Source organism: Canis lupus, chromosome 1, assembly GCF_003254725.2.
Source record: "Canis lupus dingo isolate Sandy chromosome 1, ASM325472v2, whole genome shotgun sequence".
NCBI lineage: Eukaryota > Metazoa > Chordata > Mammalia > Carnivora > Canidae > Canis > Canis lupus.
The window spans coordinates 18290202-18434380 of NC_064243.1; the positions used below are offsets into that span (position 1 = coordinate 18290202).

The 144179-nt window shown below is 43.7% G+C and overlaps 2 protein-coding genes across 2 annotated transcripts; both read right to left on the reverse strand.

Annotated features, from left to right (window-relative positions):
- Positions 1-4746: 4746 nt before the first annotated feature.
- On the reverse strand, positions 4747-67162 carry ONECUT2 (one cut homeobox 2). Its single transcript, XM_025422168.3, has 2 exons — positions 65904-67162; positions 4747-19742 (listed from the first exon to the last, which is right to left on the reverse strand). The coding sequence occupies exons 1-2, from the start codon at positions 67153-67155 to the stop codon at positions 19456-19458; spliced, it is 1539 nt and encodes a 512-aa protein (XP_025277953.1). The 5' UTR covers positions 67156-67162; the 3' UTR covers positions 4747-19455.
- Positions 67163-121588: 54426 nt separating this feature from the next.
- Positions 121589-138369, reverse strand: ST8SIA3 (ST8 alpha-N-acetyl-neuraminide alpha-2,8-sialyltransferase 3). The gene is made up of 4 exons (XM_025422169.3): positions 138056-138369; positions 136506-136628; positions 133476-134033; positions 121589-130940 (listed from the first exon to the last, which is right to left on the reverse strand). Exons 1-4 carry the CDS (start codon positions 138232-138234, stop codon positions 130658-130660), a joined length of 1143 nt encoding a protein of 380 aa, XP_025277954.1. The 5' UTR covers positions 138235-138369; the 3' UTR covers positions 121589-130657.
- Between the last annotated feature and the right edge of the window lie 5810 nt (positions 138370-144179).

The following is a 144179-nucleotide window of genomic DNA, read 5'->3' on the forward strand; positions in this document are numbered from 1 at the left end:
CAGGAATAGGAGAGGCCCCTAATGCAGTATGATTGGTGTCCTGATAAAAAGGGGAATTTTGTACCCATATACACTGAGAGAACATCCTGTGAAGGTAGAGGCTGGAGCCTTGTGTGTCTACAAACCAAGGAATGCAAAAGATTGCCAGTAAACACCTGGAAGCTATGAGAGGGGCCTGGGACAGGTCTTTTCCTAGCACCTTCCACAGGAGCATGGCCCTGCCAATACCTCTGGACTGTTGGCCTCTGTAACAGAGAGATTAAGAAATGATTGCTATTTTAAGCGAAGTTTGCCCTAATTCGTTATGCAGTAGTAGAATACTAACTCACATCTGAAATCTCCACTCCCAGATGACTGGCTGCATTCCAGCAGCAGGATGGGGAGGGAGCCAGGCTAAGCAGGATGGGGTGGCCTGAGCCCTTATAATTGGGGGTGCAAGCATGTAAAACAAGAGGCCACCTCCTTTGATGGTGTTGTCTCTTGTACCACAACTTGCTTTCACACTGCTTTTAACAACTGTTCATTGTTGTCATGACCATCATGTTAATGAAAAGATTGTTGGAAAGATACTAATTTTATGAGATATGCTCAAGAGTAGCAATGATTTCCCAACTTTCTCTCTACCTTTGGCCAGTTCATACTCTGTTTCCTTCCCCAGCACCTGCAACAGGCTGAGGATGCTATGTTCTTCTCTTGGGGGATGGAGGTCCTGGCCTAGAGTACTGCCTCCCACACACCCAGGGCCTTCAGCCTTTGTCCAATTTGGATCCCTCTTCTTGTGTAGCTGGGTCACAGTTTTAGTTCAGCTTGTATCTTAGATATTTAAAGAGGATAGAGCCTCTTAATTTTCTATTTCTGATACTCAAGAGCCCTATCCAGTGTTTAGGGGAACAGGTTAGGAACGTGGTTTTATCATTTCATAGTATCTCTGTCTCTTACTGTTCAAACAATCTGCTTTAGGAAATAGTTGAGTCTTTTAGATTTCCTCCCCTTTCCTTGCTCCTCCTCAAGCTAGTGTCTGTTTTTTTGTTTGTTTGTTTTGTTTTTTGTTTTTTGTTTTTTTGTTTTTTTAGAGGAGGGGAGAGTGGAGTGCGGGAATGCATATAAGTAGGTGTGTTAGGTTAGGTTCTCTGGGAGGCAGACCCTGAGACCACAATGTCTACCTCTAGGAGGTTTACTGGGAAGTGCTTTTGGGAGCAGTCCCTGGGAGGGGGAAGGAAGGCAGGACAGAAAAGAGGGAAGTTACCTGGCAGTTTAGGGGGAAAGTTCAATTCAGGAGGATTCTATTAGGAAACCCCTTTCATCATAAATCCAATGCATGTTCTCCAATTCAGCTCTACCAATAAAACACATTTTTAAAAAGACTTTCTTTTATGTGTCTCTTTTCTCAATTAGTTCTGAATTCGGGAGAAGACAGGAAGATTTTTTTATTGGTCTGAAAATCCAGCCAGAGTGGTGAAGGTGAGATGGGGATGGTGAGGACCATTCAGAGCTCAGATGAAGTTGCTCAAAGATAGTTCTGTCAGGAGATGTATTTGTAGCCACTACTTCATACGAATACCAGCTGCTCTCTTTGTGGTTTCAATTTTGCAGCTCTATTAGTATCTTGGGACTCCTGGGTGGCTCCGTTGGTTGAACGTCCAACTCTTGGTTTCGACTCAGGTCATGATCTCAGGGTCATGAGATTGAGGCTCACTTTGGGCTCCACACTCAGCAGGGAGTCTGCTTGCAATTCCCCCTCTCCCGCTCCTCTGCCCCTCTCCCAGCTCACACATGCTTGTGCACTCTCTCCCTCTCTCTCAAATAAACAAATCCCTAAAAAAAAATAAAAATTAAATTAAAATTCACTCTTGCGAGCACTTTGAGTACACAGAGCCAACAGTGAACGCTTACTCACTCTGTATGCTCCCCAAGGTTGGGAAGTCCCAAATCATTAGTGTCAGCTCCCTGGAGTTCTAAGCATGTGTCCTGAATGGAGTTCCCCAAGGGGGAAATGAAGACTTGAAAATGGGAACAAGTTCTGAGCGGCCATACACTATGGCATCAAGCTATGAACACACTGTGGAGATGTTGAAAGGGCACTTGAACTGTTTACCTTCACTTCTCCCGGTGTTGGGTCCTTAGGAATCAGGATTTCCTACTGAAAGGACACAAGGGGGCGCCTGGGTGGCTCAGTTGGTTAAGTGTCTGCCTTAGGCTCAGGTCACGATCTCAGGGTCCTGGAATCAAGCCCTGCATCTGGCTCCCTGCTCAATGGGAAAGTCTGCTTCTCTCTTTCCACCATGTGTGCTCTCTCGAGCACTCTCTCTCTAATAAATAAATAAAATCTTAAAAAAAAATAAAGAAATGAAAACGCAGGAGTGGGAGTCACCAGCTGTGTGTACTAATCCAAGCTCCACTAGTAACTGAAGGAAACTACAGAAATGAGAGCTTAGCCCTGGAGTCAGGCTGCCCGGTGGTGCCCTGCACGCAGCAAGTTACTTCATCTCTTAGCCTTGAAATCTTCCAACTTTAGCTATTGTTTAACTTTATGAGCAACAGTGATGGATTATTTAAGAGGCAGCAGATATCAGAGGTGGAAGAGGTTTTGGTGTCATCTACTTTAGACTTGGCCTAGCACTTTCATTCTCTAAGATGATCTCTGTCCAGAAGCCTAAATAAATAAGGGTGTGCCATTTGGGAAAGAAAGATGCCAATAGCAGGTAAGAGGGATTCCATTTTAGAATGAAAGACCATGCTATTTCAAGATCTCCATGATTGGCTCCAGGGTCACACGAGGACCAGTCCTGCATATGGCTGGGGTAGCCCAGAATTCCTCCAGGGTATTAGCAGGAAGAACTCATGCCTTCCCAGTGCTTCCCACCAGCTCTGCACATGGAATGGCTTGGTTATCAGGTGCCAGTGGCTGGGAGTTCATCTGCCAATAAAACAAGTGTCTGAATCATTCTGGTTCTATGGCAGAGTTTTTCAATTATATAAAGTCAGCCTATCAGTGATGATACCTACACCGCAAGTTTGGAAGTTGTAGTTTTTTCATAAAATGAGCCCAAACTATACAATGAAAGAGTATTTGAAAGAGTTGGCACTGATTAGGGTGGGAGTTGTGGGGAAAAAATGGAGAAATAGGAGGCTTTATAGTAGTGTTTTACAGATTTGGCCAGACATTGGAATCTCTAGGGGAAATTTAAAACATAAAGATGATAGTAGATTGCCAAAAGAAGAAGAAGAAGAAGAAGAAGAAGAAGAAGAAGAAGGAGGAGGAGGAGGAGGAGGAGGAGGAGGAGGAGGAGGAGGAGGAGGTCTGCATTCTTTCTCCTCCCTTGGCAATGTGATTGTGCACCTCCTCCTATCAAGAGCTGGAGTCTCTTGGGACGCCTGGGTGGCTCAGTGGTTGAGCATCTGCCTTCAGCCCAGGGTGTGATCCTGGAGTCCCAGGATCGAGTCCCACATTGGGCTCCCTGCGTGGAGTGCTTCTCCTTTGGCCTGTGTCTCTGCCTCTCTCTCTCTGTTTCTCATGAATAAATAAATAAAATCTTAAAAAAAAAAAAAAAGAGCTGGAGTCTCTTTTCATTTTTCTTCCTGTGAATCTGGGCTGGACCTATTATGGTTTTCTTTGGTCAGTAGGATACAGCAGAGGCAATTATACTAACTCCATTCCCAGGCCACAGGGGGTCCAAACAAAAGCCATCCTAGACTAGTCAGTCCCCTTGGGGAGCCGACATGCAGATGCATGAGCTAGCCAACACCAGAAGAACCACCTGATTGAGACCAGTCGAAATTGACAACCAACAAAATTGTGAGCTATAACATGGTTGTTTCTTTTGAGTGTGTGTGTGCATGTGTTTAAAGATGGCTGTTTCTTTTAAGTCACGATGTTTTAAAGTGGTTTGTTATATAACAAAAGCTACCCTCCCCCCCATACATAAATGTTTGGGGTCCACCCCTTGTCAAATCTGATTGGTCTGGGATGAACCTAAGTATCAGTATATTTTAAAAGCTCTCTAGGTGATTCTAATGTATATCCAGAATTGAAAACCACTAGCCTAGATAAAGGCACTTAGTGCTTCATGGGCTGGGTTTTAGGTGGGTCTTTTCACTTAGACCAAAGGTTTACCTAATGGAACTCCTTTGCAGCTAGGGGATTTTAAATTTAAAATGAATAAAAGAACTCCTTTAACTCATTAACTTTAAAAAAATAATAAGACATGACCTATAGCAAATATAAATATCTTTAAAAAATTTAGCAAGAGATTTAAAGGACTTCAGATATAACCTATCCTAACCTTAACTTTGTTGGAGGAATTGAAGCCCAGAGATTTTAAATGACTTGCCAAAAGCCATATAATTTATGGCAGAGCCTAAATTCCAAATGATGTTTCTGGCTCCAAATTTATTTGTTTTCATTCTTTCATATGGTGACAATACAGTGATCCCCTTTTTAAATCACCATATGACTTCATATGGTATCTGTACAAGGACAGGGTTAGGATAGGTCATCTTTAATGTTTTAGTGGGTTAAGAATAAGGCAGTAGTTATAGGGTATTCCTAACCTTTTGTGGCTGATAACATGGTTGATAGATTTGTTGATTATAAAATGTGCCTCACTTCCTGTGAGAGGTCATGAAGTTGCAATCTTACTAAGCTAAGTAATTTTATTGTTCTTTATAAAACTGCAATGGGATGCAATAGGAGAAGGATGCTTAATACATCCCATGAAAACAGAAAAGAAGCCAAGTGAGCCATGGTCAATGAATGAAAGCAGTTTATTTGACATTAATTGCAGAATTTACAGCACTACCATTTAATGATAGGAATAAAAATAGAAAGAATCCAGTGTAAGTAATGTTGTGGACAAAACATCAGGGTGGGAAATGAGCAAAATTGAAAAATGCAATTAACATTCAAAGAAATCTTCCAAAGGACTGGGAGCTTATCAAGGGGTGAGCAGCCCCTTGATAATGGTGTGTGATCCTCATCCCCACCAGGATTTCAGGGCAGCCACTGAACATATACCCTGTTGACCATCCCTGGAAAATCTTTCAGCACAGTCTGACTTAACATGTCTGAGATGGGGTGAAATCTGTGTTATAATATGCTTTGGAAATATAGCTCAGAGTGTAAAGAAAAATAAGAATGTAGATTAACTAGCATGTGAGTTTACTTTTTCAAAACAGAAGGGAGCACAAATTTTATGGGTGTGTTTTCCTGATTTTAAATATAAGAGGTGATATCAAAGGGATTGACTAAAAATAAAGTTTAAAGTTTTCCTCTATGATTTTCTTGGAGATAATATTTGAAAAATCAAGGAAATAGAACAAGAGGTGTGCATGTGACTCTTTGATCTCTTGTCATCTTAGAATCTGGATAAGGACCTATGAAAGGTAGGGTTTCTACTACAAGGCTGAGTTTCTGGAAGAGCTGACCTAGAAGCCATGTGGCAGAGTAGGGGCTCTGAATGGGTACAGTGGGGGTTAACCGCTCTATAGCCATTTCCCAATGGGTTAGTAAGTCTCTTCTTTACATTTTAAAACTTTAAATAGAGCTGGGGCAAATTATTCTCTCTTTTCCTCTTCCTCCTTTCCCTCGTCCTAGTCACCCTTGAAACTATAAGGCAACCAATAGATTGCAAGAAAGGATTCAAGCCCTACAGGCCAAGATGTGAAATTAAAAGGTGTTTTTAATACCCCAAAGCAACACCTTTGAGGTCAGGGCCTAAAGTAAGCGAAAAGCCAGGATTCACTCAATAATGAGAACAAAAACCCATGAAAAAAATTTTAGAATTTGTTCTCACTCACTTTGGTGGAAGGAATAGGTTCTCTATTAAGAATTCATTGGCCAAGAAAGAACCTACTTTACTTGTACTAATAAAACGTTAATTTGTATAGAAATATTAGAATAGGAAAGATGAAAAAAAATGGCTAGGCTCTTTTCTCTGCAGTACAGGAAAACACCTTCTTGGAGAAAAGCAAAGGATGGAGAAGAGAACTAAGTGAAACGTTGGTCAATCCTAATCATTTTTGTCCATAAAACTGTTTGGCATCCTGGACTGAGGGAGAAAGGCCTGAACTGCTTGCTCTAGGATTGAGGGGAGGAAACAAGATCTGGTGGTTGGAGATATGGATTGAAAGAATAACCAGCACCAAGGTGTTGCCCACGTCATCTCAGTCCCTGCCTGCCTAAATTAGATGTTCTTTATAATTTTTTTTAGTGTGAAGAACCTGTTCTTCTAAAAAAGTCTTCCTGTTTCAGGAATTCCAATTGGCAGATGTCTTACAATCTTGCATGGTTAAAAGCTTGCTGGCACCATTTAGATACAAAATGACACGGTAAGAAAGGAAATAAATTCTGCCTTCAAGGAAGTATCTGTTAATGGTATGACAACCGACTCAATAGCTAGTCTTCAAATACTTCATCTTTCTTCCTAGGTAGCAGGTTCCCTGTCATAATCTGAAAAAAAAAAAATTTCCTAGAGAGCAAATTGACTCTTACACTAAAATGCCAAATTGAATCAAAGCAAGGAAAATGGGGTGTGTGTGGGAAATCCCAAGTTCTTCTTTTTAGTAGGACTTTCAAGAAGAGATAAAATAGGCATTACTATGCCCTGTTCTTGGTTGACTCAACAGCTGTGGTTCAGCCTGTCTCCTATGAAAGATCAACAGCATGGGCAATGCACGGTCCCCTCAGAGATGAGCAAGGCACAGAGAGGCAGTGGGGTCTCCTTTTCCCTCTAGTATCTTTCCAGATCCAAGAACTGGGAATAGCTAAAATACAAATTAGAAACAAGACGACAAGAAGAACCTACTCATACTTCTCTTTGTTTGCCAAGTAACTGTCTACAAAGTTATAGATAAAACAGCTAAACCAGGATGCAGAGGAAGGATGGTAAGGGGGATTCTGGTTTGAAAGAGCCCCACTGGATTGTGGGGACCTGGATGCTTTGCAGTAGACAAGACGGTAAAGCAAACCAGATGGTTCACCCATAGCCTTGGCTGGTAAAGCCCAGCTTGGGGAGAGATGAGTGCCTGGTGGGCCACTGAAGATTTGGGGTTGCTGTGATTTCTTCCTTGCCTTTTCTGTAAGAATTGGGGTCTGCTTTCATGCTGGCATGTGCTCAAGGCCAAGGGATCTCAGAGAAGTGCTGGGGTTGAGAGACAGAGAGAGAGAGAGAGAGAGAGATTGAGAGAAAGGTTAGCAAGCTTGGTCCCAGCTCTCTTTAAAGTGACACTCATGGAGATCTCTTCCTAATGCCCAAATCTACCTTCTAGCCCATGACTTTAATTTCCCAGGCTAGGCCCACGTTCCCCCATGAGAGAAGTGAAATCCAGGCCAAGCTGAGGGAATTCCATAGTTCTGTGTCTCCAAGGAAAGGACATCCACTGGCACAAAGCATTGAGTAAAAACCCTTTAATAACAAAATAACATTCACGATGTAGCTACTTCAGTTGTCTGGAAAACTCAGCTTACACTTGATTCAACATATCACTTTCCACAAAGTTTAAAAAAAAAAAGGACATAAAATGGCATAACGAAATATTCCTTGCGTTTCATAAGACAAGTCTTCTTGGCAAATCTTAGTGAGCCAGACCCATGCATTGCTTGTCATAAAAAGGGCTGGGCACGCTCATGTCTCAGACACTCCTCTGTTTACTTTGGATGAAAATGCATTTGAACTTTGTAGATATTTCAGTATCTCCATCAAGAGGAATAGTTTGTGGGTTTGTGAGTGTGAGGAGAACTTCACTGAAACAAATGATCTATTTTGTTTATTGCGGAAGAACATACAAAGCTTTCTGGAAGATTGAACACTATTACAATCATTAACTGTCTTAACAGAAGCCAACTTAAAATTCTGGTATCCAATCCCATCTTTGGCAAATTAACCAGGGGAAAAAATTAAAAAGACTGTATATTACAAAGCTCTCATTATCACAATCTACTTTATAAGGCCAAATTAAAAAAAAATTTCCATTAATGAAAGCGCATTCCCCAAAATTCTCATTGACTGGCAATAGGAACGTTCTACTGGTCGGCAGTTTCTAATAATTTGCATAGCAGATTGCTGTTTTCCCACCACTGTTTCCCAAACTGCACTCTCCTATGCAGAATAAAGTGTGCTTGGCAGTTGGTTTGGCTTTACGTCAAGCATATTGGTTTGGGAAATCGGTATGAAACTTGAGAATGAGTTTCAGACCCCAAATGTAAGAAAGAGCAAGTTTGCCCAATCCACTGCAACTGTAAAATGCCTTTTGAGATATAGAGGCCTCAGGTAACTGGGGAGTTTAAACAAAGATGGTTTTCCAAAACTGGGTTTCTCCCCTCTAGGACAGGAGAAACATTGTCGGGCGGGAAACAGGGTCACGTCTGTCCCTTGAGAGGAAGAACCACGATATGACTGCACAGGTGATGTTTTGGGGAATGGCCATCTATTTTTGCCCAAATCACTGGAACACTTGGTGGGGTTGTCCAGGAAAATGGACAAAAAAAAAAAAAAGCCCAGAATAATTACCGTTATTAACACCATTTGAGTTTCTATTGAGAATCGACCTGACCACAAAATATCAGAAAAAAAACAAGCACAAAGTGGGCATTCCCAAGCAGAGATCTTGGAGAAGTTAGGGCTGGATGGTTTCATATCTCCATTTAACACGGCCAGTTAGGTCTGAGGTCATGAACATAAAGCCAAAGTGACTCCTTTTCGAGGAAATTAAAAATGCAGAGTTGAGTTGTTTTTTTCAATGTTTGTTTCCAAACCCCTCTCAAATACAGTGGTACTGCTGGTCAGTTATGAGGATCCCGATTTGTGGAATGCACGTTGGTAACTCAAACTTGGAATGACTTTTCTCCTAAAATTTGAATTCGATTCAATTGGACTCATTTTGAAATCTCAATAGATGTAAAGGTTTTTTTGAGGTGAGATATCTCCCAATAAAACCAATATTACCAATGTCTGAGGCTGAACTGTGTACATTTTCACAGTTTAATGTATACACAACTGTTCAACAACTGCTAACAAACGATCGGCACCCATGCATAAATAAAGTCCATTGAACCAAAGGGGAAGATCTAGTTCAAAATGAAAAATGTTGCTATTAAGACCACAATGCATCACACTGCTAAATTTTTAGCCTCATGCATAAAATTATAGCACTGATTGGCAGTTGCTAATTATAATACTACACTGTTAACACAGAACAATTAATTGTTCAGACCAAGTAGCACAAATGTAGAAAATAATTTTTTTTTCAACAGAGCAAATGAACACAGATTGTTTCTTCAGCAAAATATGAAACTGTAAACTTTGGGCTCATTCTGCAACTTTCCCCAATCCAGAATAAATAAAATCCAAAGGGGAAAAAAAAAAAAGAACATACATTTTTTTTAAGCGCACCTTTTTGTCTATTACAAAAGCACAACCTAAAACGTATAAAGCTTTTTTTTCTTTTTTCTTTTTTTAAATCACAGTTACCAAAAGAAACAGTGAATAATTTATTACATACGCTATAATAACATTACTCTAAACACTATTATCTATGAGGTATATCTGAGAAAATTCGGTAAGGATTTGCGCGGTCTGCATTGCCAACATGCCCAGGTTCATATTAAAGCTTTGGAACCGTGAAAAACTAGAAAAGGGACAAGAATGGGGGAGGCAGAAGGAGGAGACAGAGAGAAAGAACCTTTGGTATTAGTACAAATCTTGTTCTTTGCAGGGTTGCATTGCAAAGCACCACAGTACAATAAGCCCACCAATTTACTGTATGGAGGCCCAGTTGAAGCTGAGGTATTCACAGGAAGGATTAAAAAAAGCACAGAGAGGTCCAGACTGGCTAAATCGTTGCTTTGGTTCAAGCAAGGCACTCGTCCCGTGGTTATGTCACACTTTGCAAGTGAAGCATGAGGCTGGGAGGGGGCGGGGGGGGGGGGTTGCTGAGGAGGAGACTGCCAATTGGGATGTTTTCTGTGTTCAGGCTGCAATCACTCTCTCTGGGTTCCCTCTTGTGGGGGCTTGGTAGTGGGGAGGGTGGAGTTTGTTTTGCTTCTAGGGGAGCACTCTGTTGCCCAAACAGCAGATCTTCTTTCTTATGTCTCCCAGGTATTCTGAAAATTCTGTTTTTAATAGGAATTTGGGAAGAAAACCAAAGTCATTTGCTGTTTGGAAGGAAGGCCTTGCAAGTTTGCCTCATATGGGGGGGGGGGCGGGGGGAGATGGAGCTTGGAGCTTGTCTGAACAAGAGAGAACTTTCACAGGTGTCTGTATGGGAAACTGCAAAGGGGTATGTGTCTCCTAGTCTTGTCAATCTGTCTTCTAAATTCCTCTACCAGCTAATCTTTTGATGCATGAGGTGGATGAGTTGACTGGTCTTTTCCCTTCTTAGTTTCTTTGTCTAATAGTCTCTTAAAAAGCTCAAAGACAAGTACAGTATGTGAAGCAAAAAACATGAGTACTCAATAAAGAGCCATACAGACTAGAGGTGGATCTTTGCATATGTCTAAAACCCATCTGGTCAAAAGCTGAGAATGATTCATTGGCTAACATACAAATCACTCTGAGGAATGGATCTTAATAGTGATTTAATCATTTAATGGAATCAAAAGAAACTTACAGAGGACCAATTAATTTTATGAGTAAGAAGGGAAGAGAGAAGCAACTTTAACTAATCACTTCTGAAAGTGGTCTATCTATCTATTCCTCTGAAATTCTAGGGTTATCTTTCATTTACAATGAATAATCCCTAAGGATCCAAGGATGTAAGGCTTAAACTTCTCATATATACAGAGCTGGCCTAGAAACAAAGTATAAACACCCACACGTCAAGAGGAAAAAGACAAAAGCTGAACAGCTTCACTCTCACCTGTGCAGTGATCAAAGTCCCTTTCTCTGATAAATATGACCTAAAAATATCCATAATAATGAAACTCCACAGACCAAGAATGGACTTTATCTTCTCACTGAATTAAACGTTTCTATATACAACACTTTGCAATGCAGAGGCTCAAAAGTGGTCACACGGATCAATGCCTACTTCCAGGGCAAAAACCCCTCTATGAGCTTTAATAGTTTACGACTGGCCACCTTTGCAAGCAACTCATCTTATGTGACTTTATGTTGAGATGCTAACCAGATGGCATTGAAATGCCTGTGGCTGCTTCTACAGAGTGAAAATGTTAAGTGACAAGCCCCAGACCCCACTCATTGCTAAAGGATTGCCCCCTTCCTCTCTGCCAACATATGGCCCATCTCATGCACAGGTAGCTCTGAGCAATGGGTACAGCGCTGGAGCAGAAGGCAGGAGGAGGCTTGTCTGGGCTTTGCCCCTAGACGGTTGGGTAACTATTTCACTCCTCTGAGCCTCTGGGGGTTGGACTAAATTTCTAAGGTCCCTTCCAGCTCTTTCGCTCAATGATTAGAATTTCTATGGTTCAGTTAATTAGAAATCTTTACTGTGATAGCTCCAAAGCGGGGACAGAGGTCACAGCTAAGACTGAAGGCCACTTCCAACCAGTCTTCTTCACCAATTTGGAATTGGAATTTAAGGAGTCCAATTACAGCAGCATCTGAACTTGCATCCTGAACATGTGCAGGGGACAGTGAACAAATGAGAGAAACACAGAAAATATCCCTTTCCAAATTAGCAGCCACCGTCACATAGATAATTATTTCTTTGGGGTATCTGAGCTGTGGCTGTACATACCATATGTCAGAGAGAATAGTTAAAATTATAAAAGAGCACAAGCAAAATGCAGACCGCACAGAGAAAGAAATCTTTGGTATCTTTGGTGTCATCAACACGATTAAAATTACAAATGGAAAAAGTCAGTGAGGTAGCCTTCTTTGGTTCTCACTAGAAATAGAAAGTTTTTCCTTTTTTTTTTCTTTTTTCTGCTTTTTTTTTTCCCTTTTTGTTTTGTTGTTTTACACACATACAGAGTTCATTCTTGGAAGCAGCTAGTGTAAGGGTTTCTCTCTTTTTGCTGTTATGATCTTTGAAAATTTATTTATTTTTTTCCAGTTTCTGTAAAGAAGCCCCGAAATCCAGGCTGGTGAAGCAGGGTCTCGACATGTGTTTTCTGAACGCACAGGTTCGGGTTGAATAGTCATTGCTCGTCCACAAACTTTGCTCTGTTGTTCTGACAGCAAACAAACTGCAGTGCTCTCTATTGTTTTAAATAAAAAATATAAACTATACAGTGCACCTTTTGTAGATGCTGAATAAGTTAAATAAATAAGTTACGATAGGAAGGCTCTGAGGGCCCCAATAATTAAAAGGTGACATTTGCCTGGTACCAGGTGGGGCTGCAAACTTAAATTAAATAATTTAATAATCATTAAACTATTTTCAAAGTTAATTCGAGAAGGAAAAATACCTTGATTTTTTTTTTTTGGTAACCTGTACTTTTTCCCTGTCTGTAACAGATTTTCACTGCTTTATAAAGCAAACCATCTTTCAAGAGAATCCTAAAAGAAATCTTGCATCTCTGATGCACCATTGGTCTATATTTCGATAAATAAGCACGAGGAGTAAAATTAACCTAAGATGATGAACTAATTACCAAAATCCTATACATTTGTGTGCTAGAAACTAATTTAAATAAATTAATTACATTAATGGTACATAGCCTGTTGGGTCATAACCCAAAGAGACAAAGGGGGGAAAAATGTTTCTTTTTGACGGTCTTCATTTTTTTTTTTTTTTTGATGGACAAAATGTATAGCCTCTTTCGATAGCTAAGTGAAAATAAAGCAGGAAATCATAACCTCTAAAACTTCCTCATGTTCATAAAGACCATTTCGATGTGACAAGCACAAAGAAAAAAATCCCCACCTCCCCCTCTAGCTGGTGCAGCCCCCACGACACCACATCCCATTGTCTCAACCCTGGAAACCAGAGCCCACTTTTCTCCTATGACTTTGCACTTTGCTATTTTTTTTTTGTTTTTGTTTTTTTCCTTTTTTTTTCTTTTTTCTTTCTTGTCCTTTTCCAGGTCTTTGGATTTAGCTGTAGTTATGAGAGATCCAGAATAAAGCTATTCAACCGAAGTCATCAAGCATATGTGTCATTCTTACACAGATGATTAAACAATATCCAAGGTTTCTTGAAAGTTGAGTTTATCTTGGATGTGCCCAAATGAAAGTAATTCCAAGTGTACACCATGAAGATGCTGGGATACTTTTCTTTCCTGCACTTTAGTTTTTGATGTTATAATAAATAAAGCAATGCACATTGTAGAAGTCTCACATAGATGTTAAGTGATCATTTGAACTCATTTGTTGTAACAGATGACAGCATACATGTATGGAGATGTCTGTGCACAGTCTGGACACCCATAGGTAATGTGTGTTGCTATAAGGACAGCTATGAGAATACATGTCGAGAGATGTCTCTAAATCCATATACATCCACGCTGACAGACTGTATAAGCTTTAGGCAAACTTATCTACCAAGGTTTATGCTCTGTGAAATGTCTGCTGCTGAAGATGGAGCAATGTGGAAGGCTTCCATGGAATGAACAGACCTGTAGCAATGTGGTTTTTTTTTTTTCCCTTATACACATTTTCTCCACTAAAAAGGTCTCAGCAAGTTGATTCCAGTCAACCAAACTCAAAAACCTATAAGGACAGCTTGGGCTCTCACTTTAACCTGTCTCAGACTGTCAGAGTCCTTTTGGTATCTGAGAACAATGAGCATTTCAAGTCCCTATGGGATTCATCTAATAGCCCAATCGGCCTCAATTATAGGCTTTGTGTCTACCTATACATAAGGCCTTACATTAATCATTATTTTGGTATTTTATAACACATTCTGAGACTTTCTAAAACAAACCCCCACCCCTCTCCCTCAGAAAGAAATAAATCATGGGCAGAAAATGGGCATCGGGACAGCCATATTTAAAGCCAATATCATTAATTTATGAGACTTATACAACAAACAGCCCCCTCTTCCTTTAGTAAGGATTTGGGGGCCTTATTTGAAAACTATAATCTCCTGTTGTTTTAGAGGTGACTTGGTCTTAGCTAAATGTACAAAATTATTTAGCTATCCAGTCTTGCATGTGAATATTTGAAAGTTACAGGCACACCAGCTCTATCCCTTCTCTATCTACCATTTCTTACCCACTCTTCCTGGTTAGGCTAACAAGTCCAACTACACAGTGTCAGCAGCAACAACAACAACAAAAATCATCTCTGATCTGTTAAGAATCATGGCAGTTACTTTCATAGGACTTGTGTTTGGGCTTTAGGGTCAACCTTCAACACATGTATCATCCCTTTTCCTCTGCTTTTTAATAGAGTCCATTATTCTTCAACAACATTGGGACTCAGGCTGTTCTTTTTATATTTTTAAAAATTCCTACTATACTACCTGCTGAAAATCAGAGTTCACTGCAGAGGTATATTGTCATGACACTTGGGTAATGGTAGTCAGACACTTCAATAATTCTACCAGCATTGTTTCAAAAGTGGGAAAGTTTCCCAGCCTATACCAGGTAGTAGTGATTTAAAAAAAAAAAAAAAAAAGTTCAACTTTAATTTATTGGCATTAAAAGGTGGGTGACCAGCACAGGTCAGATGAAATGACAGATCATCTAAAAGGTATTTATATTTGGCTTTCAAATATACCGTTTGAATTACAAAAATGCATGTGTGTGTGTGTGTGTGTGTGTGTGTGTCGGATCTACCTTCCGAATTCTGGGTTCATTTTAGGCTGAAATGAAAATTAGCTTACATTTTCTAAGCCCACAGTAGCCAAGAGCCCATGGCAAAAGATGCAAAGCTGATGCTCTGACCTCTCCAGAGGAAGTGGCCTCCTGAGCACCTCATTCCTTTTCCTCCCCTTTAAGTGGTACAACCTACCATTTTACATTTTGGAAAAGCCTTTATGTATCAGGGTTGAGTTTTTATTGTTGTTGTTTTCCTTTAAAAAAGAACTAGACTGGCTCTTTAAAAAATTTTCCCAGGATGAAAGAATTATATCCCCAGTACCAAAATCACATTGCAAACAAAAGTGAAGCAAGCTTATTTCTCTACAGGAATAAAGAAAAGTTATTTTTTCCACTCAATAGCCTCTAGATTTCTGTTGCCTCAAGAATGTGAATTTTGGCTTAGACTGTCCCTTTACACTGTCCACTTTGTTGCTGATGGCTGAGGCATGCCTGGAATTGTTTTGGATTGAAGAAACAGATCCTCAAGTCTAACCAAGTCCAAATGGTTATTTTCTCTGAAATGATTAACTTAAGTTTTAAAAATGCTTGAGGAAACCCACTGGGTCAAATTTCATTACCTTTCAATTGGCAGGATCTTTTTTTTGCTTTCAGATTTTTCACAAATTGAAATTCTGTAGGGCTTATAATTCTGATCCATAAATATATGAATACACATGTGTACTCATAGATGTATGTAAATAATTTTCCAGAAGCAAGCACCTCTCTCTGGGATGACATTATCCAGTAAGAAACATTTGACAAATGTCCTTGGAGGGAAGTTCTTGCCCCTTTTGCATCATCACGTCCTCCTCGGGTCACCAGCAACACGGAGGGCGTGTACGTGGCTACAACAGGTTTTAGCACTATGGAAATCTCAGGCCACAAAGGCAGCCTCTTTGGGTTTTGACATCTTCAGAGGGTGCCGGAACCCAAATGGTGAGATTAGCGTGCCAAAGGATCGCTAACCAAACCAAGCAGGCTTGTTCCCTCAATCCAATCTCCAAAACACTGGCCCCAAGTCACAAGGATTTCATTTAGAAAGGGCTGAGCTGAAACTCCTTTTTTATCAACCCATATGGAGCATTCCCCGGCTGAAACATGCTCTTTTTCTCAGTCGTCTGACAAAGAAGACATGGGGTATGAGCAAGAGACAAAAGGATACCAGGAAAAGTCCTGGAAAATGTTGCGATCGGATGGAGTACAAAAGCCATGGAGAGTCATATTCCTTCAAAGCTCTGTGACTGCTGCCCCTGCCAAGGGAGAGCCCCGTGGTGGGCGCAAGGAGGTGGCACTTCGGACAATGGGGCACTCGGGGGCAGGATGCTGGGATTCGCCCCAAACCCTGCTTTGTGTTTTCCCTCCAGGCTTGAGACAAGCCCCCGAGGATTAAGTATCACTGCCTTACTCCAGTGCCTGCTGTGGTTGCACACAGGCCTGTCAATACAGGTTGGTAACTGCCACCCTGGGGAAACCTGGTCAGCCCATCGCAACACAAGTTGGGCTTCCCCTGTGAGAAGTCCCTTCGGTGGATCTGCTCACCGAGGGGATCTGGACACCCTGATAGGACGGGGTAGCTCCTGGAGAACACCTTCTGGACTGGCCTCATCTTCACAGTTAGTGGGAATGGACCACCGAGCCTCCCCAGCAGTTACAGAAGACAAGCACCCCACTGGCCCCAGCCCAGCTGTGGGCCCGGCCTCATGGACAGACCCCACTCGCTACCTTGACGGTGGCTGAGGCGTAGACTAGAGATGACTCCAGATACAAATAAAAACTCCTTTGCACCATGGATCCATTTATCAACAGGCTAAATGTTGAAATGCTGGAGTTGGACTTTCAACCTTTTCAGGAACTTTCACAGAAATCTGAGTACTCCAAATCATCCACAGTGGAGAACGGACTCTGGGCTCTGGGATGGCATGAGAAATGAGCAGAATTCGGAACTGAATGCTTAATAAATGAAGCACTTGACCAAAACAAGACATGGATTCGGACAGCAAGAATTTGGGGTTATCACCAATGTCAAGTTGAATCTATATATGTATTCATATATTATATATATATCTCTTTCTTTAGAAATGCAACTTTACAGCCGATTTTTAAAAAGCTAATAGAAAAGTAGAAACTGGCAATTATTTTTACATGTTTCCCCCCTCCCCCAAATGAAGCCGTTAGGATGTAGCAATCACATGAAAATGAGGCTGTTGATTCCTCTATAAACTCTTTGGTTCTGTGGTTCAGGAGAGGATGTGTCACCAAGACCTCTGACCCTGACCCTCACTCCCCTTCCCTCCCCTGATGCTGAGACTCTGAACATAGAAGGAACCAAGTCTAAGGGGTTAGCAAAGAACATTCAAGTGACATTATTCCCCAAACTCCGAGGAGTAGAGAGAACAGTTCAGTATCCCAACATCTTAAACTTGGAGTCCATGGAACCTTTTGAGAGATTCCATGTTGGGGTAGAAAGCCATAAAACAAAATTAAAGGGAAACAATAAAATCAAATCAATGACCCTTTCCTTTTGTTGCTCAGAAACAAAATTGATTACCTTCCCACAGATCAATGACGCTATTAGTATTTTAGCCAGACAAGAGGAGATAACGAATTGAAACAAAAGATGTGAGAAATCCTCATCTTTGGTATTGTAGCTGTTGAGGTTTCTGTTGCTCTGTTCCGTGTTCTTTTGAAAAACTGCATAGGCACAAATTAAAGACAATCTTCAACTTTAAGATTACCGCGTGAGTTGTCAAATGAAGCAGTAGCCGCCGAGGCTTTTCCTCATATCTATTCCTGTCTCAACCCTTTCTTTAAAATCTGCTTCCAAAAAATGTCCCAAGAGGTCTGTTTAAACACAGTGTGTCTCGCTGTTTTTTGTGTTTTTTGTTGTTGTTGTTTTGTTTTGTTTTTGGTTTTGATTTTGTGGGGTTTTTTTGTTTTTGTTTTCTGGCGTGCTTCCTTCTTGGTGGTGGTGATTTTCACGGATTTACGTATTTATTTATTCATTTTAATGGAACAGTTTTGTTTGTTGCAGAATTAGGTGCAGAAAAAGTTTCTTTGGTTTCGATTAAGTAATTCATAAAAAAGTCAGTCTCAAGTGTCTGTAAAGAATCATTGCAGCGTTTGGCTTGCTTCGAACCCCTCCCCCGTGGTGCCCACCTGGGGCCATTCACTGGTAAATATGCACATCGTGACCTTCGCAACCTCCCAGAGTCGTGTGGGCGCTCTTCCGCGTGCTGTGGGAAGGTGACAGCCAGGAGCCAGGGCTGGCGTGGCAAAGCCACTCCCCGGGGTGGCTTCGCTAGCCCGTCTGCTCAGCCTGATGGTGAGCCAAATGCAAGAGCTGAATGCCATTCGGAGTTGCAGAGGTTTTCTGATTTCTAAAAGTAATCACAGTATTTTTAGGCTAGAAAATGGCAAGTAATAAATGTCTTTGGTTTGCAGTATTCTGCTTCTTTGGTGTGCTGTGTTTTCTCCAGATTTACTCAGCTGTTTTGCAAGGATGAATCGACAATGGAAGAGATTTGGGACCAGATGACCCTCATGAGTTACACGTATGGTGGTTTGAATTACTTCCTTTTTTTTTTCTTGCTAGAAAACACTGAAAAACGTCCCTACCGATGGGATGGATGAGGAAACAACAGAAATCTGAAATAGTGAGAATGGATCATGTGGTAGTTACAATGCACAATAGGAGGAACCAGGTGACTAATAACCGAGGAGGATACATCAATGATCTAAAAAAATCTAGATCTTTTAAAATGCTGCATTTTCTCCATGTACCGTAACAGTTAAATTGGCCTCCTGAGTGTGCGTCTGCATTATGTACAAACAGAATTTGTAGCAAACTGCAAAATGTGCTTGAAGCCATATTCCCAACGATTCCCTAATGACTTCACAATCAGCGTCTTGAAAATCCAGATGTGGTGAATCCAGAACCTTCCTTACTTCTCTGTTTATCTACGTTGTGCTTGATACGTTGAGCTCAAGAGAACTGATTTTTTTTTTTTTTGATGGATCCAAGACCACGTGAGATTTCCAGGAGGTAAGGAAAAGAAAATTGTAAACTGGATCAACTTAAAGCTTTCCAAACCATTCAATGGAATGATGCCTGAGTTGGAAAAACAGGTCCTTGGATTTTTTTTTTTTAAATTTCCGTATTTAAAAGTTGTGCTCAGTAATTATTCTGATTTTTTTTTTTTAAATGTTATGGCTGTGAACTTTGGTGTACTGTGGTATGATGAGGCTAAGCACTTGGAAAGCAAATGAGGTCATTCTTGTTGCTAGAAGAATCTCTTATGGTAGCATCTTAGGAGCCCAAACTCAGAATCTTTACACAGGCCAAATTCCCACTGTGACAGGTGGGAACTCTGACTGCAACAGGGCCCAGAGTGGGACTGTTGACATCTGGCGAGATCCCGAGCTTGGCTGACACCACACTGGAATCACTTCGCTCCAGGAAGGCCTCATTTGGGTTTCTGGGATGCTCAGCATGCTGAGAGGACAATGTCCGGTTAAAAAGATTAATTTTCAGCTTGCACTTGGACTCCATAGCCATTAAAAACAAAACAAAACAGAACACCTGGCCTATGATTACAGCTAGAATAGAAGTTTCTTTTTAAGAGAATTGTGCTTTCAAATCACCAGTGAAGGGCCCCAGCTAAGAATCCGGTGTCTTTTTTCCTTTGTGTTTTCTTTTGTGTCGGTTGTCCCCATCTGGAGGTGACCTGTGCCCAACCGCGAGAGTCCTCCCATCACGCTTTGGTACAAGTGCTGGAGGTGGATGAGGAGCCTCCTGTGCCCAGATCGTCCTGCCACTTCTCCAGGCTGCGGCGCCGGGCATTCATGAAGAAGTTGCTGACGGTCGTAAGCTCCAGGCCCAGCTGCTGGGAAATGGTGATCTGCATCTCTTTGGACGGGCGCTTGTTCTCCTTGAAGATGGCAAAGAGTGTTCGGCGTTGGAGGTCGGTGAACACCAGGCGGGATTTCTTCTGGGAATTGTTCCTGTCTTTGTTTGGTTCTTGCTCTTTGCGTTTGCACGCTTGAAGGGAAAGAGAAGAAGGAGCGAGTCAGTACAAGTGTGAGAACCAGCACCCGAGAAGGTGAGCCATTGAAAACATCGACAAAATCGTACAAGAGGATGTAAACCGTTAAACTTTATTGTGCCAATTGCCCAGCTGTCAATAACCAGCCTTCCCAGTTCATCTCCGGGTGATGGAAGGGACCGGTTAGTGGAGAAGAGAGGACGGTGAGAACAGCAAGGCTGCTCTGCGCAGTCTGGTCTTGGCCAGCCGCAGCCCCCTGCCTCCAGCACACCCTGAAAATTCTTCATCTCTGAAATCAGGCACCGTGAAGGGAGTGATGGCTCCAGGTCCCCCGGGGGAGCCTGGGCGGGCAGCTCCTCTTTCATTTTCAGCTTTCTAGAAGTGTTTACAGCTTAGCTGAAATGACTTTCTGGAGCCCCCCAAATTTTTAAGGTGCATGATCTTTTTCAAAATCAAAGCTTCTTTCAAAAAAAATTGTTAACAGAATGAAAGGAGAAGTGAGAGAATGATGGTATCATCCCAAATCCCCTTCTTCCAGACTTCTGAAAAATTAAGGAAAAACAAAACAAGGAGGGAAAGACTGGAAAAAAAAAAAGTTGGTTTAGCCGATTCCAATTTGGATAGTTTGAAGCGAAGCCGGTACAAGAGGGCAGGGGCTGAGGGTGGGGGAAGCAGCCCAAACCACGGAGGACACTAGTTTGGTGTCACTCTCTCTGCCTCACCCTCAAGTCCCCGGAAGGCAGGGTAGGTCTGTGTAACCCAATGGAATACTTGGGATGCCGACTGGTTCTTGTCTCAGAAGAGCCTCGTAAGGGTTAAGTAACAGGGTGCATACAAATCAGGAACTTAATCATGAGAACACATGTTGGAGTCACTGGAAAGCAAGCCCAGCTCACCCAGGGGTGTCGTGAGGCACCAGCAGAGCTAATCCGGGAAAGGCAAGGAGGGAGCAGAGATGCTCTTGCCCGAGTCAAATCCTACTGGATGTCCCGGGCACAGGCTGGGAATCCCTTTGAACTGGACCAACACCCCCCAAATCGAGCAGTCTGGGTGCTGCCCGGATGTGTGCCCGCACTTCTCAAAGCCCTGGTTTGCCAGTTTTGCTTTGGCCCCGGGGCCGGGCATGACCTTCTGCAGAGAGCATCTCGGGCAGGGGAGCTGCTACAGCTGGAGTATCGGGGATGCTCTTCAAACTCATGGGCCTCACAAGTTAACCTGAGGACCAGCATGCAGAGAGAGGATCTTGTGGACGCTGGCCGTCCCCTCACCTAACCGGCTGTCCTCCCCGGTGGGAGCTTTCTGCCATAAAGGGATCACTCCTGAAATACATGGGAAGGGATGACACGTCGCTTTGGCAAACACTTTCTTCCTGATTTTTCCTTCTCTCTTTTTAAACATAAAAGTAATCATATTATCTTTGAAAATTAAATATACACTCACACCCACACACACACTGATGAAAGCAATTTGTTTCCACCTTAAAACCATAAAACCCATTCACTTGGATGGTGGGACTTTCTCAGGGGAGGCGAGCTTCCCTGGCAACGGAAGCTCAGACGGGAAGGCTGAGATACTCCACGCCTTTCACTCCTCATGGGCTCGGCCTAATAAAGGCCGCGTACTTGCTCATCCCTGCGAGGATCTTCCATTTGTGTTGGATTCTGTATATTTACTATATGCCCTTATCTTCAGATTTACTCTCTTGTGCAATCTCCATTCTTCCTTGACAGTGCTTCTCACCCTAGAGAAGGCAAAAGGGGGACCCCTGAGTGGCTCAGGGCATAATCCCGGGGTCCCGGGATCGAGTCCTGCACTGGGCTCCCTGGGGAGCCTGCTTCTCCCTCTGCCTGTGTCTCTGCCTCTCTATCTCTCTGTAACTCTCATGAATAAATAAAATATTAGAGAGAGAGAGAGAGATAAGGCAAAAGGATCCCTGGAGAACTCGTTCAAATGCATACTCAGGGGCGGGGAGCCTGGGAGGGGCCTAAGAACCTACATCTCTAATGAGCTTCCAGGCCATGCCAATGCTGTTGGTCCACATGCCTCAGCTGACTCCCAAGCATATACCTGATAGCTAAAATATCAGAGAAGCACCTTGATGGAAAGGAGAGCTCTGGAACCAGGCATGCCTGGATTCGCAACAGGGCTCCTTCATCTTCAGGTCTTGGGACCTTGGCAAATTGCTTCACCTCTCAGAGCCTGTGTTCCTCATCTAATGGAAGTAACGATGCTGCTGCCCTCAGCAGAGCTCGAAGAGGGCATGGACAAGTGCTTCCTCCCCACCTTCCCTCTAATTGCATTTCCCCAAGAATCCTGAGGTGGGTAAGTCAGCAGAATTATTTTCATTTTAAAATGAAATAAATTGAGACCTAGACTGGGTAAGGCATTGACCTGAGGTCCCATTCCAAGTATGCTGCAGACCCAGGGTAAGAATCCGCCCTTCCAACCCTCCCTCTTTCTCCTCTACAGAAAGGGCACCCATGCCATTGGTACATCAGAGGGGATCTATCTGCAGGGCAGCCCTGGGGCTCTATTCCCAGGGATTCTGATTTTCATTGTGCAGGGCAGGGCTCAGGAACCTGTGCTTTTACAAACCTCCTTGGACCCTTCTGAGACATGGGAACCAGCCACTTCTGGTTCCAGAGTACTGTCCCCACCCCAGCCTCCTGGGACACCAGATACCAAGTCTTCACTGGAAGGATTCTGCGTAAACAGTGGTGCATGGTAATCTCTTGATAACAAAATCTGGGCAAATATCCTCTACAAACATCGGCGGAGGTCCTCTGTCAATTCATGCGCCTTTGGATTAACCATACATCCCTCAAATTTCCTATCAATATTGATTATTCTTCAGAGAATGCTTTATTTGTACTTTTAATTGGGTATTTAGGCAATAGTGCTGGTTCATGTTGGCGGGTCAGATTATATTTGCTCACACACACACACACACACACACACACTTTAAGAGAAAAACGTTAGAGTCTCAATGTTCAGCAAACTGTAGAGAAAGAACAAATCAAGAGATCTGTGCTCGCTTTTCCAGCAGCTTTCCAATCCACCAGATTCCACACCAACCAATGCGAAGATGTAGCCTGTGGTCTACAAACTTACAGCAAGTCCAAGAGCCCAAAATAATGAGACAGTAGGTACATACCCTGTCCAGAGTCCTTATACCAGCCAGTTGGCAGGCACCCCACACTTGTCTTTGGTGCTATAAGGCATTTATTTCTTCACATGTTTCAAAGAGACAGGTTTGCTCTCCACCTCTGACAGTTACAGAAATCACAAACACACCACTAACAGCATTCACCCCATGACTCTTACACGAGCAGTTGATCTGGAGCTGAAGGAAAATAAGAGCAAGAGGTTGGACACCTGCTTTGAAAGCCTATGCCCGAATGATGTCTGGAAGCTGGTATGAGGCGTGAAGTGAGCCATCCCCACAGGCACAGCGAGAGTGTAAATGGTTTTGGTGTGAACATATTACACTACAGTCAAATAGCCATTTCTAAACAGCTAGGAAGAAGTCAGATAGCTCCCTCTGACCCAGGAACGTGTCAGAAACCCAACAGACAGCAGGTGTTCATCAGCGGTGAGGGTGGATCCAGTCTCTCCAGGGTTCCAGCCACACAAGGTACATCCTGCCTCTGGAAGGTAGGTTAGTCCAGGCTCCTGCAGACCACTTGGATCTGCTGCTTCTCCCTCTCTAGGAGAAAAGCGGGGGGGGGGGGGGGGGCACACCAGAGGTTAATGTGTGCATTCTGTGGTGGTGAGGTGGGGATGTGGGCACAGAAAGCCCTCCTCCATCCTTGACTTCTCCTCTCACGGAGTACGTGGTCCTTGTGTTGGCCATGGGGTTTGAGCATTTATTTCTATTTTAGAGACTAAGAGGCATCATTTGTTTATCTACAGTGAGGCTACCTACCCAGATTATGGGGGCCTTTCCCCATCTCGTTTTTTTTTTGGGGGCAGGAATAGTATCAGCTTACACTGGTAATGCTGGCTGCCTCCTGCTGGTCCGGGGCCTGTGACTGGCAGGTATACACAAAGAGAGGCATCTGGGATTAGTCACAAAGGGACTGTTCCTGCCTAAGAAATGCAGGGTCCTGGCTGGACAAATTTTTTCAAATCACCGGTTTCCCAGGGTGAAATAGTAAGAGGGAAGCTCTGGTCCAAGGCACAGGCCCTCCCTGAGATCTTAAGATGCCAACTCACTTTTCCCCCAGAGGCCACCGTGCGTTTTTTTTTGTTTTTTTGTTTTTTCCCCTCAGAGGATTGGAAACAGGACAAAGCAAGCATCTGTCCAGGGATGTGCTGCTCCCTGTGGCTCATCTTTCTGAACCAGAAAAGCGAACTCTCCACAAGGGACCATTCCCTCTGCCTCCAACTGCAGCTCCCTGTGTGGTCAGGCTGCTCCTGGGGATCCTCAGGAACCCAGCTGCCCTCAGCTGCCCAGAGGGACTGGCCACGGCTCTGTCTGGCACCCACATATGGGCACCGCGACAGTATGTGGTCAGGGCAGGCGGCAGGTGCCTCACATCAGGAGGGGATTCAGAGGGAGGTGAGACAGGCGGAGGGCTGATACCAGGGACCAGAGAAAAACATTAAGGAGGCCAAGGAGAAGCCCTGCACTGACTATCCTGTGCCTTCCCTTTCCACTCCTGGTGGGGGAGGAGCCCTGGTGCCACAAAGGTAGGTGACCACGCAGTTTCTCCAACAAAAAAAGATTCATTTTCACCCACCACTAACTTTCCGTACTGTGACAAAGGTCTTTTGGTACTCACACGCTAAGGGATAAAGGGTCTTTGGAAGCCAGGGCCGCTGTGGAGAGGGGAAGACCGGACGCCAGGGAGAAGCAAAGTAGGGGCAGAGACAGGGCCACCATCTGCCTTATCTTCTCTTTTGGTCTTTCCTGAGAGGACCCGGTGCCCCAGGTGAGTGACCTCAGCTGTGAGTGTGTGTGTGTGTATGTGTGTGTGTATTGGGGGGTGGGTGATGGGCATAGAGCGTTAAGGGGGACAGGAGCTAGTTGGTTCTGTGAGGCAGATACAGGCAGCAGTCATCCTGGACCCACACTTAACCTTGATGCCTGGTGCCACAGGTGCAGTGGCTTCAGCCCTTCAAGGCACCTGCACATCTCGTACCACAACTGGATCCTCCTCACTGGGTCCTGGAGCGTGAGGGCGCTTGTCTGGCCCAGGGCTGTCAGTGTTCACATGGGGAGCTGGAGGCCCAGTGAGGGGAGTGAGAGCCAAAGCTGGAGGCTGAAGCCCATCAGAACTTTCTTCCTACCACACCTTTGGGAGGAAGGTGGGGTGGAGATGTAGATTCTCATTTTACAGGTGGTGAAGGTTCAGGGACCTGCTCAGGGTGACACAACTGGCACTGGAGCTAGGACATAGGCCCAGAGGCCCCTTCCCAGCCTCCCTAGGCCGGGGGGAAACCATGAAGCAAGAGGAGCCCAACACCAGGTCAGATTCCTCAGCACTTGCTGCTCTGGAGCGGGAGCTTCTCATACTGGGGGTTTTGTCCCGTGAATTCAGCCAAACTGCACAGAATTCAGCCTCGCAGTTTGCTAGAATCAGTGCGGGAAGGTCCTCTGCGCTCCCGCACACGGGCCTTAACTATTAGGAAAGGAAAAGATCTCATGGAAATGAGTTGTATTCCTAAGATTTGAAAGGAAAGACTTCGTGTCTTATTTTTTCTTGAGCAACTGACAAAGGGAGAAGGTGGAAATGGATGAGGGCCTGGCAGTTCCCGCTGACCTAAGTGCGAAGCCGGGCCTGCTTTCCCTAGCTGTGGGGTCACCGGGCTGCCCGGGCCTTCCTTCACCGGGGCTCACTGGGCCCGACACGGGTGCCCCGGGCCTTCCCCCGTGGCGGCGACTCGCCTGCGTGGGCCTCTCCCTCTGTATTCTACCACTTTACGTGCTGTCCCAAACCAAAGGCAAGATGCTGTCTTAGTGACACCTGTTCATCCCTTCTCTGGCAGATAGAATTAGGGACATCTTGGCTGTTCCTCGCAAGCTTAATATACACAATTGTGTTAATATGCACACCCCGCAATGCCTGGAAAGCCCCATGTTGGGCAAGTGCCTCTTTTGGGGAGACTCATCCCACCTCCCTAGGTGGAGAGTGGACCCCAAGAGCTTCTCTTCCCTCCCAGGCAAGACCCTCCAGGGTTTGACCTCTGAGACCGCCTCGCAGACCCTAGGAGGCGCTCAGGAGCTACTCGCTGGCGGAAGGCAGCAAGGGCAGGCCCTGAGTGAGGTAGCAGGGCAAGCGGGGCCTGCTGGGGGGGGGGGCTCCGGGGTGTGCGAACATCGGCCTCCCCTCGCTAGTCCTCTTATCTCTGATATTTCGGGCTGGATTTGTAAACCCTTGTCTCTTCTCAGCACAGTTTCTTTTTCATCAGCTTTCCGGCCTGTCGCTGTCCTCCAGAAATGCAGCAGCTCTTCCTACCTCCGCCCCAGCACCCACTTTCCCTCCACCCCCACCCCCAGCACATCCCCACCCTGCTCAGCGGGTTCCACCTCTGCTCAGAGGGCTCCGCCCCGCCCACATGGCCACGCCCCACTCAGCTGGTCCCACCCCCTCACCTGGCCCCGCCCCTGCTCAGCTGGCCACGCCCCACTCTGCTGACCCCACCCCCGCTCAGCACAGCCCTGTCCCGCTCAGCTGGTTCCACCCCTGCTCAGATGGCTCCGCCCCCGCCCAGCTGGCCCCGCCCCCACTCAGCAAGTCCCCGCCCCCACGCTGCGTATCCCTGCCCTGCTCACCTCATCCCCACCCCCACTCTGTACATCCCCTCCTCGTTTAGCAGTCCCCGCCCCCACTCTGCACGTCCCCGCCCCGCTCAGCTGTCCCCGCCCCGACTCTGCACGTCCCCGCCCCGACTCTGCACATCCCCACCCCCACTCTGCACATCCCCGCCCTCACTCAGCAGGTCCCCGCCCCCACTCTGCATATCCCCCTCCCCCCTGCACGTCCCCGCCCCGCTCAGCTGTCCCCGCCCCCACCCTGCACGTCCCCGCCCCGACTCTGCACGTCCCCACCCCCACTCTGCACATCCCCGCCCTCACTCAGCTGTCCCCGCCCCCACTCTGCATATCCCCCTCCCCCCCTGCACGTCCCGGCCCCGCTCAGCTGTCCCCGCCCCGCTCAGCTGTCCCCGCCCCGACTCTGCACGTCCCCACCCCCACTCTGCACATCCCCGCCCTCACTCAGCTGTCCCCGCCCCCACTCTGCATATCCCCCTCCCCCCTGCACGTCCCGGCCCCGCTCAGCTGTCCCCGCCCCGACTCTGCACGTCCCCACCCCCACTCTGCACATCCCCGCCCTCACTCAGCTGTCCCCGCCCCCACTCTGCATATCCCCCTCCCCCCTGCACGTCCCGGCCCCGCTCAGCTGTCCCCGCCCCGCTCAGCTGTCCCCGCCCCGACTCTGCACGTCCCCACCCCCACTCTGCACATCCCCGCCCTCACTCAGCAGGTCCCCGCCCCCACTCTGCATATCCCCCTCCCCCCTGCACGTCCCCGCCCCGCTCAGCTGTCCCCGCCCCCACCCTGCACGTCCCCGCCCCGACTCTGCACGTCCCCACCCCCACTCTGCACATCCCCGCCCTCACTCAGCTGTCCCCGCCCCCACTCTGCATATCCCCCTCCCCCCTGCACGTCCCGGCCCCGCTCAGCTGTCCCCGCCCCGCTCAGCTGTCCCCGCCCCGACTCTGCACGTCCCCACCCCCACTCTGCACATCCCCGCCCTCACTCAGCTGTCCCCGCCCCCACTCTGCATATCCCCCTCCCCCCCTGCACGTCCCGGCCCCGCTCAGCTGTCCCCGCCCCGACTCTGCACGTCCCCACCCCCACTCTGCACATCCCCGCCCTCACTCAGCTGTCCCCGCCCCCACTCTGCATATCCCCCTCCCCCCTGCACGTCCCGGCCCCGCTCAGCTGTCCCCGCCCCGCTCAGCTGTCCCCGCCCCGACTCTGCACGTCCCCACCCCCACTCTGCACATCCCCGCCCTCACTCAGCAGGTCCCCGCCCCCACTCTGCATATCCCCCTCCCCCCTGCACGTCCCCGCCCCGCTCAGCTGTCCCCGCCCCCACCCTGCACGTCCCCGCCCCGACTCTGCACGTCCCCACCCCCACTCTGCACATCCCCGCCCTCACTCAGCTGTCCCCGCCCCCACTCTGCGCATCCCCGCCCCGCTCAAGCGCGCCCCGCCCCTCTGACTTCCCGAGTGGGCCGCGGTGGCCCTGGAGTCCCGCGGGAATGGACTTGTCCTTCACCCCTCCTCCCTGGAAACCGCAGGTCCTGCACCCGGGAGGTCCCTGCAGAGGCCGGCGAGAACGTGGGCTGCGGGGCTCCTGGAGAGGAGGGGAATCCTGGTTCCACCAGCAAAACGCGACGCCGGGGGAGCCAGTTCCGAAGCGGGATCTGCGGGAAGCGCCAGCCTCAGGTGTCGCGGAGGAGGAGCGGTCCGCGGGCTGCGGCCCCCCCCCCCCCCCCCGGGCTCCCGCCCCCGGGCTCCCCTCCGCACCGGCTCCTGCTCGGGCGCCTGCTCTGCTTAATCAGATCCGTGGAAGACTTAACCCCTGCCAGACTGGCCGCCCTCTTTCCGCTTGGGAGGAGAATCATTTTAAATGGAAAGAGTTTAAGTTCTCCGCAGCAGCCATCCTGCCCCTTATTATGGAGGAGGAGAGGCTCCCAGCGCAGGCTTGGGGGGGGGGGAGCAGAGGCTTGCAGGCAGCAGGTGCCCCCAAGGGGACAGCGCAGCCCCACCGCGGGAACCGAGGCAGCCTGGTTGCAAAGTTGGCCCCAACTCTTCCCTTCCCAACACCTGTACCCCCTGCAACGCGACTCCATAGCTGCTCCCAGCGCGACGAGGTGGAGGTGGAGTCCGCTCGCCCTTGCTGGCGACCTGGGCTGCTCGGATGACTTGCTTGAGCCAAATGAATGAGGGAGAAGTCACTGTGGCAGTTCTGAGCCCAGGCCTCGCGAAGCCATGTGCTTGTTCACGCTCTTGGACCGCTGCCTGGCGGCCACGGGACAAACCCCAGCCAGCCTGGGTCAGCGGCCCTGGTGGCCCCGGCAGCTGACTGCAGGTGCCTGAGTGAGTCCAGCTGAGACCACCCAAGCGTGGCCCCGGAGCAGCAGAACCGCCCAGCTGACCCACAGGTTCTGGAGCAAAGAGAAATGTGTATGGCTTTACGCTGTTGGTTTTGTGGTTCTGTGTTACGTACGTTGCATTACTGTGGTGATAGATATAGCAGCCAAGGAAAACCTGTGCCTTCCTGCCCAGGGAAAGTCAGATGCAGGATAAAAGGCCTCCGCTTGACAACTGAGCCCTGGTTATCAGCTGGGTGACCTTGGGTCTCCTTTCCCTCATCTATAAAATGGGGATACTATGCTCCCCACTCCAGACATCAAGGCCAGCTGTAGCCCTTGGCACACAGGAGGTGCTTAGTACATGTAAGTATTCTTTCTCCCTTCAAAGAGAAAGAAGGAAAAAGGTGTATAAGAAGGTAAGGTTAGGGGCACCTGGGTGGCTCAGTCAGTTAAGTGTCCAACTTTTTTTTTTTTAAAGACTCCATTTATCTATTCATTCATGAACAACACAGAAAAAGAGGCAGAGACACAGGCAGAGGGAGAAGTAAGCTCCCCGCAGGGAGCCCGACCTGGGACTCGATCCCGGGACCCTGGGACCACAACCCGAGCCAAAGGCAGACGCCCAACCACTGAGCCACCCAGGCGCCCAAGCGTCCTACTCTTGATTTCTGCTCAGGTCATGATCTAAGGGTCATGAGATCGAGCCCAGGGTCAGGCTCTGCACTCAGCTTGAAGTCTGCTTAAGACTCTCTCTCCCACTGCCCCTCTCCACCCCACATGCTCTCTCTCTCTCCTTTTCTCTCAAAAATGAATAAGTAAGTCTTTTAAAAATAAGGTCAGATTAGGAATTCATAATCTGAAATGGTTTTCCAAGATTTACTCAGTGGTAGATGAACTGCCTAGAGGGATAATGGCAAATAAAAGGTTAAGGAGATTTGTTTTCAGTGTGAAGTTGTCTCATAGCCAATTCCCAGCCTTGTAGAAAAGGTAAGACCATGATGTGTTTTCATATATGTGTCAGAGATCCTAATAGGCTTGGGACCCCTGGTGTTTCCTAACATCACTAATTTATGTCCAAATACATTCTACATGTGATGGGTATTGTAGCCCCTCATAAATAATGCAGAAGGACCATATTCTCCTTGCATCCAGTAAATACTTCCCCTGAATAGTTCAATGGGATATTGCCAGGGCATAGGGTGGAGATGGGGGGGAGGCATGGGGGTGTGCACTCGTCAGCAGTCACTTGACCTCCAAGTATACGGGTTTGGAAAATATGCTAAGGAGAATCACTGCCATCTTGCAGTTGGAGAGCTTGAAGCTGTCCTCTTACAAGGGCTTGTTCCTGGGATGCCTGGATGGCTCAGTGGTTGAGCTCTGCTTTCATCTCAGGGCGTGATCCTGGAGTTCAGGGATCGAGTCCCACATCAGGCTTCCTGAGGGGAGACTGCTTCTCTCTCTGCCTCTGCCTCTCTCTCTATCTCTGTCTCTAATGTATTAATAAATAAAATCTTAAAACAACAACAACAACAACAACAACAAGGGCTTCTGCAAAGTGGGAGACTCTCCAGCAAAGAGGGCACACGTACCAGGGCTGGAGCTGTGCTGGAAAGACAAGCTGAGTTGTACTGGAAAAACTAATTACAAGTAAGTTCATATTTGTAGCTCCAACCTTGTTCCAAGAAACCTATGGGGTTTTTGTTTTGTTTTGTTTTTTTGTTTTTTATGTTTTTATTTGAATTCCTAGAGTTAGTTAACATACAGTGTACTATTAATTTCAGGTATACAGTATAATGAGTGATTCAACACTTCCATACATTACTCGGTGCTCCTCACAACTAGTGCCCTCCTTCATCCCCATCACCTGTTCCTTCCATCCACTGCTCCTCCGGTGACCATCAGTTTATTCCCCAGTGTTAAGAGCCTGTTTCTTGGTTTTCCTCTTTCTCTTTTTTTGTCCCCTTGCTCCTTTGTTTTGTTTCTTAAATTCCACATATGAGTGAAATCAGACACATGAAAAAGACACTCAACATCACTGACCATCAGGGAAATGCAAATCAAAACTACAATGAGATATCACCTCACAAGGGTCAGAATGGCTAAAATCAACAACACAGGAAACAACAGGTGCTGGCGAGGATGTGGAGAAAGGGGAATCCTCGTGTACCGTTGGTGGGAATGCAAGCTGGTACAGCCACTTTGGAAAACAGTATGGAGGCTCCTCCAAAATAAAACTACCCTAAAGCTACCAGTTGCACTACTAGGTATTTACCTAAAGGACACAAAAACACTCAATTCCAAAGGTACATGTGTCTCTGTGTTTATACCAGCATTATCTACCATAGCCAAATTATAAAAACAGCCCAAGTGTCCACTGACTGGTGAATGGATAAAGATGATGTGTGAGGTGTGTGTGTGTATGTATACGTATATATATATTCCATTATATATATAAAATGGAATATTACTCAGCCATAAAAATAATGAAATCTTGCATTTGCAATGACATGGATGGTGCTAGAGAGTACATGCTAAGTGAAATAAATCCATCACAGAAACCTATGGGGTGCAGGTAAGAAGGGAAATAAACTCCCTTTCCTTCCCTGCTCCAAAGAAGTGGTCCTTTGGTACTGACAAAAGAACAATGCCCAGGAGGGCACCCTGTCTCTGGAACTAATCTGCATATCCAAGAGCCTTTAAAACAGCAACAGGATCCCCTGCATTCAAATAGGGAAGCAAGACTAGAAGAGTTACATACTCTGACAGTACACAATGTCCCGAAAGCCATCAATGCTGGTAAGTCTTAGCAATGCAGGCTTCTCAGGCAGCAAAAGAGTATGTGCTGGCGTATTGCTATGGGGACAGGGAGAGGAGGGGTCTGACACACAGACTTAGGGCTCCTGCTCTAAGCATTGGCCCCTGAGGGTCAGGGGTGGCTGGGCACTGATCATCCACCTGGAAGGTGGTAGGGCTTGATGAAGGGGGAGTGGCTGCAAGGGCCAGGATCTTATCAAATCCTTTCATTATCTTGTGCTAGAATTTGGAAACTATAAATAGTTTGCAGTTAAATGCTTGCAGTTTTCCCTGACCTTGGTCCAGATTACTGTGGAGCCACTATGGTGAACTTGGCCCCCGAGAGCTAAACTCTAACTTCACTCTGGTTTCTGCAAATGTCCCTGGCCTGAATCAGATGGGAAACTTAATGGCTTTGTCTCCAGGTTGGGAGCTGGCTTTCCTCACGGATCAGATGCCAATCCACTTAGGCAGTGGAGCCAGTGACATCCAGACCCACATCCATTTGAGAGGCCAAGAGCAGAGACAGGGAGGATGCACCACGCAAATGGACTTGGAGTCATTCTGGGTTGTTGGGTTTTATCTTTCCACCATTCCCTTCGAACTGCGAGTGCAGACAAAACTCTGGCGTGAAAATCCTCTAAACCATTTGGCAAATTATCCTGAAGAGCCAAGGCACTCCGGGTTGAATGGCTTCGTGGAAGCAAGAGAACCACTGCCTGGCTTCTTAGATCAAAGATGAGCTGGGGGTGGGGAAGTAGGTGGGAAAGGGAGAGAGAGAGAGAAAGGAGAGAGGAGGGAGAAGAATCGAGAGAGCATGGGGGCCAGGCACACATGAGCACACGCACACGCCCCTCATTCTGGAGACTCTGGAAGAGGTCATGTCTAAAGTGCAGAGATGTCAGCAGCCCCAGGAGGCTGGTGGTCGCCCCTGAGTGCTCTAGCCACACCTCGGGCTTCGCTCCTGATGTGGGGCAATTCCTGCCCATCTGGGTATCCCTGCAGTCCCCTCTTCTCATCTGGAAATGTGGATAATAAATGATAAACTCTGCTCCTCCTCTATATCCTGCCCCTGCCTTTGCTCGGGCGTTGGGAGGATTGTGAGCAGGTTGGTCAGGACAAATGTTAGAGCTACTCCCCGATGTCCATTTATTGTTAAATGAAAGGCAGCCAGCAAGCCACCATTCTCAGTTCCCTGCACCTCAAAGACATTCTCTGAAGAAAACAAGTTTTATTTCCTGTCTTTATTTTTACCTTTAATACAAAGGCACTGGAGGGAACTCAGGAAATAGGGAGCCCTTGGATGTCTGACAACTTTTATAGGCAGAGGTAGAGCCAGAAAAAGGCCCAGGTGGCCATAGAAGGTGAATCTTCCAAAGGAGGGCACTGGCCCTCGGCACCTTATGCCGCCCCACACCCCCTCAGCAGGCTCTGCCCCTGGCCGGAGCTTGCACACCCAGTGTGGATGTGCTTCCACCCTTTACTTTACTTTCAGCAAAAACTCTGAGTGCAAAAGGGACAAGTTTCTAATAGCAGGTGTTCAGGACAGCTGGTAAAGCCACTGAGTCCCAGAATGGGTGGACTTGAGAGACCATTTGGTCCAATCCTTTATTCTGGATACAGTACTCTGAGGCTCTTAGGGGTGCCATGAGTAACCCCAGGCTGACCACAGCTAGTCCATGACCGAGCTCTGAGAACCCAGATACTCTTACTTCTACTCCAGTAGGGCTTTTATTTCCTATCTGGTGATTAGAATAAGTCTTTTGGGGTATTCAGCCTCTGAAATGGCAATTTCTTGTTATTAATTCTGCCTATGATGAAGTCTGGCAAAGAAAGATCTTTAATTCTGTGGCATAGCTGCATTCCTTGCAAGCTATCCAGGAAGTTGTGAGTTGCTAAAACAAATACTTAATTCTGGATAGAAACGTCTGCCTTAAAATGGTGAAGGGAGCCAATGTAGCCTCTCCTAACATCCCACTAAAATCATCTCAAAAACCTAGAATAGGAGATAAAACTCACTATACTGAAAGCCAGGACTGCGGTCAACATGTATAGAGGGAACTCCTGGGGAATTTTCACCTAAACACAAGGCCAATGGAACTAGGTTGAAAAGTAAGATCTGAATTGAAAAAAATAAATAATACTTGACTCCTCCAAATTCAAATTAAGGGGCCAGCACTTGTCTTGGCAGATATCTTCTGAAACAGCCAGAGTGCCTTCCACTCCCTTCAACCTACTAATTGAGAACTGCAACTCTCAGAAAACAATTAGGAAACAGAAATTGGGGATGGGAAGTGGAAGAGAGACACCAGCACGGGTAGATCACAGCGTGGAAGACTGCATTACTGAAGAGTGCTCTCTGCGGACACAGGACAAGAGGAGGCTGTGGTGTGCAGGATATGGGGACGGATGCACATACCCCACTTGACTGGCTTGTCAGCAACCTGGGAGCAGATGCAGGAGCTGACTCCCTGTCAGTCCAGCAGGGCCAAATTAAAAGAAAGCTCGTTAGAGGTTAGGAGCTGGGTTAGGTGTATCGGCTGGCAATTTAGTGCAGGTCTCAGAAGGTGAGTGCATAGACATCCAGAAAGGAAGTTGTAAGGAAAACACACACTGTTTCTGTTGACCACATCAGGCCTCATTGGGTTTCTCTCATTTGAGAATCAATCATAGGAAATTCTTCTGAAAATATGTTATAGAAACTTGAAGAATATTTTAGAGAATCATGTGGTATCTCAATACGATGCCAAAGGAGATGGTTTCTATGAAACAGGAACAGAAAATGATTAAGAAAACAGAACTTTAGGGTCGCCTGGGTGGCTCATCATTGAGCATCTGCCTTCAGCTCAGGTCATGATCCTGGGGTCCTGGGATAGAATCTCACATCAGGCTCCCCACAGTGAGCCTGCTTCTCCCTCTGCCTATGTCTCTGCCTCTCTCTCCCTGCTGCTCATGAATGAATAAGTAAAATCTTAAAAAAAAAAAAAAAAAAAGAAAAGAGAACTCTGTAAGTAACAGTAGGTACGAAAAAACAGTAAGGCAAGATGAGAAAGATAAAAACTTGAAGGAGAATGACAAATACACAGCATTGGAGGAAACCTAGAGCAACACTGACGGTGCAAGTTGTTAGAATTTCTGTCATTCAAGTGGGTCTTTCCTATAGGGAATTATTCTCAGTTACACAATGACTTAGAAAAGTATGGGTATAGACTCTTGATGAAGAGAAAAATAACTGAAGACATACTCTCACTTGGGATATAATGAGAATTAAAAGCTCAAGAAGGTTATATTGTTCTACAAAAAGAACCAGCCAAAAAAAAAAAAAAAAAAAAAAAAAAAAAAGAACCAGCCAGCAGCCCCATGTGGCTATGAATCCCCCTAAACTCATCCCAAACATCCAAAGGAGTATCACTACATTACAAACATTAACAAACATAGCCTCCTTGGAAAGGCTACTGCAACAAATCTATGTAGAATGGTAAGTAGGTGGGTATATAAATGGTTGATGCCTCCTTTTGCAACAGGATCTCAGTAATGTTTACAAACAAATAATTTCATTATTCATGTTTTTCACCATTATGTGAAGTACATAGTTTGATAAAAAAAAAATCCCTCTGGAGAAGCATCTCCCTCTCTCAGAGTGAAACACCAGATTCATAAGTCTAGCTAGAGATGATTTTGTATATGTGAAACAGATGAAAAAGAAAACAACTAGCCCTACAAGAACAAGAAAAAAACGAGGAGTGTTCAGCGAGGCCTGAAAGCACCACTACTGTTCAATATTATGCTGAGAAAGTGGTCAATGCAATAAAAATAAGAAAAAAAATAAGTGAAAATTTAGAAAGGAATGAAACTAATTGGTAAGATGACAAAAGTCCACATAACTTGAGCGCTCATTATTTGATAGGCATTATCTGATAGGTATAACTCATTTAATTTTTACAATCAACCTCTGAGGTAGTTTGCAATTAATGATACTGAGTCATAGAAAATTAAGCAAATTACTTAAGGTTACAGAGTGAGTAATGGAGCTGGGATGCAAAGTCAGGTGGTCTGATTCCAGACTCCTTGTACCTAACAGCTACCCTATACTGCTTTTCCAGGCAGAAATAGAACTCTCCTAATTTTAAGTTAATATGAATTTTTTAACCTAGAAAACCCAGGAGCCTTATTACTCAAATTACTAGAACCAATAAGATAATTCAGGAAGGTGGTCAGTTACAAAATGAACATACAAAAACCAATGTTGATTGTGTATGCATAAAAAATCCAAATTAACAAACAGATAAACTATTGGAATTAATATGAGAACTTAGCAAGGTTCCTGGACTCAGTATCAGTAGACAAAAATCCTCTATAACACAACAAACAGAAAATGAAAAAGACAGGATCAAAACATCAGGTATATAGAAATAAATCTAACAATAGGTATGTACTATTTTGACAGAGAAAACTAAACTTTCTTGGAGAAATTAAAGAATATCTAAATAAAGGGTTTGGAAGACTCAATATTATAAAGAGTTTAATTCTCTCCATGTTGATCTATAGATCTGATCAAATCTTTAATGAAAGTCTCAGCAGATTTCTCTTCATTGCTCTTTTTCTTCTTTCTTGCTGTTCAGATTTTGGGATTTGACAAGCTGATTCTAAAATCTTTATGAGAATGCAAAAAATCAAAGAATAGTCTAACTATTCTTGATAAAAAAAAAAGGAAGACTTGCTATAGCAACCATCAAGACCTTTAATAATATTGTCATGGTGTAGTACTGGGATAAGGACAAATAACTAGACCAGTGGAACAGAAGACAAAGTCCACACACAGATCCACACACATATGGATACCGGATCTAACAATAAGATTTAATGACACTTGATTTAATGACAAGTGCCGTTTAATGACAACGGCCCCATAGAACATGAAGAAAGTGTGTTCTTTCCAATAATACAGTTGGGGTAACTAGATAGGTATTGGGGCAGGGCTTAATTCTTAACCCTTACCTTCATGTTGTACACAAAAAATAAGTTCTGGTGGGTCACAGACCTTCATGTTAATGGCTAAGCAACAAAGCTTACAGAAGATAATATAGGGTTCTATCCTTATAATCATGGGGAAGATTTCTCAAGACTCAAAATGTACTAATCCATAGGAAATTCACAGATTAGTGCATATTAAAATGAAGAATTCTGCATATCAATAGACACGAATAAAGGAGTAAAAAGAAAAAGAGAGAGGGAGAATAAAAGGAGAGCCATGGGTATTTTTGCAACACATAAGATAGACATGGGCCTGAATCCATAAAATCTCTTGGAAAACAATAAGAAAAAGTCAGGCATCTCAATATAAAAGTAGGCAAAGACCTGAACAGGCACTCACAGAAGAAGAAATCCACATTTCCAGTAACTATACGAAAAGACACAATTATTAGTAATCCAGAAATTACAAATTAAAAACATTACACATCCACCAAAGTGGCTTAAATGGAAAAGTCTCAATACTAAGTGCTTGCAAGGATATAGGAACTCTCCTATGCTGCTGGTGGGAGTGTAAGTTGGTACAATGGTTTAGGAAACTATTGCGCAGTATCTGATAAAGTTGAATATATGCACGCCCTCTGACCCAGAAATTCTGCTCCTACGTAGACTGTCTTATTGTAGATGCTATCATTACCGGCACACCCCCTTGGCTGTCACCATTGTAGTGCATGCCAACCCAACTCCCAATTGCCAGCACCTTTATCTCTTTGCCTAGTGGCTTTCTCTAGTTACTAAACCCCCTCTGTCCACATGCAGGTCATGTCAGAAGGGTTGAGGAATCAATGCCCCCCTCCCAGGAGCTTCTCCCAATCAGTGAATGATGAGTGCTGCCAGATAAATATCCTAACATAACCAAGGTGCAAGAACTCTGAGGTATGTTTTCTATGAACAGAGAGAGTTATTCAGTAGGATTAAGCTCCAGTTGCCCACTCTGGGAATGTACTTGATAAAACAATGCTTACTATGTTTCTGTCTGTCTTGGTCTTACTTCTCTTATCCTCTACCAGTGCTTTTGGGATCAACTTTCAAATAAATGAACTGTACTAGAATCCTTGTCTCAGAGTCTGCTTCCAGGGAAACCCAAATGAAGGAAACCCTACAGAAATATATGCCATGTACATTAGGATACATGTCCGTGAACGTTCAGAGCAGCTATCTGTAATAAAACTAGAAACAATCCAAGTGCCCATCAACAGAAGAATGGACAAATTATGGCATGCTAATTTAACAGAATACTATACTGCTATGAAAAAGAAAGAACTACTACCATATGCAACAACATGTAACAACATAAAAAGAGTGTTGAAAAAAGAAGCCAGGCACAAAAAAAAGAAAAAAAAAGAAATGCACTCCAAGTGAATTTATTTCTATCAAGTTTAAAAACCTGGCAAAACTAATAGTTAGGGATACATACTTGAGTGCTAAGAACTATAAAACAAAGCCAAGAGACGATTATCATAAAAGTCAGGTTACTACTTAAATTTTAGACTGAGGGATGGGTTTTTGATAAGGAAAGGGAATATGGAAGACTTCTGGAGATCTGGCAATATTCTATTTGCTTTACAATAATTCACTAAGTAATTCATTTATGTTTCATGCACTCCCTGAATACAAGTTTTGTTTCATAATAATACATTCTTTTCCATACAGCGGAAATAACCTATTAGAAAATGCAACAGAAAAAAATATTCATAATAACACAAGCACCTAGGAATAACTATTAGCAAAAAAAAAAAAAAAAAAAAAAAAAAGGAAAGACCAAAGCTAAAACTTTTTTTTTTCTCAATGAAAATATAAACAAAAATTTTGGATAAGTGAACTCCATGCCCTATATATAATTGAAAAGGTCAAAATAATATATAAATTGATGCTGATTCTATAATTCCCATGGAAGAATGGAAGTGCAAGAAAGGCTAAGAAAATGCAGAAACAAAAGATGAAGAGGTAAAACATGCTTTACGAGACCTCAGGACATTATAAAGCAAAAATAATTTAAACAGTGTGATGTTGACATGGGAATTAATAGATCAATAGAACAGAATGGAGTTCAGAAACAGACCCAAGTATAAAAGTGAACTTAATACACAGTAAAGAGAATACTGTATTTCAAATGCTAAGAACAGGATGAATTGTTCAGAAGCTAGTGATGGATTAACTGGTTATCCATGTGAGGAAAAAATAGATTCCAACCTCACATCATTTACAAAAAGAAACTCCTGACAAATGAAAGGGTAGACTAAAGTGAACAGCATACTTAGTGTAAGGAATTCGAAGCTTTCACACTAAGATCAGATATGAAGGAGGAGACAAGGCAAGTGGGCCCCTCCCACCACTCCTTTTCAACTCTGTACCGGAAGTCCTCGCTAACTAATGTAATAAGGCAAGAAAGGAAGTAAAAAGTATACAGATTGAGAAGGAAGACATAAAACTTTGTTTACAGATAACATGTTCATCTACATAGAAAATCCATAAGAATTAAAACAAAAATCCAAAACAAACAAAAAAACCCAAAAAGCAAAAGCTCCTGGAGCTAATAGCAATTAGAACAAGGTTGCAGGATACATATTAACATACAAAAATCAATTGCTTTCCCATATACCAATAATGAGTAAGTGAAATTTGTTTTTTTTTTTTAAGATTTTATTTATTTATTCATGAGAGACACACACACACACAGAGAGGCAGAGACACAGGCAGAGGGAGAAGCAGGCTCCATGCAGGGAGCCCGATGTGGGACTTGAGCCCAGGACTCCAGGGTCACGCCCTGGGCCAATGGCAGGCGCTAAACTGCTGAGCCACCCAGGGATCTCTGAGTAAGTGAAATTTGAAATTAAGAATACCATTTATATTAGCATCCAAAAAAGTTGAAACACTTAGGTATCTATCTATCTAATCTATGAGAAAAAGCACAAACTCTGATGAATAAAATCAAAGAACTAAATAAATGGATAGGTATTTCATGCTCATGAATAGGAGGACTCAATATTGAAAAGAGGTCAGTTCTTAACAACTTGATTTATAGATTCAGTGCAATCCCGATCAATCGAAGCAACTTATTTTGTGGATATTGTCAAACTTTTTCTAAAGTTTATACAGAGAGGTAAAAGACCCAGAATAGTCAACAGCATTTTGAAGAAGAACAAAGTTGGAGGGCTGACACTATAAGACCAAGACTTACTATAAAGCTACAGTAGTCCAGGCAGTGTGGTGTTGGTGAAAGAATGACAAATAGATCAGCAGAACAGAATACGGAGCCCAGAAATAGACCCCTATAATTATAGTCAACTGATAAAATGGAGCAAAGATAGTCTGTTCAACAAATAGGCTGGAACATCTGGACATCCATATGCAAAAAAAAAAAAAGAATCCAGACATAGACCTAACACACTCCACAAAGACAGACTCAAAACAGATCAGAGACCTATATGTAGACCACAAAGCTATAAAACTAGAAGATAACAAAGGAGAAAACCTAGATGACTTTGGATGTGTGATGCCTTTTTAGAGATGACAGCAAAGATATGATCCATGAAAGAAATTTTGCTAGCTGGACTTCATAAAAATTAAAAATTTCTGCTCTGCAAAAGAGAATAATCAAGAGAATTAGAAGACAAGACACAAATTTGGAGAAAATATTTGCAAAAGACACATCTCATAAAGAACTGTTATCCAAACTATACAAAGAACTCTTAAAACTCCACAAAAAGACAAAAAAATAAAACCCTTCAACAATAAGAAAACAAACATCCCAATTAAAAAATGGGCCAATGACCTTAGCAGATACCTCACCAAAGAAGATATACAGATGGCAAGTAGCAAATATGCATATAAATAGATGCCCCATATGTCATCAGGGAAATATGCAAAATAAAACAATAATCTGATACCACTACACACCCATTAGAATAAGCAAAATTTTATTTTATTTTAATTTTTTAAAGATGTATTTATTTATCCATGAGAGACACAGACAGAGAGGCAGAGACACAGGCAGAGGGAGAAGCAGGCTCCATGCAGGGAGCCCGATGTGGGACTTGATCCCGGGACTCCAGGATCACACCCTGTGCCGAGGGCAGGTACCAAACTGCTGAGCCACCCAGGGATCCCCAATAACCAAAATTTTAATGTCAGTCCAGAATACTGACATCAAATGCTGGCAAGGTTGTGGAGTAACAGCAACTCTCATACATTACTGGTAGGAATGCAAAATAGTAATTACTTTGGAAGACACTTTGGCAGTTTCTCACAAAACTAAACATACTCTTACCATATGATCCAGAAATTGTGCTCCTTGGTATTTACCCAAAAGAGCTGACAATGACATCCACACAAACACTTGCACACAGATGTTTAGGGTGGTTTTATTCATAACTGCCAAAACTGGGAAGCAACCAAGATGTCCTTCAGCAGGTGAATGGATAAATAAATCGTGGTCCATCCAGACAACTGCATAGTTATTAGTCAGCACTAAAAAGAAATAAACTATCAATCCATGAAAAGACATGGAAAAATCTTAAATGCTTATGACTAAGTGAAAAAAGCCAATCTGAAAGGGCTACATACTGTATGATTCCAACTATATGACATTCTAGAAAAGGCAAAACTATGGAGACAACACAAAAATCAGCGATTGCCTGGTAGGGGAGAAAGGGGGAAAGACACATAGACATTGCACAGATTTTTAGGGCAGTGAAACTACTCTGTATGATAATGGATACGTGTCATTATACATTTGTCCAAACCTATAGAATGTACAACACCAAGAGTGAACACTAAAATTATGAACTTGGGTGACTGATATGTCAGTATATATTCTTTCTTAGTAAAAAAAAAAAAGTACCATTCTGGTGGGGGTATGTTAATAGTGGGGGAGGCTGTGCATGTGTGGGGCAGGAGGTATCTGGGACATCCCTCTAGCTTCCTTTTCATTATGTTGTAAACTTAAACTATTGTAGAAAAAAATAAAGTCTTAAAAAAATAAAGAGGCAAGTGTTTAAAAATTACCCAGGAAGCGAAACACATAAAGTAAAACAACACTAAAAGATTAATTTGATTGCTGAAAGTTAAAAGAAACCCTTTTAAACTTCAAAACAAAAAAAGCATGGGAGAAAATGTTTGCAGCGTATAAAACAAAGGATTATTAGCATCCAGGATCAAAGAAGTGCAAAAAAAAAAAAAGAAAGAAAGAAAGAAAGAAAGAAAGAAAGAAAGAAAGAAAGAAAGAAAGAAAGAAAGAAATCAGAAAAAAAAAGGGCCAAGGATATGAACAGAATATTTTCAGAAAAAGAAATACATATAACCAGCAGGTCTGTGAATATATTCAGGCTCACTAGGAATCATGAAAATGTAAGTTAAAACAACACAAAATGCCATTTTTTTATCCATTAACTATGCAAAAAAAAAAAAAAAGATGGACAATACATTAACTGTTGGCTAGTGTTGGGGAAATAGGTGCTTTCCCCACATTGCTCAGTTTGTTAATATCTATCAAAATTCAAATGTGTGCTTCTCCACAACCCAGCAGTCCACTTCTCAGTATCTTCTCCAGGGAGTACTCACTCCGTGTGTACAAGGCTGTTCATTCCACATTGCCCAGCAAATACAGCAAATAGCAAAATGCAACGAGTAGTCCAACTGCCCATCTGCACAGGAATGGCCAAGGAAATGAAAACAGTCATGCCACGGGATACAATGCAGCAGATCTGGGTTGGGTGAATCTCAGCTATATATAGAAACTAGGTAGACTGACCACTGAAAGCACCAAGCTGCAGAATGATGTGTTTAATGCAATGGGACTTGTGTTAAAGCAGGATGGGCAAGCCTCTGAGATAAACACTTCTGTGAGTACACACGCTGATAAATAAATGCATTGCAAGCACTTGGGTTGGCAGACAGCACTGCAGCTGTAAGAGTGTCACTACTGGGAAGTGAGAAAGAGACAGGGAAGGGCCCCTGGGTGGATCAGTCCTTGAGGTCTGACTCTTGGTTTCAATCTCAGTGTTATGAGCTCTGAGTCGGGCTCCACGTTGGGCACGGAGTCTGCTTGAGGTTCTCTCTCTCCTTCTCCCTCTGCCACTCCCCTACTTGTGCTCTCTCTCACTCTCTCAAATAAATTAATTAATTTAGGGGTGCCTGGATGTCTCAGATGGTTAAGCATCTGCCTTTGGCTCAGGTCATGATCCCAGGGTCCTGGGATCGAGCCCCATGTTGCCTCCCAGCTCACTGGGGAGTCTGCTTCTCTCTCCCCCTTCCTGTGCTCTGTCTCTCTCTCAAATGAATAGATAAAATTTAAAAAATTAATTTAAAAAAGGCATGGAGTCTGCTTGAGGTTCTCTCTCTCCCTTTGACCCTCCCCCTGCACAAGGGTGCACACATTCTCTCTAAAATAAATAAATAAATTTAAAAAAAAAGAGACTTGGATTACAGGAGGTGGGCAAAGGAGACTTCATTCTGATCATTAAGGTTTTGAGTTTCTACATGGAAAATGTTTTAATGCATTATCTAAGTAATTAAAAAATAAATTCAACTAAAACAAAATATTAAGATGGCTACCTTTGAGCGGTGGAACATTTTTGTTTTTCTATTTTTTCTATTTTCTAATTTTTAAGATTAAGCAAGTATTACAATATAAATGACCTTCTATTTTTAAAAATTGGGCTAGAATACACATAACAATATTTACCACCCAACCACTGTTAAGTATACCATTTGTTAGTGTCCAATATATTCACACTATTGTGCAAGCAATTGCCAGAACTTTTTCAGATGGGAAACTCTGTATCTATTAAAAAACAAACTCCCATCCTTCTTTTCCCCAGCTGGTGGCAACTGCCATTTCTCTTACTGTTTTCATGAATTGGAGGACTCTGGATACTTCATATAAATGAAATCACACCATCTCCGTCTTTTCGTGACTGGCTTATTTCAGTTACCATAATGTCCTAAGGTTCATCCATGTTGTAGCATGTGTCAGAATTTCCCTCCTTTTTAAGGCTGAATAACATCCCATTTTATGCATATACCATGTCTCGTTTATCTATTCATCCGTTGATGGACCTTGGGTTGTATCCACTTTTGGCTATTGTGAATAATGCCGTTATGAATATGGGTGTGCAAATATCTTTTAGAGACCCTGCTTTCAACTCTTTCAGGTATGTAGCAAGAAGTGGTATTGCTGGATCGTATGGTGATTTTATTTTTAATTTTTAAAGGAACTGCCATATTGTTTTCATAGAGGCCACATCATTTTACATTCCCACCAACAGTGTACAAGGTTTCCAATTTCTCCACATCTAATGCTTGCTATTTTCTGGGTTTTTGATAGCTGCCATCCTAATGGGTATGTGGTCAAATAAACTTTTAATGAAAAGAACTTGCATCAGAACTCTGAGTGGGAAGCAGGCTTCCAGAGTGTAGTCAGTGATGGCCACACATTTGCAAGAACCAAAGAGAATTTGCTTGCCTTATTCTCTTCCAAGTACAGCTTCTCAAGGCAGATTTCTCTGGGCACTATCCTGTCCTTACTCAGGTTCCAGAAGAGGTTCAAGTGATGGCTCACCTCCCACCCAGAAGCTCTGCCCCCACTTCATCCTCCTTAAACCCGTCCCTCCCCTCTAGAAGAGCAGTCCTCACTGCAGGCTACCCTCCCTCCCTGTATCCAAGGGCAGGTACAGGGTGCATCTGTAACTAGACCCCATCAGAGCCATGCAAGATGTGCCTGTGGATCAGAACTAATGGCATTAGGCAATCACTCAGGGAATAGAGCTGCAATTACCCCTTGGATGCGTTCTCCAAGATGACCACATGCAGAACACCAAGAGGGAGAGAAAATGAATCACCAAGTGAATTAACTGGAAGCTGCTCTAATTAGTGTTATAATTTTTCATGAAAACACTAATGAATATGAAATAATGTGGCCATGAAACCACTAGGACAATTAATGCTTGGGAGTAATCTGGGGTCAGGAAAGGATTCTAGAGACTGTTTAAATAGACTTGCGTGTTGAGAATTCAGAGGCCCATGGCTTCAAAGTCCTATTAGCAAAAAAGTTGCTACTTCAGAAAAAGCAGCAGCGGGGTGTCTGTGAGGTTTCTTTCTTTTCTTTAAGGCTCCTGGCTTTGGGAATAAAGATGATGATGGTGTGAACCGAAACAGGAGCTCTTCAGGGAGTTAGATGAGAACTCAAGTGAATGCACAAAGAATGATTTGGGAAACTTGATAAAGAGGCAGGATCCGGACGTACTGAAAGCAGAAAAGATGTTAAGGAGAAACCCTTCTCAGCACTCTTACCCTCATAACCACGTGGTGTCTGAGAAAATGTGATATGACCCCCAACCTGTGATCATGATGAGGATATAAGACAGCTGAGCCTCGTTGGCTGGGCTGCAATTTTCACATGTAAGACTGTAAAATTCTATTGAATGTAGAGCTTGTACCCAACACATATCATGCCAAAATGGATTTTATCCCAACCTAAGTTAGTAAGGATTCAGTGAGGACCTACTACATGCATAGTAGACTTCTGTGTTCTAAGCACGAGCTCAGCAAAAATGTCCATAATTGTTGAGTCTTACAAGGACACAGGGGTGAGGGGGTGGGGTGGGGGAGGGAGTAAATAGTACTGCTATATGTCTGATCAGTTTGAAAGGATTGTATCCTGAGACCAATGTGCTGTCTGGCAATCCCTCTCATCACAGATGCCACCAGTGAAAATGATGTGTATGTTATGCTGAAGGATAGATGTGTCTGTGTGAAATAAAGTGTCATCTGTGGTATGGAGCACATAAGAATTAAGTGTGTGAAGTGCATCACTAAGCATTTGTGGTATCTCATTTAGCCTACACACCAACTAGGTGATGTCTGACAGCAATCTTACCCCCATGATGCAGAGAAAGTAACTGAATCTCCCTAAAGTTAATTACTTACCTGAGGTCACATAGCTAACTAGTAAGTGGTATAGCTGGGACACAAATTAGACCTGTCTAGCCCCAAAGTTCATGCTCTTGATGACAAAACCAAGCAACAATTATGGGAGAGTACAAAAATTATGGAAGGATTTTTGACTCAAGCCAAGCCTCCTACTGATACACAGAGAATTCACAGAAGGTAATAGTAACCAACAGTCATACTAATAGCTATATTAGCAAGCATTCATGATGTACCAGTTGTTCTAAGCATCTATATGCATTAACTCATTGAAGGCTCACAGTACCTTGATGATGTACTTATAATCTGAGGCACAGAGATTGCTGCAGACTGAATATTTGGCCCCCAAATTCATATGTTGAAATCCTAATCCCCCACAGGTGATGGTATGAGTAACTAGGGTCTTTGGGAGGTGCTTAAATCATGAAGATGGAGCCTTCCATCTAATCCCCAAGGGGGTTAGTGCCTTTATGAAAGAGGCTCCAGAGAGATCCCCAGTCCCTTCCCTCACGTGAGGACACATGAGATGTCTGTGACCTAGGAAAGGGTCCTCACCCAACCAGGCTGGCATTCTGATCTCAGATTTCCAGTCTCTGGACCTGTGAGCAGTACATTTCTGTTGTTTGTCAACTACCCAGTTGGTGGTATTTTGTTATAGCAGGCTGAATGGACTAAGATGAGATAAGGATAAACCTGAAGACCTTGAAAGATTCTAATGAATTCTGAAATGTTTAAAGGCTAATTAACAGTGCAATGAAAAGTAGTTCTTTGGGACTATTTTTAAAAATATTAAAGCAGTGCCTATGGAGTGCCAGCTCTCCAATTACAGCTTTATCTCCACAGGTTCCCTTGCCATAGAATTGAATGGAAGGGCTGTCTCAAGGAGAGCTAGGATAAAAGATGAGGAGGGGCAGTTTTTCTGTCTTCAACAGCAGAGTGGGTGGAGCTGCGAGATAAGGCCTTTCTCCTGTTTCTTGCTTCCAAAGATACAAAACATTGAGAATCACACCTCTTCCACTGGGGATGAACCCTCAGACAACTCACCCTATTTGCTTTCAAACCCACTCTGGAATTCTCCACTTTCAGCTATGCAAATAAGACCGCATGCCCCCAAGGAAGCCAGCTGCCTTGAGCCTGGACTGTGAGTTTATACATGGGAATCCCTGGACTCCAGCTAATCTATGAAAGAAGCTATGAATTTTGTTCACAACACTCAGGATCTGAATAAATCAGCCTGCCAAACTGCAGGCACAAAAATGTGAGGGCTTTTTGGAATTCTAAGGTAAACGAGTTCAGTAGCCAGGGACAGCTTGTTATAATAACAGGAGAGACTACATCTGCTTAATAAGGGTGGCATTTTTTCACATCTATGGGAAGTCTACATACTGGGTATTGATTCATAGGATGCCATTTCATATGTACGCAGAACAAATCTAGCCAAACAAAGTTATCTGCCCAATGGAACTCAAAAATATTTCTCAATTTAATTTTAAACAGACCTTGATGTGAAGGAAATTTAATTAGGTAAGTAATATAGAACACAATGAAATGTCCGTCAAAATTGCTTCCAAAGGTTTAAAATGTTTTCCTTTTCAGACAATGTAGTTAGAGCAGCTGAGATATCTCTGTAAGTACAATGTCTTGAAAGTGGGGCTCAGAAATCAATGGGATCACCTCTCTGAATTAAGTATGCACAAATGAGAGCAACTGAGATCCATATAAATCAGCTCAAGTAGCCCTCTGTGTACCAGACCATTAGGGGACAAGCAGAGAAGAGGGAAGATGCAAAGAAACACATTATCTGGGGCATACTCACTAATGGAAGGCATCTCTTAACACCCGCATTAAGAATCAAGACAAAACTGTCCAGTATTTTTAACATTACTTAGGTCTTAATAATAGCCCAGATTAGAACCTAAGCTTAAGAAAAAACAAATAAACAAAAACAAACCTTAGACATTGTCAGAGTCACAAATGAGTAAATCTTTTGATCTTTGGGATATCATCTCTAAATTGGTTCTGTATTCATTGGCAAACCCTAAGCAAACTGTAGTGTTTGGATTTTGTTGGCACAGAATAACAGAAATCTGAATGGAATGGCTTAACTCCTGTAGGCATCAGATATTCAGTGATTATTTCAGTGGAAAACAAAAAGAAAAGTGAAAATTGAAGCTTTATTTAAAAAAAAATACACACAGAGGGGCACCTGGGTGGCTCAGTGGTTGAGCATCTGCCTTCATTAAGGGCGTGATCCTGGAGTCCTGGGATCGAATCCTACATCAAGCTCCCCACAGGGAGCCTGCTTCTCCCTCTGCCTATGTTTCTGCCTCTCTCTCTGTGTCTCTCATGAATGAATGAATGAATGAATGAATGAATAAAATCTTTAAAAAAATACATGGAAAAAAAAATACATGGAGAGCCACATGAGGTCAGCTGGAGGGGACCTCACACTAGAGCTGTGTGACCCTGGGGATCACGTAGCATTCTCTATTTACTGAGTGCCAACTATACAGTTAGGCCCCACACTAGTGCTAAAGGGAAGATGAAGGAAAGCAAAGTTTAGGAGGCCTGCCTGCTATGATCTAGAAGAGCAGATCACGCATGTCCACAAATAGACATAGTACAAAGAAATGTGGCTCCCATCAAGTTAGCCATAGGTTTATTACTTCTTTCTTTATTTTTTAAAAAATATTTTATTTATTCATGAGAGACGCACACACACAGAGAGAGAGTGAGAGAGGCAGAGACACAGGCAGAGGGAGAAGCAGGCTCCATGCAGGGAGCCTGACGTGGGACTCGATCCCGGAACTCCAGGATCAGGCCCTGGGCTGAAGGCAGGCACTAAACCACTAAGGCACCCGGGCTACACTTATTACTTCTTTAAAATACAAAATAAAGTATATTGAAATATTTCCACATGTATTTTCTATTTATTGCCAAATTTCTTATCCTATCCTATTCCTACAATAGGAATGGCTTCCTGCAAAATTAAATGTGAGCTAAACTATATGGTGTTAAGTACAGAATAAAAACTTCCAATTCACCCTTCCCTGTACCCATGCTCCTTGCCTTGTAACCCTCCCACTCTGTCTCTGTGCTCAACCATGTGACTTGCTTTCACCAACGCTATGTTGCAGAGTATCTCACTGCTTGCACTTTCCCCTTTGCCATTGCACGCAAGAGACATGCTGAGGCCACTAGAGTGGGCCCAGAAGAGGACAGGAAACATGTGGCGCAGGATGACCCACGGACACAAGATCAAGCCAGTTGAACCAAAGATGCATGAGCAAGTCTAGCAAGGACCAGTCTAGATCAACAGAATCCTGCAAATTTGTGAGGGAAAAAAAAAGTTTACTGTTGAATGCTGAGTTTGGGGAATGGCTTGTTACTTGGCATTGTTATGGAAATAGATAACTGATACATAGTATATAATAGATTCAGTAAAATCTGTACTTTATTTCCTTTCTCTCCCCCTCTCAACATCCAAAGTCATCTCTCCCTCGGATCACCACTCAAAGTAAGTGATTCTGTGGGGAAGTTCTGAAGACAGCCCATCAGGCTGTTACCTGACAACTACTTTATAAGGATCATCTCTAATACTTACATCTATTCTTCAATGTGGACATATTATTCCCATTTTATAAAGGAGGAAACAGACTCAGAGCAGTTAGGTTAGAGATAGTAAATGTCAGAGTTAGAATTAATACTCAAGGCTGTCTGGCTCCAAAGCAAAGATCACTCATTCTACTGTACTAACCTGTTGCTACCCCTATAAGATCAGCTGGGTGAAGGGGTGATGAGAAAGGAATTTTTAGTGCCTCCAACCCCTTCCCAACAGCCCAGGAGGGAAGGATCTTGGTCTGTGTAGATACTGTTCCCAGGACCTGCCACAGACTTCCACTCTTCTTTGCTTGGGGCTCCTCCACAACCTCAGAGTTAGGTCTATTCCATGGAATTTCAGAGGTCTAAGGAGGCAGGACAGTTGGCTCCTGAGTTGGTCTCGCTTATAGCAGAAAAGCCCACCTTTTTCTCTTGTTGATTTTCCTCCCTTTCCCCCCTAATTCAATCACCTACCTACTCTACTCCCCACTCTGCCATTATTAACTGAATTTCCAGAATCTGCCTATGGAAGCCTGAGTCCAAAGCTCTAAGGTGGGGAAAACTGGTCGGGGAGGGGTAAACCCAGCAGTTCTGATTCTGCTGGGTCCAGCTTGATTGATTCCTTTAGGCGGATGGCAGAAAAGGAGGTAGAGGTTCCAGGCATAAGAGAAAAAAAGAGAATGTGTGGTTTTTGGTGCCAGCCGATGGTGTTCCAGCCAGAGAAGAGAGTGGCCCCAACTGGGGGGTCTGAGGCTCTTCAGACAGGCCCTGGAGCTGCCTCCTACTCTGCTCATCAATCTGCCTATCTCTGCCTCCATGTCAATAGAAACTTGGTTGGGCACTGAGGAGAGCACTTGATGGGATGAGCCCTGGGTGCTATACTATATGTTGGCAAATAGAACTTCAATAAAAACAAATGAAAAAAATCACAAAATACAAAAAAAAAAAAAAAAAAAAAAAAGGAAAAGAAACTTGGTTGGGTTATGCAAGGTACACAAATGGCAGTCACTTAAGTCAATTAATTGCTTACTGAGAATATCTGATTATCATGCAGCACAAAAACACATGCAATTAAAGGCATGGGGAAAGAAAAAGTCTGGAATGTTTTAATTTAACCCTAAATTCTGTTTATATATGCTTGGTCTTCTTAGTTCATTACTTATGTAATATGAACACCAAAACATAACTATAAAAAAGATAAAACATCTCAGGGAAATAAATAAATTCCACCTAAAATATATAGCAAATTCTCTTAGTTTTAGTCTCTCACTAAGGTTGAAATAATAGTAAAATATCTTTTCATTCAATTCTATATGAATATTGTGAAGGTAAGTGAGGATTTATCCACTTAAATCTTAAAAATCCAGTAAAATGAGAGATAAAAAACTAGTTTATTTTTTTCATTCTTAACTACTTAGTTCAGTACTGTGTAGGCAAAGCTGGTATATCTGAAAATTTTTGAACTACTGGATTGCAAAGATCTCAGGTAATTTTGTTTATGTACACATTTGCCAGAGGATAAGGAAATGAGAATGGAAAAGAATAAACTTATGAATATAAAAATGTTGACCTCTGGCTTTTTTCTTTATAGGTAAATTTAAGTCAATAACCTAAGTATTTGCAGAATATGGAGTAATGGCTATTTAAATGCAAATTTAATTTACTGGTAGCTAGAATGACTTAAAAGAGGACACGAGTCCCTCTCATTTGCTGATGTGTTTACAGGCATCAATGTTCTAAAATGTTCAGCTTTGTGTGGAAGTAGAACGATCTTTGAGCACTGTTTTCTCCATATTAAACTATCATCTCAGGGTGACATAGGAATCTATTTTTGGTTATGTAAACAAGAATTTCTGTCAACGATCGAAACATTTATAGAAAAGAATATTTATTCCTTTTTGAAGAGCAGAGGCTAGCAAAGAATGCCAGATATAAGTCAATATATGCAACCTATTCCCTGGAAGAGTGATGGAAATTAGGGGAATCCATAAAGACAAGCAGGAGTCTATCAAATGTCTCACTTGAAAAAAAAATCCTACTATGGGGTCAGCTGCGGACCAGTAGCTGTGGGATATAATACATAATATTATAATATCTCCTCTTGAGAATCATAGGGGAGACATAGGAGAGAGGTCTAGAGAGTGGCATAAGACCATTGCTAAGAATCTGTTATGTAGTTTGGAAAGGATGATGACAGCCAGAGCTCAGGAAAGAAAGAGAAAAGAATGGGCTAGAGTAGAATGGGAACACCCAAATAAGGAATAACTGAGGTGGCCAGCAAGGGACCTGAAGAGAGACAGGAAATAAGACATTTCAGGTAGGGGAAAGGACTGTACAAAAAGACATGGTCATGGCAAAGAAGACAATGTATGAGCAGAATAGCAAGAAAAACTACCTGATTAGAGCAGGTTGCCTTGGGGACTAGTGTTAACTGGTAAAATGGGTCCCTATTCTGATTGTCATTTTACATCCCTCACCTCAATGATGATAATCTGAAACTTGGATAAGATTTAACCCCACCTTAAGATTCTCTTTAAAACTAATACCCATAGTATCCTCACTTAGGGGGGAAATGACATTGATGAGAAATTGATATTGTGAAATATGAAATACTGTTCCAAAATGATGGATCAGTAGTGTTCAACACTGGTGACTCTTTTTTCAAATGCCATCTACTAACTTGGGGGGTATAAGGGAGGGAAGAAGCAGTGTCATACAAAAGAAAAATATTTTATTAATTTATTCACAGATACTTATTGGCTGCCTATTGTAGGATATCTCCAAACTTTGCTCTAGTGGAACTTAGAATCTTTGGCAGGAAGACAATGACAAATCAGTAGGTGATACTTGTTTGTGTTCTATGTGCAATGGAAGGGATTGTCCAAGGGCATCCCAATTTAGGAGACTAGAGAAGACTTTGTAGAGGCCGGGACATCGAAGCCAAGATTTGAAATTGAGTTCAAGTTATTTGAGTGTGTGAAAAAGTGTTTTAGGCCAAGAATGGCCTGATGTGTTTGAGGAGCTGGCAATAGTACAGCACGGGAAGCGATGTGAGATGAGGTTGGACACGAGCAGGGGTCAACCTATCTACGGACTGGTACACACTGCTTAGGGTTCTGGACCTTCATCCAATGGTCACAGGGAGCTAACAATGAGTTTTAAATAACGGTGTAATGTGATCATATTTGGGTTCCAGAAAAGTCACTCTGGCTTAAGCTTGGGAAATGGATGGGAGAAGTCAAGACTGGAGATAGGGAGACCAGTCAGGAGGCTATTGAAGTTGGGATGGCTCCAACAGGGCAGTAGCACAAGGAAGGGAGAGATACAGACAGATATTTAGGAGATAAAAATCCATATGGCTATTCTGGTTGACTCAAGGGGAAAGAGGAAAAGGAGAGAGTCCAAATTGATTTCCTAGCTTATGGTGTGTACAAGGTGATATGACTGAAAGAGAGAGAGAGAATAAATGAAGAGTCTCATTTATAGTGGTAGTGGTAAAGGGGTCAGAGTGAGGCAAGAACATGAGTTCACTTTGAGGTAAACCGAATTTGAGGGCATTCAGGCAAAGATGTTCAGATGCAGAAGGAAATAAGGACCTGGAGCTAGGAGAGACATCAGGGCTGGAGAGACTGAGAAGTCCTCAGCACAGACAGATGGTAACTAAATGGATGAGATCTTCCAGGGTGGGGATGTTGAGCGTAAAAATTAAATAGCCTAGGCCAGAATGCTGAGCTAGGTGGACAGAGCAAGAGGAGCCCAGGCAGGAGACTGACAAGGAGTGGCCAGATCTTAACAAGTTGAGAGTATATTTTTATGTCAGAAGTCAAGAGAAAGGCACAGGTGGTCAGCAGTGTGTCAAATGCTGAGGACAGGCCACATTAAAGTAAGAACTGAGAAGCATCCATTGGGTTTGGCTTCAAAAACCTCAACAGTGACACCCGTAGGAGCTGGTGTAGTAAACAAGAGTGGCTAGAACCAGCCTGCAGAAGGCTGGGCCTGAAGGGGGATGTAGGAAATAGACACAGAGTTAAAGCAACTCCAGAAGTGAAGAGAGGGAAGAGATGAAGCTAGAACTGGTGTTGGGGGTAGGCGGGGGGAAGGGCGGTACTCTTTTTTTTTTAAAAAGAGAAACTTGAGAACAAAAATGCAGACAGGAAAAAGGTAATGGAGAGGAAGGGGTTGAAAGCACAGGGAGGGCTGGGGTGCTGAGAAGGCAAGTAAAGGCAAGAGCCCAGAACCAGGTTGAGGAACTGGCCTTCATCAGAAAAGTGGTCTCTTCCTTTTCAGAAGAATGAAAGAGAAAGAAAGAGAGACTGCACGTTGAGATGAATAAAGAATCCACCCTTGTGCCTTGAACATGAACTGAACTCTGGTATACATTAGGAGACACATGAACCCAAGATTTGAAAAAATACCTTTTAGATTTGGGAGTCTGTCATATTGTTTCAGAAAAGCAGAAAGTTCCTTACTCCACCCAATTTCTTTTTAGTATTTGGAATCAAAGAAGTCTAGGAAAGGTCCTGTTCATATTGCAGTCTTGTTGAAATATCTTTTGAAAAGCACACTGAGTTTACCAGAAAGGAAATGCATTTGGTACAAGTCCTTGCAGAGTGCACTGTTTTATTTTAATAAGATGCAGTGATACATATAAAATAGACTTAAAAAAAAAAAAGGCTTTGCTTACTGTCAAATCCATGTTTTACCGGAAAAGGTTTTGACGGTGTAACCCAACTACTAAGAAATGCATGCCTGCAAATTCAAAGATTATACAGCTTGAAGAAACTGCTTTAATCAGTGTTTATCAAATAGATTTAAAACCAGTTCTTAGTTCTAATTAAAATATGTTCCTGCTCCTTTTTAGGGCAAAATTTTAGTTATTTAGACAAAGAAAAGTATTTTCTTTTTAATATTGGGAGTGAATGCTCTCTCACATTTGTTTTATTTTGGGCTGTATTTTCCTTCTTTTTATCTAAGAGCCACTTGGAATTTAAAGATGAATTGTCACAGGGAAGACAATCCATCTATCATATTCTTGACTTTCTTTTAAAGTGGACACACTTGTCTGTTCCTGTGCCCTACCTCCCTGAGAACCACTTCAGCAATAAATCAGGCTTGAACTAAAATTCCTTCAAATAAAGCAGAAGTTTTACATTCTAATTAGCTTTGGGAGTGGTTCTTGGGTGGCTCAGATGACTGACTGTCTGGCTCTTGATTTTGGCTCAAATCATGATCTCAGGATTGTGGGATTGAGCCCTGCATCAGGCTCCAAGCTCAGCCTGGAGTCTACTTGAGATTCTCTGTCTCTCTCCTCCCCTGCCCCCTTCCCCCTTTCCAAAACAAACAAACAAACAAACAAATAAACAAACAAACAACAAATAAAATCTCTAATCAGCTTTGGGAAGTCAAGGGCCATTTTACTAGAAACCCAGAGAGATGTGAGTTGTGTCTTACTGAAGACCAAAAGGACCCATCTGTCTCTTTTCTCCGGAATAAAAACACAAATAAAGCAGACCAACTGACCAAATATGGCCAGAGTCAGGGGTCTGTGCCTAATGTTAGCTCTTACCCTATCTAGGCCCACCTGACTCCATTGTGTGGCCTGGAGGAAGTGACTCAACCCTTAGCCCACAGAAGTGGTGCAGAGGTTCTTAAAGAGAGCCCATCAAAGACGACTCAAGATATTAAACCCAGCTTCAAGATTTAGTGGAGGTAATGTCTCTTAGTTGGCTCTCCCTGCAATATCACTGCTGAAACAATGTAAGGATATTGTTTAATTTAATGAAAACCATGTTTTCAAAAATCAGCATGGAGATGGGGAGAAGAAAGCATCCATTTGTATACACCTGTGTGCAGGGGCAACCACACTGTAAACCTTGAAAGGCAATCCGAATCTAACATACTGTGTTGAGAGTGGCAATCAGCGTCTGCAAGAGGCAGTAACATGGAGTAAAACAGTTCAATCCCTCAGCCCCCCAACAGAGGTAATGCTCTTCCTTTTCCGAAGGAAAAGGGTCGTTTAGCATCTTTTGTCCTCTCACTGGGCATCCCCTCCTCTCCCTCTATTACTGGTGACCTCACACAGAGAACTGAAGCCATGGGGCGCCGGAGGAAAATCCGAGGCCCTGTTATGTCTGGGGCGCTGAGATCTAGAGAGCTGGAGCTACTGATCAGGGTCCTGCCCAGACTTAACCCGAGTAGTAGAGGGTCCATCTTCCTTTTTCTGGGTTGAGATGGAAACTGGCTCCGCGCCCTGCAAGCGCGCAGGCTCTGGGGCGCCCCGTGGCGCTGTTCGTGGTGCTGAAGCCCGTGCGGGGCGCGGAGGCCGCCACCCCCACCCACAGGCGCTAAGCAGCCAGGGGCTCTGGGCCGAGATCGATGGGAGGCCAGCCTGGAAACAGCTGCCGCCCACAGAGCTACAGCCAGCTCCACAGTTTGGCTCCAAATCTAGCTCATTGGCTCACTTCTTTGCAATTGCAAAATGGCTGGTCGGTTCACTTTCCCTCATCCCAGGGGATTTCACAGGGCCCACCTCTGGCTGGCTGACTTGGCGTATCTCTTTCCTGACGTCCTCCCTGCCAATACTAATTCTCTCCTACCCCCTCTTCTCGTACAATATATTACCTTTGTAGAGCACCTTACAGCTGGCACAGCTCTCACTGGCACCATCAACTGAACCGTTTCACCTACACACACCACCATTCCTCTTCTCCCCCATAGATACTTTTTTGCTTTCTCCACCCCTCCTCTCTCAAGCAGGAGGAGACTATTACTTCAGTGTGCATGCAGGATGGGCAAAATCACCTCACCCATCACAGCAGAGCCACTGATTTCTCTTTGACAATGAATTAGGAGAAGCAGGGGCTAGAGTCCCAATGGACAAGGAAAAAGTCCCTCTAGAATATATGAGTGGGGGATGGGGACGCATACTAGGAGCAAAGTAAGGGAAGGGGCTTGGGCCTCCTGGGAGGTGCAGGGCTTATTGCAGTTAGAAGACTCCCGGCAGATGGCACTCTAGCTCAAGGTGCTCTCGACAGAAGCCCTGACTAGGTTGGGGCTCCACCTCAAACCTTCTTTCTGCCAAATTAACTCCCCAGCCGTGCCCCAGCCATGTTTGCAGGTCTGTCTTCCTCTGGATCCAAGCACTTATCCAGACTACACTCCTGCTAATAAATTAGCACCGTTTGCACAATTCTACTTACTGTAATGCACAATGAACAAAACATAAATAGAAAAGAGAGGGTTAGTAGGAGGATTTTTTTTTTTTCTGGTGTGATTGATGGCGCTCAGATCAGAACTGTTTAATTATCAATAACATGATTCAGCAATTGGGAAATGTAAACAAATTGTGCAACTGCTTGCTGCGGTCAAAGCCCTGAAGGGGCCTACAGGACTGGCCCAGCTTAGGGAGGGCAATGCCAGCAGAATGTCCCCTCCCTCCCACCAGGGTAGAGCTGGCTATGCCTACAGCCTGACTGGTGTGACCTTTGGCTTTTGCAGCACACACACGATTGGACTGGGGTTAATGGCACTTTGCAGGGAGCTCCAATTGAGTAAACAAAAAATGCCTTGCCCTGTTCTAATGGAGCACATTATTATGAGGCCTAAGCCTTCATGCAGGCCCCTGCAGCTGCTCTGCAGGTCAGTGCTACCAATAAAGCAATTAGCCAATGAGAAAACTCTTCTTCCCCGAGGGGGACTGTGAGGGTTTTGTTGCAGTTGCTGTGCTTTGCTTTGGGTTTTTAAACAGGCAATCCAAGTTGATCTGAGCCTCTTACATCAGACTCCAGGATGAGGACAGTGAAATTGTGTGTTTGCTGAGTGTGATATTTTAAGGGACTGGTCCCTTGCTCAACATAGCCTGGAGAGCTCACTGCTTCCTGTTCAATTAACCTGAACCATAGCTGAACTCTGGCCTTTGAACTCACTCAGCAGATAAATACATTAGCTCACCTAAGGAATCATTAATATTTTTCAATCACAGAAAACAAACATGAATGTCTGAACACAACCCAAGAGATAGCCAATTAGGAATAATGCATGTACTATGTTGAAAAAAAAATCACAAATGGATGTTATTTACAGAACAAAAAAGGGTCAAGGAAGAAATGAAATGGATCATGCCAACAGTTCTGGAAACAAAGGGGACTTTCATTTTCATATTTGCAAACATGAGGGATACTGAGGAACATTTAGCAATTCCTATTCTATCTCTACTGCTCTAAAAAAAAAAAAAAAAAAAAAAAAAAAAGGTTGCCCCTTCTGTTGGCCTGGTTTCTACCTACTTTCATCAGAACACAAAACTCCAAGCCCTCTGTCTTTTGAAGTGACTTTGGTGTCCATGCTCAAATACGTGGTCCAAAATATGGCATTTCTGGGACAGTTCTATTCTACTCCTGATTTGCTACAAATGAACCAAAATAATTTTTATGGAAGTATTAACTGCTTTGAAGTACCAGCTTGAATCAACCAAGCTAGTGGCTGGATTGAAATACATTTATAGTAGAAAATGATGCTCCTGAGACATTGCTACTCTAGCATATAAACAGATTTTCTTTTGTGGAAAAAAGGAGAGAGAGAGAGAGAGAGAGAGAGAGAGAGAGAGACGCTAAATGCATCTATTTTGTTCTTAACCCTGCATGTCATCTCAGAAGAACAAGAAAAACATCTCCAACAGAGTCATTACACATTTCAGTTTGATTCAATTTCACTTCCCACAACTCTGCCTCCTGACCCCTCCCCTCCTACCCCCCTCCTTTTCATTTTTGTTTGGTTTGGAGTGTGGGCTTAATGCCCAGCTATCCTAGATGAGAACACTTAAAGGAATATCACAAGCACGAAGGGTAAATCTATTGAACGAGGGTCTTTAACTATGTGGTTTCCTTAAAGGGAAAGGTTGGATCAATAGGATCAATATGAAAGGTTTCCCTGGCCCTGCATAAAAGGGTAAGGGCTTCTCTTTTCACTGGTTTAACTTTACTCTCTGACAAATGCAAATCAATGGATCTGTGTTTACAACAGATTCCCTAACAGACTCAACTTGGGTAAAGCCCAAAGCCTCGCCCTGGGGGTGGGGAGTCCGGGCTTGCTCGGGGAGGATGCTCTAGGGCAGAGCTTCACGCTTAAGGCCCCGAGGGTAGAGTAGGGAGTGAGCTGCCAATAGCTACCAATCACCATTAAAGAAGGGCTCATGGCCCACTGAGATTTTGCTGCTGCTGCCTGTGGAACACCAAAAGGTTCCTCCAAGGATGTCTCAACCCAAATATAAAGCCCAAATTCCTAGGATCTGGTGGGCCAGTCAACGTCGTTTCCTACCTGTATAGATTTGTGGGGTTAACTGTACAAAAGCAGCTGGAATGAAATATCTAAAATTGAAGAAGCCCTTTCTTAGGTGGTAACTGGCTCTCTTAGCGATGGTAAGGCACACCACCAAACCTGTGGGTTCTTTCCCCCTTAATTTTGCCTTTCCCTTTAAAAATGTGATGCTTTCCAGAGATTACATGATTTCAAGTCAATACCAGTTACAGAGAAATTATTTTTCTTCCTGCAGGAGAAAGTATATGTATATTTGATTACACGAGCCAAAGTCCGATGCTGATTAAATTACGTTGGAGGTGTGCTTCCAACCCAAACAAAGTCTGCTTTCTACAGGAGAGTAATGGATCTTCGAATGGCGACAGAGGCACCAAAGTGGAATGCAGAGCCTCCCTTCCCTCTGGGGCAATTTGCGTGGGGATGGTTTTTCATAAAAAAATGTCCACAACTTCTAGGAATCCTGCTCCCTAAATAAGACTAACTCCATATGCATGTCCACAGCCTGCCCTTGTGCTTTGCCCATCCCACACCTTGTCAGGTATCAGATGGGCTGATTATCCAGTTTCCCATCCTTCCCTCTCCCTGTGCTTACAAGAACCTATGCACATTTTCCAGAGTTGTTGCCTTGAGTGAGACTTTGATAACAAAAAGCCTTTCCCAAAGGCAATGAAGTGGGGTGGAGGGACAGAGTGGGTGAAGAGGGGTGCTGGTGGGCCTCCAGCCCGTCTTGAGCAGGCTCTGTACAGGATACCATAAATGATCCCATTAGGCTTCTTCATAATGTTCTCTCTCCACCAAGAAAAGTATCACCTGGAGAAAGTGACTTTCCCCAGATCAAGAGAAAAAAAAAAAAGTGTCTCTAAGATGGTCAGGGGTGAGGATAATCCAGAGAGTCTGTAGATAAAGTTTAAGGCCCAGGGCCTTACTCCATACACACCCTTCTCCCCAGGGCCCTTTATCCAGGGAATTATTTCTATTTATTCCCCTTTCATTTCCCTTCCTTTGGCAAGAACCCAGAAATTAAATCTCTCTCCTTCTCCTTTGAGGTTTTCATTCCTCCAGGGATCCCCCTACATGATACCACTCTTCCCGAAGACAGTTTCTGCCAACATCAGCCACCAGCTGTGGTGTGGTGAGGCTCAGTATTGTCTTCCCTCAACCTCTTTCCTCTGATATTCCTTTAGAAACAGATACTAATGGACAGAAAACCAAGAGTGACCTGACAATAAAGTCTTGTGTCAAAGACAGAAGGAGAGGCAAGCACTCCTTCCCTAAGGTTCAGGTTTGGAGCTTGAGAAGGTAAACCTGCCCAGAGCCCCGTTACCTCCAGACAGACCTGACTCTGGAGGGAAGTAAAGCATTTCTCCTCTTGGAGACAAAATCCGGGGAATCAGTTTCCCCTCTGCCCTCCCCTCACCATTCACCAGAACCCCTGCTCTATTTTGGGGTTCTAAGATGTATATGAAGGACAGTCTAAATGCACTCATCCCTCCTAGAACCTAGGAGCTTTTCAAGTGGGGTCAATGGGGAGGGGGACAGTTGTCTTCCAGTTCTGAAGGACACCACCCATCCTCTGTATCTGATCACCTGATCCAGGTAACTGTAGTTTTCAGGAAGGGGGTAGGGCAAAGAAATCAAGATGTCTCAAAGCTCCCGTCATTAAGAAGTCCACTGGTGGGGAAGCTGAGCCCCGTCTCTGGGAATGACAGAAAGAAATACCAGTTCACCCTTTGGCACATCTCAAGGCAGAACCATGAAAGATTTTTCTCCTTCTCTCCTCTCTCTTCCTCCTTTTTCTCATTTTATTCTAGAAGAAGGAAGGAAAACACTCCTTTCCTTCCAGATTGAGACCACCTCTTGAAGGAAAAGCTTAGTTCTCACCAACTGGAGGATTTAGGATTTTGAAAAGCCAGAACAATTTAATTCCCATCCCATCCCCACGACCACCCCAGTTCTTTCATTCTTTTCAGTAAAATTCACCTTAGTGTTCCTGTCTGGAAGAATAAGCCACCATTTGGCAAGGGGAGCCACTGGGGCACGGGGTGCCCATCTCCCTCAGGGGAAGGAAGGAAGAGCTCAAAAGTCAGTCAATGCAGGTGCCTCAGGGGGGAAAAAAAACACACCTCCCACTCGGGTCTCAGAGCCTAAGTTCTCTCCAGCTAGCGGGAAGGGGTGGGGTGGCGTTCCCCAGTCTGATTTTCTTAACTTCCTGCCGCAGCCGGTACAGGAAACAAGATTCTTCCCGGGTTGACCCAATTAACCTAGAGCAGACCCTTCTGAGGGATGAAGCCCAAGCCTTTGTCACTGGGGCGGCATTTAATTTCCCACCTAATGCGAACACTTTAGGGTGAATGATTCCTTTTAATGAAGACACAGGAAAGCCGCGAGGGGATCTGAGGATCCAGAAGCTGCGCGGCTACTGGGCAGCATGAGAGACATTTCCAAGTTGGGTTTGGTCGTTCCCGCAAGTCGAGAGGTAGGTCAAACGTCCTGGGTGGCTTAGGAGGAGGGAAGAAGTTGCCCCGGGCCCAGTTTGACGGGAGTCATGCGGACCCGGGAGTGACGGGTACCCCAGGACAGAGAGAGAGAGAGAGAGACGCGAGCCGGGAGGACTCCGGCACCGTCCCCTGCAGCCTCTTCGTGGACTCCACCAGCCGCAGAGCCCTAGGCCGGGAGCGCAGGCCGCGGGGCGCGCTCGGGCTACAGAGATGGCTAGCAGCTCTGCGACCCAGAAAGCCTCGGGAAGGGGCCGCGCCGGGGAGAAGCCGTGGCCGACACCGGGGCCCAACGGGAGCAGGGGCGCTGGGGAGCGGGGGCGCTGGCGAGCACTCTGCTGGGAAGAGCCCGCCGTCGGGCTTACTGGAAACGCGCCGGATCAGGTTCCAGATCAATGAGATCTGGGTCCACACGTTTACGTTATTGTTGCCAGCATTAATGCTCTTTTAATCTTCTAAACATTATCAGCATCGATCTCCCTCCATATACACATTTGTTTGAGAAAGTGACATAACCACACGGTGGAAAGCCTGGAATAAAAATAAATGCACAGCCACCCGCGTCCGGGGCGCCTGGCGGCCTAGGCTGCTTCTCGCGCTCGCGCTCGGCTTCACCACCCTCTCCAGCGCCCTGCCCTCTCCGCCCGCGCCGCTCACTCTAATGTGTGTTAGGAAGGTGTTCTCCAGGCACCCGGGGCTTGACCAAGCAAGGACAGTAACGAGCTTTCCCATCATTAATCCGACCGGCCAGCTGGCAAAAGTATTTTGTGTTGGACACGGACATGGATGCGTTGGGTCTCTCACTGCCGGGAGACTTGGGCCGAGCTGGGCCGGAGGCGGACCAGCGGAAGGGGTGCGGTGGGGTGTGAGGTTCCGACAATAAGGTCCCTGCCTCTCCGCTTAGAAGGTGCCTTTTCCTTGGCACCGAAGGGGACACGCAGGCCTGTGGCGCCTCTGGCCGGAGCCGCTGCGCCCTGGGCCGGCCAAGCTCCGCCGCTGCGGGCGTCCTGTGACCCAGGCCACACCTTGGTAGGTGGGTGAAAGCCCCTCGGGTGCCTCCAGCCTGGCCGCCCGGAGTTGCTGTCTGAACTGGGCCGTGTGTCTATCTACCGCCGGATGTGTGGCAAGTTCCAAGCAGGCCGCCCCGGAGCCTGGGTCTCGGGAGGCGCAAACCTTGGCAGGTTATTGTCAGAGGCTTTGCTCTGTCTTCTGTGCGTTGGAGGAAACCACTCCTGCCACGGAAGCCTTGATTTTCCTCCGTGACGCTCCTGTCCAGGGTTTACCCGCTTTTTTTTTTTTTTCCAGTCCCTCCTTTTTTCGTGTTTGTGCTTGGTTCAGAGACGGGCTCAATGTCTGGGAGTGTTTGTGTTCAGACCTGCGGGAGTTTGTCCTTGCTGTCTCTCACCGGGGTATACAAACTGCCCTGCAGGAGCATGCCTCCAGAACCAGTACTGGGCCCAACTGGGTACACCTACAACCACCTGCTGCCCTGGCCACCTTTTCCTAACGAAATAGTGCTCTTGGAGTCCACCTCTCTGAAAACTAGTGCTGGGGCGATTTGAGCTTACTGTGTCTTGTCCCTTGCCCTTAGAAATGCCACCCTGAGCTGTGGATACACCAAGCAGTTGGCGCGGGGGAGAGAGACCTGCGGGAGGCAGGTGGGAGCGCAGAGGAAAAACCTGCTCCTGTAGTGCTGGGGTCTGCTTCACCTGAGGGTGAGGTCTATAGGAAGTGATCCAAATCAGACCTGGATTCTGAGGTCCCTCAACCCCTGTCTGGTTGGGCCTCTGGCAAGACCCAGAGAGATCCAAAATGAGAAAGGGAAAGTAAAAGGAGACTAGGGGAGAAAAAAGAGGCCTGATAGGGGTAAGCTAGAGGTGCCCAGAGGGCTCTCCGAGGCTTGGGACTGGCAGTCAGGTCCAGCGACCCCGTGGAGCCAACAGGGCTGGCTTCTCCCCAGGAGCCCTACCGTGTGGGCGGTCAGCAGCGTCCCCGTGGGGATTCCGATCGATACTCCTGGCGGGGAAGGCCTCTGCTTTTCTTCTCCATTTGCTCCTGTCCCCTAGCGCTCCTGAGCACATAATACCTACTTACCAGTTCTGGCTTCTGCGTCAGTGTCTGAAGAGACTGATCTACTGACCCCAAACTGAAAAGCCTCCTATGTAATAATAACCACTCAGCACACTTGTAGTTGCAGATAAAATGGCCAGATAAAAAGGCTAAAGCTCTTGTCCCCTTTCATCGAGGGGTAATAAAACAGACACACATTTGAATGCTTGAGCAAAGCGGGGTCCTCAGCAGGAATTTCCCACTCGCTGAAGGAGGCTTCCAGTCTCCTGTGGAGGTGGCTTCAGCAAACTCCTCCCTGGAAAAGCCTGCATGCTTCCCCAAGCCAGCCCCTAAAGAGTGCCCCCCTACCCCGACTTTCCTGGGGTGCGTGGTGGGACTGGGGACCCCCATGTATGCCACATGTGCCCTTGTCCCAGCAATGCTTGGGGCTGAGGTCGGCTAACTGATAAAGCATACTTGGCATATCACTTTCAGACACATATAGGCACAAGGCCTTTCTTTCTTTCTTTTCTTCTTTCTTCTTTCTTTCTTTCTTTCTTTCTTTCTTTCTTTCTTTCTTTCCTTCCTTCCTTCCTTCCTTCTCCTTCCTTCTCTCTCTCTTTCTTTCTTTCTCTTTTCTTTCTTTCTTTCCTTCTTTCTCTTTCTTTCTTTGCTTTGTCCTTTGCAGGACAGGCGTGAGGGGGCGGCAGCGCTCTGACATGCTCTGGAATAGAATAGCTGTCATCCTGCCTTTACTGTACCCTCCACTGCAGCTGCCAAGTTCTTTCTGGTCCCTAGTGCCCAGAAAGCCAGCGGGTGTGCAAGCTCACCTGAGAGGGACTCGAGGTGTTCCCCCCCGCCCCCCCGCCTAATACAAAGGGGGTACGCCACTGTTCAGAAGTGTCAGTAGCCTCCAGTTTATTTCTCACCACTGCCCTCTATTCACTGCTTAATATTTCCTAGGAGCAAATCAGAGGAAATTGTAGGAGACAATTAAACTAGAGCTAAAGGAGAAAGATAGATGACTACACCTACGCAAAAGTATTAAGAGTCCACAGATTTGGGGAAGCTTTTTTTGGGGGGGGGGCAGTTTTCTGTATCTTTTCAGATCAACACTGAGGGATGATTACTGCCTGGAGACCGGAATCCTCCCAACAGCCGGTATAGGCAGAGGCGGGCAGAGTGGAAACGCCCCCTCCCCAAGGCCGGGCGAACACGCCCCCAGCCCTGCCGGGCGTCGGGAGAGCGCACCCCACCAGCCAGGCTCAGCGGTGCGAGGAAAGCCCCAGGGAGCCGGGGAGGAAGCCCGAGCTCGCCGCTCCGGAAGCGCGTTGTGCACAGCGGGCTCCCAACCGTGCCGGCCGCACACAAGGCGCATCCCACTTTCCGCACCAACGTCGATCCCTGCCACCACGAACGGTGCCCTCGGTGGCCCCGCGTCTCCGGACAGACGGCCCCGGTCCGAGGGCAACTGCCCACCCGGACTTGCAGCAGGGTGCTGTGTGGGGCGCCCGGCCACCCTGCCCCTCGGGGCCGGCGGCTAGGGCCCGGGGGCAGCTCGGCCGCCCCGCGCACCAAGCCGGGGCTGCGCGCACAAAAGCGCACGACTGTGTGCCGGTCGCAGCCACCGCTGCGTCTTTCTCTCCGGCTCCCGCCGCCCACACAGGAGGTATCTGTGCTCCTAGAACAATAGAGGGCTGTACCTCGCGGCTCGGCCGCTAGAGGAGGCACAAAGAGCCAAGCCCGCTCCAGAACAATGTAACCAGCGCGTCGACCCGTCCCCTCCCGCCGGCCGCCGGCCCTCCCCGCCGCCGCGCTGCGCGCACAATCGGCGTCCGCTTCATGCAAAGGCGGAGCCTGCAGCCCGCGGCCAAGATGCATTAACTAACCTGCATCTTAATTCTTTCAGCACCTCTCCTAAAGAGCGCCTAGCCTGCCTCCGAGCTCAGCCAAGCCTCGGCAAATGCCAGCAAGAGCTGGGAGCCGGGCCAGGGTGGCCGGCGAGTGTTGGGGAGCTCTCCCGTTCTTAGTTTTTCCTCCTCCATTCTCCTGGAGGCGAATGTGAGAGTCCCAGCCTCCGTCCTTGCACGCTCCCCTCTGCGGGCAGTGACGCGGGGGCTGGCCCGAGCCCGGCTCTCTCCGTGCCACACTCCCCCACGCCAACGCCGAGGCCGGAGGTGAGCCCGGGAAGCGCTGCTGTGTCCTGGCCACCCGCTCCCCGCGCGGTCGAGATTGTGACTCCTGCTAATAACTAAAGAAGTTTGCCTGATACGGTGGTGGGAGAAGAACGGAGAATTTTTTTTTTTTTCCCTTTCTGAAGAGCAAAGCCCCTCAACTGCCTCCATAGAGGGGGACCAGGCAGCCCGGAAAACCTAAATGTATTGTCTAAGCAAGAGTTCAAGTGCACAGGGCTTTGAAAAAGGCCAATCCCCGGCCTCTGTGAGTCCTGTAAAGAGAAGGCTCCTAGTGCACACTGCGCACCCGGGGTCCCTTGTCCCACAAGTAGGGAAGGTCAGAAAGAGGGGGTAACATGGGCACACGGGGGAGGGGGGGCTGGTGAATGAAATGTGGTGGTGGAGGGGGGTGGTCGGTCAATGAGAGCTTGGAGTCCAAGAGGGAGGAAGAGAAATATGAAAATGCAGGAGAAAAAGAGAAAGCAGACAAGGAAGAAGGGAGGAGGAGGAGGAAATGACAGAAGAAGAAATAAAGTGGAGAGAAAATAGGAAGAGCGGAGCGGGGAGGAGGCAGGAGCGGAGGCGAGGCGCGCGGGCCTGGGGCCACAGCGGCCCGGAGCCCTCCCCGCAGCAGCCGGGCTCCGGGGGGCCCTCCTGGGCTTACCTGCCAGGCGTAAGGCGGACATGCGCTGGAACTCGGGCTCCTGAAGCCACTTCCACATCCTGCGAAAGGTCTCCCTGCCAGATTTGAGTTTACTCCACGGTTTTGGGTTCCGCAGCAGGTCGGAGAGCGTCCCCTGAGACCGGCACAGCACCCTCTGCGCGAAGATCGCCTGCGGGATGCTGTAGCGCTTCAGCTCGGCCGTGATGCGCTGGGCCACCTCTTTGGTGTTGATCTCCTCCAGCTGGCCCGATGTGGCCACCTGCGAGCCAGACGAGGACGAGGGGGGCCGCTCGCGGCTGGGCGCCAGCACCGGCCCGTGGGACTGCGCGTGGCCCGGGTGGTGCAGGCCGTTGAGGTGCGACATCATGGCCGCGGGCGGGGTGCCCAGGCCGCGGGACAGGTGCTGCTCCCCGCGGGTCAGCATGGCAGTGTGGTGCGCGTCGAAGTTGGGGCTGAGCATTTTGTCGTGGCCCGGCGGCCCGTAGCTGGGCAGGCTCTGCTGCGCGTTGTGGAGGCCGCCCAGCCCGTTGCCCAGCGGCGCGGCGGCCAGCGGGGACAGGCTCTGGCTCATGCCGGGCATCTCCTTGTAGGGGCCGTACAGGTTGTTCATGGCCGGGAGCCCGCGCTCGTCGCGCATGAGGGTGAAGCTGCCGCTGACGTTGCCCGACAGGCGCTGGTGGTGGTGGTGGTGGTGGTGGTGCGGGTGGTGGTGCGGGTGCGGGTGGTGGAACTTGTCGGACACGGTGGAGATGGGCGGCAGCGGCTGGAGCGGCGTCAGCGTGGTGTAGGTGTTGCTCATGCCCATGCCGGGCGGGGACGAGTCGCAGGACATGCTCATGGCGTGGTGCAGCGGGATGGAGAGCTCGGGCCGGTAGTCGCCGCCGTCCAGGATCGAGGCCATGCTGGTGACCATGGCCGAGCGCGACGCCGCCGCCGCCGCCGCCGCCGCCGTGCCCAGCTCCTGGTGTGCGGCCGGCGGGGGCGGGGGCGGCGGCGGCGGCGGCGGCGGCGGGCCCCGCAGCGAGCCGGCGGCGCCGCGGCCCGCGTGGTGGGGGCTGGGGCTGGCCAGCAGCTCCTGCTCAGGGCCCGGGCCCCCGCCGCCGCCCCCGCCGCCCCCGCCCCCGCCCCCGCCGCTGCCGCCGCCGGCCGGCCCGTGCAAAGTGCCCAGACTTTCCATTGTCAGCTCCGGGTTCATGGCGCAGCCCTCTAGGTCTTTGGTGAGGCATCGATAGGCGGTGTAGGCAGCCTTCATTCAGTCCATCGGGGCCCGGGGGCGGCGGGGGCGGCGGGGGCGGCCGGCGGGCGGGCGAGGCGCGCGTGGCGGGGCCGGGGCGCGGGAGCGGGGAGGGCGCGCGAGTGCGGGAGTGTGCGCGCGGGCGTGCGCCCCGGGCTGCGGGCTGCGGGCTGCGGGCGCGGGTGCGGGTGCGGGTGCGGGCGCGGGTGCGGGCGCGGGTGCGGGCGGGGGCGCGCCCGGGCGGGGTGGGGTGGGGGCGGGGAGGGGCGGCCGGGGCGTGCGTGCGGGGGGGGGCGGGGAGGGGGGATCACCGGGCCCCGCCGCTCGGGCCGGCGCGCTGCCTCGCCATGTCCGAGCCCGCTCCGGCGCCGACGTCTTCTGTTTGGGTGAGCGGGAGCTGTCCAGAAGGGCTCTGCCGCTCGCCGGGGCAGCCAACCTAGCCTCCCGGGCGCGGGGCGGGGCGGCGCCCGATGGGCGTCGCGCGCGGCCACTCCGAGCGCGCCGCTGCCCCGGGGGGCGGGCCTCCCGGGCGCGCCTGCCAATGGCCGCGGAGGGGGCGGGGCCGGCCGTTTCAGGTTTGGCTGACGGCTCTGTGCCTTTTTTTTTTTTTTCTCCTCTGCCACTAGAATCAAACGTCAAGGAGAGGGAGGGAGGGAGGAGAAGAAGAAGAGAGGGTCGCGGGGAGAGAGAGGCGAGAGTGAGAGCACGGGGGAGAAATCATGTTAAAGATGCCGCCCTGGGTCCCTCTCGAGCAGCTGCGATCTGTAGAAAAGGGCATTGCTTTAGTTCCCTTTGCTTCACCCTACAGCTTTTTTTTTTTTTTTTTTTTTTTTTTCTTTTTCTGGAGGCTAGCAAGCCAGTCTGTACTGCTGGAAAAAAAGAAACAAAAAACAAAAAACAAACCCAAGTCTCCTAGCGAGCCACTTCCCAAGCGTCTCTATCTCAGAGCCTGTAGTTGACCCTTTTAAAAATGCAGGCGCTTCTGTATTTCTAATGCATGCAGGGCACATTCCCCAGACCGAGGCGTGCGCGGTCTGCCCGGGCGGAAGGAACCCCAAGCCCCGCGCCGCCTCCGAGCTGCGCCCGGCGACGCCAGCCCCTCGGCGGTGCGGGCCACCGTAATCCAAAGCAAAGTTAACACAATAACATCATTTAATTACCCGGCGAGCCCATAAATCTCCCAGTTATGAGGCTCCAGAAGGGCCCTGTGAGGTTGCAAAACAAAACTAGAACTCTAGGAGCTGCGGCTTCAAGGTGACCAAATGCCTCCCCTGTTGGGGACTTGGAAAGAAGTGGAGGGTGGGTGGGAGGGGAGAGGGTGCCCGCAAGATTGTTACCGATTGTTGCCCATCGGGTGCAAACTTCTCCTCCTGGGAGCAGGGAGTACGGAGACCGTCCGGGACGACCCCCGCGGGTTTTCCCTGTACCGCGCACACACACGCGCACACACACACACACGCGCACACACGCGCGCGCGCACCCCGAGAAAGGAACGCCCCAGGTTGCCTCCGGGGGCAGGGGACACGGCCCCTTGGCCGACATCTGTAATATCCAAAACTTGTCTCTGGAAAGACCAAAACCCTGGCGAGTTTTAGGACGCAGCATTAAAAAAAAAAAAAAAAAAAAAAAAAAAAAAAAAAAAAAAAAGGTGCACCTTCGTCTCCCCAGAACGTCCGCTGTTCCGTAACCCTGGGTCGGGGGCCGCTAGGGGAGCGGGCGGAGGGAGGAGGTGGAGATTTCTGAGGCCTGGGTGGGGGGTGGAGGGGTGGAGGGGTGGTGGCTGAAGACCTGCAACTGCCCGGCATTGAAACCCTTAAAAGTAACAGATTCTTCCAAAGCAGGTTGCGCTCTGTTTGCCTCCGAAGATTCAAGCTGGCTGAGGTTGCGCAGATGTTGCCTTTGTTTAAAGAGACAGTAATTAAGGACAGGGTGGACATAAGTTTGAGAAGCGTGACCTATTTTCTTTTGATCAGCTGTCAAAAGAAGAGCAGGGGGTCTCCTTAAGACAGCCCCCTCCAACCACTTCCAGCTGTTAGAGAAAACTTGATAAGAAAACAAGGACACAGCCTGGAATACTGTATGTGCCTTCCTGGTGCTAGAGAAAGGTTTGATTCATTTGGAAAATAGTTCTTAGTCTTGATGACCTTTTGCGGCTGCCCTGCTTTCCCTTCTAGCTACAGAACAAACAAACACACAAACAAACAAACAAACAAAAATCCACCCCCTCCCACACCATCCTGTTACATGAATGTACAGTGACGTTATTCATAGATCAACTTTATTGAGCTCTGGCGAATACCTTGCCAATTACTCTTTCAAGGAGCTGCCCCCCCCCTTTTTTTTTTTTTTGGAATCAAAGCCTGGGTAAGAAAGTGGACGGTCCTCTGCTTTGCTAGACACGCTTTCCTAGCTGTCACATTTTTTAATGTCACCAAATCAGACAGGTAAAATAACTGAGTTTTTTGTTTCTCTGTCTTTCCTCGCCCTCTCCACCCTCTCCTGCTGTCTCTCTTTCCACTCCCCACCTTATATATGGCAGCTGGATACTTGGGATAATTTGAAACAGTTAATGTTTGAAAAACTTAGGGAGTTGGACAAAAGTTCACAAAAGCGCAACCTCCTGTTGGTCTAGGAGTGCTCCCAGACTGAAATAGGGCAGGAGAGCAGCAAGGCTGGGCAAAGAGTCTGATATGCCCTAATGTCTGAACACAGCCTTCCCTGCCCTGGCTTCAGGCTCCAGGAGCGGCCAGTGACCCCAGGCTGGGACACTGAGTAGGCACTGCCTCCATACAGAAACCCGAGTATATAGATGGCCATTAAAAGAATTTTTCAAAATGATAAACTCGTTTACCAGGCTACCAAGATAAATCTGCTCCTGGGAATTGCATTTTGGTGTGCCTGGGAGCAGTCACGTGCTGGAGAGTTGAAAGGTGAGTTGCATATTCTTGCTGCCTTGCTCCCTCCCTCTCTCCCTCCTCCCTCTCTTCCACCCTCCCTCCCCCTTCCCTCGATCAATATTGGCGATCTCAGGGAAATCATGAAATCGTATTGGCTTCTTTGTGTATAATTTCATTGGGCTAGATTAAAGCAGATTTTTCACGTTGTTTTTCTTAATGATGGTTTGAGGTTTTGTATGTCAACCTAAAACCCATTTAAAAGGGAAATTAATGTGCGTTTTTAGTCAGCATCTTGATTTTTGCTAAATTAGTCTTGCATGCCCTTTCCTTTTCTTTCTAAAAAGAAAAACATATTTTCTACTTGAGGATAATTTTAAGAATATCAATAAGATTTTCAAATATGTTTCAAAATATCTTTGATGTTTCTTTCTCTGAGAAAATAAAAGGAAGAATTGCTTTCTAACTGCCCCTTGTTTACACATGTACTCTAACCTTCAGAAGTTGTGTAACTCAGAATTAAAAAAAAAAAAATTTGAAGCTACACTCGGTCCCCCTTCTCCTCAGCATTTGATTCACAATTAGACTGTACAGAAATGTGGTAGCAGGAGTGCTAGTTCACGACTATTAGAATCTGGACAGTTGCACCAGCCATTACACCGGGATCAGGATATCCATTTCTTAGCATACCACTTCCGCAGGTCTGATTTTCTTCAAAATCAGATACTTGAATGAGTCAAAAGAAGTCTGTAAATAAAATGCAGCTTTGACAACAAATGTAAGCTATTGCATTATAAAAGAAAAAAAAAACTTGAGTTAGTAATTGTAGAGATAGACTGGAAATTTTTACCAGAGCTTTTCATATGCGTTTTCACATTCAATAAATATATATATATATATATTTATTTATTTATTTTAGGCTCTGAGAGGGAGAGAAAGGTGAGCATTCAATTAAAAACAGAGACCCTATAAATTATTCACACACACACAAAAATACATAGACCTCAAGTAAACCCAGACTGGATAAGGGGCCCATCAGCTTTGTTTCTACCAAACAACAGTAACCACAGCCCAAATCCCAGGAAGGGGGGGGGGGGCTGCTTATTTCTACCCAAATGTTAAAATCCTGAGGAAGGTTTTGTGTTGGGAGAACACATTTGTGCTACAACTAGGTTTATCAGAGCAATACAAAAAGACATAATGGTGGGTTGATTTGGACTATTTTATTTTTGTCCTTCCCCAAACCATCTGGCGTGTGAGTGTGGGGGTATTGATCAGGATCTGTGAGCTGCAGACCCCATGCCAATCCATAGCGTTTCTGGCAATCAGTGTCGCCCATGAATTGCAGCTGTCTGTGTAGCTGCCGAAAAGAAATCTTCAGAAAAGTCCCCCCCTTATCAAACACTTCATCCGTTCAGGGGTAAGTCAATATCATTTCTTTGTCATTCGGTGGGCGAGGATTATGAGGAGAAAGTTTTTGTTGTCGGTTGTAGCTGCTGCTGTGCTTTTTTTTTTTTTTTTTTTTTAAAGGAAGGAGAGCAATTTTCTAGCCATTGAATGGTAATGGTTTTCCAGAAAGGCCTCAAGCGTTTGTATGAATCGGACAACAAATGCTGTTTCAATATTGTGGGGGAATTTTAAGAGGCGGGGGGAATTCTTATGTTGCTATACACAAATAATAATAGTGATAATACAGGGTTCCTTTTAACGACGGAGAAATTTCTCCCCTCTTTTCGGAGCCTCCAGTGATGAAGACACCGCAAGTCTCTGTGATTACACTTGCAGATGGACGGTGGGTGCTCGTGGCGGAAAAGGAGCCTTCGGAATTGTGGCTCTGTTTGATATCTCCATTAGCTTCAATTTTATTCTGTTTGCAAGCTCAGGCTGGTTGAGCACAGGGGCAAGAAAACTAAAACCCAAGCCCAGCACCACTAGCCCGCTTCTGCCTCTCAGCTCAGAAATTCGCTGACGCTTTGCAGATTCCAGTCGAATCTAGGAAAGTTTGCTTGTTTGTTTTTAAAAAGTGTGTTAGGTGGTGGAGCCCAACGGGTCCTCTTTTCCGTGAACGCTCTTCTGCTCCGCGTGAGTCTGGTTAAAATCCGAAAGGCCAGTTTAGTTATTGCGAGCTGTTAGGGACAGCCCTTAACTTTTCGGTTGACACTGTGCGCCGCGGTGGAGGAACACTTGGAGCGTGTTAGTGTTTTCCCACCCTCAGCTGGCCTCTTAGGAAAAGAAAAATGAAGCTGCAGGCAGAACCCTGCGGGCTGGGGGAGGGTGCTCTCGCAGCCCCAAGCCCCGCGCCTGGCTGGCTTCGCAGGTGGGGAGCAGGGCTGCGGGGCCAATCCCGCGGGGACGCTGCGCCGGGGCAAAACCCGGTGGCAGCCTCAGTAGTCCGGGCGCGGGCAGTGGGCGGGCTGGGGGGCGGGGAGAAGGAGGAGGAGACCCCCAGCGGGACGCGCCTCTGCACCTGCTCCTGGGGCGACACGTCTGGAGTGGCAGCCGCGGAACCCCCAGCTCCGCAGAGCTAAGTTGCAAGCGCGTCCACCTGCCCAGTTTTAAAGAAAGCCAGGGACTAGGTGGGCGAACCTCGATCGTTCTCCCTCCATTCCCATAGAGAGGAAATTGTTGGAGTCTTGATGCTCTCAGGGCTGCACACACACACACACACACACACACACATACACACACACACACACACACTTCTGTCCTCCTTTCCAGTCCTGGCTAGGTTCCCCGACCCCCTCGCGGGAGGAGTTTGGGCAGAAGTAAGAGCCTGGGCCTCTGATACGGACTGGAGGGGACGGTCGCCGAGGCTGAGTGCTGGGACTGCAGACCTTGCCCAGGACATTTCCCTATCCCCGAATTCGGGACCCACCACAGAACCTTCCCTGGGGCCACCCTCCGCCTGTGTTTTCGCGGCTGCTACCGCTGTGGAAGCTGGTGGGAGAAATATAATTTGACTGTTGGGGCAAATGAAATTTTAAAAAAAGTGAAGGGGAATGTGAGGATTTGAAACTGCAGAGATCAGAGGGCTTCTTTTTGGGGACCAGGGGGACCCTGGGGAGTGGGGGGAGGCCTGGAGCTCGGCTCTCCCAGGAATACAGCTTTTTCTCTAAAAGAACGTTTCACTTTTAGAGAGCAACTTGTTATCCTGAGCCTAAAGATGAGTTTTATCCGGGCTGCCCCTAAGTACCTGTCCTACGATTTCTCTCCACCAAAGCCCTGTGAGGTTGATCTGGAGCCACAAATCTGCAGTCGCTTTTTCTTTTAACCGTGGGTTTCCAAAAGTACAATTCATGTGTGCTTAAAATAAAGTTTTCCTCTCTGCCAGTTGTCACCCCACAAAAGAAAAACTGGCGTGAGGTCCTTTTGTTCAGGTCAAGTTGTGCGTGAAATCTTTTTGTTGTCCTTTCAAAGGGAAGGCAAAAGTTGCAGTTGATTGCAAAAAGGACAAATTTAACTCTCTGAAAGTGGAGCTGTTTTCAAGTTGCCCTGAGACACTAAGCACGGGCATTGCTTTTTTTTTTTTTTAATTATTATTTATTACCTTCTTAAAACGATCACTTATTTGCTGTGGACGTAACCACTTCTGATTGAGGATTCAGTATTGTTTAGGCATTAATACAAACACCCAGCACTTCTTCTCTCTATGAAAATGGGAGGGTTTAAAAATCCTTTTCTGTAATTTCAACGGTCTCGCTGCCGTGTAATTAGAACATAAGAGCACAACAGAGTCCCGAAAAATAGTGTGCCAGCTTTGAAACTAAGAAACACCATTTCTGATTCCTAAAGGTAATACTTGTATTCGAAAACCAACAGGAGCAATCGAGGGTTTTAAAATATTTTTGCGCGCCGGACCATTTCTTTATGTAAAAAAAAAAAAATCACATGGTACATATTTTTTAGATTCCGTGTATTTTATTTAGCTCCTAAAGTAATTCAGTAACTACGAAGGGAGTCTGAGCCAATGTTTGAAGATAACACGACCGACAGCAAAATAGCACATTCAGATGATTTTAGGAGCTTTTTATGTCGCAGAATCGCTTCGATGCCACTTTATTTATTTATTTTTATTTTTTTGGATTTTGGATTGTTTCGCTTCCCAGCGTGCGCGGCCAGGCAGCTCCGGCCGCGCGCTGGGATCCCGGGCGGCCGCGTGGAGCGGCGCGGGCCGCGGTCGCTCGGGGCGCAGGACGCGGAGCCGCGGGCCACGGGGACGGGCGCCCGGGCCGGCCGGACACAGGTGGCTGGGCCGCTTCTGCGGAGCCCGGGCTGCGAGGCGCGGCGGCGGCGGCGGCGGCGGCGCTCGGGGCTCGGGCTCGGGGCTCGGGAGCGACTCCCGAGACCTGTTGGCGGCGGCGGGGCGCTGCTCGCGGCGGCCGGGCCCGGGGCGCAGGGGCGCAGGGGCGCAGGGGCGCGCGTCGAGGCCGGGCGCTCCGGAACCTGCACCCTCGCCGGCCCCGCGGAGCCGGGCGCCCCGGCCAGGCAGCCGCTTCCCGGGGAGGGGGCTGCGGGCCCCGCGGCGCGGGGGCGGAGGGAGCCGGCCGGGATTGATGTCTAAATCAATGCGGTTTCCAGGCGCTTCTCCCCGCGCCTCTCCATCTTCCTCCGAGCCAGGCCGCCTCCCGAGGGGGGTTGCCTCTCCCTCCGCGAAGTCAGCGCCGGGAGCGCGGAAAGCGCAGCCCCACGAGAGGCAGCGCGGGCCGGAGCCCCCGGGGCGACCCCCGAGCCCCCCAGCCCCCGCGCCCCGCGCCCCCCGCCTCCCCGCGGCGCGCCCTGTCGCCCCCCGGCACCCGCGCGGGTTCCCCACGCCCCGGGCCGCCGCCCCGGCCGCCTGCCCTCCCGGCTCCCGGCGGGGCCCCCGATCGGACGGGACCTGGCCGGGGAGACCCCAGGGCTCCGCCGCCGCCCCGGCCCTGCTCGGGCGGGCCCGGCTGCTTCGGATTTAATTATTCACCGATGAATTAGACAGCTGCAATTGTCGTGAAAAATCAGCGGCCACTATCGATCCCCGGAGCGGGTGGGGGCGGGGAGGCCGCGGGGCGCGGGGGAGGGAGGGGAGCTGGGCCCGGGCCTGGGGCTCCCCTCCTCGAGCCGGGCCCGGGATGGGGGGACGGGGTGGGGGCCGGGCGTGCACGCCTCCTCGGGCCTGCCCTCGGGGGTGCAGAGAGGGCCCCCGGGCGGCGGAAGGGCGTGCCCCGCGGTGCCCCGCGGTGCCCCGCTGACCCCCGCTGACCCCCGCGCCCGGGCACCTGCGGGCCCCTCGCGGGCAGGCGGGCTCGTGCCGTCCCTCGCCGGGAGTTCGCGCCGCCGAGCAACAAGTCTCGGCGTCCTCGAGGCTCGGGCCCGGAGCCCCGGAGCGCGGGCGGCCTGCTCCCGGTTGCTCGGGACCTGGGTCAGGAGTGTGGCCCAGAGGAGCAGTACGTGTGTTCTCGGGGCTGGGAGCCCACCGAGGGCGCGGAGAGTCCGTGCAAAAGAGGCCAGTGCGGTTCTCCGGGCCCAGATCTGCTGGCTTCAGATGGGGTAGGAAAAGCTCCCCTCCCCTATCCGTATCACAAAAGCACAGGCAGCCAGGGGTGGGGGTGGGGGGAGTCTTTTCGCGTAGGCGCGCTCTGTTCTCCTCTCGGGTCGTCCTGAAGCCCCGTGTGGCTGCACATCACAATTTGAAATGGCTTTTTATAGGAACCACAAATTACACAGGAAATTTATAGGCTACGTGAAGCAAAAAAGATAATAAAAGGTTTAACACTCCTCATCCCCCAGGTTTCCTTTTTCCCCTTGCTCTCTTCTTAAAACTACTTTCGAGTGTTTGCTATCTACTTTTGTTGGGGGAAATGTGTTCTTCAGACTTTATCCGGGAAAGAGTTGAGCTCTGGCTCCCTGGAGATCAGATATAGAGTCAAAAAGGCACTACATTGCCTGCTTCGTAATCCATGGGGCTGAGTATAGGTCACTGAACACAAAATGGCCTTTCCTCTCTTGCTTACTGAGATGGTTTAATGGATTTTGTAATGGTTTCCAACTATCAGACAGGGGAAATCTGGTTTGGGGGCTTTTTGTTCACATAACCCAAATACAAAGCACATGTTAATACGCACTTTGCCTTATCAATGGAAATTGGTAGCACGGCAGTGGAATTTCTTAGGGCAATTCTGAAACATCATGTTTCAGTACACCATGTTTCAAGCATGGCCTCTTGCTTAATAAATGCGAAAAGTCTTCAGAATTTTCCGTTTAGGTTGAAAGATTTCTGAGAATCCTTTGACTAATATCTCATATATATCTGCTACAAAACTACGATATTGAATTTGAATGCAGTTTTCAGTATTAGTCCACCCCCCCCCCACACTCTTTTAAATCAGGGGGTTGGGGAGGGTATGAATAATGGTTGATTTTAGCTTTCAGTGGAGTAGAGGTGGGGTAAATGGATGCCTTTTTAAGAATTTGCAAACCAAATGAGGTTAAATAGAGTCATCTGATTAAGGCAAAGATTTTTGTGTTGTGAGAGGGCACAGTTTTTGCGTTTGCAGATGCTGTTCCTTTCAAGTCCCTGAACCGTTTCCACACATGGCAATGTCAGCTCATATCTGAAGTTTCAGTTGCATTTTTAAAGACTTCTTTTTTCATGCTATTTGCAAATGTAATTTCTTTTCAATAAAATTATTTCACTTTTTTCATTTTTCATGCTCATTCTTGGTTTTTCTCCCTAGCTCTTATTTTAAACTTCTCTTTTGAGAGCTTTTACTTCATCAGATTACTTACTACTTCAGTGGTATTACGTATAGTGGTAACTGGCACCAGGAGATATCACGGCAGGTTTTGAGAAAGGAAGTCTACCCCTAGTTTAGTTCAAAAAAAATTTTGTACTTGACTTTCTTGTATTAAGAACTTGCCTTTGTTAAATACCATAACTTAAATACTGGAGCATAAATGGGGTAGCAACCAGATGCAGCATATTGGAGAATGCTGGAAAACTCTAAGTGTTTTACAGAAAATTATGATGGTGGTTAATTGATTCATTAATTTATTTGTTCATTTAAGAGATATTTACTGAATGCCTACTATGTGCCTATTAGAGTTTTTAGTTATAAACAAAAGACACTGCCTTAAACCAACTTAAGGAGAAAAGAATTTTCATGGAAGAAACCAGATAGCTCACAGAAGCGATAGAAATGCAGGAGATTCAAGCTTGGAAAATAGGCAATGGCCAGGGGAGAAGAGGAGCTGGAGCAGAGTCAGGGTTACTCCATGCAACAGCCTGGCTAGGAAGCCTCTGTGGGCACTGCTGTCTCTGTCACTGCAGCCAAGAGTAACTTCTCTGCTATCCCTGTGTTTTTATGTTGCCTCCACAAGAGCCAGTTTGGGGCTCTCCTAACTACCAGAAGGTGAGAAGAGGGTCACTCCATCCTACCTGCACTGCATACCGTAGGGAGTTACTTTAAAATAAGAAGGATGCTTGGATCCTGAGTAGCAAAAACCAGAAAACAAACAAAAAGCACCCAGAAATATGTTACCACATAGATACTGGGGATAGAATAATGAACATGTTAGATGTGACTCGGCTCTCATGAATCCTGTATTTTAGTGGAATATTTTATTTTATAGTTTAAAATATTTATATTTAAAAATTTAATATTAAATAATATAATATTTAAAATATTTATACTTTAAGAAGTTTTACATTTGCATAAATCTTTATACTTTTTGGATAAAGGAGGGAAGAAAAACCCAGTTATTTAGATCCCATCTCAAAATAATGGATTAGATTTCCTTCTTTTTTTTTCTTTTTTTTTTTCTTGTTGTCTTTTGGATATGGTTGGATGTTGGTCAGGGCAAGTCAGAAAATACTGATGTAGGAAATGCTGTGTCTACTGCACTACCCTCAGTCTCAAGGTCAAGGATGTGGTGGAAACAAACTCTGGATCTCGAGAAAGAGCCCTGGATTTCAGTCCCAATCCTATTATTGTCTCCTGTGTGACTTTGAACTCCCTTCTGTAGATGCTCCAAGGTCCTTATGTGCTTCAAGTCTGATTTGATATGGATCTCCTTTTATCAAAATGGAGTCTTTATAATGATTGAGTTAATTTTCTGAAGGCTTTCTTTTAGATATTCTAAATTTGAATCCAAGTAGTTATGGTGTTTATAGCCTTAAAAAGCTATTTTTTAAAAAAGATTTTATTTATTTATCTGAGAGAGAGAAGAGAGAGCAAGCACAAGCAAGGATGGGCAGAGGGAGAGGGAGAAGCAGACTCCTGCTGAGCTCAGAGTCCAACCTGGGGCTCAATCCTAGGACTCTCAGAAATCCTGACCTGAGACAAAGGCTGAAGTTTTACAGACTGAGCCACTCAGGTACACCTTAAAAAGCTATTTCTGTTGGGATAAATTTGTAATAATTAACTTTATATTTCAAAAAGCTTTCAGGATCTTCATTTTCAAAAATGAATTTTCTTTTATTTCCAATTCCAAGTGATCTAGTTCAGTGTTGCTTTCAGTTTCATATTACATTCTGGGCTGTTTGTTCGTGTCTGTAACTAATTTTCAGACCAAGAAAGACAGAAAGAATAGAAGACAGAGATGAGAGAACAGATACTGTCATGATTTAAAGTCATTGGGGAGTCTAGAATTGCTTCAGAGTTGTGTTATTTTTTTTTTTATATTTACTACAAATTTTTGACAGGTATTGCTTTTGAAGAGAATTTTTGAATTTTATGTGAAAAAAACTACTTGATGGGACAAAATCCTTACTTAAACCTTATTTCTTCAAGATGGAACCATTGTGATATTTACTATATCATCAAAGTGTCCTGACTGGAAAGATGTGGGAACAGTTTTAAGGTCATGTTTGACATTAGGTTTGTTACACAATATAAGCAAACAGTGGCAACTCTGGATATTTTGTATTCTTGGAATTCTGAAAAAAACTAGGTGTCAATCAAATGAACCCATATAAAACCAGGGTCACTTGCCTTTTACATGAGACCTATGTCTGACCCATTTTATTTTATTTTATATTTTAATTTTTAGTTAAAAGATTTTAAAGATTTATTTATTTTAGAAAGAGAGAGTGAGTGAGAGCAAGCACTTGGGTGGGGAGAAGTGCAGAGGGAGAGAATCTTCAAGCAGACTCCCCGCTGAGCACAGAGCCCCACTTAGACTCAATCTCAGGACCCTGAGGTTGTGACCTGAGCCCAAATCAAGAGTTGATTGCTTAGCAGACTGGGCCACCCAGGTACCCCTTTAATTTTTTTTTTTTTTAAAGTAAACTCTACACTCACCATGGGGCTGGATCTACAACCTCAAGATGAGAGTTGCCTGTATGCTCCTACCAACTGAGGCAGGCAGGTGCACCTGTATGATCCATTTTCAAAGTGAATAATTCCTTGGGAAACCAATAATTTAAAGACACATATACTTAAAATATTGATTTCTGCATGTTGGGGTTGGGTGGGTGGAGTCAAGTTGACAGTGAGAGGAGTTACATTTATAGGAGTTTATTGATCCATAATGGAGTAAGAATTTTTCGTTTGCAAATTCCCTTCTTCTTTATGACATTTCAAATCCTACTACTCATCCTTTAATACTCTGTAAACTTTCTGGGTGAGAGCCATAGTAGGAAATTGATTTCATGTTGCAACATATATATGCACATTTCAGGAATGAAACACATCTTTTTAAAAAAAAAAAGATTTTATTTATTTGAGAGACAGAGAACATGTGTACATGAGAGGAGGAGAGGCAAAGGGGGAAGGAGAGGCAGATTCTCCACTGAGCACAGAGCCTAACTTAGGGCTTGATCCCGGGACCCTGAGATCATGATCTGAGCCAAAAGCAGTCACTTAACCAACTGAGCCACCCAGCCGTTCCTGAGATACATCTTTTTAAATGTCCTATTGTAGCCAAACCTGTATTTGAAATTAATTACTCAAATATAGAGCCTGGTCTGATCATTCTGAGATGTGTTATTTTCTTCTCTGTATAGCATTTGTTTTTCTTACTGTTCATTCAGTATCTGTCAACTAAAACTTGGTATTATTATTTGTGTATGAAGTCCATTGGCTATTTTAGATGGTAAGCACTGGAGGATGCCATCCAGGAGGGAAGTCTTCAGTGGCATGCCTTAGGGCTCTGATCCTATCTTGTTCAATATTTTTATTAAAGCCTTTACTGAAGGTTAAGGACTGCTTGTCAATGGGATACCTGGGTGGCTCAGTGGTTAAGTGTTTGCCTTTGGCTCAGGTCCTGATCCCGGGGTCTTGGGATCGAGTCCTACATCAGGCTCCACAGGGAGCCTGCTTTTCCCTCTGCCTATGTCTCTGCCTCTCTCTATGTGTCTCTCATGAATAAATAAATAAAATCTTTCCTTTTTTTAAAAGGACTGCTTGTCAAATTTGTAGGTGACGTAGGGCTAGCAGCCATAGCTAATATATTGGAAGGTGAAGTCAAGATTCAAAGTGAAATATGAATGTTGGAATGAAAACTAACGATGTAATTTAACAAAGACCAGTAGAAAAGAAAGCCCTTTACTGAGACTGAAAAATATTAATCAAGGGAGATTCCTGGATTGTGACAACAATGCAGATGCAGAGATTATATACTATAAATGCAGAAACGATCCAAAACTATTATGCTGCACACAAAAACTAATGTAATTTTAGGCTGCGTTAATAGGACCATGATATATAGCGTACAAGGAAGGTAACAGGTTGCATGCATTCTGGGCTGGAGATTTATCTAGGTCTGGCTACCTCATTTTATTATACACATTGATAAGTTAGAGACTGGTATGGGCTCTCAGGTTGTAACGAAGAAGAAACTATACTTTATGTGGAAGAGTTAGAGCAAATGTTTAGCCTAGAGAAGAGGCAAGTGATGTGGTATGTGATTCCCATTTCAAATATTTGCCTAGCTGTCACATGGCTGGGCGGGGGGGAGGAGGGAGGTAGAGTAGTTCTTCCTGGACCCCAGGGCAGAGTTAGGACTACAGGGTAAAAGTGACAGCAGGTCTGACTTTGATCCTCATACTTATGGTTTTCCAAGAGTGCAGCGGGTTGCCACATGAAGGAGTGAATTCTTCACCCATAGGAATATTTTGCAAAGGCTGAGTGACTGTCTGGATAGGATGCTATTAGTAGGGATCAACTGAATTAGGTGGCTACCTGAAATAGATGATCTCTCTGGTTGAATTCCAGAATTTGCTGAGTTGAATATTAAGAAATATTTTGAAAGTGATTTTGTATAGAGAATTTTAAAAGATAGAGTAATATTAATATTTAAATTTGTAAGAACTTCATATGTACAGGGTACAGCATTTTCTATCTCAAGGCACTATAAACCCATTCCCCTTTTTATGAAAAATCTATTTTTATTTACATTTTTAAAATCCAGAAAGAGCTCTGAAAACCAGAAGTTTGGAATAAGCTTAACCCAACTGATGTGAGACTATTTCAGTGTTCATTCCACTTAGAATGAACATTCATACATTCATTCCACTTAGAATGAATTATTTCCTCTGCAGAAATAATTATTGTGTTTGATTATAGGGTGTCGTCCCAGACCCTGCTGGGGGTTATGTAATATATGGTTTTTGCCACTAACACCTTTTCAAAGATCTGAAAAAATTTCAATTCTAAATCTATCTCCAAAGGATTTGGTTAAGGGATTGTTATTAGCTATCCTATAGTCATATAGTGCTTATTTTTTCAGAGTAACTTGAATCCATTGGCCAGAAATCGACATAAGCTACATTACTTCCCCAAGCTAGAATGATTCTCATGAACTATTATCTGGTCCCTAAAACTTGTCACAGAAGGAATTTGCTCTATGAGCCAAATTCATACTATATAATGAAACAATTAACTTACTTTGCCATTTCCATATTTATTTTATGAAGAGGTCAGTGGCAGAAATTTTCAGTGTCAAGGGTTTCCTCTCAAAGCATATTTGATATTACTTTAGGCTGGCTCTGGGTGACAATATCACACTTTTCTGGTCTAGGTGGAGAATATAGTCGGATCAGTTAATTAATGGCTTTCATTTTGCAAATCTTTTCTACTATTACTCATTCTGTAGACATTTATGGGACACCCACTCCAGTCTCACCCTAAGCTAGTCAACAGTGTTACAAAGATGAATGAGATGAAGATAATAGCCTGAATATGCTCACATGCTCATTTGATCCTCAAAACCAATCTGTAGGACAAGCAGGGCAGATATTATTCTTCTCATCTTAAAGATGGGAAAATGGGAAAGTCTCAGGGAAGTTGAGGGACTTGCTTAGGATCACAAATTCAGCAAGTGGTAGAACAGGACTCAAATCAAAGGCTTTAATCTAGTCTACTTATATATATATAATTATACTATATTATATATATAGTCTACTTAGTATATATTATATATTATATATAGTCTACTTAGTGTATATTATATATATATATTATACTACTTAGTGTATATATATATAGAGAGAGAGAGAGAAAGAGAGAGAGAGAGAGAAAACTGTTGTCTGTGATGCAAAATGTATATTTTCACTCAACCGCTTATCATAGACATTTACTTTCACTTGGCTGCTCAGAATTCATAGCCACTTCCTGTTTGGAAAATGCTTTGTGAAATGAGTTTTTATGGAAGGTGAGTCTCCACTTCTTCCTATGGAAAACAAAATGCCAACTCTCCCTTTTGTCGTCCCATAGTAATTGGGACCCAGGAACATCAACTAAGCTCAGCCAACTAAACACACATTTCTGGAGGGAAGACCTCAAAGAACCAAAGGATGGGGACAGCCCAGAATTCATGCTGATGAAGCTGGTGCAGAAGTGACGGTTTATCAACTGAGCCAGCCAGGCACCCTTAGAAGTGACGGTTTATCAACCAGGCTGCTTCTTTGGCCCTGACTCCTTACACTTAGACTTCATTGATTGCAGACCATTTTCTGAATTCAGTTCTCCTCCCCTTTGTTCTATTCCATGAGCCATCTGATTTCCTTTCACTAAATTTGTCTGCAAATTTAGCCCAAGTCAGTTTCTGTTGTTTGCAACCAGGGATTTTGACTAGAGGAGATCCATCTTCTGATGAGGTGATGAAAATTGGTCATATTTTGGCATACTTTGAAAAGAGACTTAATATAAGTTGCCGAGGGATTGGATATGGAATGTGAGGGAAAGGAATCAAGGATGGCTTCGTAATTTTTGATCTGAGTAATTGAAGGAATAAGCCTACCATCAATTCTGTTTTTCTTTTTTTTTTAATTAACTATAAGCCACCCCTAAAATAGCAGACTCAAACAACAACCATTTTTGTTGTCTTTTAAAAGAGTTCTCCGCTTGGGCTTTTGACAGAATAATGGTTGAGGGTTTTGAAAGGCAGAGCTTCCTGAGGGTGCACATTTCGGGAGAACCAGAAGAAACTGCATGGCTTTTCATGGCTGAGCCTCAGAACTCACATAGTGTCACTTCCACTATATTCCGTGGCTAGAATTGTGCACAGGCTCGTCCAGATTCCAAGAGGTGGGGACATTGAGGTATCAAGGAACTCGGAGGATTGATTTAAAACTACTATGCCATTTATTAGGGAGTTCTAAGAAAGCTTTCTTTCTTTTTCTTAAAAGCTCTGGGGGAAAGACAGGAAGAGAACCAGGTTGAGGTGGAAGATCAAGTGTTCGAATATGTTAAGTGTAGAGGTCTATTAGATGTTCAGGAGGAGGTACTGGCTAGGCATTTGGAACTGAGTCAGGAGTTCAGGTAGGAAATTGAGGCTAAAGTTATAAATTTAAGAGTCATATGTGTATAAATGGTTTGTAAAGCCATGAGACTGGTTGGGACAGATCATCTAGGGAAGTGGCTTTATAATGTTTTGCAGTTAGGGAATGTGATACCCCCAGCTTTGTTGTTCTTGCTCAGAACTGCTTTGGCCATTCAGGGTCTTTTGTGGTTCTAGATGAAATTTAGGATTCTTTTTTGTATTTTTGTAAAAAAATGCCATTGAAATTTTGATGCAAACTGTTGAATCTATAGATCACTTTGGCAAGTACAGATATTTTAACAATATCAATTCTTCCATTGCCTGAACATGCAATGTCTTATTTATCTGACTTTTAAAATCTATTTTGTCATTGTTTTGTAGTTTTTAGTGTACAAGTCTTTCACCTCTTCTATTAAACTTATTCCTAAATATTTTATTTTTTGATGGTATTGTAAATGGAATTAAAAAATATTTTATTTCTTTGAGAGAGAGAGCATGAGCAGGGTGAGGGGCAGAGGGAAAAGCAGACTCCCCGCTGAGCAGGAAGCCCCATGCAGGGCTTGATCCTAAGACTCCGGGATCATGACCTGAGCTGAAGGCAGATGATTAACCAACTGAGCCACTCGGGTGCCCTGGAGTTGTGGAGTTTTTTTTTTTTTTTAAGAATTTTTAATTTATTCATTTGAGAGACAGAGACAGCACAAGCAGGGGGGAGAGGCAGAGGCAGAGGGAGAGGGAGAAGCAGATTCCCTGATGAGCGGGGAGTCCAACATGGGGCTTGATCCCAGGACCTAGAGTTCATGACCTGAGCCGAAGGGCGATGCTTGACTATCTAAGCCACCCACGTGCCTCTGGAATTGTTTTCTTATTTCCTTTTCAGACAGGTTGTTAGTGTGTAGAAACATTACTAATTTTTGTATGTTGAGTTTTTATTTTGTTACTTTACTGAATTTGCTTAATCTTACAGCTTTTGTAGAGTCTTTAGGGTTTTCTCTGTACAAGATCATGTCATCTGCAAGCAGAGAGAGTTTTACTTCTTCCCTTATGATTTGGATGGCTTTTGTTTCTTTTTCTTGCCTGATTGCTCTGGCTAAGACATCTGGTGCTGTGTTGAATAAGAGAAATGAGAGCAGGCATCCTTGCCTTGTTCTGGATCTGAGAGGGAAAGCTTTAAACTTTTCATGGTCAAGTATGATGTTGGCTATGAGCTTTTCATAAACGGACTTTATTGTATTGAGGTAAGCCATTTCTATACCCAATTTGTTGAGAGTTTTTTTTTTATCATGAAAGGGTGTTGCATATTGTCAAATGCTTTTTCTGCATATATTGCAATGATTGTGTGATTTTTTGCCTTCATCCTATTAGTGTAGTGTATTGATGTATTGATTTGCATATGTTGAACCATCCTTGAATCCCAGGGATAAACTCTACTTGATCATGATGTATGATTCTTTTTTTTTTTAAGATTTTATTTATTTATTAATGAGAGACACAAAGAGCGGGGGGGGGGGGGAGGGCAGAGACACAGGCAGAGGGAGATGGAGGCTCCATGCAGGGAGCCCAATGTGGGAGTTGATCCTGGAATTCCAGGATCATGCCTTGAGCCTAAGGCAAGCACTCAACCGCTGAGCCACCCAGGTCCCCCAATGATGTATGATTCTGTTAGTATGCTATTGAATTCAGTTTGCCAGTATTTTGTTGAGAATTTTTCATCATGTTTATCAGGAATGATGGCCTATAGTTTTTTCTTTTTTCTTGTGCTATTTTTTTTTGTTTGTTTTGGTGTCACTTTGAAGCTATTCTCATAGAATAAATTTGGAAGTATTCTAATTCTGGAAGACTTTAAGAAGGGTTGGTATTAATTCTCTTTTTTTAAAGGTTTTATTTATTTATTCATGAGAGACAGAGAGAGAGAGAGAGAGAGAGAGAGAGGGAGAGAGAGAGAGAGAGGCAGGCAGAGACACAGGCAGAAGGAGAAACAGGCTCCATGCCAGGAGCCTGACGTGGGACTCAATCCCGGGTCTCCAGAATCAGTCCCTGGGCTGAAGGCGGCGCTAAACTGCTGAGCCATTGGGCTGCCCGTATTAATTCTTCTTTAAGTATTTCATGGAATTCACCCATATGACCATCTGGTCCTGGGCTTTTCTGTGTTGGAAGGTTTTTGATTATTTATTTATTTATTTATTTATTTATTTATTTATTTATTTAGTATGTTATTTATTTATTCATGAGAGACACACAGAGAGAGGCAGAGACACAGGCAGAGGGAGATGCAGGCTCCCTGCAGAAAGCCCGATGTGGGACTTGATCCCAGGACTCCAGGATCACGCCCTGAGCCCAACTGCTGAGCCACCCAGGCGCCCCTTGATTACTTTTTAAATCTCTTCATGTGTTTTCGGTATGTTAAGATTTACTATTTTTTTCTTGATTCAGTCTTATAGGTTGTATGTATCTAGGAATTTCTCCATTTCCTCTAGATTGTTCAATTTGTTCGCATATACTTGTTCATAATGGTCCCTTATGACTTTTTTATTTCCGTGGGATTAGTTAGAATATCTCCTTTTTCATTTCTGATTTTATTTGAGTCTTACATCTCTCTCTCTTTTTAGTCTATATAAGGTTTTGTTGATTTTGTTTTTCTTTTCAAAAAAACAACTCTTAGTTTTATCAGTTTTTAAAAATGTTTTTCTATTCTCCATTTCATTTATTTCTCCTCTACTCTTTATTGTTTCTTTCTTTCTGCTAGTTTGAGGCTTTGTTTGTTCTTCTTTTTCTAGTTACTTGAGATGTAGAGGTAGGTTGTTTATTTGAAATCTTTCTTCTTTTTCAACATAGGTGTTTATTGATATGAATTTTCCTTTCAGTACTGTTTTTGTTGCATCTTATAAGTTTTGGTATGTTGTGTTTTCATTTTCATTGAGATATTTTCTAATTTCCTTTTTTATTTCTTCTTAGATTCAGTAGTTATTTAGTATCTTGTTTAATTTTCATGTATTTGTGTATTTTCCTATTTTCTTTCTATTGTTAACATCTAGTTTCAATCCATCGTAATTGGAAAAAATACTTTGAATTTCCTCTATTTTCTTAAATTTGTTAAGACTTATTTTGTGACCTAACATGTGATCTATCCCAGAAAATGTTCCATATGCACATGAATGAATATTCTTCTGCTGTGGAGTGGAATGTTCTTTATATGTCTGTTAGGACATTTGATCTGTAGTGTTGCTTTGTTCTGTTCTTTCTTCATTGATTTTCTGTCTTGATGGTCTATCTACTTTAGAGAAGGTATAGAAGTCTCCTATTATTGTAATGCCAGGCATTTCTCTGTCCAGATCTGCCAGTGTTTGCTTCACATATTTATATTTAGGTGGTTTGATGTATATATATTTATCATTGTTATATCTTACTATTGAATCGATCCTTTTATCATTGTTTAATTGCTTTTACATTATTATATAATAGCCTTCCTGTTGTGTTCACCCTTTTATCTTACATATGGTTTTTGTCTCTTGTGACAGTTTTTGAGTTAAAGTCTATTTTGTCTGATATAAGTATAATCACCCTGCTCTCTTTTCATTTCAATTTGCATGGAATATCTTTCTCTACTCTTTCATTTCAGCCAATGTATGTCCTTAAGTCTAAAGTGAGTCTCCTGTAGACAACATATAGTTGGGTTGTAAATATTTTATTCATTCAGCCACTTTGTGTCTTTTGATTGAGGAGTTTAGTCCATTTACATTTAAGGTAGTTATTGATAGGTAAGGACTTACTATTGCTCTTTTGTTAGTTGTTTTGTAGTTCTCCTGTTCTTCTCTTCTCTTCTTATCTTTCTTTTTGGTTTGATAACTCTTCTGGTTGTATGCCTTGATTCCTTTTTCTTTTGTATATCTAATGTACTTTTATTTGTTATTCATTACCATGGGGTTCATATTGACCATTTTATAGTTAAAGCAGTCTGTTTTAAGCTGATAACAATTTCAATTGTGTACAAAAACTCTACACTTTACTCCTCCTTAGACTTTATGTAATTGATATCAATTACTTGTTTCTGTATTGTGCCGAATTGACAAATTTCTGTGGTTATAGTTATTTTTACTACATTTACCTTTTAATTTATATAACCAGTGTTAAAAATTGATTTACATGCCACCTTTGCAGTATTAGAATATTCTATTTGTCTTTATATTTACTGTTTGCAGTCAGATTATTACTTTCATATGCTGTCATTTCATTGTTTAGATCTTTTTATTCAACTTGAAAAACTCTTTTTTAGCCCTTCTTGTAAGGCACATCTAGTGGAGATGAACCTCCTTCATTTTTGTTTGTCTTCTACATTCTTTTTTTAAGATTAAAAAAAATTATTTGAGAGAGAGAGAAAATGAGAGAGAGAGAGAGCACAAGCAGGGGGGAGGGAGAGAGGGAGAGGGAGAGTCAGACTCCCTGCTAAGCAGGGAGCCCATTGTCGGGCTTGGTCCCAGGGCCCTGAGATCATGACCTGAGCTGAAGGCAGATGCTAAACTGACTGAGCCACTCACACACCCTATCTCCTACATTCCTAAAAGACAATTTTTCTGAGTGGAATTTTTCTGAGTACAGTATTCTTGGTGGACAGATTTTTTTCTTGAGTATATAATCCCATTCTCTCCTGGTTTGCAAAGTTTCTGCTGAGCAATCTGCCTTATGGGGTAGGGAGAGTTTCCCTTGTATGTGACAAGTGGTTTTCTTCTTGTGGCTTTCAAAATTCTTTTTTTAAAAAATATTTTATTTATTCATTTGAGGGGGAGCATGATTGTATGTGAGGGAGGGCAGAAGGCGAGGGAGAAGCAGACTCCCCACTGAGCAAGGACCCCTAATTAAGGCTTAACCCTAAGACCCTGAGATCATGACCTGAGCCAAAGGCAGATGCTTAACTGACTGAGCCACACAGATGGCACTATTTTTCTTTGGCTTTTGACAATTTACAGTGTGTCTTAGTGTTGCTGTTTTAGGTTCAACCTATTTAGGAACTTTTGGGCTTCGTCAATCTGGGTGCCCTTTCCCTACTTTAGATTTGGAAGACTTTTAACCATCACCTCTTTATTTTTTTTTAAGAGTTCTTTTTTTTCTTTAATTTTTATTTATTTATGATAGTCACACAGGGAGAGAGAGAGAGAGGCAGAGACACAGGCAGAGGGAGAAGCAGGCTCTATGCACCGGGAGCCCAACGTGGGATTCGATCCCGGGTTTCCAGGATGGCACCCTGGGCCAAAGGCAGGTGCCAAACTGCTGCGCCACCCAGGGATCCTTAACCATTACCTCTTTAAATAATCATTCTGCCTTTTTCTCTACCTGTTATGGGAATCCCATAATGCATATACTGATTCTTTTAATGACTTACTCTAAGTACCATAGGCCTTCTTCTTTCTTTTTTTGCTCCTCTTACTAGATAATTTCAAATAACCAGTCTCTGAGTTCACTGATCTTTCTTCTGCTTAATTGACTCTGCTGTTGAAGTTCTGTGTTGGATTTTTCAGTTCAGTCATTGTGTACTTTAGCTCCAGGATTCTGTTGGTTTCTTTTTCATGGTTTCTGTCTCTTTATTGAACTTCTCATTTTGTTCATATATTATTTTCCTGGTTTGTTTAGTTGTCTTTCTGTGTCTTCTTATAGCTCACTGACCTTTTAAAAGGTGATTATTTTGAATTTTTCAAGCGGTTTATGGGAATCTATTTCTTTAGGGTCAGTTACTGAGGCTTTATTAGTGTCTTTTGATGGTTTCATGTTTACCTGATTCTTCATGACCCTTGTAGCCTTGCATTGGTGTCTGTGCATTTAGAGGAGTAGTTACCTCTTCTCATCTTTACTGGTTTCCACAGGTAAAGACCTTCTCTGGACAGGACCATGGATGGATGGGACTGTCTCCAGGATCATAGTCTAGTAGCACTGCAGACAAGCCATGGGGCTGCTTCTGAGTGTGTAGTTGGGTCGCTGGCTGGTGGACATGTTACTGGAGGTATGGGGTGGGAGGGTTGGTGGCAGGACCTCCCAAAAAAGGACTGAAGGTAAATCTGTAGGGAAATAGGACTACTTCCAGTCTGCAATTGGGTCTTGGTAAGCTTGCAACCAAGGCATAGTTCTGCCTTCTCAAAGTGACGTTCCTCAGTCTTGTGCTCCACTGGGATGTCAGTCTTCTATCTAGATTATGAAGCTCCCACAAAGGCACTTTTTGTCTATGGATAGTTGCCAAGTAAGTGTTTCTGTGGAAGGATGAGGGCTCGGGATATCTTATTCTGCCATTTTGCTGACTTCTATTTATTTTTTAAGTCCTAGTAGTCTTCTTGACCTCTGGAAACCAGTAATTTATTTTTTATTTCTATAGTTTTTTCACCTTAAGAATGTTATGTAAGTAGACTCATATGGTATGCAACCTTTTGAGAATGGCTTTTCATTCATCTTAATTCCCACAGATACATCTAGATTGTATTATCAATAATTTGTTCCTTTTTATTGCTGAATACTATTCTATGGTGTGGTTGTACCACAATTCATCTAACTATGCAACTATTGAAGGTTGCTTCCAGTTTTTGGCTATTTCATGAATAAAACTGCTGTGAACATTCATGTACAGGTTTTTTTTTTTTTCATGTACAGGTTTTTGTGTGGACATATGTCTTCACTTTTCTGGGATAAATGTCCAATAGTGCAGTTGCTGGGTTATCTGGTAATTATATGTTTCACTTTTTAAGAAACTACAAATTATTTTCCAGAGTAATTGTATTATTTTATCTTTTCACCAGCATTATACAAGTGATTTAGTTTCTCTACATCTTCACCAGCTTAGGTATTGTTAATATTTGTGTAGTGATGTCTCCTTGTAGTTTTAGTTTACATTTTCTTAGTGGCTAATAATGTAAACCATCCTTTTATGTCCTTATTTGCCATCTGTATATATGCTTCAATGAAATGTTTATTCATGTCTTTTACCCATTTTCTAATTGGATTGTTTGTGTTTTATTATTGAGTTTTGAGAGTTCTTTTTATATTCTAGATATTAGTCCTTTACTGGATAAGTGGTTTGCATATATGTTCTTTTAGTCTGTAGCTTGTCTTTTCATTCTCTTAGATAGGACCTTTCATAGAACAAACAGTAATTTTGATGAATCCAATGTATTAATTTTTCCTTTTATGGAACATGCTTTTGGTCTTAAGGCTAAGACCACCTTGCCTAGCCCTACATCTACTTTCTCACATTAAAAAAAAAGTTTTATACTTTTATATTTAAGGCTTAAATTCATGATCCTTTTTTGAGTCAATTTCTGTATAAAGTGTGAAGTGTAGAACAAGATTCTTTTTATTTTTATAAAAACTGCTGAGTGACACAGGTGTCCCTGTAGATGCTTTTTAAAAAGTTGAGGAAATTCTCCTAAATTCCTATTTTTATAAGAGTTTTATCATGAATGGGCGTTGAATTTTATCAAGTAATTTTAGGACTTGATTGATGTGATCATGTAATTTTTCTTCTTTTGTTTGTTAATAAGGTGGGTTACATTGTTTGATTTTCTAATATTGAATTAGGCTTTATCTCTGGAATAAACATCACTTAGTCATTGTGATGATTAGTTATATGTGTCATTATACATGTCGGCTTTACTAGACTAAAGGATATCCAGATAGCTGACAAAACACTATTTCTGAGTGTGTTTGTGAGTACTTCTAGAAGAGATTGGAATTTGAATTGGTGAACTGAGTAAAATAGATAGTCTTCCCTAGTATATGTAGGCATCATCCAATCCATTAAGGGCCCAAATTAAAAAAAAAAAAAAGCAGAATAAGAGCAAATACTTGTTTAAAATGAAACAAAAAGGGCCACCTGGGTGGCTCAGTGGTTGAGCATCCGCCTTCGGCTCAGGTTGTGATCTCAGGGTCCTGGGATCGAGTTCTGCATCAGGCTCCTCATGGGAAGTCTGCTTCTTCTTCTGCCTATGTTTCTGCCTCTCTCTGTGTGTCTCTAATGAATAAATAAATAAGTAAAATCTTTTAAAAAATTAAAAAATAAAAATAAAACAAAGAGGGAAAAGAAACATAAAAGAGGTGGAACAAATAGTAAACAGATAATAAGACAGATGATGCAAGTAACATCAGCATTTGCTTTAGATATAAATGGACTTAATGCTTCAGCTAAAAGACAGCCATTATAAGACTGTATAAACCTATTAAGTGCTGTTCATAAGAGATATACCTTAAACATAGGAAGATTAAAAGAAAAAGGTTGGAAAAATATATAACTAATATTCAAGAAACTAGACTTTAGGGGAGAAATATTCTAATATTTCACATAAGCAAGATTTTATGAGGACAAAAGGGTCAATCCAGTAGAAATGTAAAACAATATTGGGAAACTTTAACATGTCTCTGTCAACAGTTGATAGTACAGACAGATTTAAAAAAATCAGAAAGCATATAGAAGACCTAAACGACATGATAAACACACTCGACTTAATTGACATATATAGAACCCTGAATTCAATAATAACAAGAATGCACCTTAGTTTCAAGTACACATAGAACATTTACCAAAATTAACTATCCTGGGACCTAAATAAAATCTCAACAGATTTCAAAATTTTAATCATCCAGAGTATCCTCTCTGACACAGAGGATTTAAGACTGAAATCAAGTATAAAGATAACTAGAAAATCTTTAAGATTTTGGAATTAGATAGTGTGCTTTTAAATTACCTTGAGTCAAAGAAGAAATCAAATATTTTTAATCAAATGTTAATGGAAATATGATCTAGCAAAACTTGGCAGATGCAACTTAAACTATGCTTAGAGATAAATTTATAGCATTAAATGCAAATCTTAGAGAAAAAAGAATGAAAATAAGTAATCTAAATATCCATCTCAAGATAGTAGAACATAATAGGAAATTAAGATCAAGTAAAGGAGAAGGATTCAAGTGATAAACGAAGAAACCAACAAAATAGTATTCAGATTGGACCTTCTAGGACATTTGCTACATCTAAATATACCTACTTGGGAGAAAGTTTATATTCGTATTTTCAAAAAGAAAAAAAGAGGTCAAATTAGAGCACTTTGGCTTGATATAATGGAAGGACTCTGGTTTAGACAGTAGCATGCCTGGGTTCTACTCAAAGTTCTGTCATGATTGAACCACCTGACTTCCTCACACCTCACCCTTACCTTTTTTTTTTTTTTAAGGATTTTTTTTAATGATAGAGAGATAGAGAGAGAGAGAGAAAGAGAGGCAGAGATACAGGCAGAGGGACAAGCAGGCTCCATGCTGGGAGCCCGACGTGGGACTCGATCCCGGGACTCCAGGATCGTGCCCTGGGCCAAAGGAAGGCGCTAAACTGCTGAGCCACCCAGGGATCTCCTCACCCTTACCTTTTTGTCAAATAGAATGATAATACCCAACCTATTTCCTAGGGTTTAAGATCTTGTTATATTGGAATAAATTAGAAGACTAGGTGGAGATTTGAACCTAGAATCCTAGGTTTTGTCCTGCCTCTTTTACTGGCTTTCTGACATTAAGTCACCTATCCTAAGTGTCTATTTTCATCTACAAAATAAGAGGGTTATACTCCTTTCTAGTTTTCTGCATTAGGAAGAAAGATGTGAATTGTTCTCATTTCACCAGTGATGTATGCAAGATACAGAGGCTAAGTCACTTATCCAAGAGCACATAGCTTATTGGTCAGGGACAGGACTAGGAATAGGTTTCCTGTTTCCTGGGCATCTCTCTCTCTCTCTCTCTCTCTCTTTCTTTGTTCTCTCTTTCTCTCTCTCTCCCACTCCTCTTCAATTTATTCATTAATTTGACCAACCTATAAACGTTTTTAATTAGTGCAGAATATGCTTGGCAGAAAAGTAACCATCTACAGGATATGATCTGAAGGACTGATGGTTTCTGAACTGTTTGCTGAAAAATGACTCTTTCCTTGGTTTGCCAATGGCATTTGAAATTTCCATCTCTTTTCATTTCTTTAAGTTCAACCACCGAAGATGTTGTGAAGATAGCAGTACGCTGGAAAGGCATGTAAAATCTACCATGGAGACTTCAGCATTAATGCTTCCATCGTATTGTCCTGGCACAGAACAGCAACATCAGTGTGATGTCAATGTAGGTCATTAATGTGAAGAAACATTTGACGATAGAAATGAATTTTTAAAATTCTGCAGTCTGTTCTTTTGTGAAATGGAAACCTGTGATTCAAACACCCAGTGCAACTCACTGTCCTTGGTAATTGGTACAAACGTGTACATGATAGCAAATGACTACTCATACCTTGTTCTTAGTCCCGCAGAGAGGAACGGATGCTGAGCAGTTCCTGGCCTGGCCTCTGGAGCGGTCATTTACATGGGGGAGATTCCAACTTTCACAAAGGAGGCTAGGTTCTAGAAAGTAATGTGTACTTGGAAGGCCGAGGGAGGGAGGGAGACCTGGAAAAGAAAGCTGTTTGGCTTAAGACGCTGGGGGTGCTGACATAGATAAAGAAAATGAGATGAAGGGTAAGGAAAAAAGTTAGCCTTACTCACAGGAAGGGAATACAGGATTTAGGGCCATTTAAAGATGAGATTAAATGGGATGGATTGGATTGATGGTGTTTTTCCAAATCATTTTGATCTGGCATTTGTTTGAGTGTTTTTTGAATTTTGGTCATTTGTTTCCTCATAATATATATGCCAACATTGAAGTGGTTCAGTGACCCAGGGAGCCAAATTCATGGAATCACTTTAAGAAGACAGATAGGTTTCTCACCGTGCAGCTATTTGGCTACATTCAGGTCCCACTTAAGAATATTACCCGGATTTAAGATAATCCTCAGAGGATTTTGGTTCCATTAAAAATTTTGAGCAGAGGATAGATGTAATCCTTGGTTCCTCATTTAATAAAATATAAAGATAAATTGGTGCACACACAGCCAGCATCCTGAAATAAGAGATGATTAGAAATACCTCGATTGGAATACATTCAGAAAGATAGAAATACATTTAAAATCATTGGGTGGCATTTTGGGTGGGTTGGGGAAATGTAGGTCCCCCTCTTTTTTACAATCCAATGCAAAAACCAAACCAAAACAAAGACCTCTCTTCAATAGAGTATTGTAGAAGTATCTGCACTTGCCAAGCATGGTATTACTTACCGATTCCTGTCTTGCAAGTTGGGGGAAAGACCTTAAGTACCAATTGACAAACACTGTGCTAGCGGTTTTGAAGATAAATGAAATGAAAGAGCAGGACCCTGTTTTTGTTAAGAAGATAGAATCCCTGAGAAGATGCTAAAATTACATATTAGCTAATTATTGTAATCATAACTGCTAGTGTTTTTGTAGCTTGTTACAGGTTCAAAATACTTTTGCAAGCATCCTAGCATTTGGTACTTGGTTTATTCTTTTTATTTTTAGATTTTTATTTATTCATGAGAGACACAGAGAGAGAGGCAGAGACAGAGGCAGAGGGAGAAGCAGGCTCCATGCAAGAAGCATGATGTCAGACTTAATCCCGGGACTCCAGGATCACGCCCTGGGCCAAAGGCAGATGCTCAACCTCTGAGCCACTGGGCGTCCCTGGTACTTGCTTTATATGGAGTGTTTACTGTGTTCCAGATGTAAAAAAATATTCAATTAAATTATTTGACCTAATGACCTAGTCTTCTAATCCTTTCTCATGTGAACTTTCTGACATTAAATGTCTTTAATGTACTATCTTTTAACTCTATTTTGATCTTTATAGCTGTAGTCCAACGTTTTGTGTTGGAAGAAGCAACAGGTTTGTTTCTTTAATAAAGATCTTATTTTTATGGAATCTCAACACCCAGTGTGGGGCTCAGACTCACAACCCCAAGATCAAGAGTTGCATGTTCCACCAACTGAACCAACCAGGCACCCCTGCAACAGGTTTTTTAAATAACTTGTGCAGCCTCACAGATTCATATTAAGACCTAGAGGGACTATTGCTCACCCAGATATTGAGAGGGCAGGTTGATTCGCCTTTTATTTTTTATTTTTTTGGTTATTTTTAGATTTTATTTATTTATTTAACAGAGAAAGAGAGAGCATGGGGGGTGGTGGGTAGGGGCAGAGTGAGAGGGAGAGGTGGAATTCCCACTGAGCACGGCACTTAGCAGGGCTTGATCCCGGGCCCCAGGATCTCAACCTGAGCTGAAGGCCCCTAGTCGCCCCAGGCAGGTCGATTTGACTAAATGAACTTAAGGAGATAACAGCCAAAATAAGCAACTTCTCCTGCTAAAGGTTCCAGTGCGGTCTGTCTAGGCCATGTGGTGATGTGTGTGAGCAGGGCTATCTTAGGTTGAGTGCTTAGAAGTCAACTTTGAGACAGAGTTAATCGCAGATAGTTTATTGAGAATGTATTCAGGAGGGGCGTCTATACGGTAAGGAGGGGAAGGCAGGATGGGACAGAGGGAGACACTGACCTGTGGTTGGGTGGCAACAGAGCCCTCAGGTGATTCTACAGGGAGCTCTGGAGCTGGGATGGCCCTTCCGAGCCTTATTGATGCACTGGGACCAAACCTTTGTATCCCTTCACAAGCCAGTCATTGGCCATATATAGCTAGTCCTCTAGCTGGGACCATCATCCTGGCGGAGACAGATCCCTGCAGCTGGGATTCCCAGTGAGGAACTCAGCGGTGAGTTGCCATGATGCGGTATTCTTAGCAGCTGGGACATGAGTGTGTCAGTCCCGTAGTGGGGCTCTGGGTAGAGCACCTTATGTACACTACAGTCCATCTACCACCCTACTCACACCCACTCCCTTTTTATAAATAAACTCACCCTGTCTGGGAACATCTTCTATTGACATTTGGTTGGTCTTCTTTCCTTAGAACTTAAAAATAAAGTTTTGGTAGGGGATGTTTCAGCTTTTGCTGATTTCAGGGTGGTAACTGATGCTTCTTACTATTCATTCTAGATTCCTCTCAGCCCTGGCTAGCTCCTCTGCTGGTCTAGGTGGCTGGTCTCTCAGATAAGCCCAAGCCTCTGGTTACTATGTCCCTGGTTCCTGTGTTCCTTTCAAGTTATGGCTTTGTTCTTATCCATTTGCTATTCAATGGTAGGTATGGGGGCAAACTTGCCCTGATCACCAAACACATTCTTCCCTACTTCCACTATGGAGGTTAAGAGGAGCCCCTCACGTGGGTGAGGGGCGATTTCCCTAGCCAGTATGGTTGAGTCCTTTGCTTGCCTGCTGGCCTTCTGGCATGGAAATCCCAAAGTAATTGAGTGGCAGCTATAGCTTGAAGCTCAAAGGGACTCTTACTGTGTCCCCAGGTAGAGGTATTCCTTCTTTGAGAATTAGGACCTTTAGGCGCACAGAGCCTAAACTTGCATGGGTAGCAAGCCTAAATGCCCCAAGTGGGTTACTGGTAGCAGAGGTGATAAATAGTTGTGCCTTTTGGTCCTTTTGGTTCTTGGGCCTATGTGTTCTACCTAATGGGAACATGGAACCATGTACTGGTCATATAGAGGATATGTAGAGTTCTGGAGGATAGTGAACCTTCCCCATAGGGTATTATCTCCAAGGTGGCCACCCAGCTATGTGATTAGAAAGCCATTCCACTACTCGTTCAGGCTAGAGCTTCTCAGTCCTACAGTATGTGAAAGACCAGTGGTTTTTAGGGTCATGTGCCCCCTGCCACAGTACCTTTCATGCAAAGTGGGTCACTTGGTCTGAGGTGGTGTTTTGGGGCATCCCATGTTGGTGGATCAGACACTCTTATGTCTTTGGATAGTGCTACTCTCAGGGCTGTGGACAGGAAAGGCAAAGGCAAAAACACCTAGCTAGAATAGATATCTTTCCTAGCTAAGACGAATTATAACCTTTTCCAGGGTAAAAGAAGTCCAATGTAATTGACTTACTACCAATTGACTGGTTGATATCTTTGAGGGATGGTGCCATATGTTGGATATTTGGTAATACTTGGTGCTGGCACTTGGTAATTGAGAGCCTGTGCCATTGCACTCATTTGTAAACTTCGTCTCTGCAATCATGGCTGCTATGTTCACTCATGCATTCAGCACTGGGGTGACTGGTAACAAAGGCCAACTCACTGTCAGCTTGGTTGTTTAATCTCTTCTATCAGAGATGCTGTCTGATGGGAATTAACATGTAATACAAAGATCTTCTGTATTCATGCCCACTCTTATGAGGGTCATCCAAATGCTTCTTCTCAACTCTCCCTCTCCTCAAGCTTCCAAATTATCTCCTACCAGGCACCTGACTAACCAGCTTAATGTATATTTTAACTTTCAACCATTTACTTTCAGTATAAAGTGGAAGACTGGTGCATCACTTGCAGCTTTGCCTTCTGGGAAGAGGGCTGTCTTCTGGGCTACTGCTGAGTGGGTGGCAGTGCAGCAGCAGCTAAGCCTCTTCCCTCCTATGTCCCCAGGGCCTGAGAGGCTCCATGCTGGTGGCTCCACAGGAGAGGTGCTGGTGCAACAGTCTTGGAGGACATGTGGGTGTCCTTGCTGACAGCCTTCCACGTGCTCTCTGAACCTGCTTATGCCTGTTCCCTGTTGGAGCACTTTCATTTTAACTAGTTCTTCTTTTTTAAATCTCAAAAAGGGGATCCCTGGGTGGCGCAGCGGTTTGGCGCCTGCCTTTGGCCCAGGGCGCAATCCTGGAGACCCGGGATCGAATCCCGCGTCGGGCTCCCGGTGCATGGAGCCTGCTTCTCCCTCTGCCTGTGTCTCTGCCTCTCTCTCTCTCTCTCTCTGTGACTATCATAAAAAAAAAAAATTTAAATCTCAAAAAGATGATGGTACCATGCCATCTGGGGGGGGGGGTGGGGGAGGTTCAAAGGCCTAATAAATTCTGTATTTTTCTGGATTAAGGTTTAAGTAATAGCTTGCAAGAATATATGCTGGTATCAATTGCCCATAATTGAGCTGCATCTAGGAAATTTGGCCAAGGACTAAAAAGAATTTCAGAGAGAGCAAAAATACCTCCAGTCCAAACAGCTAGGGCTGGGTGAAGCTAACTTGTGAAGGAAGTAGTTTCTTTTTTCATTTTTATACAGTTTTGTACTCAAATGTTTTTGTACTAAAAATTAGGAAGTACTTGGGTTTTTTGGTGTTTAAACAACCCAGATTAAAATCTTAGCTCCACTATCTTCCAGCTGTTGATCTCAGACAAATTACTATTATTTTTCAAAAATTTATTTATTTTTTAAAAATTATTTATTTATTTTTGTGATCTCTACCCCAACATGGGACTAGAACTCATGACCTCAAGATCAAAAGTCACATGCTCTACTGATTGAGCCAGCCAGGAACCCCTCTGAGGCAAATTATTTAACCTTTCTGAAACTCAGTTTGCTAGCTAAATATTATAATTATCTCATGACACCCAAGTTGACCTCATAGGGTTGTTGTGAGGAATAAATGCGATCTTCTTTGCCTAGCATGTAGGAGCTGCCCGTTAAATGCCAAGTGAATGATTGTATAGATGATGGTTGCTTTGAGCTGGTGTGTGCACAGTGCCCTGCACAGTACCTGTTGTGAAGGACAGGTGAAGGGGAAAAGGTAAAAGGATCAAGAGGAGTTGGGTTTGCCTCAGATGTCAGTTTCTGCCAGCTGGGAGATGGCAGATACTTAGAATGTTTAGCTTCTCAGACCATCTAAAACTGTCACCCTAAATTCACTGAGAAATTACCGGGAGGCTTGGGGTTTTATGCAGAATGATGGGCAAGGCCATTGTAAGGGATGATCCTGGTGACATATGTATATTCCTTGAAACTCCTCCTCTTCTAAATCCTCTGTCTTGCTTCAGAGGTTCCATCCCTCTTCAACGTATTCCCTAGTTTGCTTAAGCTCTTCTCCTCCCCATCCTCTTTTTTAAAAGATTTTATTTATTTATTTGAGAGAGAGAGCACGAGCATGAGTAGGGGGAAGGGGCAGAAGGAGAGGGAGAAGCAGACTCCCTGCTGAGCAGAGAGCCACATGTGGGGCTTGATCCTGGGACCCCAGGATCATGACCTGAGTGGAAGGCAGAGGCTTACCTGACTAAGCCACCTGGGTGCCTCTCCCCATCCTATTTCTTCATGCACCTTGTCCAGCGTCTTTCCCCTGTTTGGATTGTCTTCCACTTCTTACTTCATCTCTTCCACCCAACCTTCTGGGGTAAATCCTTGCTCCTCATTATTTTGAACCAAATGGGCAGATTCCCAGTTAGCACAGGATGGATCTCTGCTTACCTCATTTGTGTATTTCTCATTTGTCTGTAGAGAGTTACATTTCTGGAGAGTAGCCATCACAGTGCCCAAACAACAACAACACCAACAACAACAACAACAACACTTGCTCAATACATATATTTTGGGTGATTATCATGTATCTCTTTAGACCTTCCAACAAATAACAGGGAAGTGCCTATGTGGAGAGCTGTGATTCATTTTTAGTGTGTGTTTGGAGACATCATGTTACTTCCCAGAGCCTAAGTTTCATAAATTGAGAGTATTGCGTTTGATCACTAGGGTCTTTTCCAGTAAGACAAGTATGTGATTCTAGGAAGTATGTGGGTAATAACTTATATGCTAGGCCGTCTTTGCATGGCTGGCTCCTTGTAATTCAGGGCCCCTAGTCACTCTAATGTATGGCCCCAGCTTTTAATTTCGGATGGTGATAAGTTCAAGGAAGAGACTGTCTGCCTTCCTCCCTCCCTTCCTTCCCTTTTTCTCTCCTTCCTTGTTTGTTTATTGTCTGTCTCTCCTCACTAAAATGTGAGCGGCCAAGAGTTCAAGGCCCATATTTTATTCACAGTTGCTTCCCTAGCATCAATAACGGTGCCTATTGTACAGTGGGTGCTCTGTAAATATTTGTTCAATGAATGAATGAGGTCCATTAAACTGGATAAATCCACTTGTACTTGGACTGTGAATAGCCACATGCTTGCCACTAGACGAGTTCTAGTAGTTCATCCCATATTCCATCTAGAACTACACATCAGTTGGGCTGGCTAGATGGGTTTCCTCATTGCCTGCAAGTCTCAGGGCAGGAAATGCCACCACAACTTCAGCTGTTTAGGCATCAATGTTTGTCATGCTGTTCCTTTTGTCTTTTATATCATGCAGTGGCTTCTTACAGCCTGGGCTTTAGGAACCATGCATTTTAGTGGCCCCAGCCTTGTGACTATGATTTGAAGATTTGTTTTAATTTATGAGTTCTTTGGACCAGTCCTTTCTCCCTTATGAAGCAAGTCTGGAACCATCATTTGGTAAATCCTGTTGATAGTTTTTCATCTCCCCCTGGCTGGTTCATTACACTGTCTGGTTTATATGGTCTCCCTGTAGATTGTCAGCTCATTTGTATAGTGGTTTGTTCTATCTACAATGCTTCATTGTTTTCAAAGAAAAATAGTGTTCACCAGCAAGCATGGCCTCCGATCTTGCTCTGCTGAGATTCTGCAGATAAAACAGCTCTGTAGATGAATGCTTGCTTGAGGCCCAGGGCTAGTGGAATTTAGTGCCTTTCTGAAACTAAGTGTTTTGGGCAGGGTGGTGATCTGGAACAGCTAGGACCTCTAGGATGGAAACAGGAGTCAATCTTAGTCAAACTGTAGAGCAAGGGCAAGGAGAGGGTGGGAAGAATGATGAATATGTACCAGGGACTATGTTGTGCATGATTATCTAAGTTAATCCCCTGGCAAAGCAGGAGAAAACCAGTGCTTATTGATTTAGGTACCTACGGTGAGTAGGCTCAGCTATCGACTCAACACAGACCCGGCAAACATTAAAGGTCATGGTTTTTTCACTATACTGTGCAGAGCCTAGAATAGTGCCTGATACATCAGGGAATCTTCACTGAATGAATGAATAAGTGAATGAATGAATATTGGCCGATCTTGGTTTTACTTCTTTGCAATTTCCATTTTGATGCCCTCTTTTCCATCCGACTCTAGAACTGTTGGCCAGTTAGCCCCCCTCCCTAACTTTGGTACTCCCCATGGGTCTCCTATTCTCTTAAGTCTCTGATCCATTCCTAACCCTGAAAACTGAGCTCTCCATCCATCCAGACCTTCCAATCTCAATCCTACTCCTTTCAGGACCTTTGCTAAGAGTTTAGTAAGAAAACAGGTGCCGTGTGTTTATGGTGCTCATTATACCCTTTTCAGGGTCCTTCTTGAAGAATTACTTTAGCGCAAAGATAGATCTCTAATAGCAGCTGCTTTGCCACAGTTGCAGTTAGGTAGAGGGGTAGATTTGGGGTGGGAGGGAATTTGAACGTCTTTTCAGTTGTCCTAGGCCTTCTGCTGCTTCTACATATGCTGAGGAAGCAGAATTGAGAGAGGAACGTAGGTTCGAGGAGAGTGTGTGTTTGGGAGATAGAACAGGGGATTGAAGGATATTCCCGCTATGAGGAAGGCCCTATCAGCTGCAGATCAAGACTCGTAAGTTTCTAATGCTGGAGAATGAAAACAAAATCTCTTCTCCAGACTTCTTCCCTAGATGTTAATGAATAGGATGGGGGCTTTTGTTTTCCTACCTTTTTAGAAAATGTAACTCTGTATATAACAACCTATCCTACTATAAGAACCTATCCATCATAAATAGGGAGGTTTGGGAGCAGAGCTTTGAAGCCTAAAAGACCCTCAAACCACTGTATCAGTGCAATTCCTGTCATTCCTCTGCCCAACCCTCCAGGGGTGCCCGCTTACAGAAACCCAGCCCCGGCATCTGAGAAGTGTAGAAGCTTAGAGGGCAGCCCCTCCAATTGTTTTCAGGTAGTAGGGTTAGGAAATTCTCTTCTTACTTGTGACTTCCATCTTTTAGCCTGTGTGTGGCCTTCCGAAGGGGAACAGATTCAGTCCTGTGTCAAGCACAACTCCAGCTATATCAGCCCATTTCAGCCCTCAGAGGGATAATTATGCATGCAGCTCTGCTCTGCAGAGGGAAAGCACAAAAGGCAGTGTGAAATTAAAGTCACAGAAGCGGTACTTTCTAGCTGATTGTCCTCTGCCCCACACCCCCAAATACATAAATGTGGGTAAAAACTACAGACGTGGGTCACAGTGTTTACGTTGACTGTGTGACAGATTTTCTGCCACTGGGCCTCTGCATCTTCATTTGGAATTTCTGGCTCTGTGTTGCTGATTCTAAGCACCATAGAAATAATCCCTGCTTTTTCAATCTCTCTCTCTCTCTCTCTCTCTCTCTCTCTTCCTGTGTGTGTGTGTGTGTGTGTGTACGTGTGTTGAGTAGGGCGGGGTAAGATATCAGGAGGGAAGAATCCCAGAGATCTAGATGATTCTATAATTAATAAAGAAGGAAGACCCTTCTGGATTTTTTGCACCATTCTCGAGTAAAGTCACTGCACATGCCATAGCCATAATCACTGAATTTGATTAATCATTGAAGAGAGAGTTGAGCTTTCAAATGCTCTCCCTTTGGACACGGCATCATTCATATGTTTAGTGGGTATTTACTGAGTGTCTACTGAGTGTATAATCCCATTGCTGCTTCTACATGGACTGTCTTATTTAAGCCACCTGTGGGTTTGCAATTGGCCAGGAAAGAAAAGTCGGTGATATTAGTCAAATCATCCTAATTGCAGTCACCATTTATTGAATTCTTACTCATTAGATAGATGCTGTGTGATTTAGGTAACCCTTGCTCGGCCACCACTCGCCGTGACTTCCTTGCCAAATGGCTATTATCAGAAGTTCTGCAACCAGGATCTGCCAGATGGGGCTGCAGTCCAGGCTCTTCTGACTACGTAGCCTTGGATGGCTCCTGGAAGTCATGTTACCTTCTCATAGGGACAGGGGCAACAACAGTGACTTTGTGCTGAAAACACCGTGAGTTCAGTGCAGTCCACACAGCCTCACGGAGCATGAAAACATCTTGTAGGGTTAAGTTTAGTCTAGGCAGACATCATGGAGGAGGTGTCTCCTTGGCAAATCATACAATGAAGGGAGAATTCAGATTCCTGGGGAAATCCACTTGGGCTTGCCTTGGTTTTGGTTTGCTTAGGAATCGGATATAACTGACAAATGGAAAAGCTACTCTCCTTTCTCTCCCTCCCTTTTTCCTTCAGTAAAGGAGACAGTCTAACTTAAAGGAAGAGATCTTCTCCCTCTGACTCTCTCTTTTTGCCTGTGCTGAGGTAGGAAAACCCATCTCCCTATTCATCTTCTTCTTCCCTCTCCCCTCAGACTGGAGTTCCCATCCTGTACTTTGTGGTTTTCACTTAACGAATGTTAATGAGACAGCATTGTAATCACCGGATTTTATAAATATCTCATCCACAAATTGGACCACAAAACCCAAATGAGCCAGCTGAGCATCTATATTCCATGAGCCTGTGTTTTCCCCACAGTCTTAACCAAAGGATGTAAAACGTGTTCTTGCTTTGAAGCTCTTCGGGCCCATGGGTGTTAGATGCTGAGGACAACTGCTGTTTGCCTGGCCCTAACTCAAGTGGCTTGTTGGGTATGAGCCTTCCACAGAGTCCTGGGTGATGTAAGGGATTTAGGCTTGATCAATTATACCCTTTTCAAGTTAACGCTAGAAAAATGAGAAATTGATTTTTTTGACGAAACAATATTTTAGAAATTCAGGATATAAAAATGGGATTTGACCTCTCTTATCAAGTCAGCTATCATCATGATGATTACAGTCTACAATTATGCCATATTTTGTATGTCACGGCCTAACGCGATCAGCTTGTCAGATTTGTTCGGGGAGAGGGTAGAGCAATGATAAAGCATCCAGCTGTGACTGCTTTGTGGTGTGAAGGGGAGAACCTGGAAGATCCATCTTGTTCAGCAAATTTGCTGGAGTGAGCATCCTCAGACATGGGTGTCAGAATCTAACAATCCTGCTTAATCTCTCTGCAGAGGTCTAATAAGCAAAAACTCTTTTGACTAATTTTTCTGGTGTTTCATATTTGTACCTAGTATTTCTTATTTTAATGCTCCTATTGTTAAATCTAAATCATAACCAAACAATAAAAAAGAGATAATGCACGTTACAATCTATTTATTCACAGATATGTTAAACAGCATTTTGAAGATAGGATTGAACTTTATGCACTTTCATATCTTCAGTACCTAGCACGCTGCTTGGCCCACAGGAAGGCTTTAATTCATCTTTATTAAATATTTGTAAATAATAGTCCAGCCTTGGGGCTATCTGAAAAATAGTCCCCCAGCTTCTCCACTGTGGTAATATAAAATAAATCCCAATTCTTTAAAATTTGCCTGTAAAAAATGACGCTTGCTTTGGGTGATTGCAAGGTGGTTAGTTAATGCAAACATTTGAGCGGCCTGGTGAGTGAAACAAAAAATAAATATAATGGAAGGAGAACATGAAAGATTTTGTTAAAAACAATAATCATGATCACCTCCATTCACATATGGGAAATGAAATGACTGTAACTTTCTTACTGTTCATTTCCAAGTACTGCCATGTTTTTCAATACCATTTATTTAATTACTAATTAAAAATGTCATTATAATCATATACTGAATTCTTGAATCTGCTTTCAGAATTTCTGTTCTAGAAAAGAATATATTGACTATTTTGTCTACTCATTCACTAATAATAACAATTTTATTTTTATTTATTTTTATTTATATTTTAAAAGATTTTATTTATTTATTCATGAAAGACACACAGAGTAAGAGAGAGAGAGAGAGAGGCAGAGACATAGGTAGAGAGAGAAGCAGGCTTCATGCAGGGATCCCGATGTGGGACTTGATCTTGGCACTCCAGGATCATGCCCTGGGCTGAAGGCAAACGCTTAACCGCTGAGCTACCCAGGTGTCCCCTAATAAAACACTTTTAATTATAGTAACTCTTTTATATGTTTTAACATCTGCCAAGGCTAGTCATTCATTATTAATTGTTTTTCAAGAATTTTTTTTGTTATTTTTATATAGCTATTTTTAAGGCTGAACTTAACATTTTGTCAAGTTAATTTGTTTTTTGTTTGCTGTGTACCTTTTGTTCCCAAAATATCGTTGGAATTTTTATTGGAATATGTTAAATTTATTTATTAATTTGTGGAAAAATTGACCAATTTGTGATGTTCCATCTCTCGATTTGATGTTATTATCTCCCAGGATAGAGGTAACACTGTGTAGCAGGGAAACAATCAGACTAAGAATCAAGGCATATAGATTCCAGTATCTGCCCAGCCATAATTGTGTGCCTGTTTGTGTTGTTTTCTTATCTCAGATGTTGAAAAACAAATACATTTACATATCTGCAACTCAAATATTTATGGTTATTAAAATGATTTATTATACTTTGATAGAATATGGATATCCTTTCCTTAATTCTAGGATTTTTGTGTCAGATAAAAGAATGAAATTATAACTTAATATATAGATGACTTCTAATTCTGGCTAGGAAATAGGAAGTTACAAGAGACTGTTGTTTCCACCCCAAAAAGGGAAATAAGCCAGGTAAGCTACAAAAATCATAATTTTAAAAACTCACTGGACACAATAGCAAACCAAGCATCCATGGAGGGGTGAATAGATAAAATGTGGTATCTACATACGATGAAATATTCAGCCTTAATAAAGGAAATTTTGACACATGACAACCTGGATGAACCTTGAGGACATTATTCCAAGTGAAATAAGCTAGTTATAGGACATATATCAATGACACTGGTTATATGAGATGTCCAGAGTAGTCCAATTCATAGAGTCAGAAAGTAGAATAGTTGTTGTCAGCGGCTAGGGAGAAACAGAATGGGGAACCATTGTTTAGTGGAGATGGATGGTGGTGCTGGTGCCATAACAATGCGAATGTACTTAATGCCACTGAAATATACACTTAAAGATGAATAAAATGGTAAATTTTATGTTATGTATATTTTATCACAATCAAAAAGAAACCCTAGAACTGAGGACAGGAAGAAAGTTGAAGGAAATATAATCCAGAAGTATTAAGCTAATGAAGTAAATAAGCTATTTCTGGGTGGGAAGAGCAGGGCAGTGGAAAGAACATGCCAGAGGCAGGGATAAGAAGCCAACTGAGCTTCAGCTAACTGAAAAAAATTTAAGTCTTTTATGGAAATATAATCGACATAGAATACACTTCAAATACTTAGAGTGTAAAATTGGATGCATTTTGACATCATTATACAGCTATAGAACTATCATCACCACAATCAAAATAATGAACATACCACCTCCAAAATTTTCTTTGTGTCCCCTCTGTAATCCTTCCTTCTCAACCCTCACCTGCCCCCTACCCTTCTCTTCAGGCAACCAATAATCTGTTTTTTGTCACTATAGATTAATTTGTATTTTCAAGAATTTCATATAAATGGAATCATATGGTATGAACTCTTTGAGACTTGGCTTCTTTCTCTCAGCATAATTATGTTAAGATTCATTTATATTCTTGAATGAATAGTTCAATAGTTCATTTCTTTTTACTATGGAGTAGTAGTTCATTGTGTGGTTGCTCCACAATTTTTTATCCTTTCATCTACTAATGATCATTTTGTTGTTTCCAGGTTTTGGCTGCTACAAATAGAGCTACTGTAGGTATTTGTGAACAAGTCTTTACATGGACATATGTTTTCTTTTCTTGGGTAAATGCCAAGGAATAGAATAACTAGATAAGAGAGCAGATATGTGTTTAACCTTTAAAGAAACCACCAGCTCATTTTCCAAAGTGATAGTACCATTTTAGATTTCCACCAGCAGGGTACAAGAGCTCCAGTTTCTCCGTGTCCTCATCAACATTTGATAGAGTCAGTCTTTTTCATTTTTGCCATTTAAATGAGTATGTAATGGTATTTCATGTTTAATTTGCATTTTGCTAATGACTGGTGATAGTGAGCATCTTTTCCTATGCATATCTGCCATCTGTTCAAATCTTTTGATGAACTTTTAGTGGCCACATGTAGGTTGGCATGACCAGTTAGTATCTTGAAGAACTCCAGCCATAGATCAGATTTGCACCAACCCGTAAATGCTTTCTAGTGGACTTCATTGAAGCCCATGGGATTAGTGTACCCTGTTAGTTTTCTAGGGCTCTCATAACAAAGTACCACAAGCTGAACAACTTAAGCAACAGAATGCAAAATAGAAAAGATCTTAGACTAGTGCAAAAATGCCCCATTATGTGTGTAACTGGAATAATAGAAAGAGAAGGGAGAGAGAATGGGACAGATGAAATATTTGAAGAAATAAAAGCAAGAATTTTTTAAAATTGTTTTTTTCTTATTTTTTTTTAGATTTTTATTTATTTATTTGAGAGAGAGAATGAACAATTGGGGAGGGAAAAAGGGGGAGGGAGGGAGAGAGAGAGAGAGGGAGAGAAGCAGACTCCCTGCTGAGCAGGAAGCCTGATGCTGGGCTCGATCCCAGGACCTGGAGATCATGACCTGAGTCAAAGACTAACATTTAACTGACTGAGCCACCCAGGTGCCCCTAAAAATTGTTAAAAGACATTAACTTACAGATCAGAGAATTTCCAAGAACTCCAATTCAAAGGAAACCATTTCTAGGCACATGTTAGTCAAGCTGCTAGATAACCAAAATTGAAAATTAATAATAATCTTAAAAGCAGAGAAAAAGAGTATTATCACATGTAGGTGAGAAACTGTAGGAAAATGGGCTGACTTCTTGTCTGAAATAGCAGGCTACAGAAAACAATGAAAGAATAACTTTAAAATACTGAAAGATAAAACAAGAGCTTTCCATTAAAAACCTATTATCTCATGACAATAAACTCCAAAAATTAAGGTAAAATAAAGACATTTTTTAGACAGACTAAGACTGAGAATTAAGCAGAATTTAGCAGATCTGCACTATAAGAAATGCCAGAAGTCCTTTAGGCTTAAGGGACATGATAGCAAATGGAATCCTGGATCTTCAAGAAGATTGAAGACCACCAGAAAAGATAATTATCTGGATAAATATCAAATACCTTTGAAAAATTATTTTATGTGTATCTTTCTGCGTGTATTTGCATTTCTTTAAAAGAATATGGACTGCTTAAACTAAAATAATAACACTATATTCTGGGGTAATTAAACGTATGTTGAAGTAAAATATCTGAGAATAGGAGCACAAAAGTTGGGTAAAGGAACAACTGGGTTATCTTGTTTTAATTTTACAATGTTAACAAAACTATATTGATATTATTTGAGATTAGATCTTGATGCATATTACAATTTTTAAAAAATATTTTATTTATTTATTCATGAGAGACAGAGAGAGAGAGAGAGAGGCAGAGACACAGGCAGAGGGAGAAGCAGGTTCCATGCAGGGAGCCTGATGTGGGACTTGATCCTGGGACTCAATCCCGGGACTCCAGGATTATGCCCTGGGCTGAAGGCAGGCACTATACCGCTAATCCACCCAGGGATCCCCCTGCATATTACAATTTTTAGCACAATGACTAGAAAGATAGTACTTAGAAATATAGCTAAACAGACGGTAGGGGATATAAAATGAATTACTAAAAATACTTGATTAACTTGAGGCGTGGAGAGGAGGAACAGAAAACAAACAACAGAAGAAACAAAGAGAAAATAAATACCTATATGGAGAACTGAAGTAGATGCATATATATGCATTAAATGTAAATTATCTGAATAACCCACGTAAAAGGCAGTGTCAGGTTGTCAGGCTGAACCAAACACTCTCTCTTTCTCTCTCTCTTTCTCTCTCTCTATCTCCCCCCCTCACTATAAATATATATAAAATAGAGGGTGTAAAAACATACCATCCACATTCTAAGCATAGGAAAGTTGATGTGCTTAATATCATAAAAAGTGACTTCAAAGCAAGAGTCTTACCAGAAATAAGGAAGTATATATTATGATGATAAAGGAATCAATTCATCAAGATTTAATATTCCTAAATGTGCACATATCTAATAAGAGAGGTTCAATATTATGACACTAAATTGATCCCCTTAAAGGGAGAAATAGATGAAACTACACTCATAGTTAGTGATTTTTTTATACCCTCTCAACTGACAGAAAAAGTAGACCAAAAATTAGTGACCCTGAGCCTCTGGATCTGGTTTGATGTGATTAATTTTGGAAAGTTCTTGGCCATTATTACTTCAAATATTTCTTCTTTCTTTCTTGTTCTTGTAATTCTCCTGGTATTCCAATTATGCATATGTTGCACCTTTTGATACTGTGCCACAGTTTTGGATGTTCTGGTTTGTTTGTTTGTCTTCCCACTCATTTTTTTCTCTTTGCATTTCAGTTTTGGAAGTTTCCATTGATGTATCTTCAAGATCACTGATTCTTCCCTTGCTGTGTCCAGTTTACTGATGAACCCATCACAGCATTCTTTATTAGTTTTACAATGTTTTTGATTTCTGGCATATCCTTTTGATTCTTTCTTTTGCTTCCATCTCTACTCATTACCCATTTGTTCTTGAATGTTGTCTTCTTTTCCATTAGAGCTCTTAACATGATCATCATTATTATTTAAAAATCCCTATCTGTTGCTTTGACATCTCCATCACCTCTGAGTCTGGTTCTGATGATGGTTTATTCAGACTTTGTTTCTTTTTTCATTTTGGTTTGTTTTGTGATTTTTTTTCTTGAAAGCCACACATATTGTTTTGGGTACTAGAAACTGAGATAAACAGGCCCTTAGTGTAAGGTTTTATGTTAACCTGACTAAGATTTGGGCTGTGTTTTTACATTTGCCATAGTTCAGGGGCCAGAAGGTTCAGCTTCTTCTATTGTTTTTGCTTTTGTGTCCTTTTGACTTTGAGCTTCCCTAAGTACTCTTCTTCTGGGAGAGTGTATGCCTTGCAGCTCTTTCATTACCCTGTCATTACACTACTATTCTCTTGGTGTGGTGGTAAGGTAGGGGAAGGAGGGACATTTTCTAGTCTATATCTCAGTCTTTTAGTGGACCTGTGTCTCAGGGCTGTGACCTTCAAATTGTTACTTCAGTGATATTCCTTTATTCTCTGGCTCCTTACTCCCTTACCTGGATGCAGCACTTCTAATCTATTTTTTTTTTTTTGAAGCTCTGACCCCTGTTGATTGCATTTCCCCCTGTTAGGTGAGACAGGAAGTCTATAAGGGGCTGGAGTGAGAGGAATTCCCTTCCTTCCGCTGGTATAAGGCTCTGGAAAAATCTTTTCCCTGGAAGGTGGACCTTTGTTAGAAATAAAGCACTGGCTGTGTATTTAAAATGATGACTCTTCCTTTCCCCCTTCTAGAGCTATAAGCTATAGGATGCCTTTTGTATGAAGTCCAAGAGCAGGGAAAATAATCTATGGGGATAGAAATCAGGAATTGTTTGCCTCTGGGGTAAGAGAATTGATGGAAAAGAGATAAATGGAAATTTCAAGATTGGTCGAAATATTTTATATGTTGTTTTGGGTGTCAAAAGCCATGGGACTGAACACTTATAATTTGTGTACTTTGTTATATGTAAATTATTTCAATAATGAAAAAAGAAAACTCTAGCTGATAGATATGGAAGTGCACAGTCATGTTAGCAAAGTGTGTGTAGTAACTGAAGAAGGATACTGATGAATGGAGATCCTAGCACAGGCCCAGGTGAATAGTTTGGGAGAGGCAAGTTGGTGTCAACACTTTACTTTGTGAGCTTGCATTAGTCCCTTCGCTTACCCAGGTTTGAGTTTTCTCCTCTGTAAAAGGAAGTAGCTAGATCAATAAGTAGGGTGGTCTTCTTATATATTGTCTAATCATGACATTCTTGAGAAGGAGATGCAGCTCTCTTAATAATGGTGCCAGGAGAAGAATCATAAAACCACTCCTATCCTGGGCTATGGAGATGAACAGTCATCTTCTCAAAAAGGTTCTCTAAAATGTCTTAGATGATGGGAGGCGGCTGCCTGTGTATCAGTAGGAGTGGGGATCTAGGAGCTGGATCTTGTGAACTCTTATGGGTTCTGTTTGATCTGATGACATGTCAGGAGGGCAGGAGAGGGGTTTCAGAAAGGCCTCCAGCTCTTCTGGTTAGTTGACTGCTGTCTTCCATGCCTGTGGAATAACAATGACTTTCTAGTAGTAAGACATTGACATTTCTAGGCTAAAAAATATTGTTGAAATGAAGCTAATTTCTCAGTAGGATAACAAATGGATCCTGCTTTCAGCTGCTCTGATGATATGAAAATAATGGGTCTCCTTTACAGATTACTTCCTGTTTTTCAATCTTCAGAGGCAGCTGTTTAACATTTATTTATTTATTATTTATTTATTTATTTTTTTAAAGATTTACTTATTTATTTGAGAGAGATGGAGAGGGAGCAGGGGAGGGGCAGAGGGAGAGAGAGATTCTCAAGCAGGCACCCTGCTGAGTGTGGAGCCTGAGGTGGGAATTGATCCCAGGACTTTGAGACCATGTACCTGAGCCAAAATTGAGTCAGATGCTCAACTAACTAACTGAGCCACCCAGGCATCCTGATTAACCTCTATTTATAAAACTCATAGAGATTTCAAGCTATTCGTGTCATCCCTGTGCTGCCAAAGCTTTGAGGAGACTAAAAAGGTTCTAAGTGACTAGGATTCTAGCCATTCAGAAATATGATAATGTCATGTTGATGGGATTCACTTACTAAGAGACATCTGACTGGAACCCATTTCTAGAAAGAATCTAGTGGGTAATACAGACTCTAATTCAGAGATTAGAAGATACCTAGGAGGTGGCTGGGAAATGCTCCAGAAATTAGTGAACTTCCCTAGGATCCTTGGAAGGGAGTGGGATTTAGACAAAATAAAGTACTATGCTCGGTTAGGTGGGTCCAAGACCCTTATAAATATATGTTTATTTATAAATGAACCCCATCTCCAAGATAGTGAGAGCAGCAGGCAGCCTTCCAGTTTGTATGCTGCTAAATAAGAACTCTTCCTCTTGACACCTGCCCCCTGTGGATATGTCCTGTGCTGGGTATCAGAAGGGGAGATTCTACTCCCAGGCTTGGCCTGGGAAGGTCAGACTGCCTGATGGCTAAGTGTATGGACTTCATTAACATGATCTCGGGAATTAGTAACCACCTTAGAGGATGGCAGAGAGGGAGATGAGATAATGTTTTATTTTTTTATTTTTATTTTTTTATTTTTTGAGATAATGTTTTAAAGTCCTTTAGTGTATCGCCTGATACATCATTCCATAAATTCCACTACTAGAAAGCTACTCTCAGATTCTACATGGTGCCTCTACAGTTCTTAGCCATGTTTGTGCTGCTGGATGTCTCTGGCAGTCTAGTGAAGCCTATCGACCTTGTCTCATAATTTTAGAAATGCAATTATATTGCATACAACTATCAAAGTAGCAAAAACAAAATTTTTGATATAGTAGTATGTAGTTCTTAGATTAATGCATTAAATAAGGCTTAGTGGTGATTCTAATACCTATTTGTTTCCAAGTAGTGATGAACATATGATATTTTAAGATATCTACTGAAAGTTGATATGAAAATATCTGGAATTTCTGTTCGTGACCTGGGCACAGATATTGCTAATATCACTACGATTTGTTGCCTACTTTTATAATTGAATGAAATTTATTTATTTTAGTTGCAGGTTAATCAAAATAAAGATGTAATTTGTTTCCCATCCAGATTCAAGGACCTCTCTTGAAGTCTATGTAGAGTGTCTGTTTCCCAGGACTTAGGAGTTCTAGTGCTAAAATTTGGACAGTCCCATGCAAACTGGGATAGTTGGTCACTCAGTGGACCCCAGTTTAAGTAGCCTTGTTCTGGAAGCTCCGTGGTGAGATGTAAATTTCTTTCTTTAAGGCAACATATTACCCCACTATTACCTTTTCATCTCTCAGGAGGAATTAGAATTAGCTTCAGTGACCTGACTTACCAAGTGATATAGTTCCTTTAAGTCTACTTTGCCTTAATTTTTAAAACACTTCCTTGATTTTAATTTTCAGTGGACTCCACTGTGTTTTTATTGTTGCTGTTGGAAGCTGGCAATTTAATTACTAATTACAGCCTGACAGTGGTTGTTTGAAATCTAAGCCAGTGCCTTTCGATTAGAGAAGTCAGAAAGCCATGTACAACACAGGTGTGTACAGGGAAAAGCCACATAGGGTAAAACCAGTTCACTCCTTTGAATGAACTGGAAATTCCTCCCAATGTTAATATCCTCTGGTTGTCAATCTGAGAAGCCATACTTTTAGTGCCCATTCACCTGGAAGTATTCAGTGTCCTGTTTCTAGATGGAGGAAAGAAAATCGTACATTTCCCTCCTCATTCCCTGCTTTGGGCCAAGTCTCAAAGTGCCGTTAGTCATGGTTCATGAAGTTGCTGGCTTCTGGTCTGTAGGCTCCCCACAAGGAATACCCTGGAGTATTAATGGAGCACCATTGGTATCCAGCCCAAGTGGGTTATTTGGACAGCTCTGTGGAGATTGGTATTCCTTAGTATGGTTGTAAAAGTGAGAGTGAGCCTACTGGTTTTTCCTGTTTAGCTTCTATTGTTTGGTTGAACATTTTAGCTGATGAATAAAGACATCCCATTCTGGGTGTCAGTGCTTTATTTAGTCATGGCAGTCACTTGTGGATAGGGCTGAGCCACAGGGTAGGCTTCAATATTCCATGAGGGATGTTTTCAATTGTATTCTGAATGGAATCTTTGTGTTTCCTGGTGGGAAGGGGGAGAAACAAGATAATTAAACATTTTTTTTTCAGATCACAAAAATAAACATTTATTGGAGAAAATTTAGACAATTATAAAAAGGCACCAAAATATCACCATGCAGTGATAACCACTGTTAAGTAATATGCTTATATCTATCCTCCCAGGTGTAGATGTGAGAGAAAGCCACAATAGAATATCTGAAAGGATTTCTGAATGTATCTACTCATGAAAACTATCTCTACTATCTAGTGAGCTTCCTTCTGAAATTAAGTTGTATGTGTTGACTCCTCAGAGCTAATTACTTTAGAAGGAAAGAATAGGGTGAGAAATGCAAGCCTTTTGGAGGAGTTAGGATCTGTAACTGGATACCAAGAAGTTCAATTGGGACAATTTCTGTTCGCAAACCATCTTTTTTATTTTGAAGTGTAAAGTGTAAGAGTGCCTGGACGATTCAGTTGTTTTAGTGTCTGACTTTGGCTCAAGTCATGATCCAAGGGTCCTGGGATTGAACCCAGCATCAGACTCCCTGCTCAGGGGGGAGTCTGATTGTTTTTCTCCCTCTGCCCCTCCCCACTGTCTTGTGTTCTCTCTCTCTCTCAAATAAATAAATAAAATCTTTAAAATAAAATAAGAGTGTAAAGTCTGAGGTATTGTATTAATTTGAGTAAGGTAGATTATATTTTAGTGAGAAATTCACCCCCAAATCTCAGTGATTTAACAAAAGAAGTTGACTTGCTTCACCTGAACACTTTTGGGAATCATGAATAGGTTTTTGAAGATGTCATTGTCATGAGGGTGTTGGGAATTTAACTGACCACTCCGGCTTTCTGCCTCCCTTTCTGTGGCCACTTTCTCTCTCCCCAGAGAGACTAAGTCCATTTGTCTTTCTTTATTCCAGTGCTGCTGCATATACTATCCTTTGAACTTCTGTGTGCCCCCAAACTGGCAGCAGAGGAGGTGCTAGTTCCCAACCCCTAGGTTGATTTTCATAATTCTTTCATACATGGTCTGGGTCTTGGGGGTGCTGTGGGCTTGCTTAGTTATATCCTAAATGCCTGACTTGGGGAGCCCCATCACAAGTCAGAGGTTATTACGGTGTGTGCATCTCAAGGCCAATCCCTGGTTCGAAAAGAAGGTAAAGTCTTGGAGTTGGAATGAGGACACCAAGCTAGAGCTAAGTAGGAGGGGGACTATGGGAAGTTAACGTATGAGGAAGGTCAGTGTGGGTCAGAAGGAAAGCAAATGGATGGGACTTCCTGGAAGCAGCATGTTGAGACCATTTAAAGGGACTGCCAGAGAGTAAACTCTACCCACAGTGGAGAAGACTAGACTTAGGCATGCAGTGAAGGGAGTGTAGGGAATTATAAAGGTTAAAGAGAATGACAAAGTTCTCTGGGCCCTTGTCCCTGGTTGGTAGTTCATGATTCTCTTCTTTAGAGAGTATCCAGATCAACCCAACCCTCTGCCTTTTATACCAAGAACTTACTGAGCTTACCTCTTCCATCATTACTTCCTGCTCTAATGTTTGCTCTATTACATGGAAAATACCCTCCCTTAGTTAGGGCTGGATCAGAGAGCAAGAACAGACTGACCCTGTGTGTTCCCTGGTACTGGTAGAGCATTTCCTGATCTAGGACATCCAAGTTTGGGGGTATGTGGGGGGGATGTCTCCCATCTGGGAATGCTTGGCTTCCTACAGGAAAAACCATTTGGGCCATTTTCTTTTAGAAGCCTTCACATTCATGTAATTTTTCCTCTTAAGAATGTGGGCTCCAAGTAGTCATTCTGGTCCTGACATACGTTAAGGCAGAAAACTTTCTTGTACTGTAAATGTTCCATTCTGAAGGATGTAATGCTTCCAAAAGGACAAAACAAATCTATGTGTTCAATTTCTGATTTTCTATTTAACTCTGACTTTTCTCTCCTTTAAGTCACTCGATCACTCTCCTTTATATCTTCTGTACTTCATGAACGATAGTTTCCATTTCTGAGAAAAATGTTTCCAACTAAATTTCCACCTTAGTTCCCAACAGGCTTTGCTTGCTGATTAGGTCACAGAGGTTTCTGGAGGCAAAATCAGACATATTAGTGTTTGTGACTAAAGTTGTTTAGTTCTATATCTATATATCTATGATATCTACTGCAAGATGAGAATGAGTTAAATTGATCTTTAAGTGTTGAACAACTGTGTCTACTGAAACATTTAAGACACTTCTTCTGAACTTATCACTTCATGTCATAGGTTGGTCAACTTTTGTATTTTCACTGTACACATTTTTTACTTTCAATGTGGTTGCATGCACCCCAGCCAGAAAACTCACTTAACACTAGATCAGTATCCCTGGCACTGAGCATCTCTTGGGTGTGGGAATGAGTTCTTGTTACATCTTTAGAATTTGTTGGTTTTGGAGGTGATGTTTGATTTGTTTCTGAATCTGTTGTTGGAAGCATATCCATTTACTGTCTATGAACTGGAGAGCTTTATAAATGTAATTTGAGAATATAGCTTCCACCACCCAATAATGCTGTTAGGCTTTTACAGTATGGGTTTGTTACCATCAAAGTGGAAAAATAGCACCATACACACATCCGAGTCTGCATTGCCACATTGTCTTCCATGCCCTCTTCTCTATGGGTCCTTGAACTACCTGGTGGTCAGAGTTATGTTGTAAATGGATGTAGTGTGTTGAGCTGTGGCCTCTAAAAGATGTGTCCACCTGGAATGTGACCTTATTTGTAAAACAGGTCCTTGCAAATGTCATTAAGGTAAAGATCTTGAAATGAGATCACTCCGGATTATGGTAGGCCCTGCGCCCAACGGCGAGTCCTCAGGAGAAATGGGGAACAGATACAGACATACAGAGAAGGCCATGTGAAGAAGGAGGCAGATTGGAGTTATGCACCTGCAAGCCAAGGAACACCAGGATTGGCTGCAGCCACCAGCAACAAGGAGAGAGACCAAATGATTCTCCCTCAGAACTTCAAAAGGGAATCAACCTTGCTCATACCTTGATTTCAGATTTCTGGTCTTAAGAACTGTGAAAGAATACTTTTCTGTTGCTTTAAACCATCGAGACTGTGGCAATTTATTATGACAGCCCTAGGAAACAAATATAATGGAGGCTGTCAAATGAAATATTTTGCATAAAGAACATGTTACTCAAAGCAAAGCCTGGCAAACTATAGCCCCATGGACCAAATCTGGTTGGTGCCTATTTTATAAATAAAGTTTTATTGGAACACAACCATACTCATTGATTTATGTATCATTTCTGGCTGCTTTTGATTTACGATAGCAGAATTGAGTAGTTTGTAGCAGAGACTGTAATACCCATAGTGATTAATATATTTACTAGTATATGTTTTGTGCAAAAGCAGAGTTACTTAAGGACAGTGATAGGGAATAGGGAATTCTGTAGTGATTTCTTCAGCCACTCTTAATATATCTGCTTTGAATATCTATATATTCATATTTCAATTTGCTTAAAGTCACATATTTCCTATAGAAGTGGAAATATTGATTAAAGGAAGGTTCAGGGCAGCCCGGGTGGCTCATTGGTTTACCGCCGCCTTATTGGCCCAGGGCGTGATCCTGGAGACCTGGGATCAAGTCCCACGTCGGGCTCCCTGCACGGAGCCTGCTTCTCCCTCTGCCTGTGTCTCTGCCTCTCTCTCTCTCTCTCTCTCTCTGTGTCTCTCATGAATAAATAAATAAAATATTAAAGAAAAAAAAGAAAGTTCAACAGAAACAGTTGGTCTATAGGATTTGTGTAGCTTCAAGGTAGATTGTTCATTGTCCTCATTTCGGGTTCTCGGACTTAATGTGAATTGGAAGCATTATTAGGTTGGTAGGCTTGAGTAAACAATAAACATCCTCTTGGAATAAGGAAAAGAGCTATCTATCATTGTATTGAAGGTTTGTCTTTGCCAGATAGTCCTGGGTGCTTTTTATTTGATTAGCAATGAGGAGCAATGGGATGGGCTTTCTCTTTAAATGTGTGAAGTTCTCCTGCCTTCTAAACAAGAGATGCAGTAACTGAATTTAAGTAGCACACAATAGTAGCTTATTAATTTATGTTGATATAGTACATAAAAACGCATTACCTCTCTGTGGAGGACGTCATCCTCAATGATGATACATGCTTTTCTCCTGAACTTTTTGCCTTTTTAAAGCCTTTTAAAGTTTTCTAGGGAAATAAAGATTTAGAACGTTGGTCATCGACCTCCTACTGAAAATTTTTGACTGCCTTTGAAAAGACTCCTCTTGCAGAATTTTCTCATGTCTCTTGAAAATTTACTTCAAGGGATTATTCAGGGAAATAATCATGGATGTTCAAACATTGTTACAAAGATGTTCATCAAAGCACAATTTATAGCAATGAATAATGGCAAAGAGCCTAAACTTAAATTTGAAATAACAATAGAAAATGAATTAAATAAGTGCTTCTGTACTGTGAGCTTATCAAAGAATATTTAATGGCATGAAAAGATGCTCTTGGTATATTTTTAAATGGGGAGAAAGAAAACACATAGTATGCATGGTGTAGAACAACCACATGCTCAGGTGAAACAGGTTAAAATTTTAGGTGTTTTCTTTAATATTCTTTCACTTGTCTCTATTTCCTAACGGTTTTTCAAATAATATTTTCATAATAATAAAAAAAAGAGTTAACTTAAGATGAGGATCATGTCCTTTCAAATATTTCATTTAGAGTTAAGAATGTTGGTTGATATAAAAATAACTTTCTTTCCCCAAAAAACTGATAAAGTACTTAAATTGTTGTTAGCTAGTAGAGTACATTTGGACAAGTAACTTCCTCCTCTGAGCCTCAGTTTCTTCATCTGGAAATGAGAGCTTTGAATTCATTGAATCCCTAAGTTCCTGGTCACCTATGATATTCTGAGTGGTGTGACACACTGGTCTGATCAGCCTATTCATCAGTAACTCGGTCATTAAGAACAGAACACGCAAAATGGGGGGTAGGTCAGTGGTTGAGGTGGGTATCAGCCATCCCAGGCCTTTGGACTCTGCATAAGTGCTGCTGGGTAAGGAGCTCATGCTCTTGCTTACCCTGATGCAGAAAGCCTACTTCCTTCACTGGCTTGGGAGTGTTGGGTCAGATCGGTCCTTTTAGGAGTACAGTTTCCTTAATCCTCTTTGTCTTGATCAAGCTGTGGCAATGCATTTTCTTAGGGAAAAAAATTCTACCTTTAAAATGTAATTTGTACTAAGTGGCCCCAGGCAAAAAGAGCCTGCAATAAACTTGGTGTCAATTTCATGTTTTGCCAAAGTTTGTGAAGTGCTTTGTTTTAGAAGAACTTACCATTTCTCTGTTGGGATGGGTAATCATCAGCCTGCTATGTTTTCAGAAAACATAAGACTTAAGTATTACATCTGGCCTTTAAAATTTTTATTGTGTTCACTCTGATGGGGTCATTCTTTTCTCTCTCTCCCTGTCTTTCTGTCCCTTACCTGAACCCCAACATTCCCTGGCATTGCCCAGGATAAAAAATGTTCCTTTGTGATGTGTTGAACTGTTTCCCCAATAAGACATGTAGGTTCCTTCAGGATAGGCACTGTGATTTTGCTCATTCTGTGTCCCGTTCCCATCCTACCCAGTGTTGTACACAGTGACCAGTAAGGGCTTTTGGTTTGAACTAAAGAGCTTTGCAGCAGGCCCTTTCAGATGTGACCCTGTTTCCTGAAGGCAGGTTCTCTCCAGTAACGTTATATTTTTACCCTACATAAGTTCTTATTTTGCTTGAAATTATAATCAGCCAACTATAAGAATAGGATATGCTTTGGTGCATGAATATGTTGGGACATGCTTGATGTTGGAGAATGGATGTTGAGAAAAACAATTCCTAGGACAGTTCACTCACTCAGTCAACAACTATTATTATTCACAGTGCTATCTGAGGCTGCACGGTCAGAGCAGAGGGAGGACTTCTGGTGTCTGTGGTGTAGGCATAAAGATGAGCAGGGAAATAAAGAGAAGTGACACATAGACTCTCTGGCCATCCATCCATCCATCCATCCATTCATCCATCCATCCATCCATTCATCCATCCATCCATCCATCCATCCATCCATCCATCCATCCATCTAACAAATATCAATTGATAGCTTACTAAGTTCCCAGCACTGTTCTCAGCACTGGGAGATACAGTGTGATTAAGATAAGCAAAGTTACCTACTTTGTAGAAGGTAGAGCTTATAGTAAGTGGGAGACACAGACAATGGAATAATTGAACACTGTCATTTCAAACAAGGAAAGAAAATGCTGGGGCCCATATGTGGCTCAGTGGGTTGAGCATCTGACTCTTGGTTTTGGCTCAGGTCATGATCTCGGGGTTGTGGGATTGAGCCCTGTGTCAGGCTCTGTGCTCAGCCTGCAGTCTGCTGGAGAGTCTCTCCCTCTCCCTCTGCTCCTCCCACTGCTCATGCTCTTTCTCTCTCTCTCTAAAATAAATAAAATCGGGGTACCTGGGTGGCTAAATCAGTTAAGCATCTGCCTTCAGCTCAGGTCATGGTCTCCGGGTCCTGAGATCGAGCTTCATGTTGGGCTTCCTGCTAAGCAGGGAGTCTGGCTTCTCTCTCTCTCCCTCTTCCTCTGCCCCTACCCCCTGCTCATTCTCTCAAATAAATAAATAAAAATCTTTTAAAAATTTTAAAAATTGTTAAAAAACAAGGAAAGAAAATGCTATGAAGAAAAATAGAACCACGCAAAGGGATGGAGGCTGATGGGGGCATTCAGGGAAGGCTCTATGAGAAGGTGGCCTGAAGAGAGACCAGAATGGGGTGAAGAGGCAAGAGAGAGCCCTGGACCAAGCATCAGGCTGCAATCTCATTCTAACTTCACCACTGACTGTGCGACATGGACCAAGTTCCTAGTGTCCCTTTCTCACCTGATTATTGATTAAATAAAATGATGTGTGTGACTGTACATTCAAGACAGATGTATTATTATTAATAAAGTTTAAGGCCTGTTGCACGATTTGCATAAAGGATAGTGTGTGGGAGTCCTTTTACTGTTTGCTGCTAGTTCATGGCTGAAACAGCCAAGCCCAATCTTCCTGGAGTGGTACAAATCTCCAAGAAGTTTTTAAATCTCCTCAAAACCCAGGGAATGAAAAAAAAAAGAGGGTGCACTTAATCTCTGCATTGGATGCAGTGTGTTAGTGGTGGTGAGGGGGTGGGGGTCTTCCAGACAGGACAGAGACAATCAGCAGTGTTCTCCAATGCACAGTAGAACAGTTTATTTAAAAACAATGCATTCAGTACTGTGTTTGGCACACGAGGCAGTGAGGCAGGTACATTCACACTCAACAGGTATACAAGTAGGGAGCCGTCGAAGCAAATCATTGTGTTTTTGTCACAAACTACAGTCACAATATACACACGATTACCTCTACTAAAGAAAGATGGTCATCCTTGTTGACCAAGAAGGCGGAAGATATTTACATGTTCCTCAGTCCAGCCATGCTGACTCCTCTCAGGTTTCCAAGGCCCTGTCCGTCCGGCACCATGTTTCTCAGGGCAGCTGAGGCCACCTGTCACGGGAGATGGGAGTCCGATCCTAAGGGCCGCAGCTTCTCCCAAAGAGCGAGAGTGCTTCTGATGTAGTTGAGAAGGAGTGAAGTCTTCGATGCCAGTCTTTCAGCATAAAATGGCATTTTCCAAAATAAATGCATCATCAAGTATGTGAGGGGAGGGCTCTATGGTTATGACAATATAAGAAGCATTTATTTTCCCTGATGCATGCTTCTTGCTCATTTCTTTAATAACTTACATTCACTGTTCTCCCACCTTTTGGTTTCATCCTTACTCTGAAAAAAGTTTTTGTTCCTCATTCTACATTGGCATAACATGCTTTAAAGAGATACTGAGATGAAGTGGTGAAACCAAGTAGGTCAAGTGAGAGAAGATATCACAAACATTCTTTTGTCTTGACTTCTGATTTATGCTTCACAATGGATTGTCAGCTTCCCTTCTAAAGAATGGAGGCAGCATGGTGTGCTGGAGTAGAATCAGTGGTCAGGAGACCCAGACTCTAACTGCAGTTAACTAGCTGGGCAGCTAAATCACTTCCTACTTTGTGGACCTCACCTGTTTCATCTCCATGCTGAAGATGTTGATCTAGACCTGAGATAATGTCTAGATCTGTGAAGTTCTGCTATGCTTGTAGTTGACTCTTCTATGTGAATAAACGATGCTGCGTTGTGATGTTTCAATATTTTGTTCTGTGTCCTGGGAGAATTTCAGTGCTAATTGCTGATGCTTGGTGATAGGATCTCAATTCATCAATATAAAGCCCTACCAGGGCCCTTGGCCGGAAGGCTCCTTTTCTGCATAATAAGGGCTTAGATTTGGATTTTGAAATGTGGTTCAAGAGTGTTTAGATGTGGAGACCAATTGTTCTAAGTCTTGCAAAATGATCTAGATTCCAGATTTCAGAGGAAAACCTCCCTTTCCTTTTTGTAAGTACTTCAGTGACTTTGTTCCACATCTACACATGATCAAACTTCTCTCCTATAATCTACCAATTTTTCTAACCTACTTCCCTACCTCAAGATACTATGGGAGTGACTGGTTCCTCAAGGCTGATTTTGCTGTGAATTTGTTCATGACAAAATGGGGCCTGCTATCAAATCCTTTCTGCTTGTGGCTATGGACTTATCTCTTTGGTGTCCAGAAAAAAGCCAGGGGGTGAAGGTATATTTTGTGCCCAGGCTGCATGCAATTTGTTGTGAATACAGAAAAGCATCTGAACATGTACCTGATTCATTTAAAACAAAATGTAGCTTATTCAGTATAAAGAAGCAAGCTCATTTCAATGACTACTAAGAAGTACAGAAAACAGAGGGATACCTTGGCTTTTCAAACATAAGATAGACAATGTTTAAGTTGAGTTTCAAACATTTGTAGTCTAGAAATGCCTTACAGACCCTACAGGATATTTTACTACAGCAAGTAAAGTAGATTTTGCCTGCTATGATCTAATTTTGATTTACTACATAAAGAATAAAAGCCTATGTCCACTTATTATGTTTGAGGAATTAAATACATTTTTTCCCAGTATTGCCTTTCAAAAGATCTAATCAAATCCACCTAAGAATGATTTCCATCAGAAAAACCTTTAATTTGCAAACCAAACTTGTTCTGTGGCTCACCAGAGTATTTGGTTTCTAAACACTCTTGTTAAATGGGGAATTCGCTTACAACTAGTGGGAGCACAACTGCTCAATGCCCAGGGGACTGCAGTGGTAGGTTCTTTCAAGGTCCAGCCTTACACTAGCATAGGTAGGGGCAAGGTATCACATGTTGCCTTCCTCATGTTTACCCAATGGAGTTCTTATTTGTGGTATTTATTGCCCTTCAGAAACTTTTAGGGGGGCAAAAAAGCCCAGCCTGGTGCATATTCGAGCCTTGGGCATGAGGCTTAGCAGGTGTCCCTTAATGAAGTAAAGACATGTGAACCATGGAGCCTCTGCAGGTGTGGCGGGGCTAGGTAAGCTTACTGGATGTCTGTTCTTCTCCTGCTCCTGTGCAAGCACTGATTTCTGCATGCTATGATGGAGAATGAGAAGCAAGTGGACAGGGAAAATTTGAGATTTGGGGAAACAGGCCATGGACTACAGGATATGAGAAAAGATCAGCTAAACATGGTTTCAACTGGCAGTTAAATTAAAGAATGTTTACCTGGAAGCTTGCCCTTAGAGATTAGAAAAACCATGGCTGGTAGTCCCCCAAAGTACTGAGTGGTGTGTTGAGAAGTTCCTAAGAGTCACATGGCTAGGAAATATTTTGAACACTTCAGGGTCCTTAGCCTCAAGGACCCAATAATATACTAAAAATTAGTAGATCTAACTAAAGTAGAAATGCCTCCTTGTGGGGAGGGGGCACTTGGGAGTTTCTCCAAAGCCACTGCCAGCCTCTCCCCTGTTTGGTACTCTCGGACTCAGCAGCTGTTCAGGTGGTGCCGTGCTGGAGCTCCTGAAAACATGTTGTTACATGTTCAGCTGGTTGACATAAAGTTAGTAGCTTGAAACCGTCTATGTTGAGAATATTTATACCACGGAAATTGGCAAGAGCTACACATCAGGGCGCCACCTTTTCCAGATCCAGTTGTGAAATATTTAGCAGCACACCAAAGAGCCGCAATTGTCTCTGACTCCCACAGAAAGAAAATCAAAGGAGGCCTTCAGTAACTCTGATGATTAAAGGCATGTGCACAGCTATCAAAAGGAACCTGGCCAAAACGTCATTAGCATGGTGGCACCTTATTCAACAGAGGTTGATACAGGGCAGCCAGTGACAACTGGTTCAGTTGGTCTTAGAATTTTATACTCAGTCTTAGAATTTTAACTCCTTCAATTTCCTTTTTTGATTGGTTTCATTTTAACCTGAGGATCTTTGCATTTTGCGCATAACCTGTAGGTTAAGAAATCAGACCCCTTTAGGAATATTTTAGGCTCTGGGAATGACATCCAAGTAGAATCTGAATGAGTCATTTAACTTCCCTGTTTCTCAGTCTATCTATTTGTAAAGACGAATGACCTGAGATCTGCCTCTCCTTTTGAAATATCAAAAGCGAAATATAGAGAGCTGGCCTTGGGGTAAAGTATATTAAAGCTATGTCCCTCACTCCGACTGTCTTCAGGCTTGAATCCATTCTGACTAAATTAACCAGTTACTATTTGCTTACAAATCAGTGACAGGTCAATTCAGCCAAAACAGTTGAATAGTTGAATCACTAAGACTGTGTCTATATTGCCATGTATTATGATAACTTCAAGGAACAGATGTGATACTAATTGCATGAGGAGTGATAAGCATTCAGCTACTTTGGTCAAAATGGTATATATGACTTTGCTATATATTATTTGTTTTCAAATGCTGGGGACCTCAGAATTACCTGGGAATCTTTATAAGCTTAGCTTATCCTAGGACATTCTGAGTCAAAGGTCTGGGGTGGGGAGCAAGAGTTGTGTTTTAAAGAGCTCCTCGTGTCATACAGCTTTGTTTGCTGGTGGATCAGCAGCATGATCCAGGTCCTAACCCCATAACCCTATTGTAATCTTAGATTGGCGTCAGCTTTTCTGTGACAGGCTCTTCACTGTGATTTCACTGTAATTAACAACATGAGAATGGGCTTCATTGAGGATAACAACATCTGTTAAAACACGTATCTTCAATAAGAAGTCATCACAATAAAAACAAATTTTAGGATATACTGTGTAATACAATAATGACATTCTAAAATCTTTCCCATTTCAAACGTTAAACCTGTGTGGCAAAGCAATCAGAATGTGGGAGAGGCATATTTAGTTATTTTGATCCTTGGTGTCAATTCACCTATGGCCTTGATTAATTGGGCCACAGAGCCCAGGTAGGTCAGTCAGGTGGCCCAGAGCCTCTAACTCTCTGGCACCTGCGATGCTCCATCTGGGGGTTTTAGCCACATACACACGATCCCAACAATCTTTATAAGCAAAAGCACAGTTCTGCATATTCTGGGAGAAGGAGAGGCTACACAGATACTTTTGCCTAGCACATTTAAACAATTTGAAGAAAAGGGATTTAAGGATCCAGATTTATACAGAAAATTGTTTGGTCTGTTATTTTGCACCAGAAGACTCAGTTCAACATTATTCATTATTCGCATCTTCTTAACATACTAAACTAATGCAATAATGCAAAGTTGGCTGTTGAAATTACTTGCAATGTGGAAGGCATTGACAAAAGTTATTCCTTACCTCAACAGGCCCCAGCTGAAAATAATACACATGGAGCAAAACAACAAGTGAAATTTTCTTGGGTTAAATAAACTGAATACGAATTTTCAAAAGAAGTACATAACTGTTCTCAGGATTCAGCGTTTAAATTGTGCATATATATTGCTAAAACCAGGTTTTATAAAGTGGATATTGAATTACTGGATGAGATTCTAGCTGTCAACTGTGAACTGTCAGTAACTAAATTGTGATTTACCAGAATCATGATTTGCCAAGGGGGTTTTCTCTCATTTCAGGGAAGAATGCAGGTTATTATCAGTGGATGTTGTATGCTTAGGCACCATCTCCCTAACTGTCTACACTGACAAATAAATACTTTTGGGGGGGGCGGTGAGGGAGAATAAATTTTCCTCCTTTACAGTGTACTTTCTGTGCCATGAGGACCCCGGACTAAAATACTTTCTTTTTGGGCCCATCTTCATTTGATGCTGGTAAAGGAGGAGATGGAGAGTCATAAATTTTCCTACTGATTATCTATGTAATCTTGGGAAAATCATTTAGCCTGTTTCTCCAGTTCTCATTTGTAACGTCAAGGATTAGGACTATAGAAGTTGAAAGGCTCTTCCATTTCTGGTATCCTATGGTTCTACAATTCTGTCCCTGCTTCCCCTGACCTCAGGTCAACCTTTCTTTGCTCTTTAAGAGTGCCCAATAACTACTGCTTGGCCCAAAGTCATAAGAAATGCTCTTCCATTCCTTAGCTTCCCCACCAAATTAGGTTAGTCATGGCACTCACATTTGTGGATAACTGGAGGCCCGGACACAAGGAGGCTGGAAGACCCTCTCCCCTCGCATGTCCTGGCTGGCAGCCCCATGGTCACGTGCATGACATCAAGGTCATAGGCAGATGGTACGGCAGTCACAGCACTGCTAGGCACACACCACTACTAAACATACACCACTTTTACAATGGTCAAGGACACTTAAGACACAGAAGCAAAAGCAGAGGAACTATAAATGTTTTAATCATCAGGTATGGGAAAGATTTCTGGGTCTGGGAGGAATTCTTAATACCTCACTTTAGCTCTCTATCCCGTTTTAAATATCTGCACATGATTCCCAGAATAATCCATGAAAAATGGTCAGTGGACTGGCATTAAGCTGGTCACTAAATGTTTGTGGGTTTTTTTCCTCCTCTGCAACTGAATTGGTCATTTTTGTAGGTATCATATGCAGATGGCTTGGAGGGCTGTATGGTGAAATTTGTCCCAACATCTGAGGGTGGATTCTGGTGTGAGTATCCCAGAAGAGGAGAGGGTCTGACAAAAGGATGTACTTAACCTGGAACCAAAAAAGCAAGGACAGTGCAAAAGCCAGGGGTTTGTATCTGAGTTGAATCAGGAGTGAGGATTCAATAGTTCTGGATCTTCCTGTTTCACTGCTCTTGACCGCAAAGGCCCGGGAGTTCCAGTTACTTACACCACTGCCTTTCTAATCAGGACTCATGGGACCCACCAACCCTCTGGTCGTGACAGTGGTTATATAGATTTGATCTTTGAAACGGTCTTTAAAAACAACAAGAGATTGTATATGATCAGCTAGCGGCTGCGTTTCTCTGTGCTGGAACTATTATAGGTCAAGGGCACAATTAACAAAAGTAACAGTAAAAGCTGCCATATATCGAGTGCTTACTATATGCTGAAAACTGGGATAGATCGTTTACCCACATTCGCCACCTAATTTTTCCAATAGGATGGATGTAGTCTGTGCAGAAAGAATTTGTGAGAACTGTGGTTAACCCCTATGGCAGGGCTTGGGGTTTTCTTCAGAGATTTTTGAAGAAAAGGGAAGGGTGGTCTTTTTGGATCAGTTCCAGGAAATCCTGCCTGGAAATGGGATAAGACTGATCTCTAAGAAAAAAAAAAAAAAAAAAAAAAGACTGATCTCTAAGCCTTCTGTTCTGAGAAACAAGCCTGTTTTCTCAACATTCTGAGTTCCTGTGAAAGCAGCAGATGAAATGATGCTGGAAAAAGTCCCCTTGTTCTGAAGTTAAGATGGAACCAAGAGTGATGTGAGATGTAAAACGTCTTCCTGAACTTAAAAAGACCCCAAAAAACCTCCCAAAAAACAACAGCAACAACAACAAAAACCAAACAAAAAACAAACAAACAAACAAAAAAACCCAAATGGCATTATGATGAGGTCTACTTTAAAAATCCACATAGAACAATGAACTGTTTTTAGGGATTCTGGTCTTTTGCTCTCTTAATCTGCCTGGTTCAACGTGTCTACATATTTATATTTAGTGAAATCTAATGGGCACATTGGGATTAAAACTCCAGAGTCAGGATCTGGCCCATGTAACATTGGCATTAATATCACTTAGCTGTAACCAAATGAACTAAGTGCTTAGGAAAAGCCAACTAAACACTTCTGTCAGTTATCAATCTCACAGCGATCCTAACAGAGCACAGCATGAACACTGGAGCACTGTCTTCTTTAAAGTGATAGGGAACAAGCATGGGGTGGTTTTGATGCCCATCTAATGATACCAGTGAATTTAAAGGTTTTTTTTTTTTTTTTTTTTTTTTTTTTACCGTCTATTCTCTAATTATTTCAAATATTGAGCTGTGTTAGTATTTCCCCTTTTGAAACATCCATTCCTGTCTCTTCCTGTTTGGATTGCCATTCATAGAGCATTGTAAAATGTGTCACAATTGGTAACACATTTGAACCTGTATGGTTTTTCTTCCACTAGTTAACATCTGGATTTATGTAAGCTGCTCCAGTTAGCTTTCTGGAAAAAAAAAAAAAAAAAAAAAAAAGCGAGACAGGACAGCTCTGCTTTAGGACCAGGAGGCAGATGAGCATCAGAACTCTGTCTTCTCTTATTGTATTTGGTTTAATTTGCAGCATGATTATACCTTCCCAAAGAGGGACAGTGAGCTGATGACTGAACAACAGCAATTATTTTAAACAGCATTGTAACATTACAAGCAATCTAGGATGAGATTTCTGGAAAAGAAAAAGCTACCCCACCCAGATGTATTACAAATGTGCTTGACTGGCATTTGGAAAGAAGAAAAAAAAAACTCTTATTAAAATTTAACATCAACTTGGCCAGACTTTGGGCTGAACTGGAAGAACAAAGTGCTGCTCAGTGAAAAGCCAGGGATGGGAGTGATGTGATTTCTACTTCTAAGACTGAAATAATAAAAAAAGAGAATGGCCAACTAATTCCTTCATGGCAGGTCTACACAGTTCAAATTTCAAGTGTTATTTTGTACCAAATCTTGCTATTACCCAATGGCTTTTCCTTATGAAAGGCTTAATTTTTAGAGATATACAGATTTAGATATACAGATTTCAGTGGGAAAAGGAACTATCCACTGTCTATAATTGTTTGGAAGAGAACAGATGGTTCTGAGCGGTGCTGGTGGACACAATGATGCTGAAGATGACCTCACCTCAGCACTATTCACATGGTGGCCTGTCCTGGTCAACTTTGAATCTCCTACTTTGCTCTAACCCTCCTGGTTTGCAAAGACTCGGCACGGGCACCATGGTCACAATACTTTAGGTTAGACAGAGATTCCATAAAAGCTTCTAAGCATTCTTCTTCCTTTTCCTCTATATGTTCCAGGCTCTTAAGCTGACTCATTGCGTTTATATTCTGAGAGATTTCCCAGCCAAGTGCTTGGGTTGGGATTGTGGGAGGCACTAAACTCAGGCTGGAATGCCCTTGCCGATGTGGCAATAGAATGATTTGCCATAATGGCACTCATGTCAAGAGATGCAATCCCGCCCATGACATAAATTTTCTTTGTGTTAGTGAAAGATGCACTGCATTATATGCCACTCACCACAGAGGGACCACTCTGCTATAGAACGACTGCATGGACTAAAAGTAATCATAAGGGGATCCATCATGATTTGGTCAATTTGTCATGAAATATCAAAGTTACCCAGAGCCTTGAACACATTAAACAAGTACAAATGCAACACATACACACAAAGCTAATTTAATATGATTCCTAGCAAATTATTAAACTCCACAGTGATGGGGCAAGGGGTTGTAGGGAAAGAGACCGAGAATGACAGAAATAGAGAGTGAGAGATGAGATATGCAAACAATTTTTTTTTGTTTCCATTTTAAAGAGTCTGATCCCGCCCAGGCAAAACTGAAATCCTGCCCAAACTGGCCAGAGGCCTGTGACTATGAGGACTGTATCTCAAAGCTGCAGGAACTACAGCTCTAGTCCTCATAAAAAAGGGAGGCAGTTTATTATCAAAATACAAACACGAAAATACTTCAAACCATTTCATTAGCAGCATAGTTCCAAATGCAACATTCCCTTTATCAATCAAGTTTAAATCATGTGGCTTCAACTCATTTGTCTTGCCAAGACCCTTAAAAGAGCAGTGCAAAAGAGGGAGAGAAGACATCTTTCCTTTTAAATGGCAGACAATCTTTATAAGGAATTCTCTAGGGTTCTATTCTGAAGACTATTCCATTTGATTTGGGGCACTTTTTAAATGGCCATTTGGCACTTCTGTTCAGAGTCTTAGGCACAGTGTGACAGAGTCAGCTTGGTGAGCCCTTCCCCATGCATTCGGTACAGCAGCTGGAACTCAGCAGGCAGCTGGTGTGATTCCTGCCACTTGGTGGTAAATTTGGTTCCTTTTTTGTCATAGTAATGGTATGGAAGATCTTCCCTTGTGTTGGGGTCAAATCCAAAAGGCCAGAATCCATACAAGTGGATCTCTTCACATATTGCTGATGCAAGGGTGTACATAAGAATACCTGTGCTCAGCCGTTTGGGTGACAAATGTTTGTTTTTCCAGTACCTGTGGAATAATAAGTACATGTGGATTCAGAGGCCAGTGCTGATTTCAATCGGAGAAGGTCAATATGACTGGGCCAGGAGATGGATTTGTACATGTAACTGAAATAGTACTTGCCTTTTCTGCCCTCCCCTCCCCTCCCCCTAATAGTACTGGCTTTGAATCTATCTTTTAGACTACAGAACACCTCTGGGCAGGACTGGCTACATAATTTGTGAGACCCAGCATAAAATGGAAATGTGGGCCCTTCCTTCAAAATTCACTGATTTTCAAGAGGGAGATAGTAGAGCATTAAATCAAGCACTGGACCCTTCTGAGCACAGCTTCTGTGTGACTGACTGTACAGGCTGTACATGTCTGATGCCAGTCCTACCTCTCAGTTGTCCTAAGGAGTGGTGGCTCTGACTCGGTGGTGACAACGTAGAAGGCCAGGAATGAGAATGACTATGTTTCTCATAGTCATTAACCTAAGGGCACCTCCTGTGTCACTCTCTTACCCTAGAGATTAAATCTTTCTTATTTGGTCTGGAGAGAGTGTGGGGATTTATTTTTCTGTACCTTCTTATAAAAAAAACCATATTCTCTGTTCCTTTGTTTACTAGCTAGGAGCTCCAGAGCCCTTCTTAAGCATGCCGGGGTCTAAGAAAAGTATTTAAACACTTTCTGAATTAAAAAAAAAAAAGTTAAATTGTGGCTATTTTCCTTCCAATTCCTTTGCATATTTATACAGTAGTTTGAAACCTTCCTACCTATACTACCACATATTTGAGAGTGCTGGTGTGTGTGTGTGTGTGTGTGTGTGTGTGTGTGTATCATTAGCTATGCAGGTGAAAATTAAACTGTTCATGAATCAAGTTTCTATGGACTGTATTTCCTTTGAGTTTTCATTGAAGCAAGGTATTTGGTTCAAGCCCGAGTGACGGTGAAGACTTATGGCTAATTCCACGGTCCTTCTGAAAAGCTGGGGGCAGGACAGGCCACACAGGCCAATTTCCTGAAGTTTCCAAGCATGTGTAGTTCTTTACTACTTGAAAGCTTCATACATAGATCTTTCCCCATTCCAGTTGAAATTTAAAAGTTTAGTCTTGGCTTTTCTTACCTAGGAAGTTAGAATGACTTCTGACAATTCTTTTGGTATGGCTGAACTTAAATAAAGCAAGAGGGGAGGCAAAATGATGTGGTCAAAAGACCAGAGGAGGACAGGTTAGTGGGGGGTCTGGCTTCTAATTCTGTTTCTGCCCATTTTGGGCAGTGACATTGGGTAAATAGCTCCTTTTCTTTGTACCTCAGTTGATTCATCTTTAAACTTAGGAGTTGGGCTACATTACTTCTCAAAAAAATGACGATACATCCTGGGAAACTAGGATAGTCCCAAATTTTATTATCCTGTTGTCATTATTAATAGCACCCTCTTTCTCTCAAGGACAAAGTTCCAGTTTAGACTATATATTATAATCCTAACCCTACCTGTTAGATATATACCACTTGATTAGATGATAATTCCTCCTTCTGTGAGAGGTCAACTAAACAGATCTTAAGTTTGGGAGACTTTAGAGGATTATAGGATGGAGATAAAAATCTTTAGAAATCCCTGGTTACCAGTCCTCCCAGAACTCATTTTAACTCATAGGACTATCTGGACAGTATGTTAGGACACGGAGGCTATTTGTAGACAGGAAATTAGAGTTGAGGCAGTTTCCTCAGATGATTTAAAGAAAAAAACCTTACAATCAATTTTGCTTTATAAAATTCCCTGGACAGGGGCTCTGAATTCTGCCTACACATTAGAATCATCTGGAGAGTAATTAAGAAAAACAGATATGTGGGCCTTCCCCCTGCCCCCTTCCAGATAAATTTACATTAGAATTCCTTGAAGTAGAAACAAGCAACAGTATTTTTAAAAGTTCTCCAGGTGATTCTAATGTACAGAGTTAAGACTCATCAGAATAGACAAAAAAAAAAATTGAATTTCTGGTCAATCTCTCTATCAAATTATAAGGCATAACAACAAGCTCATAAAATACCCTTCACATGTTTTGGCACTGAAATCCCAAATGATAAAGGCTGATTATACAATTTATGATTTTCTAGTCTTGGACATCGATAAAACACCCAAATATCAAATAAAAAGGGACATTTTAAGTCAATTGCATCATTTTTTAGAAAACTACTTGGTTTGTCTAATTTTGCCATTGGCATTATCGGGGCCTAGCTATCCATTTAAAGAAAATTCTTGATTTTTGATGATTTCCATGACTGCCGGTCAGGCTTACCACCAAGATAGGAGACAGGAGGGAATAGAGAGGGGAGACCGATGAAACACCAATTTCCCCATTTGGCACTTGTTACCAGCTGGGGGTAGAAGATAGAACTTCTTACCTAGAATGATTCATTCTTTCATTACAAAAACATAAGAGTTTGCCCTAAAGTGCTAAGCTAACAACAAGTAACTAATCAGATACCTCCCACCCCCAAGAGATTACAATATTGATTTGCCATCTGGTGGGGTAAGACTTAAAGGCAATAAAATATACACACCTGTTGACATGTTGCATTATATTTCCAGGCCAAGCCAATTGGACCTTTAACTGACCTCTGTGTTCAACAAAAAAGTCAACTAATGTCCTGGTAACAGTTGCTGAAGTGTGGAAGAAAAATGCAGGGATCCAAAGAATGGCCCCATCGAGCTTTTTTAAACTGAGGAAAAAGTTGTTACGGTCCTGAATGGTCAAAAGATTGTTGTAATATTTTTCCAGAATGCTGGGGTTGAAGGTGGTAAGGTTGGTTTTCCTTCCAACATCTCTTTGGAAAGCCTCCGTAGGGGCAAAATTGCAACGGAAAACAAAATCTGACTTATCTATTTCTTGTCCACACCGGCTCCCTGTCAGGATCCCACTATTTCCAACCACAGCACAGATATTAAAATGCTTATTCACAATGGGTGATACATCTGGAAGCAGTGATCGGAAGTTATTGCTAATAGAGAAAACATATTTATGGCTGGAATAATCATAGTGCATCAGTTGTCCGATCCGAACACTATTCTTGGTCAAAGAAAAATTTTTTATTACATCGACATGCTGAAGAATTTCTTGCCTAAAATGAAAAGAAATTCATTAAATGCATCCCATTCAAAAGAACTGATTTTCCATCTTATGTCTTATGCTGCCATTCCATTCAGACAAGAATCGTAGGTACATCGTATCCAAGAAAGATTATACATTCATAGTGATTGTGGTTGTTGGGGAAAAGACTGCTTCAGAATCCACAGACATGCTAATTTCTCAGCCAAGTTCTGGATGTAATCCTTCAAGGCTTATCAGTGGTGTAACTTACAGTTCTAGCTGCCATTCTTTGGTTTTCTGTTCCACGTGAAAAGTATATTTGATCAAGGAGGAGGCATAGGCCAAACTATGTCAGAAAATACAGGGAGACAATTTACACAGGCTCCAAAGAGCTCACATGAATGCACAAACACTGGTGACTTAGAGTTTGTAACTAGGGACTACTTGCTTGCTATTGGACTGCAGTGTTCAAGGAATATCAAATATCGCTGGTATCCAAATAAGAGCCAAATAGCTATGAGTCAGTATAGTACTATCTATTATTAAAATATGGAAATGGTAGTATCAGTGAGTGTAGTTGAATATTTAATAGAAATGAGATGATAATCTCATTAAGGTCCTTTGAATAATGAAACAGGAGTATTTTTCTGCTTGATTGTATAGAAACACAATTTAGCTGGAGTAACCTAATCCTTAGAAAAAGAGGCTATGGTAAACGCTGAAAATGTGTGTATTTTCTAAGAATTCAGAGGATAAACCAGGCAAGGGTGATACTTAGCACTAATTTCAGGTTGCCTTCATGTTGAGCTTTAAGTAAAAGTAAGCATTTCCTCTTAAAGTTTCAGCTATTTAAAATATTTAAGAGAGACCAATAATATGTTACTTTGCTACTGGATTCTCTAATTCCAAGAAATCACAATGTGAATTTCCTTTGTCTTTTGCCTAAAAAATAAAAGGACTGAAGCTAAATGTTTTGTATATCATCACTTTACCTGGAACTTTATTTTAAAAAATTTCTTCATTTGTCAAAGTATAAAGCAACATAAACTGAAAGCTTTAATCTAAAACCTCCAAAGTTACTGATACTGCTCTTTACAAACTATTCTTTACCTGTTATAAAGGTAAATTTAAAATGATACTGGGAAAATTAGAGCCTGTGAAATAGATGGATTGAAAGGAGGGAAGTTTTGAGAAGGAAATATTGTTCTGACTGGTCGTGGCCTAGTGTGGGAAGAAAATTCTTATTCAGTTAGAAATATGTTTTGGGGAAGGTATTATGTATACTGCCATTAAAGTTTTCTGTGTTGTCTCTAGAACTAATATTGGCCTAGGAACTGAATAGTTTAAAAGAAAGGCACATCTGTGGTTTTAGAATTAATTATTGCCAGGGAGTAAATTTCTAATTAAACAGCATTTAAAAAATTTTAATAATAATCACATGACTATATCAGCTTTTCAAGTAAACAACATTTTCATGACACCATACATATCTAGTGAATTTAATTCTGTCATTAACTTAAAAAAGAGTGCAGAAACCAGAAATGCTATGACCAAACACAACCCTCTAAACCACTAAACCCTCTAAGTGTAAAATAAGTATTCACACCCCTAATGAATACACTAGATGGCTCACATTCCATTTAGCAGCATAATAATCCCACCAACAAGGAAGGAGTAATGACTTATCTGGGGGTTGCTAAGAGGAGACCAGAATCACTCAAGATAAAAAATTTGAATAAATCTCATTCTTTCCCACCTCACACACAGACACACACACACACACACACACAAACCCCATACATACACACACATAAACTCCCTCATGTACAAACAGGCTGTTATAAGACAACCTATAAAAATGATGTTGGATAGCTTTTATAATATGTTAAGGGCTATAAAGGTTTAATGAAAACAAATAGGTAAAACCAAAACAAAACCATACTTAGATACCTGCATATATTTAGGCTAAGATTTTTCACTAATAATTGACAGGGGCAGATTATGGTATTTGCTGCTGCGTGTTTCAGGGTGAGACAATTCTATTTTATTACATTAAGAAATATTTTTTTCTCAGTGGGAGAATGAAATGCCTTAGGTGGTCTTTATGCAATTAACTTTTTATGTATGTATGTATGTATGTATGTATGTATGTATGTGTATATGTATGTATCTAGTAGATGGCTTTGGCAGTATTACCCATGCCTGTTAACTGTAAATCATTGTGCTCAATTAAGCCCAAGTTAGGGAGGATATTGGAAATGTCTTTTTCTCTTCCATTCAAATTGGTCTTCTTGATGTTTTCTTTTTAGGAGAGGGCACTACATGCATAAAGAGGGGTTACCAATCAGCCTTTGTGCAGTCAGGCTGAGTAGACAATGCAAATAACACCTCGGGATGAGGGGCAGATTTTACTTTTTTTTTTTATTTTTTTTCTTTTTTTGCATTATTTTGTTTTGAACTCCAGAATTCAAAACCACTTTCGGATCTTTTCCCCCTATCCTACCTTTGATGCAAAAACGCTGTCCGATTAAATGTCCACTTAGAAGGTTTCTCCTGGAGTTCGTGGGTCAGAGAATTCGTAATGGGCACAAAAGACGGATCTAGAAACTTCAGCGCAAACTGTGACCTGGAGAGGAGCACGAGTACACAGACAGGCGAGCTGGCCTCAGCTGGGGCGGCCGGGGTGGCGGGTAGAGCCCCGGCGGCTGGGGCGCGGCGGGGGGGCGGGGGGCGCGCACCTGGCGCACGCGCGGGCCGCATCCCGGCCGGGCCGCTCTCCCTCGGTCCCCTCTGGCTCCCACGCACGCCCGGGGCGGGGAGGGAGCAACCCGGGGAAATCCGCCTCCATTGTCCACCCCTGGTGCGGGAGAGACCGTAAGATGGCCGTCTGCGGAGAGCAGGGCCGGGAGCCGGGCCCGCGGCGCCGGGAGGCCCGGGCGTCAGCACCGCGGACAGCGCCCCCCCCCCCCCCCCCCCCGGGGGCGGACGCGCGGATGGTCGGAGAGAGGCCGAGGATGCCGGAGACCGGGGGGGCCGGGGGCGGCTCCGGCCTTAACCTCTTAGTTCCCGAGCCTCGCTGACTTCGCTCCCTGTCCCCGCCCGGGGACCCCCCCCCCCGCCCCCCGCCCCGGGGCCGCGAGCCTGCTCCGCTCTTGTTGCCCCGATCCGGCTTCCCTGGGCCGCGTGGACCACAGGTTGCCCGCTGTGTGCGACACCTGCCCGCAGGAGGGCCCCCCGGGAGAGCTCCTAAGGGTCACGGGAAGGCGCAGGGGCTCTCGAGGGGTCGCGCCGGGCTGCACCTGGCGCCTTCCCGGTGCAGCCCCTCGCCCGGGGTGACCCGGCCCAGGGGCGAGGGCGGGCGGCCCCAAGGAGGCTCTTCCCGCAGAGGGCGGAGGGATCGCAGGATCCGGGAAAGGCCGTGGGGGAGGGGAGGGGAGGGGGCGGGGGCGGGTGCCTGGAGGCAGCAGGGGGAAGGGGAAATGCCCCGGGGGCTTCAGGGGGACAGGCCGCGCCGCGTTTGCTGGGGTGTGGGTGGGGGGAGAGGAGCGAGGACCGCGCCAGGGGAGTCCAGCGCCTGCGCCATTGAGGCCGCCCTGGGCCGCCGAGTCCGGCCGCCGAGCCCGCGGACGCCGCACCGGGAAGGCGCTCAGCTCAGGCAAGAGCATCTCCCGGCTCGGCGCCCCCTACACGCGCACACACGCGCGCACACACACACACACGCACGCACTGCCTCTCCCTCCATCATCGTTCTCCTTAAACCCTCCCCCCATTTTTGAGATGGGGGAAGGGATGCCGAGGAGGAATAACGAGAAATGCAATCCCATCGATTAGGACCACGGCTTTTAGGGGCTTTGGTTCAAAAAAAGAAAAAAAAAAAAAAAGGACGGGGGGTGGGTAGGGAGGATCAGAGAGGGGAGTGGAAGGACCACGCAGTTATCTTGCCCAAAGTGTGTCGGAGAAGCCAAAACACCCCCTGCCCGGTTCCCCCTCCCCTCCCCCCCTCCCCCCGCAAACCAGGTACCCGAGGCCGCTCAGACCGGGGCCCGCACTCACCGGAACCCCGCGTGGAACATGTACATTCGGGGCGCCCCCGGGTTGGCGTACTTGGGAGTGGTGAAGATGTTCTCCTTTTTCAGGGACACGTAGCTGATGAGCGATAGGATCAGCAGGGCGACGCTGAGCATGACCAGCCCCAGCACACTGGCGACCCGGGCCATTTTGCAGTGTCTCATCCCGGGCTGCGCCGGGATCAGGGGAAGCAGGGGAGTCGGTCCATGGAGCGGCCGGCAGCTCGCCGGCGTGCCAGCGTGTGCGTGTGAGTGTGTGTGTTCGCGCGCGCGTGTCGGCGCGTGTGGCGGGGGAGGGGGGCCGGGCCGGGGCGCCGCGGAGGCCCGGGGAGGGGGGGGGCAGGAGCCCGCCGAGAGCCGACCCCGGGCAGGGCGGGTGCCGGAGGGTCTGCGCGGCTGCGGCGGGGGCGGGGGGCGCGGGCGCGGGGCGTCCCCGGCCGCGGCTCAGGCTCCCCCGCGCGTGGCCCGCGCGCCTGCCGTCGCCGCCGCCGCCTGCAAGATGGATGTGGTTGGAATAACGCGACGGTTGGGTCTAAGCCCGGGGATTTAATTAACGAGCCCTCATCTCCCAAATAAGCGGGGGGAGGGGGGCCCAAGGAGGGGAGCTGGGGCTGGAAGGCGCAGCCCGCGTCACTGGGCTCCCCCGGCGAGGGTTGGCGCGACCAGGTGCCCGTGGCCACACGGGATCCCCGACTTGCTGCAAAGGACCCTTCGTTACTTTGTAAACGTGTTCAGGGTGGGGTGGTAAACAACTGCACTTGCCGTCCTGCAGGTTATTCAGCAGCTGCGCGCTTCTCCGAGACGCAGAGACGGCGCTTTTAGGAGGAGACACCCTTGCAAGCTCCTCTCCTCGGCACCGGCACCGAGGCACCGCCCTGAGCCCCACGCGGCCCAGCAGCCCAGCACCCCAGCAGGCCAGCACCCCAGCAAAGACGCCCCAACAGCTGCTGGGCCAGCCTGCCTTGTGAGCGCTTCAAACCTCCCTGGAATTTTCCAGAATCTCTCCCCTATCCACTTCCTGTGCCCATGACATACATTTTTTTTTCTCTCTCTTTCTCTCTAAAAGATGGGCAGTGCCTAGCAAGGTTATGAGGTGAGCTGTGAGTGTGGAGGGCCTTGTTCTAGCACACAGCAGGTGGCCCGGCCCGGTTGACCAGGCCTGGAGCAGTACTTCCTGATTTAAGTCTACACTGCCCACTCTCCTGACCCATCCCCTGGGCCAGCTCTTGGGGATGGGCCACCAGACAGCCTTGTGGGGGCCAGAAGCTAAAGGCACTATAAACTTTATAAATGCACAGAATTCTCTTGTGAAGGAGCTCAAGAACCAGGTAAGAGAGGCTGCCTCTAAGAGTGGAAGGAAAGCTCACCGCCTAACACTTTGCATTGCTTGACCTTCAGTTTGTTTTAGGATATTCGTATGTTGCCTGTTTTTTTTTTTTTTTGTTTTGTTTTTTTTTTTTGTTGTTGTTGCCTGTTTTAATATTCATTGGAAATAAAAATTAATTCATTTTCAGTCAGGCTGCTGGATGCTGGGGCAACCCACATATTTCTTGAGTTCTGTTCTTTGCAATTAGCTTGTGGCTTCTTCCACTCTCGTCTTGTGCTTAGCCTGGTCCTTCCAATACTGGTCAATAAGCACTAATGAAAGAAGCTGGATGTGAGAAACTGGCCTCTGAGAACCTTTTCCAGTAAGGCAAATGGATACTTTCCGAGATGGTTATGATTTCTTTCTCTCCTGAACTTCTTGCTTTATGGACTCTGGTGGACCTAATGTTATGATCTCTCTCTGGACCTCAAATTCCTCAAAGGGCTGAACTCCTGGACCGTAAACTACTGCAAAGCCAGGGCCCCATCTTCTTCCTTGCTATTTGCTCATACTGGCCAGAAGTTGTCCCATGTAGAGGGCACGCTTAATAAATATTTGAGAACTGAATAAGGTCCCCTGTGAAAAACACGTGTCCAGTTGTGGACAGTGGCATTGCAAATGTTTGTTTTCAATGAATGACAAAGGCAGTTGCTCATTTTTCACTCATAGAAGACATTTCATACCAAAATCTAAAAATGTGGAATGGGGTGCGTGGGTGGCTCAGTCTGTTAGGCATCCAGCTTTTGATTTGGCTCAGGTGGTAATCTTGGGGTCAGGAGGTGGACCCCTAAGTCGGGCTCCATGCTAGATGTGGAGCCTGGGATTCTCTCTCTCCCTCTCTCAAAAAAAAAAAAAAAATTTAGAAAAGTAAAATGTGGGCCAAAAGGACACAAATAATCTTCTTTTTCTCATGGAGCTTTCTTTATTTAAAAAATGTTAGAAAAAGCCTGTACATCTGTATATGATGAATACTCAAATCCTATTTTTTGAATAATTACTATAGTTTCTTTTAATGAGAAAAGCATATAAATATAGTATAAAAGGCTAAAAGGAGTAAGATCTTCCCTTAGAGAGCTATCTAGGAATTACACATATTAGAAAAACTCTTCTTGATCAAGAAGTCAGAGAACATGCCATGGAGCCCAGAGTAAAGGTTACACTTTCCGGCTCTGGAGCCAGCAGACCTGACTTCGGAAGCTTACTCTGGCACCTACAGCTGTGTGACCTGGGCTAAGTTATCAGCCTCCTTGTGTTCCACGCTCCTCATCTGCAGAATCAGGATAAAAACCTTCCAGGAGTTGGGGGAAGATGAAACAAGGCATGTAAAGGCTTTGGCACAGCTCCGGGTATATTAAGCTGTTAATAAATATGAGCTAAACAGCTTGGGCAAGTTTACAGTGTCTTTCTCTGACCTCATAAATGACCCACTACAGAATGTATGGGAAGGGATGAACTTGGTGAGGCACTGTCATACAGGAAACGGTAAAAATCAAGAAGTTCTTTGGTTCTTTTTTAAAAAAAACAACATAATAGGCTTTCCTGGGACATATGATACAGACTCATTCTATCTGGATTTAAAGGTTGATATATTGCTTATGTTAGGCATACCTTTGTGAATCTTCTAAAAAAAAGTCCTAGTAGGATGATTCCCATATTGCATATGGGTCACTGAAAGTCCTATGATATAAAAAGGAACCAATTAGCCAGAAAATAAACCAGCGTGCAGGAATCCTGTGCCAGGCCTAAAGGTGAAAACGACAATTGCCAGAGGGAAAAAATTCTGGGGATGGTGCCTCGCAGAGCAACTGCAGTATTGGTCATGGAGTTTTTCAAGCCTGGGTTGATAGCTACTTAGTAAATTAAAAAATAATTAGGAATTTCTGCAGAATATCACTTAACAAGTTTCATTAGAAATGAGAGCTTAGGAGTTATGAGCATAGGAGAGTGAAAACAAGAAATACAGAAATGAAAGACCTCTCTGACTTATGTTTTCTAGGGGAACCGTTGTTTTGGACACAAGTAATTCCCTCTCCCCCTCCATGAGTGCCCACCTTTTGCAAACATGGCTCTGTGACCCTGTCTAGTTCCTCACCAACTCGTATCTACCCAGAGTAGATTTCAGGCATTTTAGATGGGAAAGCTGGGAAGGATGATGTCTTTTGTTAGAAAGAGCTTCATTCAAGGGCACCTGGGTGGTTGAGCGTCCAGCTCAGGTCATGATCTCAGGGTCATGAGATGAGGCCTCACACTGGGCTCCACACTTAGTGCGAAGTCTGCTCAAGATTTTTTCCTTCTCCCTCTGCCCCTCTGGCCTGTGCTCTCTCTCTAAAAATAAATAAATAAATCTTAAAAAAAAAGAGAAAAAGAGCTTCGTTTATTCATTTATTTCTGTTTTCTTTCATCAATTCATTAAATAAAATGTGTTGGTTATCAGACACCTTGCTGGACAGATAAAGGGTTATGGGATCCCTGGGTGGCGCAGCAGTTTAGCGCCTGCCTTTGGCTCAGGGCACGATCCTGGAGACCTGGGATCGGATCCCACGTCAGGCTCCCGGTGCATGGAGCCTGCTTCTCCCTCTGCCTATGTCTCTGCCTCTCTCTCTCTCTCTCTCTGTGTGACTATCATAAATAAATAAAAAAAAATAAAAATAAATTTAAAAAAGGGTTATGAAATCGTCCTTGACCTCCAAATGCTTATGGTCTTACAGGAGAGAGAGGAGTAAGCGTAACGGCAGTACCATGTAAGCAGGCACTGCTATAGAGTAGGCATATTGCTAGTACTCTGGAGAGCTCAATAATACAGGGCTGATGGGGGAACTAGGGGGATGAAATGTGACGGGTTGGCAGGGTTCTCCATAGAGAGCAACATCTGAGCTGGGTTTTAAAGTATGAGTAGGATTATTAGGTGAAGAGGCTAAAAAAGGAGGCAGGGAAGATTAGAGTGGGCTTGAGGAACACCAAGAGATATGAGGTGACTGACTGCCACAAAAAAGAAGAGCCTAGAAAGGGAGTGAGGACCAGATTGTAAAGGGTCTTGGATGACGTGCCTAGGAGTTGGCTGTGTTCTTGGTAGCTCTGCTCACAACTGCCCAACATTTAGGAGAGGAATGGCTCAATCTAATTTGCACTGAATGGATATAGGAGCAGCTGGAGGCAGGCCCGTGGGGAGATGGGAACAGCAGCTGCTCATGTGGACATCAGCTGATGTGTCCTGTCCGCATGCAAGAAGCAGCAGCGTGCCTTAATTTTTCAATGTAGCAATTGATCATTTTCTGTGAGGAGATACTCACTCCTGAGTAAGGTGCCAGGGAGTTGACTTTTGGAAAGGCAAGTGACCCCTCCTAGATGACATGGATATCATAGTCCATGGAGCTCAGGGACAGTTGAGCTCTTCAATCACATGTGACTGGAGTTCTTTCGGCACATTACTGCGTGATTTCTTAGTTTCTGGTAGGTCTAACAGTGGCCACAGGGAAAGATTTTGGGCTTTGGGCGTTTTCTACCTCCTATTTTCCCATGGAAGATACTTTATGAGCCTAGAGATGAGAAAGCCCTTGTAGCCAAAGAAAGCTTCACAAAAGCCTTCAGATGGAACTGAGGTGAGAAAGATGCATGGAAGTTTCTAGAGGTGGAGATGGTAGCAGAGGGCAGGGCAGGCAGGGGTAACCAGGCTGAACAAAGATGCAGAGGCAGAAGAGAGATAGGTACGTTGGGACCAGCAAATAGATAAGTCCACTTGGAATAAAGTGAAAAAAGTCAAGATGTAGAGAGCACTTATTATGTGCCAGGAGCCTTTTATACATAATCTGTAAATCTTCACCCCAGTCTGGAGAGGAAGGTATAATTATTTTCACTTCATAGTTGAGGAAACTGATGTTAATGATTTTGCTCAAGGTAAAACCTCTTTTACCTCTAAAGCCCACTCTTTCTGCTATTCCATACTGCTTGTAAGTGGTTCCCGAGACAGCTGGAAATGTGTGCAGCCCTGGGAAATTTGAAAACATCATCTTTTGAGAGTGAGAATCAGTTACACTAATGATGATGATGATGAGGAAGATGATGTCATTTAGCATTTATTGCACACCTACTATGTGTTGGGTATTATGCTAGGCATTTTAACAAATAATCTCATTTAATCTCTATTCTATCCCTCTGAGGGATGGCCAGCATGTCAATATTCGTGACATTTGCTATGTCAAGAATGAAGAAACTGAGGCTCAAAGAAGTTACATAGCTTGCTAAGGCCACACAACTAGTGTGTTCAGGAAGAGAGTTTGGCTCTATTGTGTTCCATGGGTATTCTCGTGGAAGGAAGAGGGGCTTTAACTTCCTTTCTTGGTCATTGTGTCTCAGGGTTACTGAGGAAGATAATACATAGCCTCTTTGAAAAAGCTATTTACTCATAAGGGTGGAGGGCCAGGGGCAACAAGAGAAAAACCAGAATGATCCATCTGAAGAGCAGTGGCCTGCTCTGCGGCTGGAGGAAGCTTGCGTAGAGCTGGAGCTTGGGGATTGAGGGCCAGCCATCCCATGGGGTCAGCCAGGAGACAGAGTCTTCCCTTCACTGTATGCTTTAGTGCCAGCACAACACCCAGCACAGCTGATGCTCAGTATGGAAAGAAGGCAGGGAACTTCTCGGTTCTGCAGCCTACCTGAGGTCCAGGGTAGGGAGAAGTTTGGTCTCCAGTACAGATTGTAGAGAAGGATCATAGACCTGGACTAGGATGGACGAGTTGTCTTACCT

Bases quoted from the DNA above. Each gene is read 5' to 3' on its own strand.
- ONECUT2 (XM_025422168.3), bottom strand. From the start codon at position 67,155: ATGAAGGCTGCCTACACCGCCTATCGATGCCTCACCAAAGACCTAGAG. The intron at 19,743-65,903 runs GTAAGCCCAGGA...TTTCCCTTCAAG, and splicing joins GTCCGCCTTACGCCTGGCAG to CGTGCAAACGCAAAGAGCAA.
- ST8SIA3 (XM_025422169.3), bottom strand. From the start codon at position 138,234: ATGAGACACTGCAAAATGGCCCGGGTCGCCAGTGTGCTGGGGCTGGTC. The intron at 136,629-138,055 runs GTGAGTGCGGGC...GCTCCTCTCCAG, and splicing joins ATGTTCCACGCGGGGTTCCG to GTCACAGTTTGCGCTGAAGT. The intron at 130,941-133,475 runs GTGTGTATATTT...ATTATTCCACAG, and splicing joins ATAATGCAACATGTCAACAG to GTACTGGAAAAACAAACATT.